This window comes from Hydractinia symbiolongicarpus, chromosome 1, assembly GCF_029227915.1.
Source record: "Hydractinia symbiolongicarpus strain clone_291-10 chromosome 1, HSymV2.1, whole genome shotgun sequence".
In the NCBI taxonomy this organism is placed as follows: Eukaryota; Metazoa; Cnidaria; class Hydrozoa; order Anthoathecata; family Hydractiniidae; genus Hydractinia; species Hydractinia symbiolongicarpus.
The window spans coordinates 17745681-17885968 of record NC_079875.1 but is presented as its reverse complement, the minus strand read 5'-3'; the positions used below and the strand labels follow the sequence as shown (position 1 = coordinate 17885968).

The following is a 140288-nucleotide window of genomic DNA, read 5'->3' as shown; positions in this document are numbered from 1 at the left end:
CGCTCTACTAGACAACTTTCTGAAACATCCAACGGTCCATACAGTGTACCATCTTCCCAATTTCCCTCACATGGCTTGGGTTATCCCGGGGCTATGGTAACATTCATTCGCTCATATTGAATTGCCGCCAAGGGGAATCAAACTCCGGTCTCTCGTTGGAGGAAACATACTCTCAGTCAACAAATCTAACCGCCATTCATAGTTTTTAAACATAATTTTATCTATGTCATGTTAAGCCTCTCGAAGACGCTGTTCGACAACTAATGATATTGTCTTTGCGTAATAGGAACATATGCAATGATTTGGAACGAGATTAATTTTCACTTCCATCAAGATAGAAAATGTATAGGAAATTTTATTCCTGCAAGAAGCTGCTTAATTGAGTACGAAAACTTTCATTTATTTGCTGACTCTTCTAACTAGATAAAGCTTGTCTCCAGTGGTTTTCCACGTCCGTAATGTTCTTACGGGACAGTAAGAGCGCTGGGAACGAGGCTGATGACGATACAATCGCATAAAACAGAACGCCTCCTCAATGCCACCAAATGGAACAAAATTTAGAACTACCTTGTTTTTATAAGAAAATTAAAATTCTAACTAGGTTGATCATTATTCTTATTTTTCTATTGTTCTAAATGATACACCTGTTGATTTTACCATGAAATCTGATCCTGTATTCTTATAAATTGTATCTTTATAAAAATAAAAAGCGGTTACATAAAAGAAACGTGACCAAGTAAAACACCATCTTAAAAATAACACGTACGCGTTTGCAAGAGTTGTTGCGTCCATTACTTGCTGATATGTAGCGTAAAAAGACAAAAGAGCGCATTGTAAAGGCTTTTCACACTCTCAGCTACGAAAACAAAAATAGAAAAGATAACAGTGTTTTATTGATCATTTTAAATACTGATCTCAACTTAGTGAACGTAGAAACGAAATTACTTAATAACTCCGATTAAAAACTTTGATGGCTGGACTGTTAAATCTATACCTTGCTTGGAAACGTTGTGAAGAGAGCGGGTGTTCACTACTTTAGTAAACATCTGAACTACCGTTTTATTTCAAAATTTACTTGACATATTTAGCCGTCACAAACTAAGTAAGATGGCACCCTATTTTTTATGTTTGGTCACGTGGTTACATGCTAAAGTCGCCCAAAACATAAAAAATTACAATAGGTTGACAGCTATGTGCACTGAAGACCCAACAGACAATGGCTAATTCTATTTTGAGACTTTAAACTTATTTTTATCAGGTTACAAAACAGTTAAAATGAATACATTTCCATTTAAATTTATGACAATTTTTTTAATTCGTGAAAAAACTATTTTCCGAACAATGTTATTGTGAACCAGCAATAACATTGTAAACCCTATGATAGGGTAAAAAAAACGATGACCTATTATTTCTTGTTTGGCGCTTCTTCTACAGCGCAAATTATATTGTAATTTCACTCTGCGGAGTGCAATTATTAATTGAACTCTAGAATCTTAACTGCATTCTTTAAGGAGCGCCGATAATTTAAAAAATATATTATTTAATAACTGCACAAATGTTTCATTTACAAACCACTTCCCACGAACCAAAAAAGAAAGAAAAAGGACTGATCATTTATTCTTCCACAGAGGAGGAATGAAGTAAACATATTTCATAGTTTTAATTTTGTGTTGTTGTATATGTTTACTTGTCGTTTAAAATAATTACTGTTGCTTTTGGATTCATACCCATAAATATTTATTTTCTCGCGTTTTATGATAAGTCGAAAAATATATCTTTACAATGAATCGAACTAATTATAAATCGATAATGAAAAAATCAAAACATTGAATTTGACATTCTGTGCTACTCTTACAAAAATAGTTCATTGTGTGATATGTAATCGAATGTTTACTCGTGCAATTGGAAATAATCGAACTCGTAATTTTTTTGCTTTTTAAATTTAACCTCGTCCTAACGGACTCGGAAAATTAAAAGCAAAAAAAAAAACTCGTTCGATTATTTCTTAATTGCACTCGTAAACGTGCCATTACATATACGAATCTTTTTTTACAGAATATGTAATCCAATCAAAAATTATTTACTATCAACAGAAAAACCATATAAAAAATGTTACAAGCAAACGCCCTGTCATAAAATGAGACAATTTAAAAGTAAAGTTAAGTTCAAAAATTATAGGATGGATAAATAAAAAATAAAATAAGATCAACAAGAAGAAAGCATCAGCTCAAAATACAATTTGCTCATATAAAGTGTAAATTTAATACATGACTAATTAGTACGTACAAAACTTCATATAAAATCAAAATGATAGAAACTCCATTAACATACACATTATGTTCAATACTCAAGTATCAGTGAATTAACTACAAAATGCATGCTGAAGAAAATAACAAGGAATCAATGTCTGCATTTTTGGCTTATATGGACAAATGATTATTTTTTTAACTGAAGGAAATGTGCTATTTTTTTTTCGCATTTTCTACTTTTCCAGTTTACTTCCAAAATGTCCTGTAAATTCAATATAAAGTTACGTTACACGATGGAAATACTAGAAATAGGATGTAAGTAAAGAAACAGCTGATTGATGTTAATTATTACAAATCTTTAATTTCACAATTTCAAAAAAAATTGTGTCCAATTTTAAATTTATACATATATATTTATGCAACTTTTGTGATTCTGTTTGAAAATTCTGCTATATTTTCCGCAAACAATTTCTTTATCAATCAGTTCCTTTAGATAGAATATTTCGGATAGTAATAACTTGCAGCTTCTATCAACACTGTACGTTTTTTTCAAAATATGTTAAAAAACTTTTCTAACTTAACGTAGCTTAAAAAATTTAATAAGTTTCGACTTGTTCTTAAGGTGCTTTTAATGGTTGAACAACTCTCACCGGAAATGTTCTTAAAACTAGATTCTTATATAAAACAATGTGTAAACACGACTTAAAATTGTGTAAGAAAATAAAAAAGTAATTTATTAGTTAGTTATTATTCATTCAATGTTCTTGTAATAAACGTTTGATAGTGTCATCTTCAGCAACATCATAAGCATTTTTACCACTATTGTTTCGTATGTTTACATCGATATGTGGTACAGACAACAACAACTTCACACATTCGATATGACCACGACAAGATGCAAAATGTAAGGGTGTGTAATTATACTTTTCTACGTTGTTTATATTTGTCACGTCATGATTAATTAAAACATTTAAAGCATCATGATGACCATAAAATGCATTGCAGTGATATGCATTCCATTTATATTTATTCACAGCATACACATCACTACCAGCATCAATTAAATATTTCACTATTAATGGATTGTTGTAACATGCAGCTTGTATCAACAGTGTGCTTTTATTATCAATTCTCATTTCAACGATGTTTGGATGTTCAATAAGAATTTCTTGAAATTTCTTGTGATCACCATCTTTAATGATTTCAACAATTTCTAAAGACAAATTATGTGACGATATATGAAATAAACTTATTAATGTCACGAAAAAATAATTACTTTTAAAATAAACAATTTCAAAACTATGCGAGTGTAAAAGGTTGTAAAAATGTGTAGCAGCAATATTAAGCTTTTTAAAAAATGTTGGAGATAGTAAAAGCAGGTTGTGATGTAGTACCTTTCCTAAATAGTCACTTGCAAGGTCGGATGGAGGTATATCAAGATAAGCGCGCGCTTACTTTCAAAAACGTAGTGAAAAAGCCCGCACGCGTCACGTGTGTATAGTTTTCCTTGTATTTTTTAGGAAGTCTGGTAAGGAAGTTGTGGTTTTGCTTATTGCGCTTATTCACTTTCCCAAACAAAGTAGATAGATACTCCTCTGAGCAAGCGAAACGAAAAGCAACTTTGCTTTCTCGCTTATTAAAGAATAAGCAAGAAAGCGTGTCAAAGTTGATATATTTGCTTTTTTGCATGGAAAGAATGCGGAGATGAAAAACTACTTTGCCATCACGTATAAGCAAATAAGCAAAAAAAGGCAAGGTAGACAAAATTTCTCAACCGTAACAAGATGAATGTCCACTTTGTTCGTGTTTATAACCAATCAACCAAAGGTGGACGGTAGAGGTAGTGTGAACTTTTAGGTTTCTGGATTTCTTTTTTACTATTTCTTATGAATTTCAAGTACCCAGTGTGTAGTAGTATGTATAGTTTATTCCCTAAGCTAAAATATCAGATTTTTTGGTGGGGCTTGAGAAGATTATTTTAAAGTAGCTAGCTAGGTTTCTCTGCAAAAATATCTATATATAGTGAATGAGATACTTATTTATTATTCACTTTAGTAGCTGAGAATGTGTGTATACTAAGTTCTTTCACTGATCCTGTTCTGTATGAAACTTCTGGTGCTATATTTTTTCAACAAAATGAGTTTGTAGCTACTGCTTTGTCTTGTGTTATTTTTTATACTCAAGCCTCCCCACCACACAAATAAATAAATCAAAAGAAAAATACACTCAAAACCATTTTTTATTTTATTATTATGTGGTGCTCATGTGTTCATGTGGGTCTTCATTTGTTATTTTATACCTAGCAAGATACACTAGTGGTTGGATTTTGAGAGAATATTGAGCCAGTATGATGAATAGAAACAGAGCTGTATTAAGGATGGAAAACGTATCCATCAATTTTCAAGCCAAGTCACCATAGTGGTGCTCTCCACCAAGACTACTTGACATATGTTATATAGCTATAACAATATGGATAGAAAAAATCTTACCAATCTTACTAATATTTTTTATTTCATAACTACCTTTCTATCTGATGTATTTTTTTGTTATGCAGTGTCAGTGGAGATGGTAACTCTCTTTACAGATCTATTTCTGTGTTGCTGATTCGCGATGAAACCCTGGGTTTTGAGAATTTTGAGAACCATCCAATAAACATTGTGCAATGTTTATTGGATGGTTGTGATGTGTATAGAAAGACCAAGTCAAAAGAACTGGCCATAATTGAGTAAGCAAAATGTGTTTCAAAATCCTTCATTTGGTCATTTAATGTGTGTTTTATCAATTTTTAATCTAGTTGAGGTATAATAATTTTTTACTAAATGTCTAAACTCCTGTGATCAATTGGTATGATATTTATGATACAATTTCGTAAAAGGTTCAGGTTCGATTCCTGACAGGAGTAAACTATATGTGATGCAGGCAGTACCCTTAAAATTTGTGTCACTCTATATATATTTTTAATTTTGTAGCATCCTATTAAAACCACCTATCAAAGCTTATGATATAAACAAATGAACAATTTATTCAACACAATTGTTGAGCCCAGGAGAGGTGTTGCTGGTGTTTCTGTGAAGGTATTTTGATTTAACTAGAAGGTTAAGTTTAAAGAATCCCTGCGATTGTTTGTGAGTGATATTCCGGCCCATAGTAACATATGCCCAGTTGCAAATGTGGGGGATATTTTGTAAAAACTATCAAGGTGCTCTACCAACAGATATCACCTCTTTATTTAAAACCACAAATAGGTACACATTTCCATCAATCCGTGAAGTTTTGAGAATTTTGGCTACAATTCCTGTAACCTCATGCACTTGTGAGAAAAGTATCTCTGGGCTAAGGCGTTTAAAGACTCAGATGCGAAACACAATGTCAGAGGAAAGGTTAAGCAGCCTAGCAGTTATCATGTTTAACAGGTCAATCACTGTGATCTCTGATGAAGTGATAGATGAGTTTGCTGAACAGAATAAGAGATAAAGGCTTTTTGAAATATATATACTTGCCGATTGATTTATACATAGTTTTATATATTTTAGCTGTATATTTTTTATGTATATTGTTACTTATTGTACTTTTTAACGCTGGAAAAAGCCTGAACAAGGTGCTAAATTTTGTTACTATTAGGTCCGCCCATTTGGCGTATTTTAACGCCCATTCTGGGCAGTAATTTCCCAAAAAATTTTTTGCTTAGTTACATAAAAAACCTGGATCCGACCCTAACTTGCAATGTCACAAATCACTTATATGAACTCGCAAGAGCTAATCCAGTGTTAGTCAGCGCCGTCACATGACTAACACTGGATCCAAAAAAAATTTCCTAGAGGGTTAAAAAAAATTAGTGTATTGTGGTCCCTCGGCCATACCACAGTTAAACTGTTAAAACGTGATGTAGTTATACGTGAAGAAATACCAAACATCAGTCGCAGAGAGAAACAGACGCATTTGTGTTATTTAGAGCCATAGTCAGTGTGGGAGACATCACAGTAAGTTATTTGCTTGTTGTAGCCTACTGAGTCTCTCTGACTGGGTCATATTGAATACTATTTGTATATTTTCTAGGTTATTGAACACATTCGTTATATCTTTCTTTGATACTCGATGTTTACTTTCCCCTGGACACACACAAAACACAGTGTAGCGCCAAGTCACCATTTACCACAGTTTATATAAGATTCTTGGTTTGGTTTGAGCTTGCTGTTACAATTGATACTACTTTCAGCTACGCAGTGCAATGTCCTATCAACCGGAATCCTAGGGATCTTTATATCGGAATGGCGGGATGAATTAGTTCTACCATCAGCCTGTTTTGTTTACTCCATTACCAATATAATTAGTTATTAATTTAAGCAAACAAGACAAGTCACCAGACAATCTCGTTAAGTAAGAAAGAGTTTGAATTATCTAATGAAGTTTTACTGGGTAACCATTTATTAACTTTACTGGTTTTATACCAATTAAAACGGAAAACAAATTTAGTTTAGCTATCATTGTAAACCCACTTAATTCTGTAATTGGTTATCACATTTTACTGACAGTCCTTTGTGGACACTAACCAAACTTTTTTCAACACTGTTTAAAATGTGACAAAGATTTTTTGTGCTGACCTACACATTGTGGGACATAATATATTGGAAAGGAGGGCGAATTTTAAGAAGGGTTTATCTATGTAAGTAACACGCATTCCGAACATGTAAATGTTAACAGCAGACTTAGGACATCGAGTATAAGTTATTTGATTTGAGCCAAAATCTTAAACAATGCTGATTTTAACTAACGTCAGCACGTCTCAATTCCAAATATTTCGAAACCTCTCTGCGTTCCATAATGCGGACATTGTGGAAATGCTTGACATTGCTCACTTGGCCTAGATTTTTAAATTAAAATTTTCAAGCACTTTAATAAATCTAACCTTTTTTTAAATAGATTGAGATCAGATAAATTATTACATATGTTAAAAGAGAGACTGTTGATTTTATTTTGTTTACCTTCAAAATAATGACAAATTTGTGCTTTCCTAACATAAATCCGATTATACTCTCATTTGTGCTCCTCATCATCATACCATAATGAGAATTATAAAAAGAAGAATTATGCAAATGCAATGGTACACATGCTTCATATAATATGCAGACATATACAAATGTGAATGCATAAAATAATTAATATCAGCATAAAACGATATATTCGGACCACATATGATGTAACAACCGCATATAATGTAAAGACCGCAAATAATGGTATTAGTATTATAGTATTATTAGTATTAATGGTATCATATATGTGTATTTTCTTATTTAAGGTAGTAGCATAGATTAATACCACCACCATCTTGTTTTTACTTACTGCCAGAATGTCACTCACCACTATTTTATAGAAAGCCTTTGTAAGACCACTGACTTGTGCCAGAGTCTTTTTTTTTCTTTCCGTCCTGATAGCACAAAGCAAAAAAATGCCTCTACGCCAAGGTTTATGCCTCATGTTTAGGTCTTACTTAGTCCTCTTTCGAACATCTCAAACTCAAATTAACGGTATAGTCGCCAAATCACTTCAGTATACTTCCAATTCGCCTAAACATTGACATTTCATTGTATTGAATATTTCAATGTCAAAAGGTTTGATCTCTTTTTTCTTTAGTGTACACTTCAGTGTACACTTTTTGATTAGTCAGTCATTCTAAACTTAATGATGAAAGAACACGACCATTTATTTTTTTGACAAAAAAAAAAATTACCAATCTTGTTACTTTTTTATTTTTTTTGAACTAGTTGACTAATAATTAAAGAATAATGAAATCTGTAGATACACAAAAGAATTTACTATACACTTATAATGTCTTGTACATTCGAAGACGAATTGTACGTGAAGTAAAATGTCAATAATACAACTTTCATGTTTATTTTCACTAATGTTAAAATATCAAACACCGTACCTTTGAAAGAATAACACATCTCAGCAGTCTGGTAACTTTTTGACATCATATTGCTAAACAAAAATTGTGTTCTATTACTTACCAACATTTAGCAAGGGTGCACAAATACATTTTAAATTGTAAATAAAAAAACATTACAAAAACAACATTATAAGTACATTTTAATCATTTAAAATCATTTTTGAACATAAATATGATAACTCGAACGTAGGAGAGCTGAAGAAGTATTTGAGACTTTGAGCACCTAAAGTTATGAAAAAAACTCGATGGTCGTGTTCTTCTGCTGGTAAATGCAATGTGCAGCCATTGTTGTATGCTGCTGAATCTGAACAACCCATTTCATCACAGATGATTGAATTATTGAGCAAGTAGGTATGGTCAATGGTCTGCATCTCTACATACTTAATTATTTCAAATATTTATTCCTTCAAAGTATAAGTAAAGATTTACATGACTACTAGACCTTTATAGCATATAGTTACTAACTGCATGTCAGGATGGTTTAAACTTTTACTTTACAATCCCATACATTCTCACAGTAAATTTAAAAGAATAAAAAGTGAGTGTAAAAAGTGACAAAATATTTGGGACACATACTGAAATCCTGCAATTTGGTTTTAGAAAAAAAAGATGCAAGATACAGTTATAAGCTTGCCTGTAGGAATTAAATACCCATATACCATCAGTCTTATATTTCCAGACGATACCAGTGCGAATTTACATTACTTAAACATGCACAATGACTCCATTTTGTAAAACAGAAAACACAGATAATTTAGGCAGTGTCTTGCAAAACCATTGTTAATTACCCAGGATCAAATATTAAAAAAATTCATTTGGTTTTCGATAATACTTGAATTGGTAGTATACTACTAAGAATAATATTTCAATATTTATTTATTTCAATAATCTCTAAGATGCTGATTCAAAAAATCAAGTTGTTATCGCATTAATATCAGAAGAATTTTTTCATCACACCAGTGTTAAAATTGATATCCTGTCAAAATTGATATTCAGTGTAATAGCATCTCAGAAAATGGCTATATTAAAAAAATCTTTTTAAGGGTATCCTTAAATTTTTATTGACGGAGTGGCTTATCGTAAGACGGCGACCAAGAACATTTCATGAAATTTAGCCTTTTTGCATTCCAAATGTTTGGAAACAGAAAAATGCATTGCACAACCCAAACGATGCACCCATTATTTAGACCCTATCTGACTCATTTCTATCATTGCGCATGTTTTTGGGAAATTTGTCGACGTGTTTTTTGAAAGGTCTTCCTAAATCTAAAGGATTATATCTATTCCACTTAGAGAGCTATTATTATTTTGGACATTTAGTGGACTAATATACTTAAGGATTACAGCTGGCTAAGCTTGAATCAATTTAACATTCAGTGGTGGTACAAGCTAGCTCCTTTCACTGTGGGCCACAATTGAAATAAGTTGACAGCAGACAGCTGAATTATAAGTTCGCCACTACAAGTAATAGAATAACATATTTCTATATTAGATTAACGCTTTTGAAAAATTTCAAATATCACTTTTTAATGTTCAGAGTGGATTTTAGACTATTTGGTTAATTTGAAACACTTAAAAAGTGCTAATTGTTGCTGACACCATTGTAAACAAATTTTTGGGCCTTTCTGGGCCCGAGGTGGATTATTTCGGGCGAGGTAAACGTGTAAGGTCACGCTAGAGAATGTGACTATCAACTTTTCAACGCTGTCTGCCTGGCCTACATGTGTGCAATTGTAGCAACTGTGCAGTCTGTCATTCACTATTAAAGCTGTTGTCCAGATTTGACAAATGACAAAAAAACTTCCTTAGTTTCAATACTTTTGTGCAGGATTGCAGATACCACAAAGGATAAAAAGGTAGCTAGAGAGTTTATTGTAAAGAGAGTTTCAAGTAAAAGATACACAAGGTAGATAACTTTTAATTTCAAAAAATTTGACTTGTGTTTTAACAGGGAAACAAGATTAAACAAAGCTATGGAGGTGATTCCAGTTTAAAAATCTTCTTTTAATCAGCTTTTATTTCTCTTAAAGTGAGTGCACTTGTCTTTTTTAAGAATGACCAGATAACATTAGGGACTTAAATTTATGGCAATACATACTCAGTTACTAGCACAAGGTTTTCATTTGAACTTGACAACAATAATTCTGCAATAAGAAAAATAATTTTTTGCACCCCTTCAGGAAAAAACGTCTGGCAATACTGTCACAAAGCTTTTTAAGCAAATTAATTAGAAACATGGTCTCAAACAGTTTTAAGATTCACAAAATACTGTGTCAGATTGATGTATAAATTCTTACCTTTTTAAATCTTTTGTGAAAACATGATCTGCATTAGCAGTTGGTTTCTCGTACTCTAAAAGTTAAATTTAAATAAATTGATTCATTTAATATGGAATGTTCAGTTTAACAAAATGTAAAATCTTACCTTTCAAACTTTCAACTAAGTTCATTAAATCAGTTGTTAATTGTGAATATTCGGGTCGGGTTTCACACTCATCAATCAAGTTTTTATAAATAGAACATTCACTAGGATCTATACCAACAGTGGTGACATCATTAATTGAAATTTTCATTTCGCCCAACGGATTTGTCGAAAAATCTGCTTTGTTCATTTGATGAAGGTGTGAATTGAATGTTGGGATAGTTTTTTGAAAAGAGGATAGACCGCGGAGTTGTCGTTCAATTTCCAGCTTTTCAGCAACCAACTCAAAATGAGATTTTAAATTGAAAATTTGAACGTAATCTGTAAATTCTTGTACTATGTTATTGTCAACAAAACCAGTACAAATTAATTTTGCTTTAAATTCTTCAGATTTCTCATCAAATGATTTCAATAGATCTTCTTCTTCTTTATTTAACATTTTAAGATACTCTTCTAGTCTTTTCAACTTTCTTTCTTTTAACTTAAGAGCAAGTACTGCTCTTTCTTTCTTACAATTTTTCAGAGCGTCACCGTATTTCCTTGTTAACTTTTCCAACACCATTTTTGTTTCATCGAAAGAAGTGATGAACGATTGGAACCACTTTTTGGCTTCCACACCAAATTCATCTATCGATTTGATTCTGTGATTCTTATGTTGTCTGTGTGTGCAATACACACAGGTAAACAGATTTTCACAGTCAATACAGACAAATTTTGCAATTGAGTTGTGTTGTTTACACAATGGTTGGAGTTTTTGCAATTTTTCATTAAAAATGACATTGGTAAAAGATTTGTTGGTACAAGAATGTAGATTTTGACATCCGTCACATATCTTTACACTGCATGTTGTACAGGAGTGGCTGATACTTTTTTTGCATTCTTTACTTTGCTGACATAAAGATTTAACATTTTCACCAGATGACCTATAAGCAAAACAGTAGTCTTAAAATCTTGTTGCCATTTTTGTAAACTTTATTTCTCTTTATATTTCCAAATTTTCTAAGTACTTTTGGAGAAATAAAACATTATTTATTATTTCACTAAAGCTCTTAAGTAACAGGCTGGCAACCTTTGTTAAGAGTATATTTCTTTCTTGAACATGAAGTTAGTTAAAACTTCAACACTACACAAATTGTCCTTTTAGCGGGACATGAAAAGCTTAGGGAGAAAAAGGGCGAAAAATGTTTCTTCTTTAGGGTTCCTTTGAGATTAATTCAATTGGCACGACGCCAGGTCTTTTACAATGTTGCTATTATAATAAAATTGTTAAAAAAATATTAGGAATTATTTCAATTAAAAGTCTTCCAAATAATATTCATGCCAAATGTACAAGAAAAAAAAGCAGCGTTTTTAACTGTTTAAGAAAAAAATAAGTCGTCATCCTGACAGGTGTAATGTCCAAAAGTGTAAGACACTGACATTATAAACTTGTCAGTAGGATGTAGAAAATTTTGACTTACATTTGATCTAAAAGGTCGGTCAATGTATACGTATTTATCAATGAAGAAGTTGTTTCATGCTGATCTATTACTGTCTTCTTAGCACATCTTAATGGGCAAGCCAATTCAGCACTTCCGTCTTCACCAAAATCAAGAATGCTATCTAAACAGTCTCGGCAATAGGTGTGCCCACAAATAAGATGCTTCGGTTTATGAAAAGTGTCTAAGCAGATCTTGCATTCCAATACTGCAGCAAGATCTATTTTTGATACAGCCATTTTACTGTAGTAATTTAACAATTCTCCTAAGAGTGAAATTCCATTATATATAGGCATAACTTTTCGTAGATGTTACATGAGAATGTCAACCATTTACTCAATGATATCTAGCTCAAGTTTGTTAGAACATAACAGAAATACAAGCAATAAGCTTACAAAAAAACATTCAGGAAAATTAATCACTGAAAAGTCTTTTGTTTAAAATAAAACATAACGCACTCATTAGAAAATATTCGGAATACAAGAAATAACACATGCTTTTCAAACAAACATATTTTACAGTTCTCTTAGTTTCTAACAATAATAATATAAACTAAATCTGTATCACAGAAGATAGCATAGTACACCATGCACACTGGCACCTTCCAAACTCAAGACTGATCGATATTATTCTAACCATTTTGTGCTACTGGACAAATTCTTCAAATTTGTCAGTTTTGTTGATTAGGCGTTATAACCAGCCAGAATTATTTTTAAATTATTAACCCTTTCGCGACAGCAATTAAATCCATGTTATGACAAAGCAAAAAAAATTCATATTTTTTTTTTGAAAAATCCGAAATTTTGACTTTGAAGCAAAAAAAAATATAAAAGCAATTACTTTTATTTCTTATCATCTTTCTCAACAAAAATCTTCACTAGAGCCTGAGAAACTTAGGTTTAAAAACAAAAAAAATAAGGAAATAATAACCGGTAAGCAGTTATCTTGTAAAAAGTCAATATCAACATAAAACTAGTAATAAAATGGCAGTAAGTGATTCAATATTTATAACATCATTTTGAAATGTCAAGTTTTGTGTGGTAAATCTTGAAGCATTTGTCTGGGTGTAAACCCAGGGCTGAAGAAGATTCACCGCAAGCATAAATTGTGGTCACAGCTCTGCCTTTATTAGTTGTTAATTTCCGCGCATAACAAACGCGACACCTCTTCTTTGACCTGTGTTCCTTGCCTCCGGCACCAACTGGCACTAAAGTTGAGAAATGCCCCCCTGTGAGCCTTGAAACATCATTATTCGTTTGTTGTAGTGGTCCATCCTGAACGGTGACCATAAGCTTGATACACTACATAAGGTAATCAATGTATGATAGCTTATCATTCCTAAGAAATTCGGCATGGATTTTTTGGGCATTCAAAGCAGATTGAAGTATCAGGCGAAAGACAATTTTCTTGTACCACTTGTATGTTTTACAAAGGGCTTGCACATTATGGAGTTGTTGATCAACGCGGTCAACTCCACCCATGTGTTGATTGTAGCCTTTTGTAATAACGGATTTGATGATTTGATTTCCATCTTTGTCAGCTTTTCCAGTTTCTGTCATAGCAGAGTTATGCAGCGTGGATAGCATGTAAGCAACTTTCTGCTTTTTGTTAGACTTGTCCTTGCTGGCACAGAATTTACACGCACCATCAATTTTGACATCAATTTGGCATATTTATGCTATGTATAATTTTAATGCCGGATTCCAGATAGATAAAAGTAAACTACAGTATTCTGTCTTATCCAGGTATAAAAATAAAACGAACTGTGTAATAGAAATACAAGTATAAAGGAAAATCATATTTTTAATAAAAAATCCTGATAATTAATATTGTGGAAGTTTCCTTGCACTCTCCCCAGAGTGACACTGAAGAGATCTGACTGCATATCAATTAGTGTATGATCATGCTTACTAGGTTGTGAGGAAAAGATTTTGTTGTTTATATTTTTATAAATGCATGTATGTGTAAAAAAGTGTAAAAGAGAAGAAAAAGTGAAAACACAGAAGATGCTAAAGACACAAAAGGTCCTGGGTACCTTCTCATATTTCATTATGCTTTTTTCTTTAAAAACCAGGCTCAATGCTCATTGTCTTCCACTAGAGTGCATGTTTTTTAATGTAATGTTGGGATCTTGTCTTCTTAAAAAAAGATCGCGAAAATTCTTAAACAAAACACTAAAATAAAAACATGACTAATTAGAGCCATGCTTCCCCTATTTAGCCTCTTCTGTTTGTTTGTTTTACAACTCTTTTTTACTATGCTACATGGTTATGATACTGAGTTTTATATTTATGTATTAGGCACCCATATGCCAAATAATTAGGTCCCAAACCTCTCAGAGTTTTAGATATTGGTTATTACTCAAAACTACTTCTAAAAATCTCTGTAAAATTTTTTGGTAATCGAAAAAATATATTAACTTTCATGAGTTAATAAAACTTGAAACTCACAAGACAACTTTATTTCGATGAGGGAAATATTTTTGAGAATTTTGGTCACGTGATTAATCGGATTACCCAATTTAAGTAAAAACCGGAAAATATGTTAAATAACTTTTATTTGGCTGTCAGAAACTTCAAACAGAATGCTCTAGAATGAAAGTAATTGTATTTTAGGCAGATAGTGGCATATTAGCAGCCCTTGTAATTAGAATTTTTTTACGTCGGCAATAAAACTGCCGATGTGAGATACATTTCAACTGATTTCCATCGGCATTGCGTCGGCAATTTTTTTTAGTGAAATTTTTAAGCTGGCAATAACTTTCGTCATTCACGTTTTATTAGAGGTAGACCTCAATTAGCATCATAATTTCAATGCAATGAACTCCTAAGATGGTGATAAATGGGAATTGGCATAACTTCGAATGGCGAATTTCGTTAGGTTAATAGTTCACTGCTTTTTATGTTTCTACATGAACTTATTAGGTTAGGACATCATTAGATTGCATATCGTAGGCACAGTTTAATATAAAACTGTACAGGAGACTCAATTGTTAGAGTCTTCATAGAACCTCTCTACTCACAAAACCGAGGGCAGGGCTGACTTATTGCCTGCTGTGTCGTGTGGGAGACAGAACTTCTGGACTTCTTTTTAATACAATATACTATTTTTTTCGATTATTATTACTAAATATATTTGATTTCTCTTTCCCCATTTAAAAGGATTTTTTAAACTTTATTCAAAAATTTTTGTTCTTTGGTATTACATCACGAGAACATTCGTCCGAAAGCTGTACACGACACCTAACCTCTCCCATGTTCTGGTTATATTTAACTTGCATGGGTACGCACTCTTCTTGAAGTATTCTCTGTGACCATAAAGATCGGAAAATGACTTTTGGCATGGTTCCAAATTGTCTTCCGTCTTTCGTCTGAGTGTCAGTGTAATACACCAGCCAAGCATAAGAGTGGCATGAAGGAAAGGGGCCGCAACTTTAATGTTCTCAAGCGTATGATCCGCCAACTCCGTAAATCCGATAACTCTGTTAAACTGCTTTCGAAGCCTACAACAACTTACCACAGCTCTGTCTACCATTTTTAATGAATGAATTCAATTCAGGGGGGTTTGATACTACCACTTAATCATTTTAGGGGTGTCGGAACTCGCGCATGACAAAAATTTGGCACTAAGTTCAGCCGGCTACAACTTTTTGTGATTTTCAAGTCAAGCGCGACGGTGGTCATTTTTGATATATATTGTTATCTCAGTTAATTATTGATTATAATTATGGTCATGTTATATATACCTTTACTGAGGTTCCAATGATTCGAGAATGTTTTCAAATGAATATTTTAATTTTTAAAATATTTTTGCTAGTCATCAGAAAGCAAACGTGTTTTTCAAATTTCACGGAGTTGAAGGATCCATTACGGCATTATCGGATGATAGTACATGTCGGATCCGGCTTATTTGTCCACAATTAAATGTATTTTTTTCTTGTCATACCTCCCGAACGGTCCACGGCAGATAGCGCTACGATAATAAAAGTTTCAAATAACCGATATGTTGACGATATGGATATAAGGACGTTAAATGTGTTTTTTTCACGGAGTTGGCGGATTATACGCAATACGTTTTTCATAATAACACCGACCATTTCTAGCTCAGCCTAATGGCCTAATTTACTGAAAATCGACTTTAATTATTTTGTAGTCGCATTGAGTGAAGAAGCTCAAACAAAACCAAAATTATTGTTATTTAAAAATTTCACAACAAAATTACGTCGGCAAATTTTTTGCCGACGCAACATCCGTATCTTCGTATTTTACGTCGGCAATTACGTTGGCAGTCCTTTAATATTGTGAACAAAACCAACAGAAATTAGTTTTGCTTTAAATTCTTCCGATTTATCATCAAATTTTTGAATAGATTTTCTTCTTCTTTATTTAACATTTTAAGATAACCTCATATTCGTTCCAACTTTCTTTATTTTAATTTAAGAGCAAATACTTAGAAAATCAAAGTGACACTATATTTCCTTGTTAACCACTTTTGTTTCATAAAATAATGTGATAAAGGATTTAAACCAGTTTGGCCTCCAATCCAAAATCAAAAATTGTATATTTTTCACGATTCTTATGTTGTGTGTACAATATACACTTTAACAATTTTCACAACGATACAGACAAATTTGTCAAGCGAGTGGTGTTGCTTACACAATAGTTGCAGCTCTTGCAAGTTTTATTAAAAATGACATTAATAATATATGTAATTTGATGAAAAAAAGAGTATATGTTTTGCATCTTTGAACTGCATGTTGTACAGAAATAGCTAATAATCTGTTCACATTTTGCTTTGCTTTGCTGACATAAGCCTGATTCACACTTACTTGCGTCTGCACTGCTTCTGCGTTGCTTCAATCTTGCGCACCCTGTGAACATAAAAGAAGTAAGTAACACAAGAACGACGCAACAATGCAAGAATATCAATTTTTTTATATCTTGCATCATTGCGTTGCTCTTGCTTCACTCGAAAAAAATTTAAAAAAAATAATCATTTCGCTGAGAGAAGTGAATAAAGTCAAAATCATGACAACTGAAAATGAGCAAAAATTGAGTGAAGCGGTTAGAAAATACCCCGTGTTATATAATAAACAAGACAAAAGTTTTAAAAATAAAAACAAGAAAAAACTTGCTTGGGAGGATGTAGTCAAAGAAGCAAGCTTGTTAGTGGTACGTAAATAATTTTTTTAAAAATACTTAATTTTTGTTGCTGTTGTTGTTGAATCTATTATATTGATATATGTTAAGTACAAAGCATATTCCAATAATGTTAATTTACTTTTCTTTTGGCCAGTATTGCTGAAAAATTGTTCCTAAACATAAGAAATAGATATGGGAGAGAAAAAAGGAAGAGGAAAACAAAACAAAAAGTGGTGCTGGAGCTGAAGAAGCTAAATGGCCTCCTATTTTAGGTGCATTAGGCTTGCTAGAACCATATATTATTGAAAGGGAAACAACTTTTAACTGGCATGGCAACAGTGAGACAATAACCCAAGACGACAGCAATGAGATGGAGAGGGGAATTGGTGATTATGATGATAATATTTCAGGAGCATCAAAATTTTCAAACCCATTTGTAAGTGTAACAAATCCTAGTATCAGTTCCAAATCCACCATATCTCAATATGTTAAAAGTGATAGCTCTCAAGACCAACAATGAATTTTGGCCTAGTTAGAACATGGACTAAAAGCTTTTATGTATACAAATATTATTGTTACTTAACTAAAGAATATTTACAAAATCTAATAAAACTTATTCTTTGAATTGTCTTACCACTCCCCTGCTTCTTACATGTTCCCATTGCCAAGAGAGTGAACCTTCCATAGAGTTGATGTACAATTTTAAGTTTTCCCTGACCCCTTTAGCAGAATTAGGTGGTTGAGATCCTCTTATAGGCGGAATGTTGGTTAGTCAAACTACTTTGACCATTAGAAACTAAGCATCTCCATTCACCTTCCTTAATCTGTCCTTTGTTATTCCAGGTGTTAATGAAACCAGTCAGACAATAACCAGCACTATTTGTTTGACGCAGAAATTTATGCAAACAAATTGCTGCTTTGACTAGAATTTCTGCGTTTTCTGCCTTTGTTTGTATTGGTTGCATGAACACTCACCAGTGTGCAGCTAGTATACCAAATTCATTCTTAATAACTCTTCATGCTCTTGACAATCTGTAATTAAAAATGGCCTGGTTTTCTTAGATACCTTGGCCAGGATAAGGTTTCATGAGCCATTTTTAAAATGGGAATGCATCATTGCCAACTAAGTAATAGGGAATTTGACCAAAAACTGGCCAATTTTCAATACATTTGGGATTAGGAAGATTCATTTCTTTGTTAAAAAAAGATTTTCCAATAGCTGACCTGTGAAACTCACCACTGTCATTATTGGAACCATAATCCCCTATATCGAAAAACGAAAAAATATAACGGGCATTGCAAATTGCCATTAATACGAAGCTAAAAAAGCCTTTGTAATTATAATAAAGAGACCCACTAGTGACTGGAGCCTTTATCCTTACATGCTTCCAATCTATGGCTCCATGTGATAGATTCTAAACATCATAGAAATCTTTTGCAAAATATTCTTCCAATCACCTAACAAGAGTATATTAAAAAATTGAAAAAATAACACTTAAAATAGAATAAAATACATGTTGTGAGCTAAGATCATTTGCGTAGGATTATCATGTAAGACAACGTGAATTGAAAGAAGAAAGACTAAACTTTGTAGATTAACAACATGTGTAGCCATTACAGAGGCCTGTTAACTGATGAGTCATGATGGCATCAAGTGATAATCCTGGAGCTCACTAAAATAGTCACAAAATTATATTATTTTATTGAGGGATTTTTAACACAAATACTGAGAAACATACCAAAGCATAGGAATCGAAACACCTTCAAAGATATATTTCCATATACACCAATTAGAATGGTGTAAGAAAATCATACTTACATCTCATCCAAGATGTCACACAATAAAATGTATTTGTTAATTGTCTCAGGTTCATTTAGCATTGTCTTCTTATCACATCTTAATGGCCAAGAAAGTTCAGCACTTCCATCATTGTTTAAAACAAGAATACCATTCTAAACAATATTGACTATAAGTGTGTCCGCAGTTTAGTTCTTTTGGTTTATGACAGGTGTCTAAGCAAATATTACATTCTAATATCGCAGTAAGTTGAACTTTTGATAAAGCCATATTACTATAGAAAATTTTCAATTCTCCTGAAAATTAAATTTTATTATATAACACTTTGTTGACGTTACGGAATAATACAAAGTGCCAACTTTTCACTCACTGATATATAAAGTAATTTTGTTCAACAATGTTAGAAATAGAAGAAATATAAGTTTTAAACAATAACAAAGAACTCATTGAAAATCTATCTTCCAAAATAAACAGCAATTAGCAAGATTTGGCACAACCAAACAACACAAGATCCTATGTTCTAAGTCTTAATCATTGACAAGTGCAGCTCCACATTGACAATTTGTGTGAAACCAACAAAAAAATTGCTGAAATGACTTCTTGCGGAAACAAAAATTTGGCAACCTTCTTTTTTACCAATTATAAAACACTACTCATATAACATTCACATTGCTAGTAGAAAAACACTAGACTAGTAGACATTAATTTAATCACAGGAATTTAACCTTGCTTCCTTGTCACATAAGAACAACAAAATAATTTGAGAATATAAATCCGAACAATTCTTCTTATCTAAAATATACATGTATACAAAAAGTTTTTAAAAAACTGTGCTATAAATAATAAACTATAAATGATATATACTATATAATCGTGCCGATGCCTTATATATATATATATATAAGATCCATAAAATATAATTAAATTAATGACTATAATATTTATGCACAAAATATTTTATTTAGACCTAACCTGACTTTAGAATGGCACTGTTACAGTCTTGACCATACCAGTAAATATTGAAATTTTAAACAGGGCAATTGTTTTCTAATGGATGAAAAACCTTAAACCAGTTTTTTTTTAAATCGTGGTGGTTGAAACTGTAATATGTTTTCCACTTACTATCTTCCTGTACTAACGATATGGGTAACAGAAAGTATGAATATTCTGAATTTCTCTCGCTGGACAAAACTGTTTAAAATTTCACCTGAAAAGCCAAAAAATATATTCTTACAATTAAATTTACCTTGATTAAGGTAGTCCATCTTTAAAGGAAGGCAAAATATATTCAATACTAATTATTAAATTTTTGTCACTTTAAAAGAATTAGCTTTACCTGCTTCAATGTGTATGTGTACACAATACAAAAGATATAGTCACAACAAAAAGAAATAAAAGGTATTAACACGTTCCCAAAATAAAGAATTGCTACCAAAGACAACATAAAATTTGAAGAAAATTTTAGGAAAAAGACTGTGCAAAGCGTGTCATAATTTCTCGAACAATATAGACGTCCACTTCACTTTCTGTTTCCCTGTTGCTTAATATTTCTGAAAAGCATCGCTTGAATTCTTGTGAACGATGCTTGTGTTCATGGTAATGAGTTGTGTTCAATATACTGTGAAACAGGGACAGATATTCGGTCCGAACCTAAAGAGAAGGGGGAATAGGAAACAAACCTTTACATAAAAATAAAGCCATGCTTACATGTGGTAAATTGCTTGTGAACATGTACCCACAAATTCCTGTCTAATGTGAAATGATTATAGTAGTAAGAAAAGGGCTTAAATCTAAAACAAAAAAATCAAAAGTAAAGACAAACTCAAAAGGTTCTTTACAACACCAACAGAAATAGCTACATCGCTGACCCATTTACACCAATGCTAAACAAAGCATTGATGGTTGTTGAAAGAAGTAATTCTTTGCATGAACTCTATGGAAAAACATAATCTCAAAAAGCAAGGTAAAATGTACCCTATCTTTCTTTTGTCTGTCAGTAAGTTGTCTCAAAATGATGTCGAAGAGGACATATAAGTCGTTAGTGAAGAACATTCCAGATGTTTTTGTATCCGCAAAGACATCCATCAGAAATTTCACGACTGAATCTGGACATCTATCGTTGAACTCAAATAAAGCAGTTGGGTCATCTGAAAGGGAAAAAAAACTATTTCAAATACAAGGCGAGTTAAAAAGCAAAAACTGCACTTAACAAAAGCTATAATTACAATTTTTGCAACAAAAACTTCAGCATTCTCTATGTTTTCGGTCTGATTTGTTTTTAACCCCTTTAATATTATAGATATAAGTAATAAAAAATGAAAACAAAACAATAAGTTTGTCTTTCTATGAATAAGCTAGGGTGAACTCAAAAGTTTATTAAACCCTTATTTTGACAAAAAACCTAGACCATAGCAGGCTGTTTACTAAGTCTTAGACTTGCTCAAAGTATTGCATAGAAAATAAGGAAACACAAATTCTTTAAGTTCTTTTATTGCAAAGTGAAGAAAAGTAGAGGAGATGAAAGATGAAAAATGAACTGTTATAAAAAAAGGTTTTGGGAGTTCAAGGAACATTTTGAAACAACATTCGAAACAATCTTACTTTCCCTATTGAGCAGTAACAACACTTTTTCTGACAATGTTCTGAACACGTTTCGTCTTGACATAACTTGCATGACAGTGTTTACTCTTGTTGCTGGAAATATCAATCATAATGTAGTTATAATGTAGTTATTTCTTAAGATTGCGCTAATGTCTGACATCACCTACTTACTTTTAAAATGTAGATTATATGACAACAACAATCCAACCAAACCGTCTGCGACTTCGTCCTCTGTGTCAGCATCAGGAGGATCTTCAATTTGATTGAGTACGAACTCAATAAAATCCTCATTAAACTGAACTGCAAAAAAACTTAAGTCTTAGCATTCTAAAGCTATCCTTGTCGATAGATAGACAACTTACTGTGGCGAGAAATTTACAACTGGATTTGCTGAGTGTTTAATGTTAAAAAAAAACACAACAAAAATATAAATTTGTGACCTGCACGAGTTATATACAAGCGGTTAAAAGGTTTTTAGGTTTAAAAAAATAATTTCTTTATTCCTCTTAAACACACTGTATCAAATTTGTAATATTTGTCCCCACAATACAGGATTTTAGTAAGTAAATGACATACAAAATAGCCCATAAGTTTGCACACAGACACAACTTATGGCAACACTGCTTGTAAACTGGATAAATAACCTTATTTTGAAGTTTAAAATTGTTTTCAAGGAAAATGTACTATGGGCCAGAGAAATTTGTCCCACAGTGCAGAAGGTCCCCATAGTGTTAGTTAGCAACGCACAGAAGTCTCCATAAGTCGTATAAATGCAAACACATGCAATTGCATGTGTCATGTTTTAATTTTATATGCACCAGACTCTCAGTACACTCCTTTAGTTATGCGCATGTTCCTATTTCTGAGTTTAGTAATAAAGTAGCAACAACTGAGTATGGTAATAAAGTCAAAATCTCACCATAATGATGATATGGCACAGGTTCACCAGTAGAAAATAACATGGTTAGTAGAAAGGATGAACTCACAAACTTGAAAATATCTAAAAAAAATGAACACAGAAGAAAACATTATGTGCATTTAGCTCAAAATTATTAGTGAAAAGAACAGAATACTGGTCTCAACAGCCGAGCTTGACACGACCGTTATTATTCTAAAACTACAGATTTTAACTTGTTTGTAAAGGTTGAGTGGAGAAATTTTGGTGCAAAAATATCATAACCCTGCAACTTCCAAACTTATTCTTAAAATTGGTTTGCAGATATAATACCCACAATAAAACAACCAAGATAGCAGGCTTATTTTACTGCTGACTTTCATGGTTAATTGTTGATGTCAGCAAAAATTGAAATGTGGTTTTGAATTTAGTGGGTTAATTAGGTCGACGTTATTTCATACTGTTATTAATTAGGCAAATAATTCAGAGGATAACTAAAATTTTCTTAACAGGCAAAACGAACACAATGTGTTTAATGTGATAAAGGACGAAACAAGGAATTATTGTCTGTCTATAAGACTGTCCCAGCTGACAAATATGCCTAAGAATGTGAACGAAAAATGGTTTTGTTTGACTTTTTTTCTTATATTTTTTTTACATGCTAGTTCTGTTTTGTTTTATCTCATTCTAACTCTTTTTTCAATTAATACCCACAACTGTTTTAATCAAATTAACATAAATTCTTGGTATTTTTAATTTCAGTAAGAGTCCCTGTTTTAAAATACGTTAATCTCTCATATGGTAATAATAGCGATTCTAAAGGTTTCAATTATGTTCAATTACTTGCATAGACAATGATTTATCATGTATTAAGACTAATCACCTTGTTTTTGGGTTTTCTGTAGCTTTCATAGGGCGTTAAAATAAACATATTTCCTTCACCAAAATAGGATGGGAAATATTATCTCAAAATATATATGCGCACCTTCAAACATAAAACTGTAAGAAAAAAAACTGTATGGTGCAATATTGTGTGTTTAGGCGTTAAAATGAGGCAAAAAAAAACATACACAGGTCATTTGTGTATAGAGTCAGGGTTTAATCACCACCTCTAAAGCTTCAAAATTTTCTATCAAAGCTATATTACAACTATTAGGAGAACTATTTCCCCTCTCATAAGAGATATCATTTACACTGTGTTTTAATAGCTTGGATAACATTTTTTTATTGTGTAGTAATTTGTAATCAAGAGTTTGTAGCAAATTTTAGAATAGTAAACAATGATGAAAAGAAAAATGTAAAAATTAGTAAAAGAATTAGGGAAATTAAAGCCATGACAACTAGTGTAAAATAAAGTGATAAAAAAAATTACTCACCAGCTTGATCTTGTAGCATATCTTGTGCAAGCTCAGTGGGTAGAACGGAACAAAGGAGCTGTGATATAAACTGTTTACCAAGTTGACAGAAACATCCAAATGCATGAAGAAGAGATATACGAAGCTTAGAACGAGATTCCTAATAAAGAAAAAAGTCACATAGAAGGAGCAGAGCATATCTAGCGTAGACCTCTGAAGATATTTTGTAATCAGAACTACTTGTCGTTAGGCCGTGGAAAATTCAATAGGGGAATTGTCTGTTGTACAATATTTTCCGCACCACTATTTCATAACGCTTTCCCTTCTGTTAACAGGAAGTAACAAAATTTATTTGGATGGCAGTTATTTCTATGATTATAGGTGCAATTATAATCTGGATAAAAAACCCCTGGGTTTGAAATTGTCTTACAGACAGTGAGTTTTGTAAGGGAGGAAATCAAGATGATCTAGTCTCTTTTGGCAATGACAAGTTTTCTCACCATTTGATAGTATAATATTAGATCATTGATGTATCGATACTCATCTTCTTCCAAAACAGAACGACATATACTTGGATCAATTTCGTCCTTAAAAAAAAGTTCACGCCAACATTATTAAAGTCTACTCAGTAATATTACACCACATCAAGTAGCAGGAAGAACAAATTAGTTGAATCAGTATATCGATGCACTGTGTTCAGACTTGAGACGATAAATTTATAAAAAAAATTACGCAAGGAGGCTATTTATTTGAAAAATGGTGTTCACAAGTTGGTTCAGACTGGTCTTTAAAAATCTTTAATACTGTGTTTACAACTGTGCAAATTTATCCAGACCCATGAGTCCAGTTACTAAAAATAGACATTTAGTGGAATCACATTTACATTAGATTTTACAAATTTATACAAATTCAGCATGAAAACGATAAAAAAATAAGAAAAGTTTTTTTCTACATTAATTAGAATTCGCAATAATTGCTTGAATCCGTATAAATTTTGTAATGTAAACCGACAATATGGTATTTATCTGAATAAATTTGGTACAATACACTAATGCAAAAATTATGCATTTTTCTGTATGTGTGGAAACAGATGAAAACGAATAAAATATCTTTGGTTTCAAACTATTACATTTCTGTTTGAATCCAGATACTTTCTTGGAATCCGTATAAGTGCTTAGTGTAAACGTAGTATAAAAGTTTACTTTAGACAAAAAGTCATGCAAAACAGGGCCGACTTCTCATAAAAGGTAAAATAAAGATTTTGACATAGCTGTGAATAAAAAAGAGAAATTGCTGCACAAAAATCTTTTACTAAATATATGGTTCATTAATAATCTTAATATTCATCTCATCTCATCTATTGACATGTAGGTACATCAAATTTAAAGGGGAATTAAGCCCAGATATTTTTTTTTCGGAAATATCTTTTACAAAGCCTACATATTTTGATGGTATATAAAAAAAATTGAAGTTTTTTGAATTTACATCTTTTCTAGCATAAAGTTGACAACAGTAATCGCCATGTAAAAATCAAAACAATATCTGCGGTGGAGATCTATGACGTACTTTACGTTCATTACAATTTTTTGATATCTTTGTCTTTTTTAAAGTTTTTACACAATGTGAATAAACATAACAATTCAAAAAATATAACTCTAGTCCGTTGTACTTTATTTTGCTTTTTCGTTGTTGTCCAACCCATGCTAGCATGGAAAACGGATGTTAAGCCGAGAATGATGATGATGATGTTGTTATTGTTTGTTTAAAAATGCTGAATCAAAGTTTGAGTTACAGTGTAAACCAGGATTAAAGATAAAATATTCAAAAGAAATTTATTCATTTATCAAAACTTCTTTGAAACAAATTGTTATTTGAGGCACATGGCCTCTCCTCCTTTTTTAATTGCTACTTAAGGAATGGCATTATTTTTAATTTAATTAAATAATCTGCGATGGTGTGTATAAAGCGAAAAGTGAGAAAATAAGAAGATAAAAAGAATATTTTATTTTTGTGTAACTATGAAAAATATGGTCTTTCAAATATTTACAAGAAATATATTTTTTGAAGACTTCCTTATTCATATATAAGGAGAGTTCGCAACATGTACAGTTACACCAATGCAAATTTTCAAGTCTGCTTAAATTTAATTCTTCTTCGCTATCACTAGATTCATAAGTCACTTTTTCAAGTTCTGCTTTAGAGTATTCAAGCTCATTCATGTAACATCCTGTTACCGACGTTTCACTAGAGTCACTTGAATGATCTACAAACAGGAGAGTCAGAGCAGGAGCTTAAATTTTCCATATCTCACTGCTTGCCTCAGTGCAAGCTTAAGGTAGGTTTCCATAAGACTGCTTTTACCGCTCAAACGGAAAAAACTTGAGAGCTTTTCTCACAGGCATGCACAATGAAGTAGAATGACCGCTGACTCGACGTAAAAATATGCTCCCAAGCTTTTCTCAAAAAGTTGAACTCATTCAACTTTTTTAGAGCGTATTTTATCTCTCGAGCTTTTTAACCAATGAAATACAAGAAAATGTAAAGAATTGCGCAATCCAATTTCTTAGTTGTTGTTTCCTGTTACATCTTCTTTTAATTCGCTGCCAAAAAACACAATGTTTCATAGCCAAAGGTTTTTTCTCTTTACGTCAGCCATTTTATTCTAAACATCTTTTCTCTCAAGCGAGAAATTGATTTCCATAAGTTCAAACACAAGAGAAAAATGCTCCTTAGCTTTCTACGCTAGAGCGAAAAACACAATAGTATGGGAAACCTACCTTTATGCTTCTTCAGCGTAAGATACCTCATGGTATATGGTGCTTACCGTTCGCTTATAGATGGGGTAAGTTTTATATTAAAATCAATCAAAATAATATTTATTTTTCAAAATTTTGACCAGACTTTGGGAAACGAACATAATGTTAACCGAGATAATGCTATTTAGGTTTGAGGCTTAATTCCCCTAAAAGTTGTTGCAAATCTGTGAGTACCAAAAAGCCACTGATAAATTAAATGCACTACTACCATGATGCTCATCAAATTCTCCATCAACTCCTTGATCACTAAGAAATCTTCATGTATGGCCCAATTTCGTTGCTGGGAGTCCTCTTTATGTTCTGTTAATTGGTTCAACACATCGCACAGCCGGTTTGCATCTTCCTCAGCCAAAGAACCTTGAAACACATTCTAAAATTATGTACAAAAAAGAAATTTCTACAGACAAGAAAAAAATAGGTTTCGCCTAGTGTTATTTTATTAACCTGGTGGGAGACAGCAATTATCTTTGTCCAATCAGAATGAAAAATAATCTGGAAAAAAAATCTTACCAACTTATCATCCTGAATTTGCTTCATAATTTTCTTTAGTGGTTCAGAGATTGAGGGTACTTCGTTTCCAATGGTTTGTAGAACACAACGTATGGCCGCTAATGATTTATTAAAACTCATCTTACACCTAAAATTATTTTTGTTTCCTTAATGCTGTTTACCTACAGTTTGAATGAATACAATAAAATTTAAAATAAGATGCTTTTAAAACGTAGCAATCAAGAACATCTAGTCAACAATCTTAATTAAGAGAAGTAGGATCCCTGTTGATCACTGTTAAAGATATTTTGGCTTTGTGATGTTTCATTTACTATTAGATATGTGGAAGAATTGATTTGCAAATGGCAAAAATACCAACTACAATAACAACAAAAACATTATGTAGCAACGGCCTCAAATACTATACCTTCCTCTTACAGCATCAATAAGTTGTTTCCCCAAATCCTCGGGTACATAGCATCCTGTATCTTGTTGCAACAAAGACTTTGAAGTTATTGTACTCATGTCACTGGACGCAAAGGAGTCTCTCGATATGGTGTTATGTGGCACAAAAGAAAAACTTTCTGTATTTTTAGTACTTGGAGATTTTTGTATCAGGTTATCAACTTGTTTTGATTTTACATTTTCATCTGATCGGATAGTTTTGAAACTTGATTCACCCATTCTGGAGATTGTTATGTTACTTCCCTCAATTACCTTTAGCTTAACATCTTTTGTTGTTGTGCTCTTTGAAGTATTTACTTGATCCTTTTTACCAGAAGATGGTAAATATACCTGATGTGTACCTGTGGGACTGGTTAGGCTTTCATTTGATGACTCAGAACTGTTTCGTTTCGAAGGTTGTTTCATATTAAGAGGACTAATGTCTCCTTTATTAACTTGTATATTATAAATCTTACTACTGGCACCATTAGCGTTTGCCTCTGATGAAGCATCAGAAGTTGGTGCGGCATCTAAAAATCAAAAAGAAATGCCTTATGACTGAAAATTAGCAAAAGAGAATACTTTTAATATTTAATACTTAAATTTATGAACTGCCTGTTTTGGGAAGTATGTTTAGGCTTTAAAAGATGGGAATTCCACAACAAATTTGTATCACTCTTGGCAATTGTTGAGTGCCGACATGAATCAAAAAGGCTCAAATCCTTGAATTTTATCAGGCTATTGTGTTCACAAAAATGTATGGGCGCCACCGTAGAGAATTAGTCAATATTATTGTGATTGTTGTTAGCATAATGTAGATTTGCCACTTAACAAAGAACAACATCAAAAGCACCACCTCTACGCAAAATCCATAATAAGAATGCATGATGAACTTAAAAAAACATCTATATCATGAAAAAAATCCAAAAATAAGATCGTTTAAAAATCAGTTCAATTAAATATTATATTAAATATTAAAAGACTTATTATCTATTTATTTACCTGTATATTTTTAAATTTTTAAAGAATTATTAATTAATAATTGTAATTAATTTTCCAATACTGATTCGGAAAATTGAAGAAACAATTACTTTGACCTAATTTTTTCAGTTAACTTGTGGACGTGCAGAAACTTGACATGTTAATATCCTACGCAGTTACTTATAGTGGGTTATGTATGTGTTGAACAACAACTCGCGTGAAAAGAACAACTAGCGTGAAAAGAACAGCTCGCTAAAAGCACCAGGCTTCCTCTAAAAATTCATTAGACATGTATAGTATAACTTAAATATGAAAACCAAGAAGGAAGTATTATTTTCATTACAAATTCAACATGCATAAGAAAAATAAATCATCACTGTATGAAATTATAACAGCATTGTTAAACGCTGCCCTTTGAATTTTCAAATTATTCTGCTCAGCCAATAATCTTCTATACTAAAATGGCTCTTTAATTCATGTTACTAAAAATCTTTCACTTATAATTCAAAAAACACACAATGGATCGAGGTTTTTATATGCCACACAAGGAATATCATTGTTTAAAACATCTTCAATATTGTGCATCTTTAGTTGAATCATGTTAGCCACCTTTAAGACTCTAGCCCATACAACATCACAGCAGGTCTGCGAGGAAAGTGGTTAGATAACTGGTTATTACTGTTATTTACCTTTAAAACCAGGTGGCAGAGGTGCAGAATATCTTTTGGTTGACTTTCCTTTCTTAATACTGTTTGCAGGTACTTGTGGAGCAAGTCTCTTAGGTTGGTGTGGAATTTCAGCAGTTGGATTAGTCCACAAACTCTTTCCTGATGAGATAGCTTCGCGGTTAACCATCAGTTTTCTGTAAATAGTAACAGAAGGGTACACTTTGTCATTCTATAACAAGCAGAAAGGCAAATGAAGGTTAGGGTTTTCATTAATTGCTAGCACAAAATTCAAAATCTTTCCAGATTTGATCAAATCAATTTGACCATTTTCAATTAATTTAAGTAAAATTAAATTTAACAAAACAAAATGAAGCATTTTTAAATTTTTGTGGTGTGTGTACTTACTGTATATTTTTCCTCACAGTTTCATTCCAAACTGTATTAGGAGAGTTATGAATAAGTTTAATTGATTCATCTATTGATTTGAGTACATCCTTCTGACTGATCTAGAAAATAAGGGTAATTATAACAAAATATGGTTAATGGCATATTTTGTAAAGTTGATACTGTGATATACAATTCTTTACTTTTCTATATGTATTTCGTCTAAAAATTTCTATAATTAATTTTAGTATTTTAAGGCGGCTCCCACTTTAACAAATCCATTTTTTTTCTAAACATTTTTTGTACAAAGATCTTCTGTAAAATGTTTTTTTTTTATAGTTGAAATAAAATAAATTAGGAAGTGGGAAAAAACAGGGAAAATTTATTTATTTATTTTTAATTTTATTTCTATTTTTAAAAACTTGTTGGCACGCATTTTATTTCGAAGTTGAAGAGAACCTTTAACTTTTGAAATAAATTATACAATGGTAGTAAATTATTAAAACATTTCACACTTATTACATATCAAGTAATTCCTTTCTCTTTTTTTAAGTGGAAATCCGCCCTTAAAGATATTTTTCTAAAAAGAATTTAAAATGTAAGGTGTCAAAAATAATGTTTATTTCTACACTCTGCGTGACATTAATTTTAGGTTCCCCACTACCATTTTCCTCAAGATAACATTAATCTATCCGTGCGTTCTACCTCTGTAACATTAACTAAATTTTGGAATTTAAGTGGGATTTGTGTGGGATTCAACACCTTATAAAATTACCATTTTTCTTTTTTCCCTAATAATTAAAATTTAATAAAAAATTACAATACAAACCTTATTTATTTCCAAGTATGAAGCAGGCACAAGACCAGTAATGCCATTTGTGCTCAACATCGACCACCAATGCTCATCAATTTGTTCAATCAAATTAAACTCATCTCCAGGTTTAAAGGAGAGTACATTTTTGTCAGCATTGGTATGTGAATAAAGCGCCTTGTACATAGCATAAAATTAATATGATATTATCTCAGTTCTCCTAAAAAAAGAAGAAAAATATGATAAAAAAACAGTGCAGAAATACGTGTTGATGACAGACAAAAGATTCCACGATAAAACTTTGCCTTTCAATAGTAAAAAATTTGGAAAAAAATAATCACCAATATTGTGTTGCTACTTTAGGCTCAGTGATGATTTCACGTTGTCGATTTATTATTCAAACTTTTACAGTTAGGTATGTCACCCATATAAACTTTTCGTATCTAACATTTCTGCATGAAAAAAGACGGAAAAAAGACAATGGATAAGAAGATGAATTATATTGTAAACTATATATACAATAAATGCAATATTTTTTTATATTATTGCACACATAATTATTAACAATATCCAGTCAAAAGAAAACAAATACAGCTTATCTAAAATTGTGTATCCAACAGGTACAAAACAATTTAAAACAATTTTGGATCAACATTCAAAAAGGAATTTTTAGGTTTCTAGCAATGCAGAAACTAAAAACAGCAATTTGAATCTTGAACATGCAGAATATCAAAGAAGAAAGTATATAAAAAAAAGTTGGAAAACTATCAAGCAGCAGAGGGGGAAGTTTATTTGAAACTAAAGAGTAACAACCTATTTATGAAAAAAGAAAAGCTGTTTCTGTTAGATGATCTTTTACACAATTTTTACTAAATAAATACAAGAAGACAACTTTTGCTCCACCATCAGTTCAAATACTTAAATATGGACCTGTTATTATTCTTAAAATAAAACACATGGTAAGGTGAACAAATTTATTAGTAAAATGCCATTTTATGCAATACTAAACATCAAATGATTCACAAAAAATAATAGATTCAATGACAAAAACTCAAACAACTAAACCAAAAAATACACACAAAACAACAACAACACGCTGTCATTTAAAACTAATATAAAATTTTAAAAACATTTAGAAAATCACTCTATCTATTATAATTATTTGGCTCGCTTTACATTTTCTTTAATACGTTCAATAATGTTCACATCAGGATACTGTCTTGTGTAGAAGAGGATGTAACCTTTACAGTGTGTGATTGAGTCTTCGCTTGTTAACGAAACTGTACTATCATTAAAGTTATACCAAGCACCTAAAAGCACAGAAGATATTAAAATTAGGTGCAGCAAGGTTTAATATCTTTACATGCTTATTTTGGCACACATTAGGGCGGCATAAAAAGCTGTTCTTGAATTAATGTAGCTCGGCTTTCAAATGCTAATGTGAATTTACAGGGCTGACACACATTATTATAAAGATTATAATACAAAATGGTTTCACAACTAACCTTCATGCCTAGCATAGGTTGTATAATGCCCAGAACCAGCCCTAAAAACAAAATATAAAGATATAATAGACTGCAATTTTTTGGTGTTCCAAAGTAACTTTCTTTTATTTACATCACTTTTATTTGTGCACACACAATCAAAGATAAATTATTTTAAAACAATTTTACTATAATCAACATGTGGCATAAATTAATGGTAATGTTATACATTTGCATAATATATTACATCCAAGAACAAAAAGTACAAAGGCATAAGGTGTATAACATAATATCAGATACACTTATGGAATGATGTTTTGCTTTGATTGCTGAAATTTGAGATTATGTTCTATGTTAGTCTCAGAGTATTCTTAACTTGCCAATGGTGATCATGGTTTATTTAGAAAAAACATTTAGCAGGAGAAAACAACTTTAGTGACAAACATAGAAGAAAAAAAGAAACAGCATAAATGGAATAATTTCCAATGCATAGGTTAGGACTAAACCTTAATATAATATAGAAGAGCAATTTCTTCAAAGGAGAAAAAACATACCCGCTACCATGATGAACGACAGCAGCTGCTAAGTCATAGACATGTGCCTTTGTTGATAGTCTATGTTGTTTCTAAACAAATCAAAATAAGAAAAAGTGATTGGTATGAAGCAACGCTGAGTCATAAGTTTTAAAAAAAACTCATAAAGGAGTCATAGTATCACTAAAGCTTTTTTAGTATTTTAGAAACTTCATGTCAACTTGGCCTGATGTAAGAGGTATAACAACAAAACATGAAAAGACTTACTTGTCCTTGTTTTAGCATGTAACTATTCATATTTAACTCTGTGATTGGAAAACGAACAAATGTGTCCACTTTCGTTCGACCATGAGGTGAATAACGAAACCGTTTTAAATGAAGACATAATACCTAGCAAATATAAAAAAATAAATAAACATTCTATAAAAAAAAAAATGATGCAAAATTTTATTTAAAGGCAGCATTGAAGAATATGTTAAAAAGGTTTACTAACAATTTTGAGCCTAAATGATCGAGATAGCAACTTTAACAGTTTTATTTCCAGACGTTAAAGACTTTGCAAATTCTTAAAAACATTGAAAAGATTCATTAAAAAGAGGTGAAGAAGATTTAAAATGAAAATAGACGTTCATTTTCACTGGTTTTAATTTTACAGTATCATATATGATTAATAATTGGCGAAACTTTTATTTACTCATTTCCAGTTTGCCTGGATATTATGTTAACTACCAAGTATTGTGTGGGATGTATTAATTAGCAAAGTTTTGAAGAGAGTTTTGAAAAGTTATCATTTTTTGTAAAATAGCTTTAAAAAATCTAAGAAGTGTTTTTACAAATAATTGTAACATTATACGTTAGGCAGTTGTAATAACCAGAATTTTTTCGTTGACGGCTGCTTCTTTTTACATTTCTCACATGTGTACCATTCGGATTCATCAAGTTCTTCAACTTCGATAAAACGTTGTAAACAATCTAAAAAAACATAAGCAACAAAAGAAAATAACAAATAAGGAATGTCACTAAAATGTGAAAATCCATTTTATAAACAGCAACAGCTGCAACATACCCGTTAGATGACAAACTTTGGATTTAGGTTCTAATTTTTGAGCACTCGATTTCTTGGACGATTTACATGGAATGTCAAGAGATAAATCTAGAGTAAGGGAAAAAATTATTAGCAAATCAAAATTCAGAGCACTCGCATATCTCAAAAAAAAAAAAGGATTCAGATAAGGAAATTGTTAAACTAGTTTTATACATGACAATATATCAAAAATTTGTGTACAGCTAAAGATGCTGCTGTTTTTTCCCTTGCTGCAAATCAAAGAACTTGAATTGAGCACAGATCTGTGCCCTGATAAAGAATTGAGCACAGATTAACTATGGGAAATCTTTTATTCCTACTTACCCCAATAAGGTTCTTTCTTTTTTGAAATGGTTCCACATTTTAGACAGGTTACCTGAAAAGAAAATTAAAAATATATTTAGAGCATTTGGCATTTATTTAAATTATTGAAAATGAATAAGAATTTATTAACTTCAGTTAACATGAAAAAAGAATTAAAAGAACAGAAAAAAGATGGGTTTCTATTTTAATGAAATTGGTCAAATCTATCAACGTTGATCAATGCAGAATTAGGATTGCTTTCTACTTTTTCTCAATCAATGGCTATTTTCAATGAATATAAAGCTAGATCCCTATTAAATTCTTTTCCAGTAAAAAAAGTTCCTTCGGAAAGTTTTATTGGTACACAGTAAAAATTGAGATCAGTTCTGGTGCTTTTATCATAGAAAATCAACAAAAGGTAATAAAGTTTTTAGTAGTTGTGGAACGTTTAAATAAAGCATTAACCAATATTCATTTTTACCTCACTTTGTAGCTGCCCACCAAATATTCCAGATACAATTGTATCACGGCCATTCGAAAAAATATTAGTTTGTAACAATTCAGTATGAACTCGATCTAACAGATAATGCATAAATTCATGTGCGTCATGTTGTTGGTAACCTCTAAACAGAAAAAATGTCATTAAACAACACATAGCAACATTAGTAAACAAATACTCCCTTAGTTACAAATACTTAACCCTTTAACTAAAGACCTTAGAGGTAACATTAATGTCATGTAATAAGACCTCTTATAAGTTGATTTTAGGGCAAAAAAGTAAAAAAATATTATATATATATGTATTTTGTTGACTGTTTCATGGTATTCGTCAATTCAGATGTTTATCCTTATTTTATCAAAGATTTCTATCCCACAGTAAAACATTATAGCCTCTTGGAGCTTATTTACTCATTTTCTGCCATTTAGTAGGTACATATATAATATACATGTGTTACACGTTAAATTTACAAATGGAATGCTATTAATCTTAGACTGTTTTGTGTGTGCGAACAGTTAAAAAACAAAACAAAAGAAGAAGAGAGTGTAGTAATAGAGAAACAGTTGGCAATGCACCACAACTATCAGTAAAATTCTTCCACATTAACCAACCTAAAACGTGGAACAACTTTCCAAACAACAGAAAATAATGCATCTGGGGATATAGCTGCAGTTGCACCTTGCCATAAAGCGCAAAGAATTTTACGAAGTTCTTCCACCAAAGATCTAAAAATACAAAGTAACCATTAGTAAAATTGATTAACTATTAAAATCACAAGAGTATCACCAAATCTGAATTTTGGCTACCTGTAGTAGGGTATATTCCTGCATTTGATATCAGTCCTGTAACAGGTTTTTTTGTTTTTGTTTCAAATTTTTATTTTGGACAAATTTAAATTAAATAAAAAAAATTGATTCTAATATTACCATTATGCTTGGCAATCGATGTTTGTTTAACTTTGGCTAAAAATGGTATTTAAAAAAGGGAAACTTGAAGGAAAGTTTTGTGGGGCATAAAATGCTTTTTTGGTAAAAACACAACTTACAGATCGTCAGGTTGATAGCTACGAGTGTAATATTTTTTAATCTTTCCATTGTCTCCTTTCTCATCGTTTAACTCAATTGCAGGAAGCTCCTTGAAATAGCAGCTGAAGTGTTTTAGATTACTGAAAAAAAAAACAGTACTTATACGAAAACGATTCATAAAGACAAAAGAGCAAAGCACAGAATGCAGAGCTGTTCAAGAAAATGTAGCACAGCACATACACATACACACAAGTGTGCACACACTTAAAATTAAGTAGGTGCAATATCAAATCTGCCTGTAAAACATTATGAGAACTTGACCAATTCACCAAACCCAGAAGAATGCCTGAACGGTTATCGATATATGATATTTGCTACATACAAATCACAAAAAATCTTGCTCAGGGAGGTCCAAGAATAGGAAATAGGAAATCAATAATGCATCTATGCTTCAGGGGGGATACCACTATTCCTCTAAATAGCATTGCCCTCGTCCAATGTAGTCAGTGAAAAATTGAAACTTTTTGTTTTGTTTTTTCCATAGAGAGTTTCAATTCCTGCTGGCTAGCTCACAAGGACTAAGAAAAAGGTTCATTGAACATGACAGTTGACATTATCAAGCTGACATTGTGATTTAATAAAAATATATATGTACTTAAATCTCTGCTAAGTTGTTGATTTAAGAAAATGGTTCCTCTATCCAATAGCAAACAAAAAAAATAATAAATCTATTTACAAACCTTAGAGACTGTAAAATAGCATTCATAAAGCATGTATTTCCAAGGTTCCGAATTCCAACAGTCTTTAATTTTTTGGGTGAATTGCTGTACATGTTTTCCTACAAATTAGAGGTTTAAAAGAATTTACAAAACGTTTAGCACAAAGATGAAAACAGAGCTTATATGTAACAATTAAATTAAAAACAAAATAATCAAGATTTAAAGCGAGGGCAGGGGGTGAAATGTACCATGTTAACCAAAACGTGTCTATAGTGCTTAGTGCACTACAGCCAAGTTTGGTACATTTTTTTATAGCCTAAGATGTTGACCTGGTTTCACTAATGACAACATATATAAGTCACTTTGTTTAGCCACATGTTAGTTGTTTTAAATTTTTTTTGATAAAAGAAAAACAGTTATGGCAAATAATTCAAGCTCACAATGTTAACCAAAGTAGTGGGGGACTTTTTGAATCGTGAACCCCAAACATGATGACTCTCTCAATCTTACCTTCTTTTTCTACATGTCTGAAATAGTATGCATGACTATGCTGTCATTTTCATAAATTTATTGTTTATTTTGCAGGTCATCACAAGCAAATAGGCAAAAATATGCTTGGTTTTCAAATTAAAAAAATCTTTATCCACATGGCTTAAATAAAACTTCAAAATTCATTTAGAAAGTTCAGCTACATTTTAACAAAATTATACAGAAAAAAAATTATACCGCGTTTGGTTTTTAAAATTGTTTGAATAAAAATAACACTTTTGGCATAAAGAAAAAAGTCAATTAAATTCGAGCCTGCTATGGTCTCCAATTGCTTTTTCAAATGAAGAAATTATCTACAATTAAATTCATGATAAAATGTCTGTTTCGCCTGAAAGTGCAGCTTTGCAGACTTGCTTTATCCGTGCCCCGTCAGCATTCACATCCGCATTAGGTAAGAACCACATGGCTGGATTTCTTATGAAAGACCTGGTTACCAACGACGAAGGAGGCAGGCTAGAGAGATTTATGTCTATATGGTTTTTTAACTAAGTCAGGAGTCGGTGATTTAGCTAGGATGGTCAAGTTGGCTATGAATAGGCCTGCTCATGAATTAAAATGGATTTTACAGGTTGATTTTGAAAACTCAATATTTATTTTTCAAGCGTGCGATTAATCACACACCTGAAACAATTTAGGCGTGTGCCAAGGCATCTCCTGAAAAAGACTGCTTCATCTTGAACTGATGTAAAATATAGACATTACACAGTTGTCTTTTAAAACTGTATAGCTTGGTTTGTTTATTTTTTAAATTTAAAAGCGAAACACAACAATAACCTTACTTTTGATGAAGATTTTAATAACTTTGTAGGAGTTTCTGGATGCAGTAACTGTTCTTCTGTTCGTTTTCTTCTTTTTCTTTGACTGAAACATAAAACAGAACATCCTCTAGCCATTTGAAATTTTGAAGCATGCCAACAACTAATTTCATAAAATCCTACTTACTGTGGGATTTCAGTTTGCAGTGCAGTTCGTATTAACTCCACTGTTCCAGTTTCGGTATCATTAATGACAAAATCATCGCATTGATAGCTACACAAAATTAGGAAAAAATTAAATAAACAGAGGATGAAAATGCAGCATAAATTAGACTTGCCTCAATGATTTTGATACTTACCAAAACACCATAAGTGAAGCATCAATGCATACAAAATGAAATTCATTGGATTCACCATGTGCTTTGCAATGTCCATTCACATACCTTTACCAGAAATTTGAAATTGGTTATGATTGACAATTTCACGACTTTTACATATTTAAGACAATACATAATTACTTGTTAGCTCTGCTAATCAAGAGATAAAAAAAATCTTAATTTTTTTTTGTATTAGGGTTTAATGACGCTGCTGCTCAAGGGTAAAAGTGTCAATTTCAACCAAATATAAAAAATATTCCGAAAAAAAAGACTTTGGATCAATGTTATCAAGGTAGAAACATTCAAGCACAAAAACAAGGTTTCAATATAGCTAAAACAAACATAGGCCATTGTTAAAAATATATTTGTTTCTTGCAACCAGCACATAAAATAAGCCAAGCAGCTGTTATTTTTTTTTAGGTGAAAACCATTAAAAAAACATGAGATAAACGTATCATATTTTTTCAACAGTCTCTGTAAAGTACACTCAGGAGAACATTTTTAGGAATTTTAGCCTACTTTATGTGAACTTCTTAAAATAGCAACATTTCTTAAAATACTGACATGCATACATGAATTACATTTTATTCTTTCTATATTTGTTACTATTTAATAAAATTAAATAATTGACTAAAATCTATTATTTTTATACACGTACAAGTTTATTGGTTCAACTTTTATTTTTACATGTTACAGGAAACAAACATATGGTCCTACAATGGATAAAAAAAAGAATTTCAAATAAAAATTTCGTATTTCTAAAAAACACTTAAAGGTAGCAACTGCTTGAAAATTATAATGGCTGTATTAACTTATATTTTGTATACTGACAAAGAAAACTGCTACCTGTCCCTTTAATCTTTGATAAAAACAAACATAAACAAAACTTTATTTTGTTTGGCCATGTCGAAGCACAGCTTTGTTCATTCTCAATGTTTGCGCAGTTAAAGACTGGGTAAAAAATTAATATGCGTAATTATAAGCTTGACATCAGTGGTCATATACTACTTTCAGGACTTAAACAAAAAAAAAGCATTAACCCCCTGAAGTAACACTGAGATGTCTTTATCATTTTATTCCTTGTGGGATACATATGTAGATTGCATTCTATTCGTTCAATACATACTTTCAATATGAACCCGTTAGAGCAAGTTGACTCGAAAACCCAGCCCAGTTTTAATGATTCGGAAGAGGTGTAAGTCGTGGCATACCCTCTTGTAGGATACGTCAAGAGTACCCTAGTCCCAACGGAAGTTCTAGAGGTGGATAGTTCTTGGAGAGGATACGAGTAAAGTAATAAAATGTATTTATTGTAATAACTCTTAAGGTCGGTCGGGATTTTTTTTAAAGCATGTCCATCTACGATTTATTATTCTTATATTTTAAAAGAATGTGCCAAATAAGTGCCACCAAAAAAATCCAAAAATGTAGTTGGTTGCATGATATAACAGTAATTTCACTTCTGTATTTTCCTTCTCCTTTTTATGTAATTTTTTTCCAATGTGTAGGCCCTTAATTTTTTCAAAGTTTCGAAAGAAAGAAAAAAAGTAATAAATTATTCTTTCGAATTTTACCTCTTGGTGATGGGGGTAAAACTCACATTTTTTCCGATAAATACATTCATTTCCTTGAGACCTATTGGTTTTGTGTTTTGATGGAACATGACCACTGACGTAAACGGAATACATATTACAAAAGCCTTGTTTTTGTTTTTAAAATGGAGAATGTGAACGGAAGCATAAAGGGGAAGCTTCGAAAATCAGAAAAACAACATTAGAGCTTGGAAATTTTATTCTTCAACTTCTAACTTGAAATTCATAAATAGTAAGATTTGATCTTTCAGTTAACTGAATACTTGATTTAAGCAGTCACTACCTTTAACAATTTAAAGTTGTCAAATAACTTGTATTCGTTAGCAGCTATCAGTGTATTGCAAACCCACCTAATGCAGAATAAGCAATAGATGTCTCCCAGTTTTAAATAATGACAAAATGATCGTAGTTTTTAATACTAATAATTATTATGAAATCACCATAACTAAAAACACAAACCTGCCGCATAACACCATACCACATTTTAAACACATCCATGGACTTTTATTTGAACGGCATTCTAAAAAATAAAAAATTCAAATCAATTTTACAACACAGCATAGTAGTCAATGCTCAATGACTAGAACAGCAAACCACAGTTATACATGATGGCCTTGTTGTGAGTATTTACAGCTTTCACTAAAAGCTATGTCCCACTGCACAGTCAGATACATCAACCTGCCTGTTCAATCTACCATAATTTTCAAAATAAAATTTTGACACTTACAAAAGATAAAAAAGATGGTTATGTAAACTGATTTGTTATTTTACTGATCTTTATTGTTTTCAAAAACTGCCACAATCCTTTTATTTACCCAAAATAATACGAACAAAGCAGTTAAGGCATGGCATAATAAAAATCACAATTTAAATATAATACAAATATGTCGATGTATAAATGAATGCCTCATGACAAGTTCAGTAAACCTAAACAATGTATATGCACACATAAGCCATCAGGTATAGATACACAAAGTTGTTATATTGCCATAATTAGCGCCATATCAAAATGGTCATAAAAAACTGAAATATTACTCTATTACCTGCACATGTCCATAAATTTCTATTTTCTTCAATTAACTTTCTTACAAAGGTAGGTGATATATCAACAGCTTTGTCTAAGTGTTTACATTCCATTTTAGGGAAACTAAAATCAGATTTTCATTAAGCATTTATAAAGACCACAGTTAGTAGTTTGTCATTTTCAAACACACAGAAAAACAAAACTGTGCTAAATACGAAGTCAAAAACAAATTTAACATTTCACTAACATTTGCAGACTTTCACTCGATTTTAGGAATTGGTAAGCAGCATAAAATCAAAATATACTTTGTCAAAATTGAAACAACAGCCGTAAAGTAAATCAGTTGGTCCTGACTGCAAGTTAGCTCTTATATAACCCAATTGTAAACATTAGAACTTGAGCAAGATGACACTATCCTCAATGCCAATACTACCTACGGATGAGTTGCACATGTTTATACGAGCATCCTGACAGGCAAGAATGGAAGGGCCACATATGGCAAATTGGCTATTTAGTCCTGGTCATAAATGGTGTGCAGTGACATGTGTACTCCTTCAGGCATGCCTGAATTAAATTTGGCATGCTATCCTTTCCTCACCCCAGCTTAGTCCTCGCCAGTTATCAAAATTTCAATTTTTGCACATATTAGAACACTGTGGCTATTTTAAAGCAACATATTTTTAGCGTTCTAATCTTGACGTAAAGCCTTGTTCTCAAATTAGTCTTTTAGCTTAATGTTTAGTTTATAAAAAGTGAGCTTTGATGTTTTGGCATTTAACATTTAAAAAAGTGAAATATATAGCTTTTCTAAATTTTTCCTTTCAAAGATTTTCTTATTTACCAGAAAAAACTATATTTATATATAAAAAATAAAAAATGTAAAATAATATGCAAGAAAAAGCATTAGTTCAAATGCATTAGGAAATACTGACATTCAACACAGAAAAAACATTTAATTAGATAGATTTTAGGGTTTTCCATCATGATTTAATTTAACCACAAGTGGTTACAATGTAAACTGTTTTTAACCTTGCTTAAATGTTTGTCATATAAATTTTCCCTTAGGCACTTTTAATGGTTACAATGCAGCACCAAGTAACAAAGCCATGCTCTAGAAAAAAAATTTGTTTTGTCGTTATATTTTCAATATCTTTTGAACAAAGACTTCTTATGTCAATTTTACCATCTTATTTAAAAGTACCTTAGCCATTACGTAGGCAAATGTCCAGTGCTGACCAAAATTACTTTGAGGTTGTAGTTTTTTTAAAAGTTTAGGTGATTGAAGTAAAAAGGGCATTGCAGTGGCATGATTTTAATTCAAACTTATGTTATTATATACATTTCTTTTAAGTAGTTAAAATGCTACATAAAGGGAACAAGAAAATAGTGAAATTTGTTTAACCACACGCCTATGATGCTTTTATGCCTGTCTTTTTGACAATCATACGTCTTTTCAGAACTACAACCATATTTAATTTTCAATTTTGCATAAATTTGTTCCGGCGAAAAAAATGGTCTTTTTCCGACTTACCGACTCAGGTTTTTATTACCAAAAGTCAGTCAGTCGGAGGACGCGAACACAACATATTTTTGATGAGGGCCTTGTGCTAATATATTAAAATAAGCAACCACATATTTGGGTAAACTGTAAATAAAAATGCAAAATAAAAAGAGCTTTTTATTTAGCACTTTCTGTAGGCTTAGCTACTGAGAACAGGAGGTCAAAGCCTAACTTGCTCCACTTGCAAGAAAATTAAATACGGCTGTGCCAATTTTCTGAATTGTGTGTTGCACATCATCGGTAATTAGGGAGAGTGATGCGCTGCCTGTGTGCGTGATTTTACTCCTGACTTACTAGGCCTACTATTTAGGATAATTTATAGTTTTTAAGTAGTCTAATATTGAAAATGCATTTGAGTTGTTTTTTCTCAATATTATCTTTTCTCCATTTAAGAGCAAACTTTACCAATTTTAGCTTCAATATTATTTTACTTAATATCATCAATCTTTGCAGTCTGCTGTTTTATACAGAATCGTTCTTTAAGAAATACTGGCTTAAGTGAGAGGGAATATATCAAATTGTTTTTTCGTAATAACGCTTTTGTACGCTTGGCTTGAACAGCAGCATACGCGACAGCTCTGGCACTGCTTGGGGCTAACGGCTACATGATGGACAATAGTGTACCCTAAAATCGTTATTCTAGTCGCCTTTGTATCAACACACACATTTTTTCATTACTACAGGTCATTTCTGTTAATTATGTGGCTAGCTATGCTCTTTTTGATAGTATGAAGCCGACCAAAACACACAAACGGAGACTACTCCGGTTACCATTATTCCAGTTCAAGGAGCCTGGTTTCACGCCACTCTACAAATGATTAGCCTTAAGATTATATATTTTTTTAGAGAAAGATAGACCATGTCAGTGATGTCGCTTCATATATTTATATGGACCGCCATTATGATTCTTCCTAATATGGTATTAACAGGCCCATAAATGTTATAAATCATCCCAACAAAGGCCACGGCACCTCGTTCGATTCCTCTTCCACGATTTAGAAAAAGCGTGGAGCTCGCGCTGGGCATTGAATGATAGCTATTTTTTGAGTTTAACCATCGTTTTAGCGGACATGGCAAATTATGGATATGGCTATGGAAATTATACTTCGCAACCGCAGCAATACTCAACTGGAACTTATGTGTCACAAAATGCCTCCTATGGATATTCTGCGCAGCAACCTGCAGCCTCAAGAGTAGTTCAGGGTTATCAACCCGCAGGCAATACAGGATATAGTGCAGGATATGCCCAACAACCTCAAGTTCAATCAGCAGGAAGTGGTGGTTATGGGTATTTTCAAAGAGCCTCTGATCAAAACACTGCATATGTTGCCACACAAAAATCACAAGGTATTCTTTCTTACGAAAGCAGCTGTGTTTGTTTAATGTGAGAATTGTTTGAAAGCCTATTTTAAAATAGCCTAGTTAACTAAGCTTTCTTCGAGTTGATAAAATGAGTTTCTCTCAAACAAAAGCTTACACGCGAATGACTCAACGAAAACCCTGAGTTTAAATTGAACAATGTGACTAATCGCTTCGGAGGCCATTTTATCTTATCTGTGAGTTTTTTACCAAGCTTGGCCAAATCTGACTCAGGTAAAAACTTTGTAGAATAATAATGTTTGTTAGGGTGAGTGAAACCACTCGCTCGGATATTCGAGATGAAAAAGGGCTTTCCCCGATAATAATCACGTGAGCAGAGAACAATAGAATGAGCAAGAGGGTGCTGATAAGCCGCATACGCCGTAAAAAGTGCGGGCGTTTTCGGGCGAGTTCAGCGTTTTAAAAAAAATTCAGGTATTTGCCTGAAAAAACCACATAGTCCCAAACAATGCCCGAAACAAAAAGATTTACCATAAATGACTCTCGAAGAATTATTTAAAAAAGTATAAAAATTAAAATGAACTAACTATATGGTAGCTAAATTCTTAAAAGAACTGTTTTTTATGGTTTTTGATAAGATTTACTTGATAAATAACTTATATATAAACTTTATTATCTCCTTTCTCTTCAAGCGCGTCCTTTCAACTGTCGTCCGCAATGTTTATGTACAAGGTGTTGCATTTCAGGAATGTTCTGGGCGTGTTTGGGAAAGTGCGGGCGGTTTCGGCGGACAACCGTCAATTTAATTCGAAAAGTAGCCCGAACTCGCCCTTACATATGCGGGCATTTGCGGCTTATTGGCTCCCTCTTGAATTAGACAATCAAAAAGCTTGGCCAGATTTTGGCCGCAGAAAAATCGTTTGAGACCCAGCGTAATTTTTCCCACCTTAACTACTCCGATTTCCCTGTGGTACGAAAAATTATGCTGGGTCTCCTGGCTAATTTTATAATTTAAATTGTTGCAATAGATGAGTTGCGGCTTGACGTAATGTTTTGATGTTGCATTGAGAACAATAGACATGTGTACAAGCATGTGCACGGGCAATCAACATAAACAACAGACAGTGACAATAAAAATATTAAGTGAAAAAATAACTGACACTAAATTCGGCAATGTCTGCTTTTAAACCGTGGCGCCGTAGATTAGTGGTTATAGCTTTCATACTGTGTGCAGGAGACCAGGGTTCAATTCCTCTTGCTGGCAATTCAATATGGGCGAGTGAATGTTGCCATAGCCTGGGGTTAACCCAAGCCATGTGGGGGAAATTGGAAAGATGGCACACTGCGTGGCCCGTTGAATGCTGCACGGGTCTACGTTCGTAGCTCAAAATGAGCATTAAATATTCTAGGACACCCCATCTAAGTCATGGCCCCTGTTGGAAATAATAGACAGGGTATATCCCTAGATATTTGTGAGGCTAGCCATGTAGAATATGCACATCACTTTAGGATTATCAGACATGGTATATCCCTCAATATTGTGAAGCTAGCACGACAAAAAATCTAAAAATTTTAAAGAAAACCGAAATGCTGTCAGAAGTTGGAGCTTTCTCCAGCAGTGCAATACTCAAAATCTTCATCAATTTTAACTACTTTGTTGTTACTATTTCTTTAATAATTACATAATCTTTTCTGCATAATTTCACAAGTTCGAGCACTGAAACTATGTTTATTTGTGACATTTTGAGTTTAAGAGAAATTGTCAACACCAAATAATTTTTACTAAAGTTAATAGTATTGCAAAAAATACAGATATATAGTCTGAAAATTACTTTAAGTAACTACTTTAAGGAAGAAAATTTTCACTAGAATTTAATTTCATGAATTGCCAAGAATCAAACTTTTTGGGGGAATTTATTTGGCTATCTCATCAAAAACATATTTATTTTTTTGTGCAAGTTTCCTTTTTCTCATAATTACTTAAAACCAAATTTTCGTGAGAATTTATTTTCGTAAATTTATAATTTTAATTTTAAAAAGGGTTACTGTCATCTGAATGAAGAATTGAAGCTATTTTAATTTTTTATCCTGTCCTTTCCTAGCATATGGTTATGCAAATACTGCTGCTGTAAAGCCATCCTATGTAGGTGGAACGACAGTCTACCAAAAACCACAAACATATGTTGCAGCAGCTCCAGCAAGCTCAACATTTACTGGCTACACAGTTCAGAGATCTAACACAGGAGGACCTTCGTATAACAACACCTCATCATATCAAAAGCCAAAAGTAGGTGCCAATGTTATTTTCCATTTTCTTGGTTTATACCAACTGTATAATCAAAATGGAAAATTTCTGATTTAAGAATTCACAGCTATAGTAGTTATTGAAAGCATTTTCAAGTGAGCTATTGTCACATCTTGAAAATTCGAGAATTTCCTATTACCTAGTGTGGGAAATCAACAGTAAATGTTGTTTTGTGTTGCCCTACTTCCTTTTATTCCATTTTGGTTTTTATTTGCAAAACATGGTAAATCTGGTTCTGCATTTTAATTTTCTCTTAATTTCTAGCCTACTTCAACTGCTCAAAAGGGACCAAGTAGTTCTCACCAAAATGCTTATGAAAAAGTGGTTTACAATGCAGCCACTTCATTTTTAACACAACAAGCTCAGTCGTCAAAGCCTCCATGGCAGAAAAATGAGAAACCAACATTTAAATTGCAGAATCAGAAATCGGGTTGGCCTCAACGATCGAGTGGTCCCCCAAAGCCACAGCAACTCCACTACTGTGATGTTTGCAAAATCAGTTGTGCAGGTCCCCAGGTATGCAGTTTATGTACAATTTTTCTTTCAGTATTATGGGTCGGTGCGTCCACAACCAAGGACCCAGCAACTGCATTATTGTGATGTTTGTAAAATCAGTTGTGGTGGACCTCAGGTATGTCCAATTTGTGTATGCAGTAAAAAAGTCTTTTTTTTTTTTGCATGCACCAGCAGAGCTTTAATATTATTGTATTAAATGACTCCTCCTTATTGCATGCTATATCAAATGGCTGTGGCTTACCCCCAAATAGTCTTGTTATGACTAATATTTGGTAAAACATTTCCAGTCAATAATTAATAATTTAAATAATAATTTTTTCTTAAATATGTTAAGAAAAATTATTAATTCAAGGTTATTTTGTTGGAGACTTGGCCTCTTGCTATATTTGTAGAAACTCTTTTCCCTGCCCGTATTAACATATTGTGGACTTTTGTCCTGTTTATACTCTGCATTGTAGAGAATAAAATATGTTGTTGCTAACATTGTAATGTGGAATTTTAGACATACAAAGAGCATTTGGAAGGTCAAAAGCATAAAAAGAAAGCAGCATCTTCTACAAGCGATATCAAGAATTTACCACCTGGTACATACAAATGCGAGCTTTGTGATGTCATATGCACTGGGAAGGATGCATTCAGTGCCCATGTAAAGGGAGCAAGTCATATGAAGGTAACAGTGTTTATTTTACATTAACTGCCTCTGCATTGCTTGTTTGTTAATACCCTGCTGGTATAGTCAAAAGGAAAAAAGTCTCAAATAAATTTAATCATTTTACCTAACCTTGCAAAAACTATGCTCTCAGTGCATTTAAAGTTAAGACCTAATATACACAGTCTCTGTTGTGAAAAAAGCATCACAGGCCTCGTCAGGAATGGCGTGCGATCGCACGCGCCCACACACGCCATGTTTGAATGTTCCTGTGCGATCTTCGCACGCCAAACAAAAACACTAAATACCTCAGGCGTGCGCTAATCGCACACCAAAATAAATGTTCTGTTCAATGAAGGTGCACAGGAATAATATAAAGTGCCGATCGCGAGTAAAGCTACACACGAGTACAAATAAATGTGAGTAAAATAATTCAGAGTGAGAGTACAATGCGAGTGGGAGTAAAATAAATAAGAGTAATCAATAATTAAACTACTCGCAAGTAAATCTTTAAAAAATATATATCATGTTACTTGCAAGTTATATTAATGAGAAACAAAGACATTAATTTTAATTCACTATTTAATTTTTTTTTAATTTAGTTGCTCTTTGGAAATTAATAAATTTTAAAGTTCAACTTTTCCGTCTTTTACTTCTTTAAATGCTTTCGCTACTTTCGTTATATGAAATCACTTCCAACATGTTCTTTAGCAGAAATCACTTCCAGCATGTTCTTTCGCAAGCACAGAGTCAGCATGATGTCTAATTATAGTTATGGTGATCAATTGCCACATGCAGACTTTGCTTTCTGAATATTTTTCAACAAACATTGCTTTACAACTCAGACAACAATCTGTATAGTTTTAAAACATCTCCATAGAAACAGGACGTCACAAAGCTTGTTATTGTTTTGTTTAGGGGAAATGTTTTAAGATCGAAGCAAAAATAATAATGTGAGGGATTTTTTTTATGAAAACACAGTTTAATGTTTAATGATATATTTTTTTTGAAAAATATAAAAATAAAAAATATTTACTTCTAAAAAAATATTTACAAAAAAGTTATTAACTGAAAGAGTTTTATGACTGTAACTTGCATGTTTTATAATTTTTCTTCGTTCGGTTGCTACATTGTATACTTTTTTTAAAAAAAAATAATGAATAATGAACGCATCGCACATTTTAGTTTCGTCGCAACAAATTACCTGCTTTTCAAAACATGGCAAAATTAGTGTTGCTTTATGCGAGTTCTATGATTATTCGGAAAAAAAATGGAACAAAAATGAGCACACGCCATCGCACGCCATTAAAAATTATGTCGTGCGAACAACGCACGCCTCAAAATTATTAAGAAGTATCATGACGTGTGAAGCTCGCACGCCAGCATTTTTCTTCCTGACGAGGCCTGCATCATGTAACTGGCAAACAGGGATCACCTTTTAACACCTCCCCCTTTTTATAAAAGATGTGGTTCTGTTCATATGCTTTTGCCATTTGGTTTTTTCTGCAAATGAGTTCCTTTGTGACAAAATTATACAGAGTACACAATTTATAAAATATAAAAAACTGGGTGTTTTTCGAAGAGTGTAAAAACGGAGCAAACAGGGACTGATCTTTTACTAAGGGAAAAAGTTTGTGAAAGGTTTTTGATTAAAATATCGATCAAAAAGAAAACTCACTGTAAGATATGGTGACAATATTAGGACTTGTTTTTAACATTTGTATAGATAGGTGTGTTTATGCACTTAAACCTTTGGTTTAACTTTTAAATGGAAGTATTTTTTAAGAAGTGTTCTTTTTACACAACAGTGAATAAAATGCCTTTGAATGCTTTTAAATTTGTGGTTATGCTTATTCCATTTGTAACAAGTAAAAAATTCACTGTGTTTCATGGGACGGTTAAGAAGCAAAAACCTTTTTCTTTTTAAAAATCTTGAGAAGTAAAAATTGCTTTTTTACCATTTGACTTTCCATAATCTAATTTACTTTTAATTGTTCTCATTTCTAACAAGGTGACCAGCAGTTCTTGAATCGTTTTGGATTTTTTGGCTTTTTTCAAAGTTCTGTTCGCCATCCTATCTAACTTGTTTGTATGTTCTCCTTATCCATTCTTATTATTAATATGCATTGATTTATAGACATTGAAATTACATCAGAAACTCGGAAAACCCATTCCGGATATTAAAGTGCCTGAAGATGCAACACCTGCTGCAAAAAAGGTTGTCAAGACAACAGCTCCAAAAATCAATTTTGTTGGTGGAACCAAGCTCACATCAACTGGTGGTGAAGAAAAAATTGAAACTTCAGAAGAAAGTCAAAATGAAATACCTGTAGAGGGTGAACCTGTAGGTAAGAGTCCTCTTTCATGTTTTTAACAAGAAATTATTTTAATAATTCAATCCTGGGTACTAAGACAAGTCAAATTTTTAAAACCCTCATAAATAATCTTAGGGAAATAATAATATTTATGTTTCTTTCAGTAGCATTTTTATGATTTTAAAATTCAACTTTATATATTAAAACTTACTACAATATTTTATCTTTTTATAGTCAGTTAAATTAGTTATTTAGCTAATTAAATTAGTTAAATATACTAAATTATACTAAAATAAAATGAGTAAAAAAAAAAATTTTATAGTAACAGAATATTATTTTAAGTAATGAATTTGGTGAGCATCCTTGCGTTATAATATTAAATATTGTTTGTTTGTTCCACAAGTAGTTACAAAGTTTAACAATTTCACGTACATTTTTTTGTACATTGGATTAAATTCTTGGCTGTGAACTTTGAAACTTGTTCTTTGTATGTTTCCCACTCCAAAACAATAGCCTCTGTGCGGTGTACAGGGGTAAAGGAATATAGTTCTGACTCTTTCTTTTTAAAAAAATTATTTTTAAAAAAAAAATAGCATGCACTGAATTATTCCTACCTAAAATCTTACGAAATTTATGTGCATAAAAAAGTTAAATTCAAAATTCATCTACAGTAAATTCAGAACACGACAGCAAAAGCTGAATGTTGTTGTTAATTCAGAGGGCTGCAACATGATTTTTTGGGGTATTGAGAAGAAAAGTAAACATGTAACCACTGCCTGTCACAGGTAGACGTATTAGTGTATTATTATATAACGTGGTTCCTAACAACAAGTCAAGGATCAGAACTAAGTTTTTTATTTATTTAGGTGAAACTTATGTAGAAGACATTAAAAGTGATGTTGGAAAAATCATAGGCTTTAAGTGTACCTTGTGTGATTGTCGGTTTAACGATTTGGTTGCAAGAAATGCACATATCAAAGGCAGAAGACACAGACTAAACTATAAAGTAATGTTTATGTTGTTAAACTTGAATTGTCTATCCTTCCTGTTCCTCCCAACAAGGCTAATATATAACTTACCTTTTATTACCACCCGTTTATTTTTCAATAATTTCTTGCGAGTCCCAAACTCAACTAAGTTTGATTGCTAAGTTAGCATCATAGTTTGTTTAATACAGTATTAAATCCATGGAAGCAACCTACAAATCTGTTGCCTGTGTTATGTTACAAAATTCTAGTGGAACCAGATCTTATTATCAAAAATCTTTTAATTTGATCAAGTTTTTGCTATTTTAGAAAAAAGTGGATCCTAAGCTTGTGGTTGATATGAAGGCAAGTCGTAGTGGAACTGGACGAATGATTAGATCGGGTAGCTTGGAAGACAGGTCAAAAAATACTCGCCAGGAAATGGTGTGGAAACAACGGCAGCAACAACAAATGAGGTGGGAGCAAGAATTGCGGTTACGAGAGGAGGAGTTGAGAAGATGGGAACATGAAGAGTTCATGAGAAGAGCTAGTGAGGATAGGTTAGTTTGAAAATTTGTATAATCTGATTGAAATTTTTTGCAGCAGGTTACTATCATTTGAAAAACTTATAAAACTGAGTGTCCTTGCTGAGTTATCTTCTTTTTTACAAGCTCGTGAGCTTGTATTAAAACGCAAATGTGTCCTACAAGAATGGAAATTTTTGCCTCTCTGAGCACCGACACGGGAGTCGTCGTGTGTTCGAATCTCATCTTCGTAACTATTTTTACTTTTTTTTTCTTTTTTCTTTTTTAAAAAGATAAGACAAGTGTTCAAAACACTTGTTTAACTAACTAGTAAATAAAGGTGTTTCCACCAAACTTTTTAAAAGTGAATGTAGGCAGAATTAACTGAATTAATGAATTTCGCAAATTTTGGGGTTTGTGGTCTTTCTTCTTCCTGTCAGTCGGTTCACCCAAGACGGACCCATCGAAAATTAAAAGTTCGAGGAATTTTCCGTTCAGGAAGGTCTCACAAATCAATTTTGAAAAATAAGTGTGTAACAAATATTATTGCGTATCTGAATAGTAAAATATGTCGTGTCTAACTTCGTAACAAAAATCCTAATTTGATAGACAGCTTTTTGTAAACTTTATTCGCGAGGTTGTTTGTATATCATACGTCATACGTATGTATATCATACGTATGTATATCATACGTCTTGTTTTTAATTTAAAGAAAATCTGGGATCTGTAGTAGTCTGATTTTAAGGAACCACTGTGTTTCGTGCATGTAAGATCTTGTATTGATAGGGGCAATAAGTAAATATAGATTATTTTCAATGTTATTCCTTTTACTGCAGATTTTTTTCCCATACTATATATTTGTTGTCCTAATACTTTCCTAAAAATCTTAGTAAGATGCAGAAACATCATGGAACATTGTTTTCTAATAACCTGAGATAAATATCTAAGTGTGTGCAATATGTGATTAGGTATTGGACCAGACCAGATCGTCACCGAATGCACGAGCTGGAATATTATGAGTGGGAAAGGAAAGAGAAGTTTAATGACTCACAAAACATGTTTGGACCACCACAAGGGGTGAGAACACATTAATTTATTGCTTTAAGGCTTCTACTTCCAGATGATGAAAAGTTTTGCCTGACAATGATGAGGGTAATAATGATTTAATGAGCCTGATGGAAGTAAATAACCTAATATTTCATTTGAGAATGTTCAATAAATAAGAAAAATGCTTAACAAATAAGTTAACATTCCCGCAACGTTCCCTTGCATCAAGACAATAGTTATGTTGTGTTTATAACAACAACTGTCAGGCTAGTCATAAAGACACAACAGTGGCAGTTTTTGTTATGTTTTCTAGTTATTTTGGCAGAACAAAGTTTAAGTGAGCAGTATTTTACTACAAACAGCTATAACTAACCAATCAAAATTGTGTTAGTAAAAGCAGAAGCACTTACCTCACCTTTCCAAATGATGATGATTTTTCCTGATAATAATGAGGGTTAAAATGATTTAATGAGCCTGATGGAAAATGTAAACAAAATGTCTTGCGTTCCAAAAAATGATCGCACCCACTGTTTTTTGCCAGTAATATTTTAGTCTGTAGTTTTTGTGCAAATTAAATTTGCATACCCATAAAGGGTGCATAGTGTCTAGGAAATCAGGTAAATGAGTTATTTTCAAGTCACTTAAATATTGACTGAAAAATTTTAAAACATAGTAAATTTTTAAATCTGTTGCCACCCTAAGGGAAATTTTTATTTGCTTGCTAAAAAAACTATTTCCAGATGATGAAACATTTTGCCTGACAATGATGAGGGTAAAAATGATTTAATGAGCCTGATGGAAATAGATGACATTGAGCAAGTTCATTGATGCAAAAGTCAAATTGATTTTGGAGATTTTTTTTTATTCTTGTTGTTTCAAATAAATTTTCAGCACTAGATATACAGTAGATACCGAATGATTCTATAAACAAGAAATAAAGAAACCAAAGTAACAATGTTTAATCACTGTAAAGTTCAAAATATTTTTCTATATTAAATGTTGTTATTTTTTTTCATCTTTTTAGCCTCCTCCTCCCACTCCAGATGATCGACTTATCATGAGTAAACATGCTGAGATATATCCTACTGAAGTAGAGCTGAAACAAGTCCAGAATATTGTTGCAACTGCAGAAAAGGCGTTAAAACTTGTATCTGACGCACTTGAAGGTTAGTTTTGAGGGTTTTTTTTCTGAAAAAATCACTTTTCACAATTCAGTCTATGACGTAGTAATTACCTATTTTTACTTTATTTAGAAGAAGGGAACAAGACTGGAGATAGTGCAGTAAAAATTGAAAGCATAGAGAAAAAAATTGAGCCCTTGATAAAAGATAAAGATAGTTCTACTCGTTTGTTAAAAGGCGTTATGAGGGTTGGTGCCCTTGCTAAAGGGCTGCTTCTTCGTCGGCAGCTCAATGTTGATTTAGTTGTTTTATGTGCAGGTATGTTGGTGAATCTTGCGCGTTGACATTTCCATGATTTACTTCACCTTTGCTTTTTCCTCACCATTTGTTTAGTTGTTTTATGTGCGGGCTTGTTGGTGAGTTCACAATAAAATTAAAGCATGTGACACCTGGCGTTACCACTGTTTGTTTATGTATTGATGTATTCTCTCTGTAATGTGCTATGCTCTGCAAATTCGCACCCTCTTATTGCAATGCATATTCTACGTGGTTTTCTTTGATACACAGCTTCTTCACTCAGTGATACAAATAACCTGCACGAAACTCCACAAACATTTGGCACATTACTTCTGTTTGATGGAATGTAAAATTTAGCAAAAGTTCTCACTCCTGTGAACTGCTTATGTTAATGCGATGTAAATTATTCAGATTAGTTGTTTTATTAAGAAATAGGTGTTAGCATATGCAGTTAGTGATGCAAAAAGGTGAGAATGAAAATAACTAGCTGTCAAGATACACTTTATCATTATACTTTTCTTTCTCACCTAAAGTTCTTCATTGTGATTTTTAATTTTATTTTTAACTTTAGAGAGACCCACATACACTTTACTAAAAAATGTTGCCAGACTTGTCCCAGAGAAATTAAAGGTACTTCTGACAACAATCTTTGTATCAAGTTGTTTATTCCACACACAAAATGCCCATTCTACGTTTTGCAATTTTTAGATTGCTGGACCAGATGAAAAATACAATATGTCCGTCAGTACTGCAGAATGTGCCCTTCTTATTTCTTCCACCACTGAGCCTAAATGTCAGATTAAAGTTGTTTTGACGTCCCCAACAATACGGGAGGAGGAAGAGGCAGCCTCTAAAGATGGCAGTAAGCCTCCAGAAGCAGCTGCTAAAACAGAACTAGTAGTAAAACAAGGTATTTTTTTTGTTTTGGTCCTCTGTTTGAAAGGCATATTTAAAAGTCTTTTTGAAATAACTCACGTTTGCGTTTTCAACAAAGGATTTGATTCCTCTTTTGATTGTGCAGATACTAACTTGTATAATGTTCGTTTGTTTAAGACGTCAGTCAGTTTTGTGTAGAGGATGTGGTTGGGAGATCAGTGAGAATGTTTTAACAGTGCACCTTTGCTCAATGGACAACCTTGTTAATTCTTTAAATACTCAACTATTTTAATCTATTCTATTCGAATTGTTTTTATTCTACAATTATGTCTCCCTATTGGTGGGCAAACTCTTTAAAAAAAAGACATTCATTCTTATTTCTCTTTTTTTATACTGTCACTCTTTCATTTGTTTTTTGTTTAACTAAGCCATAAATTTGACTCTTCCTTATTTTGTGCTCCCCTTTTTGTCCTGAGCGTATGTGCTTAAACATACTGTTGGAAACTCGCACTGTCACTTCTTATTAACAGAGCCGGTTGATCCGAAAGATGCTTTGGACAAAGAGAAAGCTCTCCAAGCTTTAGCTGCCTTGCGGCATGCTAAGTGGTTTCAGGTTCGGTTGCTTACTTTTCTATTTCCGCCTCCTTCGTTTGCTCTACTAATGCAAGTATTTGTCACCGTATTGTTTTTACTATGTCACAATATCAATTCATGGCATAAATGCTAATATCGTTATGTTCTTTTATTGTTTTTGAAGAAAGAGGCCTTGGCCAGGGTAAAACATGTTCCTTCGTATTGTTTATTTGGAGAGTAAATTTTAATAATTCGTCTTTTCAATTGTATTTTTATTTTCTATTGCCACCCTGCGGACGGTTTTAAAAGAGATATTTCAAAATTTATTTTAAGGACCTTGTTAATTGAACAATGCAGCAACCATTATAGATAACAAAAATTGTTTTGATATTGTGACCTCGCAGATACCTGGATTTTGCATTGCAAAGGCCTCCTTATTACGATATAGAAGCTTGTACCAACCATTTCAGATTTATCTATCCTTTTTCAACCTTTTGTAAGTTTAGTCATGTGTTGGTTGGTACTGCGCTTACTGCAGTGAAACAAGAAAGCCTTTGAAAAATGTCCGTAAGCAAACTTATGAGGTGATGTAAAAACGTCACAAGTGTAAGACTAAGGAAAAGATGATTGTGATGTCTGTGTTGTAGTTTCTAATACATGTGTGTTCGCTGTTCAGGCTCGTGCCAATCACTTATCGTCGTGCGTTATCACGATCCGCATTATGCGGGACATGTGCCAACGCGTTGCTGCATTCAAGCCATTGAACAATTGGGCAGTAGAACTTTTATGTGAAAAAGCCTTGGCTAGCAGCTTTCAACCACTTGGTCCTGGTGAAGCCTTTCGACGGGTATTGGAGACGATTGCCTCTGGAATTCTTTTACCAGGTATGGTCATGCTTGACTTATGTATGAGTTTTAAGAGCTGCTTCTTACTATCGCTACCCTTTAAGTACACAACCACGGCATCAAGAGCTTCTTTTTTGTTATTTATGTCAGGTGGGCGAGGGTTATTGGATCCATGCGAGAAAGAAAAGTTTGACGCGAGCGGTTATCTGACTGTGCAAGAAAGGGAAGATGTCACGGCGGCCGCACAGGTAATTTTAAAGTTAATTTATTGGGGAAGTCAAACTTTTACATGTTAGAAATGTCGTGAATTGGCTTTGCATGGTAAGTATTAAGTAGGAGATTTTTAACTGAAGTTACTGCTTTTTTAGCAAGCCCTTCGCCTGCAAGCTTTCAGGCAGCTTCACAAGATTCTTGGTGTGGAACCGTTAAAACCGATGTCGAAGCTAAAGCGTCCGGCTGACTCTTCGCCAGGCGAAGAAGGTGAAAATAAAGTGGCGAAGAAAGATTAAAAAGCTTTCGAGATATATTTAATTCGTGAAGAAACACTGAATCAATAGAAGCCTCGTTTCCAAGGCGAAGAAAGTAGTTTGTTAGAAAACTCAACTACGTTCCCTTCGAGAAATTGAAGATTCGTATAATTAAAGATATTTTGTTGAGACTTGTGTTGTTGTAGACAAGCGTTGTCAGTACGTTGTGCAAGATGTCACAACTGATGAGTAATTAGCTTATCTGTTCAACGTGTACATATTTAAGAAAAATATTCAAACAGACGCTTGTTTTTTATAAGCCTAGCCAATACATGTCCTGTTTTTTGCAGATTTGTTTCTACTGCGTCAAATTTTAAATTTAGTAAGACAAGTTTTGTTAGCGCTGAAAGAATACAAGAAAGGATTAAGGCTATAAAGTCCACCTTGCTTTTTAGCGCATGGCATATTGTGCAGACTATTATTTGACATTGCACAGTAATAGTTTGTGTCGCTTGATTAGCGCCGAGTTAGTCATGTGATTCTCGCTTCCATAACAATTCAACCCAGTGATTAGGTATGACTTGTTACGCTATGAAGCGGCATTGCTCACTTGGTATTAACATCCACTTGTTGCTTCGTTTATATTAATTGGTTTTCTCTTACGTTAATAACATTTGGTGATATAAATATTTTATTTGTTTTAAGGTATTTCACAAGTTCTTACAATTAAATTACCGACAAGTGTAGTTTTCAGTATTTTAATCATGCGATTTTAAAACTAGCTGAACGGTTTTTATCAACGTGAACAGACTATGTCGTCCTTGTTAACAGGGTTTGGTGCCGAAAGCCATTGGTTGCCCCACTTTATCACATACAAAATGCCCTGTGAACGAGGTTTAATTTTTTAATTCAAAAAAAAAAATTTTGAAAGAAATTTTAAGTGAGCAACAGGGATTCCATGGCTCTGTCAAATTTCTTTATATGTTTTTGAGAGCATAATTTCTGGTATAGTGTTTCGTTTGTTTTGAGATTCATCACGAAGTGTATGATTGGGCGTATTGAGCAGAAAAATTTAAATATTCAACTCCCTAGATTATATACCTCAGCTTAGTTGTAACATGAATTATTACCTGACTGATACAAAAACCCGCTTATTGTGAAAAAATCCGATGATTTGATTGGTTTGCGGCTTATTTTAACGGGTGTTTGTGTGAAGCCATACTAGCCGGTTTAGGTAGCCATGATTAAAATAGCAACGTAAAAACGTCAACAAATAAAAAAAAAATTTGATAGCACATAAAAAATATAAAATTGGCTCACTTAAAACCATCTTTTCGTTTCAATTCACATAAACAATGATTCGAATTTCTTTTGTGTACTTACAAAGTTTTAAAATCAAACGATCTTAAATTCGAAAAGTATCAAAATCGAACATGCTTTTTTTCCTTGGTGCCTTGGGAATAGCAACTAAAATATAGCATTGTTTTGTTCACAAATGAATATTTATTTGCAGACCAGATACATCAAAACCGGTCAGTATCCATTAAATAGCTTGATTTTAAACTCGTATTTCATGTAATAAGAAAAGATCAAAAGAATACCGACAGGGTCCTCACCTTGCAAAATAAATACGCGTCAAAAAAATACTAAGTTTTATCAAAGAACATGCATTTGTTCTTAATACGCCACATCTGAAACGTGATTTCTACCTCATTTCTGGAGAGCTTTGGAATATTTCATGGTACCCTCCTTATATTTCATGCTTTTGGAAATGATCCTTGTTTTTTAAGACTGAAGGCGAGAAGATTTATCGTGCATAGTCATATGTCAAGGTTTGCTAAAACTTATTTTGTGCTAAGTAACGCACAAAATAACGATGGGCATATTTCCTTTATTTACTCAACAGTAACGTGTTTTGTTTTTGTCATCCACGTGTTGTTTCTCCTTAACCGTGAAACGTCAGTGGAAACTATGCAAAATGGTTAGATATTGTGAAATAAAAATAAAATATGTTCAACAAAATCGTTTCACGCACTTTCCCGATAGTCACCAGTCAAAATCGGTGGTTTTCTTTGATACACAGCTTCTTCACTCAGTGATACAAATAACCTGCACGAAACTCCACAAACATTTGGCACATTACTTCTGTTTGCTATGGAATGTAAAATTTAGCAAAAGTTCTCACTCCTGTGAACAGCTTATGTTGCGATGTAAATTATTCAGATTAGTTGTTTTATTAAGAAATAGGTGTTAGCATATGCAGTTAGTGATGCAAAAAGGTGAGAATGAAAATAACTAGCTGTCAAGATACACTTTATCATTATATTTTTCTTTCTCACCTAAAGTTCTTCATTGTGATTTTTAATTTTATTTTTAACTTTAGAGAGACCCACATACACTTTACTAAAAAATGTTGCCAGACTTGTTCCAGAGAAATTAAAGGTACTTCTGACAACAATCTTGTCTCAAGTTGTTTATTCCACACACACACAAAATGCCCATTCTACGTTTTGCAATTTTTAGATTGCTGGACCAGATGAAAAATACAATATGTCCGTCAGTACTGCAGAATGTGCCCTTCTTATTTCTTCCACTACTGAGCCTAAATGTCAGATTAAAGTTGTTTTGACGTCCCCAACAATACGGGAGGAGGAAGAAGCAGCCTCTAAAGATGGCAGTAAGCCTCCAGAAGCAGCTGCTAAAACAGAACTAGTAAAACAAGGTATTTTTTTTGTTTTGGTCCTCTGTTTGAAAGGCATATTTAAAAGTCTTTTGAAATAACTCACGTTTGCGTTTTCAATAAAGGATTTGATTCCTCTTTTGATTGTGCAGATACTAACTTGTATAATGTTCGTTTGTTTAAGACGTCAGTCAGTTTTGTGTAGAGGATGTGGTTGGGAGATCAGTGAGAATGTTTTAACAGTGCACCTTTGCTCAATGGACAACCTTGTTAATTCTTTAAATACTCAACTATTTTAATCTATTCTATTCGAATTGTTTTTATTCTACAATTATGTCTCCCTATTGGTGGGCAAACTCTTTAAAAAAAAGACATTCATTCTTATTTCTCTTTTTTTATACTGTCACTCTTTCATTTGTTTTTTGTTTAACTAAGCCATAAATTTGACTCTTCCTTATTTTGTGCTCCCCTTTTTGTCCTGAGCGTATGTGCTTAAACATACTGTTGGAAACTCGCACTGTCACTTCTTATTAACAGAGCCGGTTGATCCGAAAGATGCTTTGGACAAAGAGAAAGCTCTCCAAGCTTTAGCTGCCTTGCGGCATGCTAAGTGGTTTCAGGTTCGGTTGCTTACTTTTCTATTTCCGCCTCCTTCGTTTGCTCTACTAATGCAAGTATTTGTCACCGTATTGTTTTTACTATGTCACAATATCAATTCATGGCATAAATGCTAATATCGTTATGTTCTTTTATTGTTTTTGAAGAAAGAGGCCTTGGCCAGGGTAAAACATGTTCCTTCGTATTGTTTATTTGGAGAGTAAATTTTAATAATTCGTCTTTTCAATTGTATTTTTATTTTCTATTGCCACCCTGCGGACGGTTTTAAAAGAGATATTTCAAAATTTATTTTAAGGACCTTGTTAATTGAACAATGCAGCAACCATTATAGATAACAAAAATTGTTTTGATATTGTGACCTCGCAGATACCTGGATTTTGCATTGCAAAGGCCTCCTTATTACGATATAGAAGCTTGTACCAACCATTTCAGATTTATCTATCCTTTTTCAACCTTTTGTAAGTTTAGTCATGTGTTGGTTGGTACTGCGCTTACTGCAGTGAAACAAGAAAGCCTTTGAAAAATGTCCGTAAGCAAACTTATGAGGTGATGTAAAAACGTCACAAGTGTAAGACTAAGGAAAAGATGATTGTGATGTCTGTGTTGTAGTTTCTAATACATGTGTGTTCGCTGTTCAGGCTCGTGCCAATCACTTATCGTCGTGCGTTATCACGATCCGCATTATGCGGGACATGTGCCAACGCGTTGCTGCATTCAAGCCATTGAACAATTGGGCAGTAGAACTTTTATGTGAAAAAGCCTTGGCTAGCAGCTTTCAACCACTTGGTCCTGGTGAAGCCTTTCGACGGGTATTGGAGACGATTGCCTCTGGAATTCTTTTACCAGGTATGGTCATGCTTGACTTTTGTATGAGTTTTAAGAGCTGCTTCTTACTATCGCTACCCTTTAAGTACACAACCACGGCATCAAGAGCTTCTTTTTTTGTTATTTATGTCAGGTGGGCGAGGGTTATTGGATCCATGCGAGAAAGAAAAGTTTGACGCAAGCGGTTGTCTGACTGTGCAAGAAAGGGAAGATGTCACGGCGGCCGCACAGGTAATTTTAAAGTTAATTTATTGGGGAAGTCAAACTTTTACATGTTCGAAAAGTCGTGAATTGGCTTTGCATGGTAAGTATTAAGTAGGAGATTTTTAACTGAAGTTACTGCTTTTTTAGCAAGCCCTTCGCCTGCAAGCTTTCAGGCAGCTTCACAAGATTCTTGGTGTGGAACCGTTAAAACCGATGTCGAAGCTAAAGCGTCCGGCTGACTCTTCGCCAGGCGAAGAAGGTGAAAATAAAGTGGCGAAGAAAGATTAAAAAGCTTTCGAGATATATTTAATTCGTGAAGAAACACTGAATCAATAGAAGCCTCGTTTCCAAGGCGAAGAAATTAGTTTGTTAGAAAACTCAACTACGTTCCCTTCGAGAAATTGAAGATTCGTATAATTAAAGATATTTTGTTGAGACTTGGGTTGTTGTAGACAAACGTTGTCAGTACGTTGTGCAAGAAATCACAACTGATGAGTAATTTGCTTATCTGTCAACGTGTACATATTTAAGAAAAATATTCAAACAGACGCTTGTTTTTTATAAGCCTAGCCAATACATGTCCTGTTTTTTGCAGATTTGTTTCTACTGCGTCAAATTTTAAATTTAGTAAGACAAGTTTTGTTAGCGCTGAAAGAATACAAGAAAGGATTAAGGCTATAAAGTCCACCTTGCTTTTTAGCGCATGGCACATTGTTCAGACTATTATTTGACATTGCACAGTAATAGTTTGTGTCGCTTGATTAGCGCCGAGTTAGTCATGTGATTCTCGCTTCCATAACAATTCAACCCAGTGATTAGGTATGACTTGTTACGTTATGAAGCGGCATTGCTCACTTGGTATTAACATCCACTTGTTGCTTCGTTTATATTAATTGGTTTTCTTTTACGTTAATAACATTTGGTGATATAAATATTTTATTTGTTTTAAGGTATTTCACAAGTTCTTACAAATAAATTACCGACCAGTGTAGTTTTCAGTATTTTAATCATGCGATTTTAAAACTAGCTGACTGGTTTTTATCAACGTGAACGTCGTCCTTGTTAACAGGGTTTGGTGCCGAAAGCCATTGGTTGCCCACTTTATCACATACAAAATGCCCTGTAAACGAGGTTTAATTTTTTAATTTCAAAAAAAAAAAATTGAAAGAAATTTTAAGTGAGCAACAGGGATTCCATGGCTCTGTCAAATTTCTTTATATATTTTTGAGAGCATAATTTCTGGTATAGTGTTTCATTTGTTTTGAGATTCTATCACGAAGTGTAAATAAATATCATCTCACGCCATGATTGGGCGTATTTAGCAGAAAAATGTAAATATTCAACTCCCTAGATTAGATACCTGAGCTTAGTTGTAACGTGAATTATTACCTGACTGATACTAAAACCCGCTTATTGTGAAAAAATCCGATGATTTGATTGGTTTGCGGCTTATTTTAACGGGTCTTTGTGTGAAGCCACACTGACCGGTTTAGGTAGCCATTATTAGAATAGCAACATAAAAACGTCAACAAATAAAAAAAAATTTGATAGCACATAAAAAATATAAAATTGGCTCCCTTAAAACCATCTTTTCGTTTCAATTCACATAAACAATAATTCGAATTTCTTTTGTGTACTTACAAAGTTTTAAAATCGAACGATCTTAAATTTGAAAAGTATCAAAATCGAACATGCGTTTTTTTTCTTGGTGTCTTGGGAATAGCAACTAAAATATAGCATTGTTTTGTTCACAAATGAATATTTATTTGCAGACCAGATACAGTCCGGTAATAAAACGGGTCAAGGGCACCTCGGGCTTTGTATTTTACAGTACAACATCAAAACCGGTCAGTATCCGTTAAATAGCTTGATTTTAAACTCGTATTTCATGTAATAAGAAAAGATCAAAAGAATACCGACAGGGTCCTCACCTTGCAGAATAAATACGCGTCAAAAAAATACTTAAGTTTTATCAAAGAACATGCATTTGTTCTTAATACGCCACATCTGAAACGTGATTTCTACCTCATTTCTGGAGAGCTTTGGAATATTTCATGGTACCCTCCTTATATTTCATGCTTTTGGAAAGATCTTTGTTAGTTAAGACTGAAGGCGAGAAGATTTATCGTGCATAGTCATATGTCAAGGTTTGCTAAAACTTATTTTGTGCTAAGGAACGCACAAAATAACGATGGGCATATTTCCTTTATCTACTCAACAGTAACGTGTTTTGTTTTTGTCATCCACGTGTTGTTTCACCTTAACCGTGAAACGTCAGTGGAAACTATGCAAAATGGTTAGATATTGTGAAATAAAAATAAAATATGTTCAACAAAATCGTTTCACGCACTTTCACGATAGTCACCAGTCAAAATCAAGCTTCATAGTATGAAATAGCATGTAGAACTCAGAGGACGCGTAGCATACGAAGATAGAAGGCCGTCTTGCTGTAACAGGTTTTACGTCGTTTAAAACCGTGTATATTGCAGGTTGTAGCCTATCATTTCCAATCAATGCAAGACAAACTATAGGTACCCCGTAAAGGCCTACTCAGGATCAAATGCATACAAATAAAGTATTTTGATTGGCAACTTGTGCTGCTTATAATTTAAACGTGTCTGATTCACAATCACTGACGACAACATAGCACAAACATCTTTGTGAAAACCAGGTCGATATAACATGGGGTTTTAACTATACGATGCATTGTTCTGTCATGATCGAAAAAAGCGATGCTAATCGCTTCACTAAAGAAAAACTTCTGTTTGGTATTTGAGCGTCAAAATTGACACTCTCTTTGATGTTATTGTTCGTGTATTGTTCACATGACATCTACAATAGTAACGTTTAAAAATGGAGTCCACTGTGTTTAATTGTATTGACAAAGCTGTGATATTTTTACCACCTTCGTTTTTCATTTTCGTTTCTTATGCTATCATTCTTATAATTGATTTAACATGTTATTATTATTTGTTTATTGTGATTCTATATATTATTTAGTTATTAATAAGTTTTTAATGTTTAAAGCCAAAACGTACGCATCTAGAAAGATTGGAGTGTGTTATCCTCGTCCCCAGGGTTTGTTGCTTATATGTCAAAAACCCCTGGGGACGAGGTTGAGTGTCTGTAACTTGAGAGTGTAACAATTTTTCTGTCTACTGATGATTACAAGGCGGCAAAAAGTGGCCTCAGGATTACAGGCTCCTCTCTAACCTTTTTTATACAAGATTTTCAGCCAGCCCAAAATACCAATGTTTATCAAAAAGGTAGTTGTTTTTGTGTTTGCCAGGAAACTGTGAGAAAAACAATCATTTTCTAAATTCAGATTGTTTTGTTGGTAGAAGAGCGCTGGAACATGAATGCGGACATTACAAACTTTCAGACGGCGCAGGACTGAGCACTAGCAAGGAGCTTGTAGGGACAAACTTTGCCGGATAGGGAGGGATAATAATCACAAACGATATATAGTTATATAGTCTGGCACACTTGTCTAGTTCACTAACTATTTTTAACCCAGTAAAATGTGCACTTGTTTTAACTTTTAGGAGAACCTGATGTCTGTCTTTTCGGCTTAAAAATATTTGCACTGTGAGAAAAAGTGTTTTTCAACCTTATATCTTAATCATTTCACCGACATTTTTGTACAAAGTTCGCACATACCCCTCGCAGGATTTCTTAAACTTTCAATACTACCGACTTTCTATATTCTTTACAGAACGATAGCTCTTCGTTTACGGCCTCAATATATAGCGCTGTGCTAAAGCTTGAACCGAAACTGTCATGGGAGGTGTGCCGATGAATCTTGATAAAAAATATCCCATTCTTGCTGCTAACATGAAATAAGCGCCGTAGGAAACCTCATACTTCCACTTTAATGTCAATCAAATTTGCGTCTATTGAAATAATACAACGTGAATCTCTTTCATGTTTTTATTTGTAACAAGAAATGACGTCATATAAAATTTCAAGATGGCTACTCTGCTAATAGAAGATTGCCGAATTTATGCGACGATATCGATTTAGCATCGGATTGTAATCAGAGATGAATACAGTAAACATCCTCTTTAAAAACTATACGATTAAGTCTGCTTAAAATAGTAACAAAATATTTTTATCTTTTCTAAAAATGCTTCCGTACGTGCTCGTCACTAACTCTAAGGAAGGCGTCACCTCAATTTTTGTTGTCCTATTTTCTTAATAGGATTATGACGACGTCAAAATAAAATGCATAATGTGACCAAGCAGAAAGGGGAGGGAGGACTTCTAACATCAGACTTGAGGAAATTAAGAGGAGTCAATCTTTACAGCGTTTGTAGTTGATTTCCTCTTTTCATAAGCCAGAAAATTCTTGCCGGAAATGCAAGCAATACTTTTCAATGTAAACTTGTCTGTAGGAATTAAGCAGTTTCTAAAATCGAGAAATACTACACCTAACAAACTTTGACCAGCCAGCTATAAATTTCAGGAAATCAGCTTGCAGTCCTATAGTTTTATTTGTTTTTATATAGATTACAAAAGTTCACCTAGTGCCTTCGTCTTTTTCGGCTTTTAACAATTGCTAACCCTCGATAAGCAGAATCCTTGTTTCCAGGAATTTTTGCCTTTCTAAAAAAGTAATAAAATGGCATAAATCAAGTATAAAAGACGAAAATCTCTGAAAATGATTGTATTATCGGTTGTAATAAATATGGAAATGAAACTGGACGCTGAGTATTTCCAAGATACTAACTTTGTTAATTTTTTTTTTAAGGTTTCTTCCCAATATAAAAAGTCTAACAAGCACCAGGTTGTTCAGGATGCTACTCTGCAACATGCAAAGTGCAATATTAAAAATAGAAATTCTGTTGTCTCTTCAATATCGAATTTTTAATCTAAATTTGCACCATGTGTCTAAACAAATTTCCTTTTTACACTCGACAATATAATACAACAGTATATTGCAAAAAAAAAACATACGAGGAAAATAGGTTTATGTATTTCTAAATTAAAACTAATTTTTCGTTTCCTTTGTTACAATAAATGTACGAAAATTTATTTTATAAATTTGATTAACCGTGACAAAACGATCGAAAGAGGTAATCCAATTCTCCATGTCTTGTTTATTAAGTGTTATTATGAACGCATTGTTATAAAGTATGCTGAGTTCATGACGCTTTACATTGAACCGAGCGACGTCCTCAATTAGTCATTAATTAGACACAATAACTTTGCAATTAACACTTAATAAATAACCAGATTGTTTTCTTTCTTTTACAAAACTAAACCGAGAAAGTTTCTTTGCAAATAGAATATTAAAATAACCTCAATTCTTGTCATATTTTGTTGATGAACATTCTCACTTTCAAAGGTTTCGGTGTTACTGTGAAAAACCAAGCCACATAAGTAATTCACGAGTTCTAAAAGATGTTGTAATCTTCAAACAGACCACATTTGTTACCATTGGTTGCCATTATGAATTAAAGAGGAGCAAATTCGACAAAGTCTCTGTGCATATGTTGTTAATGGGTGCTTTTTGAGGTCAAAGTAAGTCGGCATTTATACACTTTGGTTTGTGCTAAAAATAATTTGTAAACTTGCCGATGTTGCCATAGCAATATGCAGTGGTACATTGAAATTTATTTATTTACACTTTCTAGTTTAAGAAAACAAACTAGTTTCCAAAGCTTTTTTTTTTAGTGCTAATTTCTTTTTGCTGCATACAGAACCAAAACCTAAGCGTTGTCAAAACACAACAAAACGCAAAAAATTTCTTCTTTCCCTTTCACTTTTAAAAATGAAAAGAAAACCTGGAAACGAGGTTGGACAAAAAATTTGCTGCAATGCTGCAATATATTGAAAACGGTTAGCTACTTTTAGTTTAAGCAAAATCAAATTGTTTTCCTAGATAAAATTCTTGTCCACTCGACAAGCTCACAAGACATTGTAAAATTTAAGTTTCCTTATTTTATAACAAGATATAGAAAGGAACATAAATTCTTTATATTTCTAAATTTCTAAAACTTTTCATTTCCTGGCTACGTACCATTTATAAGTCCTATATCACGGTAAGCAGAATTTTAGCAAGACAAAATCTGCGCAAAGCTGAGTGAAAAAGTTACCTGGTGTGAAACAAGCCTAAAATTAAAAGTCATGCAAAAGTAAATGAGAAATTAACCAGTGTGAATCACACCTGTAAGGTCATTACTTAATTTGGTGCTCGCTCTTCCGATCAAGTAAAAAAAATACTGAAATCTGATCAAAGGGTGCTTATACGCAAAAGGTATACATTGGGGAGGTAGGGACGAAGTTGTTGAGGACGCACTTATTTATTTTTTGCTGAATAAGCACGCAAACCATGCAAAAATTCCCGCGTATTGTGTTAATCTCCCCCTCAGGGCTTATAAACACATTATTGTAACATACCAGCCACGCATGTTGTTGAATCTTTTAATGATTAGCGACCCTATGTAAAATATTTTCTTTGAGGCGCCGAATAAAACGGTTTTATTCTCGTTAAATAACCCTTGGGAAACAATCTTGATCGACTTTGTTAAAATAAATAGATAATGAATTTTTAGATGTTACACAATGCAAATAAATTCTAACATATGTGAAATGTTACAGAGTGTATTGAATTCCCACGGCTGAGAACAAAATTTTATTTCGGCTTATTGTTAATTATCTCGCCAATTTGAATAAATTAATTGTTTTGAAAAAGTCGCCGACATTTCTGAGCCTAACTGCAAAGCATTCTTTTCTGTTTTTGTTGATCTGTTTTCTTTTTCATTACATACGTGTTAATACTATGCGAACATTAATTTAATAATTCTTTGTAAATAAAAAGTTCTATTTCCTTTTATATTTCTTTTTTCTCTCTCTTTTTTAATATTCTAAAAAAGATTATTTATAAAAAGCAAGTTTACGTAACTCATCAAGTTTGCATCAACAAATTTAATACGCTTAAACTCGATAGAATACGATAATTTCTCACAAGTTAGCGTTACTTCTCTACGCTATTCAATTCGGCAACTATATCTTGTTTCTACCAATATAAAAGTTTTATGTAGTTGCACTTCTTTTTTATCCTAAACCCTCCATCTTATGATAAAAACACAAGCTTAAAAGGCAAAATGTCAAATCAGAAATAGCGAAACAATATTTTATATCGACTATTCGCGGTCGGAACAAAATTTAATTCGACACTTGCTACAGACACTCCGCTGGTTTTCAAACAACTATTCGTGATAATCTCTCGGTGGAGCAGCACCAATACTGGTTTCTATTCGTTACAATGTAATTAAAATAAACGAATAAGATTTCTGCAGAACCGTACCTTAGTGTAGAAAGGAAGGATAATATTTCCCTAGAGCTTGTTTTTAGCGTTCTAATATATAACTCGCGCAAAAAAGTACCCGTGTTGTTGTGTATAGAAATGCTATACCAAAAAAGATCATCATATTATAAGTATTTTTGTTTACAAAACAAACACTTTATTGGTGATTCCTCACTCCCTTTTTCCACGTGATTGCCAACTTCACACCTAGAAAAACACCACCATTTCTTCATCTTAGTACACCACACGGTTTCTGAAGCTCGTTACCAAACTCCTTTCACCTTTTTCATAGAAAACGAAACACGCTTTCATTGTTTGTTTTTTGCGAGGCATATAGAAACCATGTCAGGCAGCTAAAATATTAATTTTCATTCACGTGTTATAATTTTAAGCTCGTTAGTGTGTTATTTTAGCTGTATATAGATGATACAAAGTGCGAATTTCATTATCCCTTCAATGCACTCACCAGCTAAACGGTAAATTTTTAAAAAACACCGCTATAATAAATTAGAGTGATTACTTAGTACAAATAAAAGGCCACCGACATTTCATTGAAAACAATGGGACAAACAATAACATAACGATCTGAAGTTATTATATCTAGCTTGGTCTATTCGGATTGCTTTTGATTTCGATGTGTAATGTTCTCGCGGAAATAGCATCTAACGACGAGAGGCATAATTAGTTCTTCAGTTGATTATTTGATCTTCTACCGTGAACACCTCAATTCTTATACGAGGTGAAGTGTTGCGTACAACTTCGGGTGCGAAGAGAAAGGTATGAAAATTAATAAATAAATAAAAGATTTTGTGTTTATGTAGCAGGTCTTTCTATACAAGTTTAGCACCTTTTAACTAATAACACACAACCGCGGGGAGGCTTTTCATCAGTTTGCATGTGACCTTGGAAGAGGTAGGAAGAGGCCTCAGCGTATGTGTGATTATGTTAAAGTCTTTTACAGTTGCTATTTTTTTAATAATTACTTTGTTATTTTTTTAGAACAAAATTTTTTTGGAAACGAGTGCGAATAGAATCATTATCATGAAGTCGGACTTCTCCATGGCCGCCATTCTAAGGGAAACTGATAAAAGTGTTACAACGAAGAAGGAGAAATTAACGAAAGATCCTCAACTTTGCGTGGCTCTCGAAGATGCAGACCTATGGAGGAGCTTTCACCGTATGACCAATGAAATGATCGTCACAAAAAATGGAAGGTAGAACATGTACTGATTTACCTTTATATTTAAATATTTTTTTAAATTTATCTATGTGGTTTTTTTCATTTTGTATATTTTGGTTCGCTAAAATAAGCTAAAGTGTGAAATGTATATGACCGGAGAGTTTAGCAAGAAGTAACCAGTCGGTTTACTTATCACCTTAGTGAATATTTCAATTTGTTGTGATCAGTATGCGAAAACAAAGCAGAGAAAAAGGAGCGGGTGCGAAATTCTTAATCTCACGTGTTCACACATGCTACTTTTCAATGTGGCATTGTAAATTGTGTTTTGATTTCTCATTTGATAAGTTCCCGTGTAAATATTTTACTGTGAAATTGACCACGCTGCTAGGTGACCGTCTGACTTTAATTTTTTAGCGCGAAAACACTTTGGAAAATTTTTTTTCATGTATGCGGTACACAGATAATATAAACTTAAATTTCTACAGCTACAATAAATAAAATTAGAAATGGCATCGTAAATGTATTAATAACTGTACGTTTAATTAAAACTACGCATTTTTTCCGTCGTTTCTTTTGGTTTTCTTTGAACAATAACCGAAAGTCCCTCAATTTTTGCAAGGTAATTGCACATCACATACTTCCAGCCGCAATTTCAAAAACAAATTAATAATACTAAATTGTTGTTAATTTTGTAACGATAATTCTGTTTCCGTTTTGAAGACGAACATATTTGCATTTACAGCGGCTTAGCATAGCTGAAATGAGACTATAGAAATGCTATTTTTAATCAGTCTCACTTTGATAAAAAATACTCAAAATATAATCACGGAAAATTTGTCTGCATCAAAGATACAATTAAATATATATTTAGAATGTGTTTAATTAACTGTAATAGGTTACATTTACGAAATATCAGAAGAAAATAATATGTTTTTAAGATATTGATCACGGCTCATGCTATTACTATCTGTTATTACTGCCGCCGACCAAAGTAAAATGTTTTCGCGACAAATAAAACGTCACTTTGTTATCTTCGGCATCCGGTATATTAGTATTGAATGCAGATTTAAACAGAGTTCCAACTTCCTCTTTTTTTCCTTTTAACTTTTAAACACCGAAAATGCAATTTTATCTCTTGTTTTTATAGACGGATGTTTCCCGTTTTAAAATCCGGTGTAAGTGGGCTGGAACCGCAAGCTATGTATTCGATTATGTTGGATTTTACACCAGTGGACGAACATCGCTGGAAATATGTGAACGGCGAATGGTCTCATGCTGGAAAACCAGAACCAACGCCACCAAGTAAAGTGTACGTACACCCCGATTCCCCGAATTTTGGGACGCATTGGATGAAAAGCCCAATAGTTTTCTCCAAAGTGAAACTAACCAATAAAGAAACGACCAATGGACAAGTGGTAATTAAAAAATTTTAAAGATTTATTTTTTTCATCAAAGTTAGACATTTTTTTAATTTTTTTTTCTTTTTCTTTTTAGCTTATGTTAAATTCGCTACACAAATACAAACCGCGGATTCACATTGTAAAAGTTGGCAGTGGTGAAAAGGTGGTTTCAACGCATTCTTTCACAGAAACAGAATTTATCGCCGTAACTGCTTATCAGAACGAAGAGGTGGGCTCTTTTTTTTTCTTAAAACTTTATGAAGCAATATATGAGATTACTCGTTTCCTCCACACAAAAAGCTACCGCGATTTAGCAGGTTTCTTGTTCATGAGAATTATCTGGGATTTATAGGATAAGCGCTTGCTAAAAAAGCCTTTATAACAGGAATATGTTTATTTGTTTAATTTTGATCTTAATTCTGGTTTAGATAACTAATTTGAAAATTCGTTATAATCCTTTTGCGAAAGCATTCCTTGACGCAAAAGAAAGAAATGATCACAGAGAGTTCATCGAACGCCGAGGTTTGTGTAGTTGCTGTACGACAACAAGATTACCGCTGACCTATGGTTTCACAACGCATGCGCATCATCCACTATCACCTATTGCGTCACCACATTACCTCAGCGGATGCGATAAGATTATGATGAGACATCATCCGTACGCACGATCAAACAACCCTGCACATAGACAATCTCTCTCGATATGTAAGTACCTTCTGATACTAGAATGTTTTTTAGAAATGATATGCTTATTCCACTATAAGTTTTTTGACTTTATATTGTAATTCTTTTCTTTTGTAGGTCATCCGTCATATGTACGTCAAACTTACGAAATTCCGTCACCAACAAAAACGCCTTCATCGGCATGCTCAAGATATTCGCCCACACACTTCAAATACGGGGACGACGATTTACACCGACATTCGATAAGCCCACCTATCACGCATCGTCATTCGCCGCCGACACTAGTTAGAAGTGACGTGTTGTCGTATCATGAACAACTAAGAATAAAACTTGAAGCGTCTAATGTTCATCACCGGCACGGACATATTGAATTACGTCATTCCAGTAGGTGACGTGTCGAGTTTCGACAAAAACATTGTAAATAATAAAAAAAAGATGTTTTCAGATTCTGTTGTATAGAACACTTATGTAAATATGAAGATACACATTCACAAATTTATAATTTTGTAATCTAATTTTAAACACTGGACTCTCCCATCTCTTTCTCCTTCCCAGGACTCTTTCTTCAGATAATAAAGATACGTAAATGCGGAACGACTTTTTACAGGTTTTTTTCAGCTTCGAGAGAAAAGGTAAGGAATGAACTCAGGGCAAATAATGCGGAATTAATTAACGTTTTCCAATTTGGCTTAAATTGAATTTCCGCATTATCTTAAAACCATACAGGAGTTTTCCGTCTTTTACGGCGTTCTAAGGCGTTTACTTGTCTTACGTAGTGTGACTATTATCTAACAGAAACCTCACTGTTAAGAGAAGAAATACATAACTTCTCTAAAAGCATCTAATTCGCATTTAAAATTTCCAATTTTTAAAAGACAGCACTTGTCCGCCAAACAAACAAACGACTCTCGCATTTTTTTAAAAATCCTGAAATTTTTATAAAGGGAATTATGGAGAAAAATGTATATACATCTAATGCATCTAGAACGAAGCAATGGATGAGCATCATTCCAACCTGAAGTAGCAAAATATAAGAAAAAAAAGAAAAAACGGGAAATTTAATACCAACAATGGGAACAGAATGTTAAGTAAGGTCCATACGACAACAACAAGGGACAAATAAGCAACATCTGAAACTTAAGCAACATTAAGCCTAAGTCCCGCGCTTTAGGCTGGTTGATGTCCTTCGTGACAAACGTGAAGCAGAGAAACCAGTCTAGCGGTTCACAAACCAGGTGGTCGAATTTACGACAGATAAAAGAAATTACAGATGCGCCAAGACACAGTAATAAACTTAGCAAAATAAGTGTCATTTTTCACGATAATCCATTAGTTGCGTTCAGAACAATTAACATGTGAATTATGATGACAGAAAATACATTCCAAGAGCTCGTGCATAAATGAAAAACACGTGTATATTTTTTTTTAAGATTCTACAGACTCTAAAACCTTCGCTGGCCCTTTTTACGTCAGTGTTAATGTTTGAAGCTAGAAATGCAAATCATTTTGATTCAACTGAGTAATAAAGCCTAAATCTTTTCCGACTTCATTCTTAAGGAATTTTACCCTTATCCCTCGTGATAAAGGTTTAAGGTTGAAGACCTTTGTAACCAGGATCCTACTTCTTTAGAGGATTGCACGGGCTGTTTTACACGTCCCAAGCCCTTTTTTTACCAACTTGGTTGTAACGTTGTCCCGGTTTGCCCTGAGAACGGGAGTGCTTTATTACAATTTAAGGGCCATTTTTGTTTAACTCTTTCTCCTAGGACACAGGTTCAAAGCAGTTGTAATAGATACAGCATTAGCAGACACATTAAAATTGGTGATGGGAATATTTTTTAAATGCAACAAATCCAAAAACAAGATCTTCATATCTTAATTCTAGAAGAGTAATAATGCGACCACAAATTTGATGACATGACATCACCTACCACGTGACACACGTGTGTGGGAAACCCGTGTGTTGTCTAATAACAGAAAGGTTTCGTTACGTCGCCTCGGCACCCTCGTCCCCAGGGTTTTTTGTCTTTTTGTTATGACCCTAGGGATAAGGGTGGTCGCCTCGGCTCTTCCTATGTTTATTCTACTAATGTTTTCTTTTCACATTTTTTACGTATGAAAAAAAATATTTAGCCTACACAGTCGAAAAATTTTGAAGAAATAAAAAATGGTAGGCTTGAGATGAAATTTATTATTACAGGACGTCCATCCTAAATTACAGCGTTCTCAACTGTTGTTACCTTAGTTACAACGTTTATTACACGACGACAACGACGGTTTTTTAAGTAATTCTTAAAAGATTGCTAAAAGATGTTTAACATCTTAACATAAATTTTTAAATTTATATAGTTGCGGTCACTTATCGGGGTTCATTAAATTCTTTATTTAAAGCCTAAAGGAAGAAAACTTTCTTTAACCTTTTGCTTATGTCAAAGCCGCTGGATTTTTGTATTTTCTTGCGGTTGCAGTGATTTTTAACGGACATCTAATTTTAATGTCTCGGACACGTCCGTCCGTTTGCCTTGTATTGGTTGCGTCACGTAAAAATAATTGCGGAGAAGATAATAATTGATTGTGCACGTATGATCTGGAACATAGAGATCGAATAGTAGCTGCAGTTTTTCGAGATCAGATACATTTTACTAAAACATAGAATAGCGCGAAGCCTTTTGGCAGTTGTAAATTCCTTAGTGACTAAGAATTACAGCAAAAGAGATGATTTAGTTGACTAGAAATTTTACTAGAAATAAGAAGAATGTAGGTTTAAGTCTCCATTTCGTTGCTCTAGTGCTGTTACCCCATTTGGAGCTGCCTAATTGGCCTGCAAACTCTTTAACAAGCATGTTACTGCCGTCATACTGATATCTGGTGATGGTGTAGCATAGCCACAACCGTGGGAAAAGGAGAGCCAGTTGTTAGGATGGAAACCCTAAGAGCGTAAACTTTCCGTAACTACCTTACAATCAAGCGCTTTCACAAAAACACATTTAAACCCAACCTCGATCCCAGGGCCTTATATCAAAAAACGCTACAGGCCCCGGGTTCGAGGTTGGTTAAAACATGTAGAGTCGCGGCTCGTTAGAAATAGTCACGTTATAAAAAAGTGATCTTTGGGTCAGCTGTATGAAAATTTAATGCAGCGTCTAAAGGTCAATGATTTTTAAATGATTTTTAACATTTTGACAACAACAACAACAACAGCAAAAAAAAGAAACAAAAAAAAAACGGTGTACAAACATTTTTAAAAATAAATAATTTCAAAAATGTATTTTATCTAAGTTTTCTCTTTGGGATAAATCCTTTCCATTACACAATATTTCCTTTCTTACATTCACCGATCAACGTTAACAAATGGAGCTGAGATGGAAGATCAATTAGCGTTTGTTTTTTTCGTGAAAGAAGAAATCAGAAATTTCCTACTTTTAATTAATAAACAACAGCAGATGTTAATTACAGCTATCGTGCGCATGCGTAATGAAGTTGTTTCGTCAAGCACGTGTGATTAACGTATCATTTAGAGGCACAGAATTTATGCTATTTTAAACATTAATTGGTCTGCATTGTGTTTTGGTAATTTGTTTTTATAAAAACTGTCTGCAAACAGGGAACACAGTCTAGTATGGGGTCGAGATAATCGAAGTTAAAAACCAAACGTGTTTTTAAAAAGCAGAACCGTTGTCACGACGTTTTACGGTGATGAAGGATAGGTTAAGCTGGAAGTTCTTTAACCTTTGATAAAGACCTAGAAAAATATTGTACGTGTAACTTTAACCCATTTGCGTATTGCATTAGTCAATTGCAACGTAAATAGACTGTATATAACCTAATTTTCTGGCGTTACGTTTATAATTGTACGTGTCAACAGAAAAAAAACTATTTTTTGATAAAAATTAATTGTTTGTTTTTTTTCAAAACCAATCATTGCTAACCATTTTGACCTGACAAAGTCATGGTTCAAAATATTCTGAGATTCCTGACATTCTATTGACGTACACGGATTAAATCAACTTTTCCGAATTAAATAAACAAATTGGTATCAGCGAGACAAAACAAGGCTAAATCTTGTTCGTTTTGACACAGTTTAAGCGGCTTTTAACAAAAGCCTTTTTAGCCGCAGCTACAAACGTTAAAATGCAACTCTTTTTAAGACGAGTCAACGCCCCAATCGTTTAAAGCGGACATCTTTTTCAACAACTAATCAAAAGACAGAAAACACTACCATCTTTAGTATTATATAAAGTACCGTCGTTCAAGCGCAAAATGCGGCCAAGAACGCTCTTATTGAAACGGACCCTACAATTGGACGCAGAAATTTTAAAGTTTTCAAAATCTAATCGTTACTTAAGAGTCAAAATTTGTAAGAGTGGGGCACGTCCTGATATAAATTTGTTTCCTTATATTTCGGGGTATGTTGTAAAACCGCCTGCAATACAAAAACAATACAAAACTTAAGATTCAAAATTCTATAATGATAGAGTGATAACCAATTTTAATAACTAGACACTAGCCCGTGGAAAATCTACGGGTTCGCCCGTCCTTTTTATACCGCATTGCGTGCTTCTCGCTATTGCACAGCTAAGCTACCATTTTGCGTGACAGACAGACAGACAGACAGACAGACAGACGTATACGGGTATTATAATATAGATAGTCGTTATCCTGTGGAAAAATCCACGGGGTCGCCCGTCCTTTAAATTATCCCGTTGCAACAAAGTGGACAGAAATATATCGCATTTGGTATTGGTGCGCATTTTAAAAATTTCGTGTTTCCGTTACGGGACACGGTTTTCGCGGACACACAGACAGACAGACGACGGCTATTATTAAAGAGATTAGGCGTCCGATGGAAATTTGTTGTTTACAATTTTTTTGCCTATAGGTGAATGTGCATTGATGTAACCACACAAGTTACCTTTTAACTTCTATTAGTATGTTATGTGTACTATTGAATTAGAAGAAAAAAATTCATGTAGTCTATTGTGAAAAAAATCGTTCCCTAGATAGCGACGTTGATATCAGACAAAAACCATGGAGACGAGGATGCGTTTTTTGAGTTAACTAGGGTGGACTTCAGTTTTGCCCCTCACCCCCTCGGAGACTACGGGTATGGGGAGAGACAAAGGGGTGGTTGAAACAAAAAGGAATATTTCTTATCAGCTAAAAATTTCTCTTTCACGGATTAAATTGAAGTGAGAGGAGTTTATTACGTTTTTCCATTTTCTTAATCGGGCGTATATTCATAGCTTTCTGTGTCTTTTTACAGTACACGTATTTTTTTGTAACTGCACACAATTCTGCAAAAAAATTCTGCAAAATGACCAATACTTGATATAAACAAACTTGTTTTTGACCTACGCGGACCCAACTTCGTCATTAGGGATTTTTGTCTCTCATTGGTGCTGCGCTAATTGATAGGCCTGACCAACTCCAGGACTCGGATTTTTTAATGTTTTTGCGATTTTGACTATTGTGAGAAATTTTGCTTGTATTTATTTTGGCAAGTCCATAAGACAATAAGGACCAAAGCGGTATTTGAAGGACACGACTACGAACTTGGCAAATTTACTCTTTTCGGCCTAAGTTGAAACATACCTTACAGAATCTTTCATTTTTCAAAAATAAATCGCAACCTTGTCCCCAAAACTATTTTAGCTTTCAGGACGTCAAAATATAAAAAGCCTAATAAGTCCAAGGGAAGAGGTTGCTTTCTTTATTCCTTCCATTTATAAAAGAACTTAATAAGACAGATCTTTAACATCAGAGACAGCGTAAGACGTATTTTGCTTGAACACAACAGAAATCACCCTTAAAAGTAACATTTAAAATTAAACTAAAAATCATTAGTTTAAAAATTAATATTTTTTGTCCGTTTTTTAACCAGGGAAAAGTGGGTAGCGGAGAGTCATGCATCTCATCGTCGTGATTATAAAAAACGTTCACGCATGACCAGGGAACCTTTTGCACGCTGTTTTTTTTATAAAAATAAAAAGATTTTAACCATGCTGGTCATTTTTCTATTGTTCTACACGTAGACCTATTGTTTTCAACCTGAAAATCCAGCCTGGTATTTTTATAAGTATATTCCTATTTAAAAAAAGCTCAATAATTTTAAGCATTTAGAATGAGTGACAATTTAGGGCGGCCAGTGAATTTTAAAATTCCAGGACTTTTTCGAAAAAATTGATTTTCAGGTCGATTTTTTAATTCTAAGTATAGTATTCAAAAAAAATGTTCCGAACCAGATTAATTATTTCGAGCTGTAAAATATATGGTTCTAAATGAAAGCGCACACATACTGTTTTCGCAGGACTATTTTCTAAAATAGTTGTTTTTCCAGATTATTCAGGACCAAGCCCTTTGGCAAATTAGCTAGAATTTTCCGGGTTTTCCAGGTCCTTATCCTAAGACTAGTTCGCAGGACCTTTTTCTAAAATGGTTGTTTTCCCTCCAAGCTAATTTGCCAAATTATCTCAAATTTTCCTGATTTTACCAGGCGCTAATTCTAACACTAGTCCACCCTATATTAACAACGTGAATCCCCCAAACAAGTAACAACAAAATAATGCAACAATATAACTAAAACATCTTTCTTTCCAAGACCTTCCCCTACATCAAAACAAAAATATTTTGTATCTAAGGTGTACAACGCCCTATAAATCGCGGGTAGAAGCACACATCTCGAATATGGTAACGATTGGTCAACCAAGTGACAAAACGATCTAAGCCGAGGCCGTAACCTCCATGAGGGCAGGTTCCATACTTTCTCTGGTCGGTGTACCAGTAATAGGGAGACGGATCCAGCTTCTGTTTTTGAAACGCTTCCATCAGCTCATCCTGTAGTGGAAAAAGAGCCATATGACACAGAACTAACACAACATGGGTAGCGATGCAAAAATTTCATGTTAATATAATTATAGAAAGGTTGTCGCTTCTTTACGATTCATATTGCTCTCCCAACCTTGCTATAAAATAGACTTTTTCGTGCCAAAGTTTGTTTGTACTGAAGCTCAAAAAGCTATAAAAAGTTGTATGTTGTTCGGTAATACTTTACCCCGATTTTGCGATGCCTTCCGTAAAGAAAAATTTAGGTTCGAAAACTCAGCTAACCAATTACACATAACCGATTTTATTTTATTTTTATTTTATTTTTAGATATTTCTATCACATTAAAAACATCAATATCAAAGACATCAACGTCTTATTCACTTGGCAAGGTAAAATAAATCACAACCATCATGAAAGCACAGCAATTTAATGACTCTGTTGCATCACTGCTTTTTACAAAACAAAAAACAACAACAAATCGTTTCATTAACAACAATGATGTATGTCTGAAGATTGAAAATTGACGTGGAGGTAACTAACATTCCGCTTAGCTTGACTGAGATTAAACAAAACGAAAGAGGTATGTCATCAAATATCATTAGTTACACTTCATTTGCCAGCCCACATGGCCACACACACACAAATAAAATCATTTTCATTTAATTAGAAATTCCACCGGCTGGCTGTGTAATAGTCTGGGCAGTTCATTAACATGTCACATATTCGTCACTTACATTATTATCCATTCTCATGGAACCACCAACAATTTCACCCACACCAGGCATTAGTAAATCGACCTGCAAAAATATAAAAATAAGTAAGGGAAAAGACAAATGATGGACTCTTTGCTATAGTGTTCTAAGCAATGACTTACAAAACCGTGACGATCATACACACAAAAGAAGAACAAACATTAAACCACGTAAGAACACAAAATATAAAAAGACACACACACACACAAACAAAACTATCACTTACCGCCTCCGCAACTCGTCTATCTTTAGGGTCCTTCTGCATGTAGAATGCTTTCACATCAGCAGGAAATCGTGTAAGCAAAATTGGCTGCAATACAAACAAAAAATAACATGCATCAAACTAAAAGTTCTAGATAAAATAAGTAGGCTTACACGGACAGAAACAGGTAGGCTTGCGCGGACAGAAACAGGTAGGCTTGCGCGGACAGAAACAGGTAGGCTTGCACGGACAGAAAAACGTAGGCTTGCACGGACTGAAACAGGTAAAGTGCCTTAAACGGTGCGATTTATTCATACACATGTAATGCGATTTTGTTGCTATTTTTTTGTTTTAGCTGTGACAAAAGATTGGAAAAGGACTTCCTTCAAAATAAAAAAAAAAATAAAAAAAAACACGATTTTTCTTGAAGCCAGAGCCTTCTCAACAATTGCATAATGCTTGAAGCAAACAAAGTGGACATACCTCTCCAATAGCATCTGTCATTCTTCTTTCAGGCATCTCTGGAATATCCTAAAATAGTTAAGATTGATAGATGTATTCCATACCAACCCATTCTACAACACAAGGGGCAGGCTTTAAGCGACTCTTTTGTTGATTATAATCTGCTACAAATTCAGACAAGTCCTTAAATTGACAGCCATTAAGGACAGGCAGAACATTACCTAGCGGCAAACAAGAAAACATCATTATATACATGTGCTCGAACAACGAAACTTAGGTGTAGGACTTTCACGTTCTCCATTGAGTCCACATCACACTTTAAGACGTGAAAATCCATAAAGAACAACTTTTAGTAGAAACTAGATTTACTTTTTATAACCAGACAAAGATAACACCGCTTTATATTTTCTAATAACAAAGAATATACAAAACAGAACGAAACCATACCTCTCCAAATTCATAAAACGTTCCATCTTCTTTTTTGTAACCATCAGCTTTTAACCACTCAATAGCATCACTGTAACTCATGCGTCTACAAATATAATAATAGAAAGTATTAGCGACCACGAATCTAACCATTAAAATGCAAATGTAGGGCGTATACAAAGATTTGGGAGCGCATTTTTCACTGGACTTGGCAGCGCACTGTTTAGTTGACAATGAATGCACTTACTTAAAAGGTCTTTTAGGAGGTTGAAAGTCCTAAACGAAAATTAAATTAAATGATAAATTTAAAATAAAAGCTGCGGTGCGGATAAATATTTGTTTGGTCGTTTATACTGAAAATAATGGAAAAAAAAGCAATTCAAGATCAAAATTTAAAATTGATTAATTATAACAACGTATTAATGCTTTCCTCACCGGATAAAGATCTTTTAGCAGCAACCCTTCAGGACTCTTTAAAAATCGATCAACAACATCACACACCTAAAACACAAACGAATGTATTTAAAATAAAATAACTTTTAATTGTTTGGCGGCAAAAAAAAAAAAACTCTTGTATTCTTATTGTGTCCCTGCCTTCGTAATAATATTAATCAAGGAAGATGAAAAAAATGACTAAGTAATGAAACTAAAAGTGTAGAAACCATTTCTAAAAAGAAGAACCTCTTATGAGATTATCAAAAGTGAAAAAATTGTAGTTTTCTTACCAAATCCTCTAATCTTGTCAGCAGTTCTTCAAAACTAATATTTTTTGTCCGTTTTTTAACCAGGGAAAAGTGGGTAGCGGAGAGTCATGCATCTCATCGTCGTGATTATAAAAAACGTTCACGCATGACTAGGGAATCTTTTGCACGCTGTTTTTTTTATAAAAATAAAAAGATTTTAACCATGCTGGTCATTTTTCTATTGTTCTACACGTAGACCTATTGTTTTCAACCTGAAAATCCAACCTGGTATTTTTATAAGCATATTCCTATTTAAAAAACGCTCAATAATTTTAAGCATTTAGAATGAGTGACAATTTAGGGCGGCCAGCGAATTTTAAAATTCCAGGACTTTTTCGGAAAAATTGATTTTCAGGTCGATTTTTTAATTCTAAGTATAGTATTCAAAAAAAATGTTCCGAACCAGATTAATTAATTCGAGCTGTAAAATATATGGTTCTAAATGAAAGCGCACACATACTGTTTTCGCAGGACTATTTTCTAAAATGGTTGTTTTTCCAGATTATTCAGGACCAAGCCCTTTGGCAAATTAGCTAGAATTTTCCGGGTTTTCCAGGTCCTTATCCTAACACTAGTTCGCAGGACCTTTTTCTAAAATGGTTGTTTTTCCTCCAAGCTAATTTGCCAAATTATCTCAAATTTTCCTGATTTTACCAGGCGCTAATTCTAACACTAGTCCACCCTATATTAACAACGTGAATCCCCCAAACAAGTAACAACAAAATAATGCAACAATATAACTAAAACATCATTCTTTCCAATACCTTCCCCTACATCAAAACAAAAATATTTTCTATCTAAGGTGTACAACGCCCTATAAATCGCGGGTAGAAGCACACATCTCGAATATGGTAACGATTGGTCAACCAAGTGACAAAACGATCTAAGCCGAGGCCGTAACCTCCATGAGGGCAGGTTCCATACTTTCTCTGGTCGGTGTACCAGTAATAGGGAGACGGATCCAGCTTCTGTTTTTGAAACGCTTCCATCAGCTCATCCTGTAGTGGAAAAAGAGCCATATGACACAGAACTAACACAACATGGGTAGCGATGCAAAAATTTCATGTTAATATAATTATAGAAAGGTTGTCGCTTCTTTACGATTCATATTGCTCTCCCAACCTTGCTATAAAATGGACTTTTTCGTGCCAAAGTTTGTTTGTACTGAAGCTTGTTCGGTAATACTTTACCCCGATTTTGCGATACCTTCCATAAAGAAAAATTTAGGTTCGAAAACTCAGCTAACCAATTCACATAACCGATTTTATTTTATTTTTAGGAAACCCACCTATCTACTTAATTTAATTTAGATATTTCTATCTAAATTAAAATCATCAATATCAAAGACATCAACGTCTTATTCACTTGGCAAGGTAAAATAAATCACAACCATCATGAAAGCACAGCAATTTAATGACTCTGTTGCATCACTGCTTTTTACAAAAAAAAAAAAACAAAAAAAACAAATCGTTTCATTAAAAACAATGAATCATGTCTGAAGATTGAAAAATGACGTGGAGGTAACTAACATTCCGCTTAGCTTGACTGAGATTAAGCAATACGAAAGAGGCATGTCATCAAATATTATTAGTTACACTATATTTGCCAGCCTACATGGCCACACACACACAAATAAAATCATTTTCATTTAATTAGAAATTCCACCGGCTGGCTGTGTAATAGTCTGGGCAGTTCATTAACATGTCACATATTCGTCACTTACATTATTATCCATTCTCATGGAACCACCAACAATTTCACCCACACCAGGCATTAGTAAATCGACCTGCAAAAATATAAAAATAAGTAAGGGAAAAGACAAATGATGGACTCTTTGCTATAGTGTTCTAAGCAATGACTTACAAAACCGTGACGATCATACACACAAAAGAAGAACAAACATTAAACCACGTAAGAACACAAAATATAAAAAGACACACACACACACAAACAAAACTATCACTTACCGCCTCCGCAACTCGTCTATCTTTAGGGTCCTTCTGCATGTAGAATGCTTTCACATCAGCAGGAAATCGTGTAAGCAAAATTGGCTGCAATACAAACAAAAAATAACATGCATCAAACTAAAAGTTCTAGATAAAATAAGTAGGCTTACACGGACAGAAACAGGTAGGCTTGCGCGGACAGAAACAGGTAGGCTTGCGCGGACAGAAACAGGTAGGCTTGCACGGACAGAAAAACGTAGGCTTGCACGGACTGAAACAGGTAAAGTGCCTTAAACGGTGCGATTTATTCATACACATGTAATGCGATTTTGTTGCTATTTTTTTGTTTTAGCTGTGACAAAAGATTGGAAAAGGACTTCCTTCAAAATAAAAAAAAAAATAAAAAAAAACACGATTTTTCTTGAAGCCAGAGCCTTCTCAACAATTGCATAATGCTTGAAGCAAACAAAGTGGACATACCTCTCCAATAGCATCTGTCATTCTTCTTTCAGGCATCTCTGGAATATCCTAAAATAGTTAAGATTGATAGATGTATTCCATACCAACCCATTCTACAACACAAGGGGCAGGCTTTAAGCGACTCTTTTGTTGATTATAATCTGCTACAAATTCAGACAAGTCCTTAAATTGACAGCCATTAAGGACAGGCAGAACATTACCTAGCGGCAAACAAGAAAACATCATTATATACATGTGCTCGAACAACGAAACTTAGGTGTAGGACTTTCACGTTCTCCATTGAGTCCACATCACACTTTAAGACGTGAAAATCCATAAAGAACAACTTTTAGTAGAAACTAGATTTACTTTTTATAACCAGACAAAGATAACACCGCTTTATATTTTCTAATAACAAAGAATATACAAAACAGAACGAAACCATACCTCTCCAAATTCATAAAACGTTCCATCTTCTTTTTTGTAACCATCAGCTTTTAACCACTCAATAGCATCACTGTAACTCATGCGTCTACAAATATAATAATAGAAAGTATTAGCGACCACGAATCTAACCATTAAAATGCAAATGTAGGGCGTATACAAAGATTTGGGAGCGCATTTTTCACTGGACTTGGCAGCGCACTGTTTAGTTGACAATGAATGCACTTACTTAAAAGGTCTTTTAGGAGGTTGAAAGTCCTAAACGAAAATTAAATTAAATGATAAATTTAAAATAAAAGCTGCGGTGCGGATAAATATTTGTTTGGTCGTTTATACTGAAAATAATGGAAAAAAAAGCAATTCAAGATCAAAATTTAAATTTTGATTAATTATAACAACGTATTAATGCTTTCCTCACCGGATAAAGATCTTTTAGCAGCAACCCTTCAGGACTCTTTAAAAATCGATCAACAACATCACACACCTAAAACACAAACGAATGTATTTAAAATAAAATAACTTTTAATTGTTTGGCGGCAAAAAAAAAAAAACTCTTGTATTCTTATTGTGTCCCTGCCTTCGTAATAATATTAATCAAGGAAGATGAAAAAAATGACTAAGTAATGAAACTAAAAGTGTAGAAACCATTTCTAAAAAGAAGAACCTCTTATGAGATTATCAAAAGTGAAAAAATTGTAGTTTTCTTACCAAATCCTCTAATCTTGTCAGCAGTTCTTCAAAACTAATATTTTTTGTCCGTTTTTTAACCAGGGAAAAGTGGGTAGCGGAGAGTCATGCATCTCATCGTCGTGATTATAAAAAACGTTCACGCATGACTAGGGAATCTTTTGCACGCTGTTTTTTTTATAAAAATAAAAAGATTTTAACCATGCTGGTCATTTTTCTATTGTTCTACACGTAGACCTATTGTTTTCAACCTGAAAATCCAACCTGGTATTTTTATAAGCATATTCCTATTTAAAAAACGCTCAATAATTTTAAGCATTTAGAATGAGTGACAATTTAGGGCGGCCAGCGAATTTTAAAATTCCAGGACTTTTTCGGAAAAATTGATTTTCAGGTCGATTTTTTAATTCTAAGTATAGTATTCAAAAAAAATGTTCCGAACCAGATTAATTAATTCGAGCTGTAAAATATATGGTTCTAAATGAAAGCGCACACATACTGTTTTCGCAGGACTATTTTCTAAAATGGTTGTTTTTCCAGATTATTCAGGACCAAGCCCTTTGGCAAATTAGCTAGAATTTTCCGGGTTTTCCAGGTCCTTATCCTAACACTAGTTCGCAGGACCTTTTTCTAAAATGGTTGTTTTTCCTCCAAGCTAATTTGCCAAATTATCTCAAATTTTCCTGATTTTACCAGGCGCTAATTCTAACACTAGTCCATCCTATATTAACAACGTGAATCCCCCAAACAAGTAACAACAAAATAATGCAACAATATAACTAAAACATCATTCTTTCCAATACCTTCCCCTACATCAAAACAAAAATATTTTCTATCTAAGGTGTACAACGCCCTATAAATCGCGGGTAGAAGCACACATCTCGAATATGGTAACGATTGGTCAACCAAGTGACAAAACGATCTAAGCCGAGGCCGTAACCTCCATGAGGGCAGGTTCCATACTTTCTCTGGTCGGTGTACCAGTAATAGGGAGACGGATCCAGCTTCTGTTTTTGAAACGCTTCCATCAGCTCATCCTGTAGTGGAAAAAGAGCCATATGACACAGAACTAACACAACATGGGTAGCGATGCAAAAATTTCATGTTAATATAATTATAGAAAGGTTGTCGCTTCTTTACGATTCATATTGCTCTCCCAACCTTGCTATAAAATGGACTTTTTCGTGCCAAAGTTTGTTTGTACTGAAGCTTGTTCGGTAATACTTTACCCCGATTTTGCGATACCTTCCATAAAGAAAAATTTAGGTTCGAAAACTCAGCTAACCAATTCACATAACCGATTTTATTTTATTTTTAGGAAACCCACCTATCTACTTAATTTAATTTAGATATTTCTATCTAAATTAAAATCATCAATATCAAAGACATCAACGTCTTATTCACTTGGCAAGGTAAAATAAATCACAACCATCATGAAAGCACAGCAATTTAATGACTCTGTTGCATCACTGCTTTTTACAAAGAAAAAAAAAACAAAAAAAACAAATCGTTTCATTAAAAACAATGAATCATGTCTGAAGATTGAAAAATGACGTGGAGGTAACTAACATTCCGCTTAGCTTGACTGAGATTAAGCAATACGAAAGAGGCATGTCATCAAATATTATTAGTTACACTATATTTGCCAGCCTACATGGCCACACACACACAAATAAAATCATTTTCATTTAATTAGAAATTCCACCGGCTGGCTGTGTAATAGTCTGGGCAGTTCATTAACATGTCACATATTCGTCACTTACATTATTATCCATTCTCATGGAACCACCAACAATTTCACCCACACCAGGCATTAGTAAATCGACCTGCAAAAATATAAAAATAAGTAAGGGAAAAGACAAATGATGGACTCTTTGCTATAGTGTTCTAAGCAATGACTTACAAAACCGTGACGATCATACACACAAAAGAAGAACAAACATTAAACCACGTAAGAACACAAAATATAAAAAGACACACACACACACAAACAAAACTATCACTTACCGCCTCCGCAACTCGTCTATCTTTAGGGTCCTTCTGCATGTAGAATGCTTTCACATCAGCAGGAAATCGTGTAAGCAAAATTGGCTGCAATACAAACAAAAAATAACATGCATCAAACTAAAAGTTCTAGATAAAATAAGTAGGCTTACACGGACAGAAACAGGTAGGCTTGCGCGGACAGAAACAGGTAGGCTTGCACGGACAGAAAAAAGTAGGCTTGCACGGACTGAAACAGGTAAAGTGCCTTAAACGGTGCGATTTATTCATACACATGCAATGCGATTTTGTTGAAGCCAGAGCCTTCTCAACAATTGCATAATGCTTGAAGCAAATAAAGTGGACATACCTCTCCAATAGCATCTGTCATTCTTCTTTCAGGCATCTCTGGAATATCCTAAAATAGTTAAGATTGATAGATGTATTCCATACCAACCCATTCTACAATGGGGCAGGCTTTAAGCGACTCTTTTGTTGAATATAATCTGCTACAAATTCAGACAAGTCCTTAAATTGACAGCCATTAAGGACAGGCAGAACATTACCTAGCGGCAAACAAGAAAACATCATTATATACATGTGCTCGAACAACGAAACTTAGGTGTAGGACTTTCACGTTCTCCATTGAGTCCACATCACACTTTAAGACGTGAAAATCCATAAAGAACAACTTTTAGTAGAAACTAGATTTACTTTTTATAACCAGACAAAGATAACACCGCTTTATATTTTCTAATAACAAAGAATATACAAAACAGAACGAAACCATACCTCTCCAAATTCATAAAACGTTCCATCTTCTTTTTTGTAACCATCAGCTTTTAACCACTCAATAGCATCACTGTAACTCATGCGTCTACAAATATAATAATAGAAAGTATTAGCGACCACGAATCTAACCATTAAAATGCAAATGTAGGGCGTATACAAAGATTTGGGAGCGCATTTTTCACTGGACTTGGCAGCGCACTGTTTAGTTGACAATGAATGCACTTACTTAAAAGGTCTTTTAGGAGGTTGAAAGTCCTAAACGAAAATTAAATTAAATGATAAATTTAAAATAAAAGCTGCGGTGCGGATAAATATTTGTTTGGTCGTTTATACTGAAAATAATGGAAAAAAAAGCAATTCAAGATCAAAATTTAAATTTTGATTAATTATAACAACGTATTAATGCTTTCCTCACCGGATAAAGATCTTTTAGCAGCAACCCTTCAGGACTCTTTAAAAATCGATCAACAACATCACACACCTAAAACACAAACGAATGTATTTAAAATAAAATAACTTTTAATTGTTTGGCGGCAAAAAAAAAAAAACTCTTGTATTCTTATTGTGTCCCTGCCTTCGTAATAATATTAATCAAGGAAGATGAAAAAAATGACTAAGTAATGAAACTAAAAGTGTAGAAACCATTTCTAAAAAGAAGAACCTCTTATGAGATTATCAAAAGTGAAAAAATTGTAGTTTTCTTACCAAATCCTCTATTCTTGTCAGCAGTTCTTCAAAATCAATGAACGGGCATTCACCTTCTATATGGGTATATCTAAATTTAAACTCAAGTTTAAGAAAGGCGAGAATTTGACTGTCAAGAGAATGCTTGACAGAATGCCAGTGGAAATAACAAAACTTGTCAGGTCAGAAGTCTTAAAATCTTCAAAGTCATGGACTTGACACAAATCAACAATTAATTATTCTATAAAGCATACATACTCAGCCAAATGCCTTCTCGTTCTCGACGTCTCAGCTCTATATGATTGAGCAATACAAAAGCAGTCGCCGACAGCAGGTATGGCAGTTTCAAGATACAACTGAGACGATTGAGTCAAATATGCCGGATCACCAAAATAATCAAATTTAAATAATGTGCTACCACCTTCGCATTGTGTTTGTACCATTGTAGGCGGCGTGACCTCCACATATCCTCGGTCAAAATAATGGTCTCTAAAACTAAAAAAACAAAACAATCAGTACATACAGAATAAAATCCAAAAGAATGAAATTAATTTTCAGTAGAAATTATACCAAAAATGTGCTACTCAGTAACATAAAAAAACTGAAGGTAGGATATTCATTCTATGAATATTGAATGCAAAAATTGCATTAGCGTGTAATTTATGTTTTAAGAATATATAAATATATTTTTATATATTTACCATTGTGTTACTCTTGATCTTACGCGTAATATTTTTGAAAGCTAGAAAAGAAGATGATATAGTTTAAAACATTACCTTGTCACAGCAACAAGGACACAGTTTAGTTAAGTTAAGGGTTACAGTCAAAAACAGGTCTTACATGTTCACCTCTAAGAGCAAGATGCCTATTGTCTAACAATGTGTCTACATTGGAATTCTAAATGGAATAACAGAGAAACAATTAAAATACCTCAATACCTTGATAACATCTCTGAGGTGCCAGGACGATATCAGTTGTTGATGTTAGTTTTATCTTTGCACAGATAAAAGTAAAACAAACATTGACAGTCATACTATTTATAAACTCTTACTTCGTTTACTAAATTGTCTGCACCACCTGGTGGAGCAAACCCAACCACCTCCCAATAATCTACAATTAATTCATGACCTCCTGGAGCCTAAAACAATATAATAACAATTTCTTTATATGTTAATATTTATTTGACTTGATGAGGCAGGACAAATGAGATATCTTATTTAAAACTGCCTTAGACAGTTTGTTAAACACCTTCCCTGATTTTTGACACCAAATTCTGAATTTTTTTCTTATACCTCAATGTTTGCTAGAAACAATGCTTAGTTAACGGTTCCAAACAGGTACTTCAATGACCACAAAAGAAATACATAAGCTCAGACTTACTTCTTTTCCCTCAGGAACTTCTTTTAACGTACCAAACACAGCCACAGTGGACTCCGTACTAAGCCTAACAGCATTATAAGTTTGACACAGCTTCTCAGCAAGAACACACTGCAAAAATCCAGTACCATCTCTTAGCACAATGAACATAAGATTTTTGCCTAAACATAACAACAAAATCTGATCACATTCAATGCAATATTCCATGTTGGTTGTTTGCTTTACGATTATGATTTAAACACTTGATTCTTTTAGAAAGTTCTCAGTTGGATTAAATCTGGCTATATGTACTAATTTTCTTGATTGGGGAGGCATCTGTTGTCACAAAAATTATAAAAGCATCGTTATAATTAAAAACTAAAAATCCTATGTACCTTGCTGTCTCACGCGATGCGCCCATCCAAACAATTTCACTCGCTGCTCTCTGTGGTCCTTTGTGTCTCTGATTTTTATCTATAAATGTACCATTATTAACGGAGGATTTGAATGATAAACATGTGAAAAGCAAACATGTGAGTCCTTTGCACTCTGAAAGCATTTTTAAACTAAATAATAATATATAGATCCCAAATAATTCACAATTCAAATTAAAAGGGGTAAAAAACATGTGAAACTCACTCGTTTTGCTACAGGCAGCAATTTATCCTCCTCTATGATGATTTTTTTTGCTTCTTCTAAATTCTTTTCATGTTGAGCAGCTTTTTCAGCCTAAATTATATAATTACTGTGTCACAAATTTGGTTTCTACAAAGAGCAAACCCAAAGATTGAGCAAAAAATATCAAAAAAAGTTAGCTGCTAAATCTTCAAACAACAAAACTTAAAAAAAATTTAACACCTCTCTTTTCTCACGATCTTCAGCTTTCCTTTTTTCTTGACCGAACAGCTTAGTCATTTTCTTTAACTGTGCCTTAGCTATAACTTCAAATCCAGACTTTTCAGCATCTTTTACGTCGACCATTATTTGTGGAAATGGTTCAGATTTTGCATGTCGCATCGCTTGGAGTACAGTCTTGTATGGTTTACCTTCTGTTCCATCTCCAGTTTCATCATTGCCACTCTTTTCTGATGTATAAATTGGAGGCATGTCTAGAGGATAATAAAAACTCTCTTTTAGTTTGATGAAAACCATCAATAATATTTTATACAAAAAAACTTCTTTTTAGCCACTTTTCTGACCGTTTTTATTTACTGCAAAAAACGGTCACCAAGTCTAAACAAATGGTATCAACATGTACACTATACTGTTGCAACTTATTTAATGGCTGTGTATAAAGTATCATATTGATCTATACTAAAACATATAGATAGGCAACATATGTATCAGACTAACCTCTAATTCCTAAAGTGCAAAGTTTTTGTGTGGGAAAAATGATTGGGAAGACTTGTGCTCGAACTATATGCAGAGGTAATGTTTTTCTAAAATTTGAAAAGTGTCTCTGAACAAGCCTTGAAGCTGACAGTATACGTGTGGCTGATAGTCTGGTTAACAAATAGTTACAGCTCATTCCTTTCAGCAAAGACCTGAGATAAAAATGAGACATTGCGTACTATGATGTAAACAACATTTCAAAAAAATACACATTTCAAAAAAATTCTTTAGTCTTTTGTAGTATATTTAAAGAAGAGAAGGACAGTATTGTAATTAAACACATGAAATATATATCCATTTTGTCAGACATCCATTTTTTACAAATCATATCCATGAAGTGCCATACAAATTGTCCATGCTTCACATCTTTTTAATGTTAAAAGAGGAGGGGGTGGAATTATGTGGCGTTAAAATCAACAATGTTAAAATTGGCCTTTCGTGCAGATTTTAAGGAATCACAAATACTAAATGGTAAGAAATAGAGAACACAAAACAGTTAAAATTGGTGATATAAACAAACACAGGTAAAATATTTTATTAAAACTAGTCAAACCAGTTAAAACCCATCTTCAGAAGATAACCACCTCTCTCTTCTTCTACTAATTCCCCTGTTTTCAGTACAAATGATACTATGATGGCTAAGTTTAAACAAATGTTTGTGTAAAGGTATTCAAAGACTTTTCTATACACAACTTTGGAGTGCCTGGGGTTGTTGTTCTACTAATAAATTTTTATTTAAGCAGAGGTATGCACAATATATTGTACAGGATTATACAATTATATACAATATATTGTAGGAGTGGAAACTGTTGGGTGCACCTTGTAGGCTCTGTGTCTATTGACCACATTCTTCTATTATTAAGGATTCAAAGGGAGGCACGAAAAATGATGCTGTGTGGTCGTTCGCACACCATAACTAATTTCAAAATATTATGGTATTTGATGTTTGCATACCAAGAAATTCCATGGCGTGCAGTGGCTGTTTGCATGTGCAGAATAACAAATCACAAATTGTTTACTGAAAGGCACAAAGGCCGAATGGATTATACAGTGGTTGCATTTTTTGTCATTACTTCTTTCATGCAGAAAACAATTGGGAGCGTCTGAGCTTGTGACTCAGTAGTAGAAGTACCTTCCTTGTTCAGGTAGCCAAAATGTTTTTATATTGATAACTATTATATTGATCTTCTTTAATTAATCTTTTTTAACATTAGTCAACTGTTTTACATTTCAAAATGTTAATCAAAAAATCCAATTCGTTGGCTACCTGCCATTAAGCATCTCTTATAATAATACTAGTCAATAACCTGTCAAAAAATCCGAAGAGGCCACACGTCAGCAAGATAGATAGATAGATAGATGTGCATATTTTACTAGCCTCACAAATATCGAGGGATATACCCTGTCTATTATTTCCAGGAGGGGCCATGGCTTAGATGGAGAGTCCTAGAGTATTTAATGCTCATTTTAAGCGACGTAGACCCAATTAAGTCCCGCGCTCTACCAGACAACTCCCTACAACATCCAACGGCCCACACAGTGTGCCATCTTCCCAATTTCCCTCACATGGCTTGGGTTAACCCGGGGCTATGGTAACATTCACTCGCCCATATTGAATCGCCGTCAAGAGGAATCGAACCCCGGTCTCCCGCACGACAACATATCAACTCTGCGGGCAACCCGGCATGAAGCTGCATGCAGCCATTTTGAACACACAGAATACGGCTATTAATATAGAGACAGAAACTGGGCACGTCCATCTGTAACTGGAAAAGTAGATGTTTTTATTTTTCCTTAATGTAGCCAAAAAGGTATGTCCTATTTGTTAACTGCCTACATGCTATGGCATGATGTTAATGAATTTAGACTTCAATTTAATATAAAAGATTAATAAAGCAATTGCATTGCACTTTTATGTTTAAGGCATAATATGTTAAAATCGCTAAAAATAACTGCCATCATCTCCCCACATCGGTAACTAGGGGCTACCTGAGATCAAATAGGGTAAATTCGCCAAAGCTGGGCCAACTTAACTGTTTCGGAACACATGGGTTGATGACGTTATCAAAAAAAACTTATAACCCAATATCTCTGTATCCTTTTAATAAAGGTACATGATCATTTACATTTTCTTGATCAGAGTATAAAATCTATACAATACAGGCAACTGGTATACAAATCAAAATGCAAATAACTGTTCTTTTTCATTGTCATTGTGCCTAAATGGATTTTTCCACAAGCTTTATCAATTAGTTGTTAAATAAACATGTTTTTGGTGTGTGAATTATTGCTGAATTGTGAATTAAGTCAAAACAAATCAAAATTCAGGTGAGTGTATTGTTTGCACCAGATGTGATGTTATCATTGCCACAAGAATACAGACTTGCAGTTAGTGTTTTTTATAGATGAATTCTGTTGTTTACATTTTCAGCAGTAAGCTCCTTCGGTTTTGGCATTTGCGTGGCAGAAAAAAAGACGAGGGCACTAGGCGAAGCAAAGTTATAATCAGTCCATTTCTTACCAAAGGTATTCTTAGGTCTTTAAATGAATTCAAATAAATCAGAAAGCATTAATCTACACACAATAATAGTTTATAACCCCAATGATGTTATTGTGAGAAGAAATCTACAGGAAAAGACCTTTCTTCACCAAATCCTAGCATCTTTTTTCCTGCCATGCAAATGACAGAGCCAAAGAGCTTAGCTACCACTGAAAAGTAAACAAACGACACCACACTGGAATCCGTATGCCTACCACCACCAACCTTTGTGTAAAAAAATTGCCTCTTGGAAAAATCAATGGAGTATTTTTAAGGGTAACTTATGGCTCAGGCAGGTGTCATATTTATGTAATAATACAAGGCAAAAAAAAAGAAAATATTGATTAGTTAGCAGTTTGTTTTTAGTTTATTTATTTATGAATGTCTATGAAATTGCTGAGCTGGTAAGTTACTAGTTACTTTACAAGAAGATCCATAAAACCATATAAAAGCCCCCTGTTTTCATTAATTCTTGTAATTCTTAGAAGAGACAGAGCAAAATGAGGCACTTGTTGATCTTTTATCTAACTAGCTACTAGCTAGTAGGATAAAAGAGATGAAGAAAACAAAAATTAATAAGCTCAACAATTTGATTACCTGAAACACTCATATTTTTAACTTTCTCAACAACGTCTTCCTGAGGCATAACTAGTTAGCACTAGAGCTTTAAATCTTTGATTTACTACTTTATTTAACGTCTTCTAAACTGTCCAGTTCCGTTTTGATCTTTTTTGTTGTTTATCACAATCCGGGCTGATGTAACACGTGAATGATGAAATGAAAGTTCTTCGCCGCCGGAGTTTATAACACAACAATGTTGTCTGGTCAATCAATCCTCCAATCATTCATCTCTTGTTATTATATTATAACTTCGAAAAGGTTCTTTTATTCTAAGCATGTTATCTTGTTTAAAATATGTATTTTTTATTTAAAATTTTACATTTTAATTGTAATTATATCCGAGAGGAAGGGTGTTCTCACTGTTCGGTAAAATCTGCAACTTTGTTTTTGTTCTGGCTATCCATTTCAGAAGCTTAATAATGGTTAAGTACAAAAGCTTTTATGCTTGTGTGCATGTCGATTTTACACGGAAGTATGACATAAGCCATCTTGGCTATAGCCCTATAATAGTTTTTTAAGAAAAAGCAGATTTGTTTATTCTCTTCGCTTTTCTCTCCTCCTCCAAACCCTTAAACTCTTGTGTGCAGCTATTATTGTTAGCTATAGTTTTCAGCAAACAATTTAAACCTGGAGGATCTTTCATATAGTTAGGACTGCTCAATCAGTACTTTTATGTTGTGGTATATTGGCAAGCCAGGCCAAATAAACCTCATAAGAGGAAACCCACTTTTACATATAACGTTTAGTGTGAGCTTTTAAATTGAAGTCACTGCTTCAAAAGTGAAAGTAATTTATTTTAAAACTTCCCTGGTTATAAATTGATTTAAATTTATTCTGGGTGCTACAAAATGTTAGCTAAGTTGGTAACACAGTACAAAAAGTATGTGTATTGGTTACACACAAACTACTAGCTAGTTGCAACTAGTTAGCTAGCTCTAGCTAGGTAATACTTGTAATCTTACTGTTTACTTGAAGCCATATGATATGATTTTAAACTTTTAATGTTTTTGTGACTAATTGAGAAATATTAATTGGATGGAGGTCGCTGTTAAGAAGAGTTGGGAATGGCTGGGTTTTTTTGCAGAGTGATTTAAGATTATAGATCAACTACAACTTGATTTTTTATGTACTGTAGGTAGCTCTGCTTTAGAGATTCTCTGGCAATGTTGTTTGTCTACATTTATAGCTACCATTATAGTTGCTATGAGGCTGGAAGTTAAACCATGCTGTATAAATCTCGTCTTTAAAGCTTGCCTCCAACCTTATAACAAGTTAATCTTAATCGAAAGAGATCATAAAAACATTACAGAAAAAAGTATTATTTAATGAGCAACTTATAAAATAAAAGAACAAAAAGTATTTATTTATTCTATGTTTTCTAAAACCTTGAGCTTTGATTGTCGTTATTGCAGCATTAAAAACACGCTTTAAAATCTTGTATAAAATATCAGGATACCTCATGACGTCACAAGAGCCAAAAGAGGTTCGCGCCGCATTCTTGCAGCATGAAAACTACAAAGAGAGATTTCGGAAATTAAATTTTTAAAATTTTTTTTTGCTATCATAATTTTGATTAGATATCATAATTTTGATACCAAATCGTCTAATGACAACTAATTAATAATCACATTTTTGTGACCACAAATCCGTAATCACATTCTGAATTGTACAATATTGATATCAAATCAGAAGAAATCTATGTCAATTTTAATGTATGTAATCTTGGTGTTTGGGAAGGAGTAAATTGTCAAAACGCAAACGGAACCCTGCTGTCAGCGCAATTATGGAATACAAGGATTTTTTGATACCCGAAGCGTTTTTGCGTGCCATATCTTAGGTTAATATTAACATGCAGTGGATAGAGAGAAGGATTGCCAACCTTGAATATAACGAGCCTTCGTCACACTGCGTAAAGACCCTGTGAAGATCAAATTGTAGAAAACTCTCATGAATAACATAACTTTATTTATTTATTTATTTTAATTTGGAAAGCCTATTTTAAGTCGTTTTTCACACCCTTCCAATATATCCCGTGTAAACTCCATCAGGCTCGAATTAAGCACACAAACTTTTGTTACTCAAAACAATTGAATCAAAATCTTTGTCACTCACAATGCAATATTCATTCACAATATTATTTCTAAATTATCTAAAGAATATATTTGAATTACTTAATAATCAGCTTAGGCAAATATAAGGTTACTTACATGCCACTGAAACTCTTGTTTATAACAGCAAAAACAATTATTTGTGGTCATTTGACTGCAACTGGCGCATTTACACCATGACGTAGTGATAAGGTTAAGCCTTAGCTCTGCTATTTCTTCACCACTATCACTGCAATATGTTTCCAACGATGAATCTGATAAACACCCGCTTTGTTTTAAGTCAAACTGGAATCCAAGTACAACGTTAAAAACATTCTGATTCCGACTCCTCCTAAGAAAACATAATTATTGTAGTATTTAACAAATTTGTTGGTTCTTTGAACAAAAACATGTAATTCTGCATTATGCAAAATTAAAAACAACAAAGTTTTTTTTAACTCTAAATCGTCAATCTTTGATTAATATTTAAACGAAACATGTCAAGCGGACTCTAAAAACAATTCAATCAGCATAGGAAGCATCCCATAATTCTTTGGTCCTTGTGACGTCAATTATGCAGCCATTATGAATTTCAAAGTTCGAGAAGAAGCATGATAAAACCGCATGAAGTGAGGTAGCACAAAGTTTGAGAGTTTATTCACAATTATTTGCTGTACTAAACTTTTCTGTAACAAACAAATGTTATTTTCTTAAATATTTCAATGAATAGAACTCAATTAGGCAGCATCAATATAACGTCGGAGGCAACCTTTAAGGCTTTTTAGTCAAACAACGCTGCGGATTTTCTGTATGACCATTTGATATAACGGAATAATCATAAAAACACCATTCTGAAGTCCTAATTAAAAAAAATCTCTTTGTAGTTGCAGTCTAAGAGCACTGTTCATTTGCCATTGATCTCTTGTTAGTAGTTATTTTTGAAACAAGCGATGAAAAAATACTTAAAAAATACTATAAAATAAACTTTCAGAAAAAAATTCATATTTTTTAACTTGGGGTGTCTAGCGGACACTGAGAACCCTGGAAACCAAGTGGCCTTAGAACCCAATTAAGTTAAATTAAATTTTTAATAAAACCCTGAAAACCGAGGAAATTTTTTAATGGCCAGTTTGCCAAAAATATTGGAATGGACTATTTGTAGTTTTAAAGACAACTTTTTTACATCACAGGTTGTAGTGGCATATTTTACTTTAGTTATAGTGGCAGTTTCATTGTAGTCATTTATTCTAAATTGTTTTAAAAGTAAAAGTCCTTATCCCTGTAATCCATAACCTGGTAAAAATCAAACAAACAAAAACCCAGAAAAGTCACAATATGACCCTGAATAAATTTGTTAGGCAAGTTATTTAGTTAAAAAAACCTGTTAAGTTTAAGTTAAATACCAGGAACTAAATATATACTACGAGACATGTTCACTTTTGGCTCTAACAATTATTCTGTTTTCTTGCAGTCTTCTCTGTGAAAATGTCAAAAGGAAAATATGTAGATATTATGTTTACATCTGCAAATTTTCATCTGTAAATTGTTTAACCTGTGAACATTGGAGAAAAAACGTTTTATTTCACTATTGTTTAGACTCTGTAAGCAACTTTTTGACAAGGTTAGCTGAATACAGCAATGTTTACACTATGTCAGAAAACCTTTTACCAATTTTTTAACAAAATGTTTACCCTTTGCAAGGATGATTTTTGACAGTTTTATAGCAAATTCCAGGAAGGTTTTAGATGATCTTTCAAGAAATAACTTTTGCAAATAATAATTTTAAATAATTTTAACGAATTAACTTATTTGTTCAGTCATTGTTATTGAATAATATAGATATTATCATGTGGACAGTTACGTTTCGACAGCTACAGCTGTTATTGAATGGCAAAGATCGTAATAATCTTTGGCTATTTATTAGTTGGGGAGATAATTAGAGGATCTAAATCGACCAATCACATCACAGCAATTAAAGTAACTAACTTTTTACAGACCAACTGGAGGCAATCGATTGATTAAAATCTTTCTGTTTTCTAAAAGTTTGCTTTATGTTACATTTATTTTTTTAAAAGTTTGCTTGTCTCTAATCATTTTTCACTTTGTCTAAATATTCGCTTTCCAAAGTGCGGGTTACCATATTAGAAGCTGTTGATTGTTCATTTAAAGGCCAATTATTATGGTGGAAAACCTTAATGTAAGTTTCCATACAACTGCATTTTCTGCTCTAGCAGAAAAAGCTCGGGAGCACTTTGTTGTTGAGTTCAAACTTATGGAAATCAATTTGCCGCTTGAGAGAAAATATATTTAAAATTAAATGGCTGTCGTAAACAGAAACCTTTTCGAAATTTAAAAATAACAGCTTTGTTTTTTATGGCAACAAAATAAAAGAAGACGTAACAGAAAGCGGAGCGGAAAATGCAGTCGTATGGAAACCTATACCTTTAGACAGTAGGAGTAGTGATATAATTATCCTTTAAAAGAAATTAGTGAGTAAAGAAATTGCGAACTAGCTTTCATGACTAAGCCTTCGTGACTTCAGCCAAAAATTGTGAAATAGTTTAAAATTTAAGTCTATAACACAAAAACATTGATTATTAAATTAAAATAATTTATAATATTTTAAAATTATTATCAAGACAAACTTCTTATATTCCTTAGGTTAAAAAAACCCTCGTGAGAAACAAACAAGCCACATCAAAATAAATGTATCTTCTTTTTTAGAAATATGAATTATTATCTGTATGTAGTTTTAATTGCACCATGTACTCAATTTTCTTTTTATTTATACAGATGTCAACTAATACACAAATTTTAGGTGGAACAGATTATGGTTTTAGAAGAAGAATATGGGGACTTCCTGCGGTATGCTTAATGTCATAAAAAATGTTTTTGATTTATTCTCCAAATAAACATTAAAGGTCTGCGTTTGTCAATTTCATTTCATTTTTTAAATGTTTTCTCTGTCTTAGACCGAGGAAGGACCCAATGTCAAAATATTAAAGGTCAAAATAATTGCAGGTGTAAACTTAGCAAAGAAAGATATTTTTGGATTGAGGTATATATTTTGCATTAATTTTTCCTTACTTTTTTTTTTGCAATGTTCATGGGTGAAAATCCACCCACTGAGTTAGCAATTTTTTGTAGACTTCAAGCTTGGACAACTAATAATACTCATAATAAATTTAAATTTGTCAGTTTGCATACTCTTCTGATTCACGTTAATTTCATGTTATAATTATATTCCTCGCTCTTTGTGTTTTTTTCTGGGAAGATATTTTAATTACTATGACAGTTCATTATAAATATCACTTTTCACCTACTTATAAATCAGTTGAAACCTAGTCTTTGTTTGCTGAATAAGTGTTGTATACCCTTCATTCTCCATGTTTTTTAAACAAGGCATTAAATCCCGAAGTCGAATTAGGTTTGTAAAGACTTCCAAAGAAGTGTATAAAGCAAACTTTCTTGATACTTGTATTTTTTAATCAAGGCCTGCCTCAATCTTCGTTCTAATTGTTTTTACAAACATTGTAGTAGACATTTATCATTTTTTGTTTATGAATTATTCTGAATTTATAAAATTTTAGACTCAAATTTTTAGTTCTTTTAATGCTAACTTAAAATATTTAAGCAATAAAGAAAATCTAATTATAAATTGTCAAGGGTGCTTGCTGAAAAAAAAATCTGCCACTTTAAAATGAAAAAACAATTATACTAGACCCTATGTTTCTTACTACAAAATTTTTTTTTCTAGTGATCCATACTGTGTGATCAAATTATTTGATCGTGAAAGAAGTAAAGTTCTTGCAACCCTTCAAACACCTGTGCAAAAAAAGGTAACACTCATTATATTTTGAATCTCTTTTCTTGCGTGGGAAGGACAATTAATGATTTTTGTTTGCCTTTAGACTTTGAATCCCCATTGGAATTCAAGTTTCTTTCTCAGAGTAGGTGTCCTTTTTTTGTTCCTGATTATTTTGCAACTACCTTTTGTGTAGTATGTGTCGACTGGTGATAACATATAAGATTGTTAAAACATCTTTCACTTAAAAAAAGCACATTTTTTTCTTGAAGTGTTGCTTAATATAAAACTGAGGAACCTTTCACCATCACACAGAAAATTAATTTTACATTCACTGTGAATGAAAGGAAATTGTTTGATTATTTCAAAATTGTTCTAACCTTTTTAGTGTATCTTTATTTTTCATAAAAACCTTTGTTTCTATCCCTCTAGGTTGATAAAGAAAACCATAAATTATTATTTGAAATTTTTGACGAAAATCGATTGGTAAGTTAAGTTGTTTCTTCCAAGAATTCAAATAATTTTTTATATATGTATATATACAATTACTGTGGTAGTATTATAAGTAAAACAAAAAAATTCACCGTCAAATTGATATCATAAGCTATTAATGTCTAACGATGTACAAAAAATCACTCACTCACTCATTCAGTCATTCTAACACATGTGATCAGAATTGGGAATTAATCATATACCTAAAATCCAGTGTTGCTCCTGCAAAAGTTTATTTTTTTCCTACTATTTTTAACAGAGATAAACTAAATTGTTTATAGTGAGATTATCCCTAAAATAATCTACAATAATAGTAATAATACAAGAAAGAAATAAGACGGTCTGTGTTTATTGTAACACCCTCCTTTATTATGATCTTTAAACTTTCGAATGAAAAAAACTCCAAATGTAGACGCTCCTATTAAAGAACTAATGCCAGGACATAAATTTCATGTAGGTAAAACTTCCACAGAAAATTAATAATTTAATTTCGTACTGGTAGATTGTGAAGGTAAAATACATTTTAAAGAACTGAAATTCCAATAATATTTTTACAAATGTTTTTATTTATTTAGACAAGAGATGATTTTCTTGGAGAAGCAGAGGTGCCACTAAACAATATACCTGTAAGCTTGTGTTTCAATAAGTTTAATAAGTTTATTTATCAATGCTTGGTGATAGACGATTTTCCTTATCCTTCCCAATGACAGAAATTAGTTTTTGGTTGTAAAACATGTGTTGCTACTTAAGGAGATCCTAAAATGAAATGGTGTTTAACAAGTCATTCTAAATCTCTTGCTCTAAAAGATGTTTAAATTTAATGAAAATTTTAAAATTTTTTTATCGCATCCTAACTTTATCAATGTATAAATATTATAGAGGTGAATTAATTAACATAAAATACATAACGCGGAAAGGGCACTCATTTGCTCTTTAAGGGAACCCTAAATTTTTGCTAATGTCCCCATAACTAGTAAGTTTACATTACAAATTTTTCAGGTAAGCCTGTAGAGACACAAAAAATTTGCTAAACAATGCTGAAAGTTTTACAACATAGTTCAACATCATTTTGTACTTTTTAAGTATGTGCCTAGGCTGCTTTGATGGTAGTTGGTTTGAGGTTTTTTATATTATTGTTCTAACTAAAATGTTTTGAGATTATTAATTGTTACAAGCTTCTTCATCTTATCATAGTCATGCATACTCTAATATTTCTTTATTTTGTAATATAAGCATCGCCCTAAATGTCTTAAATCAAAGTTTAATACTGTCAGTCAATATTGCTAACCTAAAAGTCGACACACCTGTGTTTCAGTGCATCCTTTTTATTCCTACCTATACTTTAAAATGCCACTATTTAAAGATTTGAAACCATCCTATTATTTACAGCCATGAAAATTTAGAAATTTAAATAACTTTTTTTATTTTACCTGGTTTATATTATTATATTTATTCAAATTTTATTTGATTGTTAATTTTTTGTAAAAACAACTTATGTTACTTGTGAAAAAGTCTTATCTGTTTGCCTTGACTAAAAAATATCAAATGTCAAAACGAAAAAATACCTTTGCTATTGTCACCTATATGTGGTGTAACACTGTACATAATACTGACTCCTCGTTTCCCTCACAAGGGCAACGCTAAGCTAAATAACAGGGTGACCACTCCTCCTTAAATTCTTTAAATAACCTTAGAAAAAGAAAGTCTCCTTGAAAGTACTTAAATATACTTAAAAAAATTGAAATTTTAGCTATTTTCCTTAATTTCTCCTTATTTCTTAATTTTTCTGATCGTAACTTTTTTGGAAATGTGTCCATGGATTGTTTATCAAAAGTGAAATAAGACATATTTCTTTGTTACATGAAATCCTATATTTTCTATCTTTCACGGCATAATTTATATGTATATTTGTATAATAAGTATAATTTTCTTATCATAGAACATAGTATGTAACATTAAAGATAGAGAACTAATTAACCATCTTTTTTTTATTTTTTTATTCTCGTTCACAGCAAAATATCCTTAAAAAATGTCAATCTGTCTCCTTAATTCTCCTTAATATCCTTACTTTTGTTCTCATTTTATTAGCGGTCACCCTGAGTAAGTTTACTAAGGACTTCAAACTTTTGTAGACAGATTGTATGCCAAAGGTCTGGTATATTTATGAATGTTCTAACAACTTTTAGGAAGATGCTGATTTTGATGACGAAAGAACTGGTGCAAAATCCTACCTTCTCCAAGGTCGCAGGTTGGTCTTTTACATTCTTATAATTTTTCAGGAAAGCAGTAGTTGTAATTTTAAATAAGGTTTTCTATTTAGTTTTGTCCATCATTAAACACATACTTCTTTTTTTGTGTTTTTTTATTCTTCATCCTTCTGTACCTAGTTCGAAGTCTCGTGTACGTGGGCATATTAATGCCTGCCTGGCTTATCAAGTTACTCATTTCGATGGTGAGTTTCTATGTGAAAGGATGAGACTAGGTGTATAGAGGAAAACGAATTGCAAATTTTTTTGTGAAAGCTCACTTTTCACACTTCTAGCATTCAGTTTCATCCTTTCTAATTTCAATTTTGTTTTTTTCAATATGCACAGCACAAAATCACGTGTTCGAGGAGAGATAAAAGTATCACTACTCTATACGGCTAGTCGTACCAGTCAGCAGGAAGATCTTAGAGGAAGCAGTCAGGTTGAAAGTGTTGGTAAGGCTGCATAGTTTTTAGGGTTGTGTATTGAAAGAACGTTTCTTGTCTGATGTTGTTTGATATTTAGGTTTACATGTAATTAAATTTCTTTGTCAGAGGGACTCTTTTTTACATGTTGTTATTGTTGTGATTTAATTTGGTTTTTAGAGAGAGATGGTTTTCATGCAGCGGCAATTGCACGCGATCTTGACAGAATAATGACCCTGCCTCGTCCAGAAGAGGTTAGTTTACTACGTGTATAGAGACCTTTGAAAAGTTTGTATAATGTCTGTTTCAATATAACAAACTAGTCAATAAAGCCCATTGAAAAATCCACTGAGGCAGAATAAAAATGAAAAAGAAGCGTTTTTTGAATTTTGATGACGTCAGCAACCTATCCACAAAAAAAATAATTCAGAAGCTTGTTTTCACGTTGGTTATTGTGTAGAGCTTAAAGCAGTGATCAAGAAAATATATAGGATCATGTATTATTTGATAAACGGTTGCAGAGATATTCGGGTTTAAAGGTTTTTTAATGACGTCATCAACCTGTCTACTTTCGAAACGGATTTAGGGACCCAGGTTTGGGAAAATTACACAAGTTGGTCCTAGGTGATCCCTAGTTACCCATGCGGTAAAAAATCATTGACGTTACCACCTTGTTTTCAAAATTATGTGGCCTCAAAGTTTTGGGTGCACTGTAATGGCTTCATTATTTAAATTAACATATTGACGTTAAAATAGTAATATTAACTGTGCGCCGTAACATCAGATAATTTAACAGTTGACACTCTATGTATTATTATAGAGATGACAGGAAATTAAATAGGAGATAGGGAAGCTATATTTTATCACTTAGGACCAGTGTTTTCTTCCTTCTATATTTAACATGTTTTGTAAAATGTGCATGTGTTTAAAGAACATTACATTGTCTGCTAATTTTGCTTTGTTTAAACATGCACAAATTATGTTCTTATTACCAGACGCGTGTCATAGTATTTTGGTTCATGTTGTGTTAGCATAGTTCAGTGTTGACTTCTTCCTGCTCTTTGCAACCACAACCTATTTACATTAATTAAAAAATACAATATTTTACATACAAATATACAGTTTCTAAATACAATATTGTGCTTATTTTGTGAAAAAGGAGTTAGATTTTAAAAGATGTTTGTTAAACTAGCTTATCTATTATAAGCTTAAAAAATGTTTAATATCTCCATTGTTAGTCGCTTGCTTTTCTCTTCTTTGGATTCTTTGAATGACTTTTTGCTTTACATATCGGACAGACTGGTGCATTTCGGTGTATGCTGTGATTGCACGACATACATGTTTTCATTGGTGGGCCTTTCGCAGAGCGAGGCATAGCTGAAAATACCTTTGCTGGTTGCTGTGGCATCATGTAGGAGGTTATTTTTGAAGTGGTAACCTGTGTTGGACTACTTGTACTTGTTGGACTTGGTATTAGTGTTGGACTTGGTGTAGATACTCTGCTTCCTTTGTTAGTTGTGTATGCTTCGTTAGCATCTGGGTAATGAATAACTGGTATCTCCCTAAATATCATATGTTTTCAAATTTATTTTATAAAAAATGGATGATTTCGCATTTTCAATACTTTAAAGACACTAACCCCAATTTTGGAAAATCTTAAGGATTAACGTTAGGGCTGCGAGAGAAAATTATTTCAAATTGTTTATTGGTGTACCTTTTGTAAAATTTTGTGAAACAACTTTATTGAAAGGTGAAAAGTTTGACATAAATAAATATAAATATGGCTTTTAATTTACTCGATGGTCTGCTGTTTACTATGGATCTTTAATCTCAAGTTATAAGCAATCCCCATGGTTATTCTAAAATTAACCTAATAACTGAGTGTAGATTAGTATAAAATTTGACACTAAATTTTTGCATTAATTTCATGTCTCGTTAGATTTTACTGCAAGTAGTATGCAGTAAGAAAATCTTTGAAAGTACCTGTTTAGTCTTTTGTGACTTTCATCAATATTCTGCTCCAGTCTATTCAGATGTACGTCTGTTTTTAAGGGATGATGTCGACCGTAGCATTGTAAACGGGAATGCTCAAGTTGGAGCTCTTTATCTCTCATGCACAAACGTATCTAAAGAAAAAGTAACCAGTTTATTACATGCGGTATAAAGCAAACAAACAAAAAATTATTTCTGTGGGGTTTTTAAATTTCCTTTTTTAGGGTTGACGTACATGTTTCAAATCTTTTTGTAACAGCTTTACTGCATCGAGATGTAACATTTCCTCTCTTTGCAACATAAGTTCTTCATGCCGTAGTTGATTCAGTTGCTCTTCCTCTTTCTGTATTACATACATGTCATGTGATGTAAGAGACTTTTCATGATAAGTGAATATTTCTCTAGAAATAAAAAGAATAATTTTGTAACAAGTCTGGAGATTTCTGGAGAAATGGCTGGATGCAAATAACATTGTTAATTTTGTGTGAAGTTTGTGTAATAATGTCAACCATTCTCCTAAAAATACTTTATGGGTGGTTTAATCGAAAGGTTGAAATGTAACATACCTTGTATCTCGCTTGCACTCACTCATTTTAGGTTCAAACGTTTTTGTTCTTATGCTTTCACAAGACTGTGTGTTTACTAGTATCAACACCTTTTTATATATGCACACAAAACAAAAGAATGTGAAGAGACTAGCTTTCTTTTAAATGAAACCTATATAATGTGATTTTTAGAGGAGAGATTCCTTGTTGTTTATTTTTTTTTGTATTTATTTATTAATTAGATACTTCTTATTTTAACTTTGTCACACCTGTTGGAATTGAAATAATAGAGTCCTGTAGTGCAGTGTGAAGTAGTGGAAAGAAAGAGGAAAGATATACCAAATGCAGTGTGTAAATAAATAGATATATAATATGGGAAGGATTAAAAGATTAGATCATATTTCTTTAAAATTTGATTTGTTATTTATTATTTTTGTATTGAATGTTGTATAGTTAAGGAAAACAAAGGAATTTTAAAAGTTAGTCAAATAAAAATTGAATTCCTGATTTAATAATTCATGGATGATTAATAGAAGAGCAAATTCTATGCTGTTTTTATCCAATCTTTCTTTGACAAAATATGAATTTAATATTTCTTAATCTTTTGTATTTCAATAAACAGTAGTTCTGTATCGAAGCTTTGTTTCCCCAACTGGAGCAATAAGTCAAAGTAATGTTAAAGTTGCATTATATGGATGGTTTTACACCACCACATCGATGATTTTTGTTAGGCCCACAGAAAACTCACCTATGGTTAATTTTTAGTTATAGAATAGTTTAGAGTGAATGTTTTATATATGCTGTGAAAAAATTGAAAATCTTCACACGAGTCGCAGACATATAAACAAAAATCATATCAAATAGCTCTAGCAATGAAGTAACGTAATAATCTCGCAAAAATAAAAACACCCGCAAAAACAAAACAAACAAATAGATTAGTACTATAGGTACTGCAAGAGATTTTTTGAAAGCCATGTGTTCATAGGATTTTAAAGTTAAGTTATTTTGAGTTATTTTGTATTGTTTTTTTGTTGAATTTTCTTAAACAATAACAAATGCTTACAATTTCCAGTGATTGAATGTTAAATTTTATAAATTCTATAAAATTAGTTTCTTTACTGCTTTTCAATATAAATTATTTTTGATTGCTAAGTAAAATTTAATTATAGGTCTTTCCTTTTTTCTCAAACAGACTAGGATAAAATTAATATAAGTCACCTTAATAGCCTCTTGTGATTTTCCCACAGTATGTTACAGTACATACACCTGTTTCTGTGTCTGAAAATTTATTCTCCATATCTACTGTCGCATTCATCTACATGGAGTATACTCCATCTCAGGTGTTTTTCAAAGCCAAAGAAAATATTTGTAAATCCATTGTTGGGAAAGCTACTATACAGGTCACTAGATTTAAAACACCTAAGGATTATATCTGCAGCATTCTGCAATTAGATGTGATCAAAATAATATTTGAAATTTTATAAGAAAACTTGTAGCTGTGCAAAGCTGAGATATATTTTCTTTTCTGTAAGTGCGGTGGAGAGACAGTGCTGGCTTAAATCCAGTCCTAAGAAATTAAAAATCTTATTCACTGGTGAAATAAGAAAAGGAAAAACAATTTAATAATTTATAACTAAATTTGATATCTTTTTTATACTCCTAGTGGTAGGTTATTTACGTTTTAGCTTTTTTCATTTAAAGCACTTGAGTTTTTTTCATTACAACATAATAAAACAGGTGAAGGGAAAATAATTGTGTTTTATTTATTCAGAACATGAAAAGATAATTCACAGTAGTAGGGATTTAAAATCATTTTATTTCACCATCAAATAAAATGATTTTAAATAATCTTATAAACTAGTATCAATGAGTTTTATTCTTATTCTTGTTGTATTACACTTTAGGAGGCAGTCAACGTGTAATTTACGTCCAATTATACTGTTATTATTGTCCCTTATAGATTCTTGAAATGTAGGGCCACCAAAACTTATACGTATTGGAATACATGAACTTTTAAGAGCGCAACAAGGACCTTCAATGCCTAAAAAAGGAGAAACAAATAGTAAAGAAAAAAAGGAAGCCCTAGTGAAATTAATGTCCACAATTTTTCACTGTCTTATCACGGCCTTGAAAATAAAGTTTTGAGGAAAAATAATATTCTCATTTATTAGTGCAATTATTTACCCAGAATTCAGTTCTTTTGGTACTGTTCAATGAGTCTCCTAGTACATTTAAAGTTCTTATTTGAGCTCCAGAAGCTGTGCAAGCTCAACTAAACAGCTGTCTGTGTGAACGCTAGGCAGAGTTATCTTTCACTTTTAGTGATGTCTGGCATGACAAAAAAAATATGGCGCGTTTCTTCAAGCTTCAGAAGGTCTCAATTTAAGACGCACCATACTTTGTTTTTTTTTCTTTTCTTTTTTTCTTTTTTTTACGTTTGGAAATTTGGAACAAGAATCCTCAAACAACAAAATGTACTTAAAAAGTTTTTGTGAAAAGCTTTTTGATGTAATTTTAATGTAAAGACAAAGTTACATAATCTAAGCAAAAATTCTGATTTGGTGTCCTTTAAAAAATATAAATTTGCTTTTTAAAGTGCGTCACCATGCTGAGCTTTTTGGACTTGTTTGCAACTACATTTACACCGTCCACCGCTGCGTGATACACAACAAAGAGCTATTTCATGTAATATTCATCTTTCACAGAATTTAGTGTTGAACAAAAAACAATTCTATATTTTTCAGACCATTAGCCCCTGCGTTGTCACTTAACTAAGTACCTTAAAAGAGATTTTCCACATAAATTGAATTTAGCGATCTTCAAAATGGCATTTTTGATGTGAATTTAATTTGGAGAAGGGTCAAATATTTTAAATAACATGGATTTAAATTACTGTATGTTGTCAAAATCACCAATTTTTTTCTGCGTCAAAACCTCTCCTCTTAGATAGATTGAAGAAAGCTGTTTTCCTAAAAAAATTTTGTAACGCTGGCGTCAATTTATTGTTAAACTGTGAAAGTAAACAACAGTCTGTCAAACTTTCTTTTGCTTTTGTATTTAGCCTGGCTGGGAAGCTGTAAACATTGAAGATGCAGATGAAAATGCGTCTGGAATCACACATCAACATTCCTTAGAAAGCACAAGCCTGGAACCTCTACCAAGTGGCTGGGAGGAAAGACAGGTAAGGAAGGAGAAAATCTAAATTCTGTGTGTTCATATTACTTTTATAATTTTTTAGTTGTTTAAACATTTATTATTATGGTGTTTTCAGTTCCTGTAACATTTCCTTTTTAATTTCCTTTTGTTGTTGTTGTTGCTATTTTTGGCTGTATTTGTTTTGAGTTTAAAAATACTCAAACTCATCAGTTTTAGTATGCAACTAGAACATCTAGGTCCGAAAATGTTAATTACCGTAATTAACTGTAATTATCAGCTCGTTTCTGATTGGTTAAATTTTTATGAATTTCGATCCTCTGCAATTATATAAATACATGCGCAACATCATTTTACTTTGCCCGATGATGGGAGAAGGATCTCCCGAAACGTCGCCTACTAAACTATCATGTTCAAGAAATTTCTATAGTATTATGAATACTGAACAGACAAACCGAAATAATATCTTTAATGGAACAAAGAAGGTTCTATTAATTGGTGTACTTTTCCTTTTGTTGGAAAATTTGAAGTTTTCGAGAAAATAAAGAAGATACTTTCAATATTTTTAACACCATAATGCTTCGAATAAATGCTCCCTTCTTTTAGACGCCCATCTATTAAACGCCCTCCTTTCAATGATTTTTTTTAATAAACATCTCTCTAATAGAGGCCTTCCTCTAATAGACGCTTGTTTAAATTTGAAACATAATGCGTTGAGTTTCATTGATAATGATCTTTATAAATATCTATATGAAATATGGGAAGAAGATATGGTTGAGCTGCACAAGCTCTCAATATAATTGACAAGGACAATTTCCCCCTCTCCTTTAACGCCTCCCATTAAAATCGAAAAATTTAATAAACGCCCCCATAGTTCTAAAATACTTTTAAAATGGATTTTTCAATATTTCTGCTTCATATTATTTTCAAGTATTTTTTACATTGAGAAATCTGGATTTTATTTTAGGAAAGTGTGTAATCGTGTTTTTTATGTTACAGGATGCAAATGGACGAACGTTTTATGTCAATCATTCAAACCGAACAACAACATGGATTCGACCAACACGGTATGGTTGTGTTTTTCTCTCATATAGGACTTAATTGCCTAATTACCAATTGGAACTTAAACTTATAAGCCATTTAATTTTCTTTGGGAATGAAATTCTCTCACCTTAACTCATATCTTGCGACACTTTAAAGAATTGCTTTTCCGATCATGGTATGTTAGTTTAGATTACGAAATTATTTAGAATTGCACAAACAACGCGTACTCCAAGTGAATCACAAGTGGATTTCAATCAAGAATTGCTTCGAAATGTGCGCCGTCATATTAGTGTTGAGGAATCTGCTGAGCTGGTATTTTTATTAGAATACTTATGATACTGATGGTTTTTTCTTCATTTATTTATTTATTTATTTATTGATAAACCAAGAACATTGTGGCATTTAGATTATAGTCGAAATTAATTGACCAGCAACGAGTTCAATTGACCAAACTCATTGTTGGTCAATTAATTTCGACTATTTATTCATTTATTTACTTTGTTTGTTTGTTCTTTATTTGTCTTATCATCTTTAACCATCAGGTCTTATGATAAGAAAAGCACGTTTAAAAAGCATCGATGACGTCATTTCTATGTTTTAGGTGGACCCTGAATCACAGTTACCCCCTGGATGGGAGGAGCGTAGGGTATGTTGCTATTTTTTGTTTTATTATTATTGTAGATAACATATGAAAGAGTTAAAAGATTTTGCTAAAAAGATGCTGTATTTAATAGTTTTAACAAGTTATGTTGGATGTAACATGGTTATACCTATTCGGTTTCATATTTCGAACATATTTAAACAGAAAAAAATATTTAGGTAATGCAATATTTATTAAAAACAGACCTCTATATCTCCAGAACTAATTAAGATTTTTCAAAAATTCCTAGTCAATTTTCCAAGCTCTCCTATGAAGTCATTTTTTTTTAGTGGAGAGAGCTTTAAAAAGATTTTGCTTATTCTCTTCAAAGAAAAATCATGTGAAAATGTGTAAAATTCCAGAGATATTATGAGCAAAAACTTTAAATGTCGTTTTTAAAGTAAATACGAAAATTTTCTTAAAATTACGGTCGTCGAAAATAAACACGAGAAATCTACAAGGAAATTGTTTTTGCGGATTTTACTGTTTTATGTACTATTTTAACATGGTTGCATTTGAGTTTTTTATAATTCACATAAAAATTTTTTAACGCAATAAACCAAAAATATAATCCAATTTTTTTTTACTGACTGAAGTAAACACAGGCAATTATTATATAGATTACTTTCTTTTAATCTAGAATGTCAATGGTCAAACTCTCTTTATTGACCACAACACCAGAACAACTAGTTGGGTGCGACCACGATCGTAAGTAAAGGTTCATTAATAAACGCTTACAATTAGTTTAAGCGAGGCTAATTGAAGTAGACAAAGATAATATAGCAGATATGTGAAGATTATTTATTACTCATTTATTTTTCAGTAGTACGTCATCAGCTGTTGAAAATCAAAGTCCACCGGAAGCTGATGCCAATCCTAGACCAGAGCGTTCCACAGAACGCCTGCACCCGGATGTACCTAGTCAGAGTGAGATGCCCTTACCACCCGGTTGGGCCATGCAGCTAGCACAAAATGGACGCGTGTTCTTTATCGATCACAATAGCAGAAGTACAGTGTGGGTAGGTTGAGCAATGTCGTGTCGCAGCGTGTTAAAACCATTCGCAGTTGCATGGATATTGAAACACATTGTTAAAGGCGCTTTTAATCTTTCAGAAACCACGGTGTTTAGCTTCATCCATATCGTTTTGTGCTTGCAGTGGAATGTCGCTTAAACTCGTACTTTTTAGGATTTTGAATCTTGAATTGTTCTATTATAACAGGTCGATCCTCGAATAAACAACAAGAATGACGCCAAAGACCTTGGACCGCTTCCTGTGAGTATCCAGGGTACTTTCTTTGTATACATTTAACTATACCGGCCGGGTCCGGAATTTACGGGAAATCACGCATTTCCCGTTTCCGTTGCTTTCACTCGGTTGCTAACAAAAAAGAACTTTTTAAGAACCGAATTTTTAAAAAAAAACTGTCTTTAAAAACCAGCGAAGTAACACGCCGATCTACGTAGGACGTTCTTTGCAAGGTTTTGAGAACAATAATACTTTGTAAATATATGTCTTATCGCGGTATGCCAGGCCCTATTATATTTTGTAGTGTGACTTGCATTGCATTAATAGGTCTGTTAGTGTTGAACTTCTAAGCATGAAACAAACAAGCACCAGGCATTTGGTTATTGGCGTAATTTAAAATTTGCCCACCAGTTTTTCTCCCTGAAATTTCCTAAACTTCTCATAGAATATATACCCTCTTGAAATGTTGTATTATAAGGTCATTTGGCTAAAATAAATTCTCTTATATTAGGCTGGTTGGGAGGAAAGAGTGCATTCAGATGGAAGAGTCTTTTTCATAGATCACGGTTTGTTTGTTTGTTTGTTTGTTTATTTTATTTAGTTTTCTTTTGTTTGTTTTTTGTTTTGTTTGTTTTCTTTTGTTTTGGTTCTTCAATACGTCTAGAAGTTTTTTATGTTGTGCAGATGCGACCAAACCCACCCTTGTGCTTCTTTTAAAGCAGGATTTTCACCAGCCTGGTTATTTGTGAGAAGGAAAAATAACAACTCATCTTGTTTTTGCTAACAATGCGTAACTCAATTGGAGTCGACTGAAATTGGAAAATTATAGAAAACTAGTCGGTGGCCCGTGGAAAATCCACGGGTTCGCTCGTTCTTTTTATACAGCATTACGTGCGTCTCGCTACTTTCGGTACCATTTTGCGTGACAGACAGACGTATACGGGTATTAATATAGACTAGTCGTTAGCCCGTGGAAAAATCCACGGGGTCGCCCTTCCTTTATATATCGCATTTCGTGTTTCCGTAACAGGACGCGACTTTCGCGGACAGACAGACAGACGGAATGCGGCTATTATTAAAGGGATTATGTTGGCTTTTTCAGCCGGCCTTTTGATTGGTCTATAGAGGAGATGTTTAATGACACATGAGAACTTGGCATTCTGGTTCGTGCGCATGTAATTTACATGCTAAAGAGACGTTCCCCTTTAAACCGATCAATCAGGACTAGCAATGGAAATCTGGATTTGCTTGCTTCTCTGTTTATTGTACTTAAAAATTTTTAATCCACTTTTTTGGGTGTTAATTTTTTTTGTAATTTTGTAATGTTGCTATAGAAACACAATCGACACAATGGGAAGATCCACGACTGCAAGTGCAAGCTAAAAAGAAATCACAAGTAACCCATATTCTTTATTGTTTTAATTTTTTCAATTTTTTGCTAGCTGTATCTTTCGTATAAAAATTGCTTACGGCTACAAATGTCCTTACTAAAAATGGTTTGTAAAAACGTTGGACCTTCACATTGTCTTTATATCACATGATCACCACTTTAGCTACATCTGATCTATTTTCAGGCGATTCCTTATTCACGTGATTACAAGAGAAAGTATGATTTCTTCAGATCGAGACTAAAGAGACCTGTAAGTAGCCTTATTTGTATGAAAAGACCTGTAAATAGTTTCTTTGAATGTAGGGACCTGTAAATATTTTTTTAATTGAGCAGACCTGTAAATAGTTTCTTTGAATGTTGAGCCATGTAAATAGAGCCTTTGAATAAAGAGACCTGTAACTAGCTACTTTAAATAAAGAGACCTGTAAATGGTTTCTTTAAATAAACCGACCTGTAAATAGGGTCTTTAAATGAACAGTAACTAGCTACATTAAATAAATAGGCTTGTAATAGATTTTATGTATAAGGGAAATTTTGTGATAAAATATCTATTTACACTGCATTATTTTTCCAACGAACATGACTAAACAATATAGGCCATCCTTTTTTTGTATTTTGGGATCATACGTTGTTCCGAAAAGGACTGGTCCTAACCACAGTGTGTTTGTTTTAACTGTACATTTTTATTGACTTCTCAGGAGAATGTCCCAAACAAATACGAGATTCACATACGTCGTAGCACCATTATGGAGGACTCATATCGCTTTGTTTTGTCGAATTGCGACAAAGTGGAATTGTTGAAGACGAAGTTATGGATTGTGTTCGATGGCGAAGTAGGTCTTGATTATGGAGGAGTGTCCAGGTGACTATTGATGTTCTTCTTCGCGGTTGTTTAATGGGCTGAAATGCAAGTAATTCACTGATCCGAACGCTCTTCCATGTTTAAATGTCAAACAGGAAATCAAACTAAGTCTTTTCTACTATTAACACTATCTAGTTATTGCTTGAGTATTTTCTTGAATTTGAAGTTGCTTTTCTCTGTCGTTATAAGAGGTGACATTAGCACTTTGCATATTGCCGCCCTTTTAACACTTTGTGTATTGCCGCCCTTTTAACTCTTTTAAGGAAAAGAGCATTTGAACAGACAAACCTTTCTTCTATTTTATAGGGAATGGTTTTACTTGTTGTCGAAGGAGATATTTAATCCGTACTATGGATTGTTCGAATACTCGGCTACGTAAGTACCGCGACTTATCTGTTTTTTAAAGAAAGTATTTCTCGGGTGCACCAATAAAATAGCAAAACTCTTTTCTTGGCATAAGTAGACTTAAGGTGAGAGTTCCAACATTTTCGGTTCATGTAATGCTTAAGTGATAGTGCGTACGTTATCCTTCTAAATTTTGCAAAAGGTTTGGGCGTGACGAGAAATATGAAATTCTCGATAATCAATAATTGTTGTGCATTTCAAATTTATTTATTAATTGTCTATTACATAACGCCTCAATTAAAAAGTTGCAAATGCCAAACAAATTAGTGCTAGTTTTCAAAGACTTTAAATGTTTAATGTATAGTTCACGTCGCTTCATTTTGGAGTTAATCCAAATTTGACGCAATGGACAACACAATGGACAACGCAAGTTTTTAATAAAAACAAAACAAAAATTTGCACATTAAAGACAATTTTTGGAAGCAATTTCTACAATACTAGTCGTTAGCCCGTGGAAAATCCACGGGTTCGCCCGTCCTTTTTATACCGCATTGCGTGCTTCTCGCTATTGCGCAGCTAAGCTACCATTTTGCGTGACAGACAGACAGACAGACAGACAGACAGACAGACAGACAGACAGACAGACAGACAGACAGACAGACAGACAGACAGACAGACAGACAGACAGACAGACAGACAGACGTATACGGGTATTATAATATAGATTTCGAATTTTTCGCACTGTGGAAAACAGCCTTATGCATGTACGCTGTATAGCTGCTGTTACGTAACAATAATCTTCTTTTTTTCTCTTCTCTCCAGCGACAATTACACGTTGCAAATCAATCCCAACTCCGGTATGTGCAACGACCAACATTTGTCTTACTTTAAATTCATTGGTCGCGTCGCCGGAATGGCAGTGTATCATGGGAAATTATTAGACGGTGAGACGCGTTATTGGTTTTGTCAAGTTTGGTGTTGTGCATGTGATGTTCTGCTGATAGGCTTTTGTTCATTTATATTGCTTAGTATGGCTGAACACAACTGTTCGTTAAAACGTCAAAATATATTGCAGTATATAAAATATTTAAAAAAAAAAGCTTGAAAATTATCTGGAATGGAACAATAGTTCACTAATACTTTTAACCAGTTGTAGCATACGCATTCTTTGATATTCCAATGGTATTTTTTTAGCGTTCTTTATTCGACCATTTTATAAAATGATGCTGGGGAAGAAAATCAACTTGCGAGACATGGAGAGTGTCGTAAGTGTGACTTTGTTTTTGGATTTGAAGGGATTTGAAAACATCCACTACTTCAACACAAAACAGTACTATGCGTTCAACACCAAGTGTCATTAAAAAGCAAAGTGGATTTTTTACCTGCACGTTCCCTCTTTTGCTTTTCAGGATTCTGAATATTACAACAGTTTAGTGTGGTTGCTAGAGAACGACCCTGAAGATTTGGAACTGCGATTTCAACTTGAAGAAGAAGCCTTCGGACAAGTTGTGAGTAGGGAGTTGAAACCGGATGGCGAAAGCATTCCTGTTACTAATAGCAACAAGACGGAATATATCGAGTAAGTGTTATACTGCACCCAGGGCTTTCGAAATAATCCCATTGATTTCGTGTCAGAAATTTCAGGGTTTTTACCGATTTTGTTTATTTTAATTTCACTAAAATCTTTACTATGTAGATTTTAATGCTACAGTTTGCTATTTCAATATGCGATTTACTTTTGTTTAATTGCCACGAGAATGCTATGGAAGTAACAAACGCGAAGCTTTGAATTAAATTTTTGCGATCTTAATCTTTTTCCTAAAAAGTTTGAGACTTGTGTATTTATGGTACAGTAAATAAAAAAGTACTTTTGTTATGAATTTCGTATTGGGAAATTGCCGTAAAAGTAAAGAAATTTCTCACACTAAATACAATAAAATATCAACGCGTTCTATGTCCTGTTACCCAACATTTCTCTTTTCGACTCTTCGCTGCATATTGTTGGATATGATGGTTTGCAGTGTATGTGGCTGATTGAAATGTGTTATGAACGCGCTAGTTAAAAAGTGTACGTATAAAGCGAGGACCTTTATCTCCACATCACCAATAATTAACATACTCACGTTAAGTCTCACTTAACCCAGCCGAATGTACCATGTTTGTTTTTAGCGTGGAGAGCCGTGAGAGTGCATAGTTCTTCTAAAAGCCCCGTTTGAACAGCGTGAATAAAGGATTTTAAAAATGTGGAGAATCAGTTGATGCATTGAAATATATGTTTTTGTTGTATGTTCCCGTTTTGGATTTTTTATAGTTTGGTTATCAAATGGCGTTTTGTTGATCGAGTTAAAGGCCAAATGGGAGCCTTCATGAAGGTATACTGGTGGAAATGTTCAAAACAAAATTATTAGTAAAACACGCAATCTGTAGCCGAACTTTATGCGTGCTTCTCAGAAGTGAAGATTAAATATTTTCTTATCGCAACATTACCCCAAGAATACTTTGTTGTTCTAAAAGCGCAAATTCATATTAAATACTTGAGGCGCTTCTTCGTATGAGCAGCAATTTTTTTTTTTATTTATTTTCAAATAAACTTTCTTTGTTGACACTTGCTTGATAAATCTTAATTGGTTCTATTCGTGGTTGGTTATTTTACTTCAGAATACAGGATGATTTAGTTTATTTATAAATAACATTCTTTACTTCGTTTAGGGTTTCCAAGACATCATTCCTGCATCGTTAATTCAAGTCTTCGACGAACGCGAACTCGAGGTTAGTAAGTGCGACGTATAACTTTTATGATCATACCAGTAAGCTTGCTTTTTTTCTCCTCCAAGCCTGAGTGTTTTGTGTCTTGACAAAGTTTGTTTTTTTCGTTTTTAGTATTTGCTGTGCGGTCTCGGCGAAATTGATTGTGACGATTGGAGAAAGCATACGCAGTACCGGAGTGGTTACCATGACAAACATGCGGTTATTCAGTGGTTTTGGAAGGTGACTTAAAGTTCCTAATCCCACAATGCACTGAGCCTTGCTAAGTTATTCTAGTTGCAAACGTTTTTAATTGTGATCTAGCTTTCTGTTATGCATCATTAGACTTGTACAAAAAGACAATTTGTCGTCGTCGTTGTTGATGTCGCCGGGGTCTTTTGTCGGGATAATAGCAGTAGTAGTTTTCGTTTATCCAGAATGTCGTTGTTTGTGACATCTGTAATGTTATTGTCGGCACACGGTGTTTTATTGCTTCATGAGTTTTTAGTTGAAATATTCACTTTTCCTTTCCAGGCTGTATTGACGTTCGATAACGAAATGAAAGCGAGGCTGTTACAATTCGTTACTGGGACATCCAGAGTTCCCATGAACGGGTTTGCTGAATTATATGGAAGCAATGGGCCGCAACGATTTGCTATTGAACGGTGGGGAAATGCGCACCAACTTCCAAGATCTCATACGTGGTGAGTTTTTTTTCTCGATTTATTTTTAAATTTTTCATACTTTTCTTCGATGTGTTCATTTAGCTGAACACACAACGCACGCTACACTCCATAAACATGCGTAAAAAATATGACCAATCAGTGTTGAGAATAGCGGATTAATACACACTGTCTACAATCAGGGAGTAAACGAACTTATAGATTTTCATATTGCTTTGGAGCTATTCAAAAGCTGTAAAGAAGAAAAAAATGGAACATAAATGATTCTTTTGTCTTGGATTCCTTTATTTTTAATAAAATATTTAGCACTATCATTCGAATAATGAGAAACTCTTTTTATTTTTTAACGAACGACCTATTTCTGTTTCTGTTTGTAAAGTATGTTTTGTCTTCTTTTTTAGTTTTAATAGACTCGACCTGCCGCCCTATGGAAGCTACCACGAATTACGCGAAAAATTAAGACTTGCTATAGAAAATACAGAAGGTTTTGAAGGGGTGGATTAAACATCGACTCGTAACATTTTCTTCAAGATATATCCTAAGAAAGTCGAGTACGTGAAGACGAAGCTCGCAAAGCATGAATGGAATTGAGAGTAGAACACGTGTAATCATCTGATTTTGATCGCCTGGGGTTAGTAAACAACAAAAAATATGCATCTATCGATGGGATGGATTTTTAAATAATTAAAATCGACATGTAGCTTTTTTGTATCTTATTTTAGTCACACTGTTTTATTGTTGTGGACGGACGCCCTTTGCACTGGCATTTTTATTTTAATTGTTTGCGAACTACAGTTAATGCCTAGAAGGGGCCAATGAGATTTTTACAATAGTGAATTATCTGACAAAAAACTGCTTCTATGAATATAGTATAATTAAAGCTCTATTTACACCAGGTTGGAAAGGTATATCGTTTTTAAAATTCGATTAAGTAAAATTAAGGCGAAAAATTATAAAAAACGTCTATTTAAATGAAGCACTTTGTCAAATTTGAAAGGTAACATCAATTTTTTAATACGAGATGCAGAAGAAAAAGAAAGAATTAAGAAATAGCAAAATTAATATTATTAAAATTAATATTTACGGTTTTTATTAACGCAAATCTTAGTCTCGCTCACCTAATAAACAGGGATAACAGAGGCACTGTGCCATTTATGCATATGTCATATCTATACTGGATAATAATTCTGTTATAAAATAATTATATAATAACTTCTTTTTTTACGCTTTGAAATTGGCGATGTAACTGACTTTTGCAACGTATTTTACCAGTGATCGTGCGATAGATTTTGTTATATGTCGTGGCAATAACCACTGATCCTCAACCTTTTGTTATATATCCTGCTTTCCAAATAAATTTATGAGGTGCTTGGTCAGGTGACAATAATACAGTTGGTTTCACCCTCGTTCCCAGGGATATTTCTTGTTTTCATATCAAAATAGGAAAAATCCTTGAGAACGACGTTGCAGTTATTTCTTTCCGGTTGGATTAGAAATCTAACAGCGCTGTTCGGCAACGTGCAGACATTTTTCTCAATTGCGTGGCTATCGGGTCGGTGGGGAACAAAAGATCGCCATCTCAACATCAGAAAAGGAAAAACTTTGCGATGAATTTTTTTTAAATAGCGATGGGAAGAGGTTATCAAAATACCAACCTCGTCCCCAAGGCACTTTTTTCTCTTGGAAAGAGAAAAAAGGGCCCTTGGGACGAGGTTGGAAAAAATACATCACTATTAGTAATGTGATGTGTTACATTTGGCCATGATGTACGATTTCCTGATTTCCTGGAACCTTCAAGGTAAAATAAATAAATGAATAAATGTAAGTTTTGGTGGCTAATTCAAACTGTTGATAATTTTTGCCAAAGCAAAAAACAAACGAACCAGTTCTGGCTAGTCATGCCAAACATTTTTTCTCAGACAGTAAAAATAATAGCTTGGATAAAAAGATTGTCTTATCTGTGAGTGATAATATAATAGATGTTATGGCTGAGTCAACCTCGTCCCCAGGGCATCTTATCTTCTCTGACATTGGGACGGCGATACGAACATCTTGCTGTCCTGATATAAAAAAGAGGTTAAATATTATGCTTAAAAAGAAGATCTGTGAATGGTGAGGAGGATAGCTGGCCATTTGATTTCCCTGAACGGAAGGAAAAGTCTCATGCTTCAGTTATTATTATTCCGAATATTCATACAGAATATAACCACTTCAGTGTTGAGAACACTGTTCAACGTGGGTCCTGTGTTCTAAATATATGCATTAGGTATACACCGGCATTGCATACCCAATTTTCCTCTCATGGCATGGGTTGACCCGTAGCTGTGGTGAAGACACTTGCTAAACATGCCCACGCTGTGGACCGAACCACGGACCTTGTGACATTATTTCCTGTTATTTCTGATATTTTTCTTTCTCGGCTCCAGAGCTCTTGAAATAAATCTCTTAAAGTAATTTCGAGGTTTATTTGAAAGACCTCTTGGAATTTCTCTATCTCGAACTCGCAAGGGCCCAAAATTTTTGTTCGAGATACAAGGGACAAAGACTTCAGTTTGAGATAAAGAGAAGTTCGAGATAGAGAGATTCCATTGTACTTTTTTTTAATGGAAATACCGTTTATTAATATAGTAGTAATATTAGTATATCTCCATGCTCTCACTGAAGAATTAAGTTATTGGAATATATATTTTTCGTGAGAATTTAATTCAATTCAATTTCACAAATCGAAATTTTGAATTTTTTTAGATTTCGCGAGAATTTATTTCCGTGAATGAACAATTTTTTGCTACATAATTTAATGCCAAATTTCTAAAAGGATGTTCAAAATTCTTGTTCCTATGTTTCTCAACCTCGTTCCCAGGGCATTTTTCCTTGTTGATAAAGTTGATAGTTAATAGCGTAATAACAACTCCGGGCCACAAGACCCTGGTTACGAGGTTGTATGTTTTATGCTCTAACAATAGACCTATTGTTTTCTACTCGTCATCTCAACAGAAGCAAATTACGCCTGAATGAAAACAGAAGCAAATTACGCCTGAATGAAAATAGAAGCAAATTGCACCTGAATGAAAACAGAAGCAAATTGCACCTGAATGAAAACAGAAGCAAATTGCACCTGAATGAAAACAGAAGCAAATTACACGTGAATAAGAACAGAAGCAAATTGCGCCTGAATGAAAACAGAAGCAAATTGCACCTGAATGAAAACAGAAGCAAATTGCACCTGAATGAAAACAGAAGCAAATTGCACCTGAATGAAAACAGAAGCAAATTGCACCTAAACAAAAATGGAAGTCAAGTATTTTCAAGGAACTTACTATTTTAATCTGATTAAATTTTAAATGAATACTTACGTCGACAGTACAAACACATTAGGATCTCTTCGGTCTAGACACGAAAATAAAGTTTTATTTGGTCATTTAAACATTAATTACTTTCGAAATAAGAGCTTACCATTGCAGCGTTACATCGATTGACAAACTCCTGATTTTTAAAAACTAAATTAGACAGTATACCAAGGCTGGTTTCAAGATGGAATGTTATCACAATTCCTTTCGTAGTGATCAAAATGGTAGTGTTGTTATAGGTAGTCCCATGGTTGTCCTTACAGAACTGTCCAGATGATATTGAGGTGGTTTTTGTTAAACTTCGAATTAATAACGACTTTTAGTTGGTGTATAATATCCACCAAATCAACTGGACGAGTATTTAGCGAATTATCTATGTGGTGAAACTTGCAATACATAGCAAAATATGATTGGGCAGAAACAAACTGCAAAATATTTTTGTTTATTTTGCCTTTGGTTATATCTCTTTCGATTTTATTTTTTGGCACAAGAGCACCTGCTAAAAATCTTCGAAACTATTTGCGAAAACTTAAATTCGCGGAAAAACTTTGGATTTTTCTTATCCGAAAATTTTTCCGTCCGAAATTTGTGTCTGCCGAAAGTTTCTTTGTCCGAAAATTTTGTTTTTTCTAATTTTTAAAAAAACGACCAGTACATAGAAATTATACATAAAAAAACATACATAAAAAAGGACCAATGTTTGAAAATTATATATAGAGTAATCAGAAAATCAATAAAAACTGCAGTTTTTAAACTTATTATTTTCGTTATTTTCACATTTGGCTGAGGCTCTATCTATAAAGTTGGATCCTGAAAATCCTTTTTTGATCTTGAATGAAAATATGTACAATATAAATGCTTCTAGCCTTCTTTTTGTGTCATATCCTATAATCATTACTTGTGAAATTTCGTTAAATAAATCATATACCCATACATTGTTTGACTTTAATAAAATTTTTTCTCTAAAAAAAAAATTGTGTCCGAAAGTAATTCTTAATGCAGCACACCTGTTTATATTAAATATTAAGACACACATCACATGATGGACACGACATACACCTATTTATAACGTAAAACTGCAAATGCTATCCTGTCAAATGTTATTCAAACATCAAGCTAAATAAATGACTCAGTTCCATATAAAGGAAAGTTTTCCTTCATGTTTGAAATAACTTTAAAATTCTTGTCATAAATGTAAATATTTTACTTTCGATTTATTTCCTGGGAAATCACAGCTTATTTTTAGCAGACAGGAAACAGGAAAGAACAGATATTTGTGACTATATGATTCAGCAGATATCATGCGAAAGTGAAATTTGAAAAAGGAAACTGTGTTTAAATTTAATTGGTTTAATTTCGTCTCACAACGAGAACAAGAATGTAATGTAATGGAGATTGTCTTTTTAAAAATCACAAGGCATCGTCACCGCAACGCCTATTACTGATGACATCTAATGAAATAGTTCCTGATTACATAATTAACTTGCATTTAATAAAGCATTGATTTCACAAAATTTTGTAAAAAAATCAACAAAGAAAAGCAATTAAACATCAATTGAATTTCTTTTGTCAAACTTATTACACGACCACAGTATCTGCCTAAAAATTACAATAAAATAAAATTTGTAAATACACACCCTAGAAAAATACTATGTTCATAATTGCATACTGTAATTCTAATATACATATATTTTATAGATATATGGAAATAATTTAATTTTAATATACGCAAACACAAAATTTCAGCTTGCAGGACACAGGAGATTGAATCAATGCAGTGCTGTAATTATGGAAAAGACATTAGTTCTTTTTTAAAGACTTAACAAGACTTCTTAATTAAATTTTCTTTGATGTCAACCATTCATTTGTTCTTTTGTAAAAAGATTAATTTGTATTAATCCCATTAGGAATGTAACAAAGTAATTGCAAAATTCTTCTAGATTTGAACTCATTGTATAAACACCACAAGTATATATACATCACAAGGACAACAAAATGAAAACTAAAAAAAACCCTGAACAATCAAGTTATAATATTCTTAGGGCAACACATCCAAAATTACAACAGGTTTGCACAGAACCTATAACCTTCCATTCATTCTCTTCTTCATTGTAACATTCTATCGTGTTTGCCACTCTTCCACCAACAACATAAATCAAGTTATTTACCACAGCGACTCCTAAGCATCTTCGGCCATAATTCATTGGCGCTGTCGATCGACCCCAGGAATCTAAAACAGGGTCATAGACTTCAACAGTATTTGCAAACTGTTCTACATTATGGCTTCCACCAATAGCATAAAGTTTGTTGTTCAAGACAGCAACACCAAGACTCCACCGTGGAGTTCGCATTCTGGCAATATCTTCCCAAGTATTTGTTAAGGGATTGTAGCATTCACAAAGCTTTACTGGGTACCACCTGTTGTCTAGTCCTCCAATGACATAGATTTTATCATTCATTACAGCTACACCAGGATAATACCTACAACACACAAAAGCAGAATAATTTTCCAAAGCTATTTACTTAAACGTCTTTTTTGCCCACATAAATTTGAAAATAAACTAAGCCATGTAAAAAATATTATTCTATATACTTAAAACAAAACCCAGACCTGGCTGTATTCATTAATGGCAGGAATTTCCATTCACGAGCTTCAGTACAAAATCTCTTGCTGGTCTGCAAACTATTTCCACCTATAACGTAAAATTCACCATTAAATTCGCACACCCCAGCCCATTTGCACTGAATTTCTGGACCAGCAGCAAAATTTTGCCACAAGTTTTCAACTGGATCATACTTCATAACTTTATCATAACAAATTGTGTACAACTCTTCATTGGACACTATGACACGGAAGTAATCTTCTTTTGACACGTGTGCAACATTCATGTTACTAACTGTTGTCCATTTTAAGGTATCTACACTAAAACATTGGACAGTGCTCAATTTTTGACCATTTGACCAACCGCCAATGACATAAATATCCTGAGAAGAAGCCCTGGGTGTAAAGCGTTTTGGTAATATTGCATTTTCAATAGTAAGTTCTTGGTACTGATATTTCAAAGCTTCTTCAATGTAACTGGCTCCAATAGTAAAGTTATCCAACAAAGTTTGAACTATATTACTCTTTCGAATGTAATTTGGACTCATTAGAGGAAATCTAACATGTGGCAGCAGCTGTTGTAAATTACTTTTTCTGTTGTTAAAATCATATAAAATCCATTTCATTACAGCCTCGAAAATATAATCCTCAGAAGGTGCTCTCAATGAATCATCTGCAATCAATTCTTTTAAGCAACTTAAAGGCAAAAGAAGAAATTCCTCTTCATTCTTTACATCATTGAAATTCCAACAGCTGTAACGCTTGGCATGTTCCTTCAATTTTTTTAAAGAATATTGATGAGCAAAAGCTTGTAACCCAAGTGAATTTTTAGGTGACATATTCCGTCGCAAATACACTTCACATTTCTCAATTAAATCTTTTAACTGCAAAACATTTGCCAGCTTGATTATTTCTTCAACATTGTAACAATTAACAGTCAATTTGCCTGAATAGAAATAATCAATCATATCTCTTAAAGCATAACCATCAGTATGCTTTAAATATATAACCGGTTCTCTGGCTTCTATAAAATTTGTAGTAAACATGGCTCTAAAATATGGTGAGCAAGCGCTCAGTACGACTTTGTGTGCTGGCAACTTCATACCTTCGTCGGTGTAAAGTACGACATCGCAAAGTTCTCCACTTTCACGAAATATATTTAAAACTTCGCAAACATTAAATATATGAGAACTATCGTTTATAAACAAACTGTCATGTTCATCCATTTTTACGTTATAATTCACTTTCACTCCTGCCTTGGGGGAATGTTGGTTTGTTTTGAACAAGGTCAAAAATATTTCCCATTTTTCTAAGCCCCGTGGTCACCTTTTATCTCTTCCTTTTTGGATGATATTCCATAACTTATCGCTTTACAGGTTTGACCATGGACCTTTCGAAATAGCAGACTCGCACTCCGCGCCCCTGCTTTAGATATAGACCCTCTTAATTTAAAGCTTGGTGGTGTGGGATTTAAAATTCGGAAGAAATTTTAATTATAAGAAAGGAATTTTGCAATAGAAATTGTTTTGCGGATAATTTTTTCCGATCTTATTTTGCGGATTTGTCACGTCACGCGCGTATTCAATTTTCCCCGAATCTTAAGGCGAAAGTCCACCAACACGACGTACTTAAGGATACGGTAACCCCCTTCAGAGTCATTTTTTTTAAAAAAAATATTTTTTTTAATTTTGATTCTTTGGCATAATTTCCTGATATTTTTTTAAAAAGAATCAAAAATACTTATTGTTAAGAGGGATAAAATGAGAAAAAATATTTTTTATCTTTTAGTGTTTTCAATAGTGTGCTCAAAGTTTAAAGTTCCTTAAATATATTTAATCTGTATAATAATTAAAGAGAGTTTTTCAGAACGAATAAAAAATTGCATCTCTACATATAACATAGGAAACATTCACACTTTAATAATCTATACAAATCTATTATTATTTATCATCTATACCTTTTTAATTTTTTTCTTTATTTTTTTTCGTTTTTATCCTGTTATTTTATGTTATCCTGTTGTCTGTTTAACAATAACTACACCCAAAGTTCTGCGAAAATACTTTACCTTTAATTTTAAATAAAATATTCATGGGTTATTAATTGTTCATAACCTTTAAGTGGGTGTAACCATGATTCTTGCAGGTAAAGGCAAAGGTCTTTGATTTGCTTTTTCTCGAAATAAAATTTTTAGTCGTAACGGTATATATTTTTGTCGAACACTCCCCTCCATCTTGTCGAAATTGTACGAAAACAAGTTTGTTGCGACAAATATATCTTTGGCTACAAAACTTTGCTTTTTCTAACGCAGAAAGTGAGGAAATATCAAGTTATCGGTCTATCAATCTTAAAAATAGATAAATCAGTCATAAAACAGCTATTGTAACACAAAATTTGCGATATTTTTGGAACCACGTGTTCTTTTGAGTAAAAAAAGCAAATTTGTTTAGAGCTGAATAAGAGCTTCGCAATCATATTTTTTATTGAGGGGAGTGTTCGACAAAATGAACTGGAAGGGTGAATTTTTGTATAATTTTTTTTTCTCCTTTTTGGATTTTTTTATAGAAATACTTTATCATCACTCTAGAGATGATTTATTTGGCTTTCAGAATATATAGATTTGTTAGGGTTAATATAGCGAGCAGAGGAGATATTTTAAATATGCTGAGTATGTGCCTCAGGGGTTACCGTATCCTTAACGGCCGCCGTACGTCAAAGCGGCACAATTTCCACTGGAAACAAAAATGCGCACACAAATTTAAAGTAGGGGCGATATAAGAAGGGGCGATATAAGTAAACCTTCGCCTTTACTAGCCATAACTTAGCGCCAGCGAACTCTTTTTATTTCATTTTTTGTGACGCAGCTTACAAATACAACATTGCGTGAGTTTTCACATTTAGTATATAGCAGCTAAATCTCTAGCTCTCTCAAACTAGTCGTTAACCCGTGAAAATATCCACGGGGTCGCATGGCAAAGAGAAAGAAAGAGACAAAAGTTATTATAGAATGATAGACTGAAAAATGGAAAAATTGTATACGTATTAATAAGAAGCAAAAATCGCAAAAGTTTCTGCCCGCGAAAGTTTCCCCCTAAATTAATATTTAACCGATTATTGGTGTTGTTGTGTAGTTCCAGCGCCCGCCTCCCCCCCCCCCCAAGCTTTGTTGCGACTACTGGGGGCCTGGGGTCGTGAGTTCCAGTATCATTATGGCAGCCAAGGTACGAAAAACGAAAGCAAACCTGCTCTGTGGTGTAGACGATATGTATAATGGAAATCTCAGCTCGATAAAAGTCTAATTCCCCCCTTGTACCGTATTATAATAATAATAACACTTGTTAATGTTTTCTGTAACAACAATTTCTCCGCTGTCTTTTGTTTTTATGTGCACATAGCCTAGCTCTAAAATAGCTGGCTTAGCCCATAATAATAGCTAGCTAAAGAAGCTAGCATCGCATATATTGATTTATTTTCTTACATTTTCAGTGCGTTTTTAGGGGCAACTTCTATTCTTGGGGTCGGAATGTTCTTCTTCGTTGCTTTCCGATGAGGGTACAAGTGAACTTTTCACGGTGAAACCTTACAGTCACAGTGTAGAAATCTTAATAAACAGACTTTACAAGCAAAACGGCGTTAAAATGTTGCAAAATGGCAAAGATTATGCACTATCTAAAACATATTAAAAATTTGACTAAAAAAAAAGAAGAATTCCTTGAAAAATCCAGTATTGTATGATAATGGCATTTGTCTATTATTTCATAATGCCTCTGCTTTATCTAAATACTAGCCCGTGATTGGTTCTCAAGCAGAATTATGACGTGAACCCGACTGCAAGAATATTCCCAAGTTTCCACAAAAATGTCAGTTCCTTGCACTTTTTGGTTTGTGCCTGCACTGAGTATTAGGAGAGGGTGCCGATAAGCCGCAAATGCCTACATATATATACGGGCGAGTTCAGGCGACTTTTTGAATAAAATTGGCGGTTGTCCCCTGAAACCGCCCGCACTTTCCCAAACTTACTTGCCCAGAACATTCCCGAAGTACAATTCCTTGTAACAAACCATGCAGACGATAGTTGGGAAGAAGGCACTTGAAGAGAAAGGAGTTAATAAAGTTTATATATAAGTTATTTATAAAGTAAACTTTATCAAAAACCATCAAAAACAGTTCTTTTAAGAACTTCGCTACCACATAGTAAGTTTATTTTAATTTTTATAGTTTTTTTGAATCACATTAGTGTCTGTTTTTTACTTTTTCGTGCATTGTTCGGGCCTATGCGGGTTTTTCGGGCGAATACTTGGATTTTTTTCAAAATGCTGAACTTGCCCGAAAATGCCCGCGCTTTTTACGGCGTAAGCGACTTGTAGGCACCCTCGTGGAGTATTATATATACAAAAACCTGGATACACAGTAATAAAAATAAATAGCTAAGTGATTAGCTAGCTAGCTAGCAAAGCAATATATACACTAATTTTATGAGCACATATTTGTCTCCAGGAATTAAAAACTTGAATTAGTCTATATGCTATGTCTATATTTCATAATTACACAAATTTTTTTATAATGTTTTAAATAATGCTTTAAAAGAGAGTAGTATGGTATCCCGTCCAGTAATTCTGCATCTTTATGTCATTTATTTTCTATCTGCCTTGACACATTTTTTTTGTCAATTTGATTTTTTTTTTTTTATATTTTTATCTGCATTTTGTAGCCATTGCAGTCATGACTATAATATAAGTTTAAGGCGGAAGTCACAAATATCTGTTGCAGAGTCATTTGAGCACCAAAAATAGAGTCGGTCGGTCTGTGAATGATAACTCAAAGTTTAAAAAAATTGTATCCAACCATCCAGCCATAAAGGCGCGCCATTAAATCGCTAATGTTTAATGATAACTTTGGCACCTTATTTAAATAAAATTTTAGCGTGTCGTTTTCAACTAGTTCTTAGAACCCTTTTCGCATTTTAAAGCGAAGCACAACAATAATGGTGGGTAATGGCTGTGGGGAGACAACAAGCGTATAATATTATTGGAAATTAGGGTTGGTCAGGTGACTGTAACACCAAATATTTGTAACATCTGCCTAATTTGGTACTACAGACCATTGATCAATAAAGCATTTGAAATAATGGCCCGTCAATGATTACTGACGAATTTTGACATCTCAGAATTTAAAGATAAATGGTCGAATTGACCAACAACTAATTGTCACTTCCATGAACGAAAAGACGTTTCCTGAAATTTACGCAATGAAAAAAACATTGTCTATCTAAAACATAGCTAGTTATATATACACCACAAAGCATAAAGTACATAAGTACCAAAAACTCTAAGCAAATAAATAAACATATTTACATTGAGCTTTTTGAATTTAATAGAAAAAGGAGTTAAACAATAAAGTGCAACGCTATAATCGAAATCATGGCACTTTAAAAAATGGTATAGATGCATATTTTTAATAAAGTATCAACCTACATTTGTGCATGTGTTTTCTTCATTGGACACTATGACACGGAAGTAATCTTCTTTTGACACGTGTGCAACATTCATGTTACTAACTGTTGTCCATTTTAAGGTATCTACACTAAAACATTGGACAGTGCTCAATTTTTGACCATTTGACCAACCGCCAATGACATAAATATCCTGAGAAGAAGCCCTGGGTGTAAAGCGTTTTGGTAATATTGCATTTTCAATAGTAAGTTCTTGGTACTGATATTTCAAAGCTTCTTCAATGTAACTGGCTCCAATAGTAAAGTTATCCAACAAAGTTTGAACTATATTACTCTTTCGAATGTAATTTGGACTCATTAGAGGAAATCTAACATGTGGCAGCAGCTGTTGTAAATTACTTTTTCTGTTGTTAAAATCATATAAAATCCATTTCATTACAGCCTCGAAAATATAATCCTCAGAAGGTGCTCTCAATGAATCATCTGCAATCAATTCTTTTAAGCAACTTAAAGGCAAAAGAAGAAATTCCTCTTCATTCTTTACATCATTGAAATTCCAACAGCTGTAACGCTTGGCATGTTCCTTCAATTTTTTTAAAGAATATTGATGAGCAAAAGCTTGTAACCCAAGTGAATTTTTAGGTGACATATTCCGTCGCAAATACACTTCACATTTCTCAATTAAATCTTTTAACTGCAAAACATTTGCCAGCTTGATTATTTCTTCAACATTGTAACAATTAACAGTCAATTTGCCTGAATAGAAATAATCAATCATATCTCTTAAAGCATAACCATCAGTATGCTTTAAATATATAACCGGTTCTCTGGCTTCTATAAAATTTGTAGTAAACATGGCTCTAAAATATGGTGAGCAAGCGCTCAGTACGACTTTGTGTGCTGGCAACTTCATACCTTCGTCGGTGTAAAGTACGACATCGCAAAGTTCTCCACTTTCACGAAATATATTTAAAACTTCGCAAACATTAAATATATGAGAACTATCGTTTATAAACAAACTGTCATGTTCATCCATTTTTACGTTATAATTCACTTTCACTCCTGCCTTGGGGGAATGTTGGTTTGTTTTGAACAAGGTCAAAAATATTTCCCATTTTTCTAAGCCCCGTGGTCACCTTTTATCTCTTCCTTTTTGGATGATATTCCATAACTTATCGCTTTACAGGTTTGACCATGGACCTTTCGAAATAGCAGACTCGCACTCCGCGCCCCTGCTTTAGATATAGACCCTCTTAATTTAAAGCTTGGTGGTGTGGGATTTAAAATTCGGAAGAAATTTTAATTATAAGAAAGGAATTTTGCAATAGAAATTGTTTTGCGGATAATTTTTTCCGATCTTATTTTGCGGATTTGTCACGTCACGCGCGTATTCAATTTTCCCCGAATCTTAAGGCGAAAGTCCACCAACACGACGTACTTAAGGATACGGTAACCCCCTTCAGAGTCATTTTTTTTAAAAAAAATATTTTTTTTAATTTTGATTCTTTGGCATAATTTCCTGATATTTTTTTAAAAAGAATCAAAAATACTTATTGTTAAGAGGGATAAAATGAGAAAAAATATTTTTTATCTTTTAGTGTTTTCAATAGTGTGCTCAAAGTTTAAAGTTCCTTAAATATATTTAATCTGTATAATAATTAAAGAGAGTTTTTCAGAACGAATAAAAAATTGCATCTGTACATATAACATAGGAAACATTCACACTTTAATAATCTATACAAATCTATTATTATTTATCATCTATACCTTTTTAATTTTTTTCTTTATTTTTTTTCGTTTTTATCCTGTTATTTTATGTTATCCTGTTGTCTGTTTAACAATAACTACACCCAAAGTTCTGCGAAAATACTTTACCTTTAATTTTAAATAAAATATTCATGGGTTATTAATTGTTCATAACCTTTAAGTGGGTGTAACCATGATTCTTGCAGGTAAAGGCAAAGGTCTTTGATTTGCTTTTTCTCGAAATAAAATTTTTAGTCGTAACGGTATATATTTTTGTCGAACACTCCCCTCCATCTTGTCGAAATTGTACGAAAACAAGTTTGTTGCGACAAATATATCTTTGGCTACAAAACTTTGCTTTTTCTAACGCAGAAAGTGAGGAAATATCAAGTTATCGGTCTATCAATCTTAAAAATAGATAAATCAGTCATAAAACAGCTATTGTAACACAAAATTTGCGATATTTTTGGAACCACGTGTTCTTTTGAGTAAAAAAAGCAAATTTGTTTAGAGCTGAATAAGAGCTTCGCAATCATATTTTTTATTGAGGGGAGTGTTCGACAAAATGAACTGGAAGGGTGAATTTTTGTATAATTTTTTTTTCTCCTTTTTGGATTTTTTTATAGAAATACTTTATCATCACTCTAGAGATGATTTATTTGGCTTTCAGAATATATAGATTTGTTAGGGTTAATATAGCGAGCAGAGGAGATATTTTAAATATGCTGAGTATGTGCCTCAGGGGTTACCGTATCCTTAACGGCCGCCGTACGTCAAAGCGGCACAATTTCCACTGGAAACAAAAATGCGCACACAAATTTAAAGTAGGGGCGATATAAGAAGGGGCGATATAAGTAAACCTTCGCCTTTACTAGCCATAACTTAGCGCCAGCGAACTCTTTTTATTTCATTTTTTGTGACGCAGCTTACAAATACAACATTGCGTGAGTTTTCACATTTAGTATATAGCAGCTAAATCTCTAGCTCTCTCAAACTAGTCGTTAACCCGTGAAAATATCCACGGGGTCGCATGGCAAAGAGAAAGAAAGAGACAAAAGTTATTATAGAATGATAGACTGAAAAATGGAAAAATTGTATACGTATTAATAAGAAGCAAAAATCGCAAAAGTTTCTGCCCGCGAAAGTTTCCCCCTAAATTAATATTTAACCGATTATTGGTGTTGTTGTGTAGTTCCAGCGCCCGCCTCCCCCCCCCCAAGCTTTGTTGCGACTACTGGGGGCCTGGGGTCGTGAGTTCCAGTATCATTATGGCAGCCAAGGTACGAAAAACGAAAGCAAACCTGCTCTGTGGTGTAGACGATATGTATAATGGAAATCTCAGCTCGATAAAAGTCTAATTCCCCCCTTGTACCGTATTATAATAATAATAACACTTGTTAATGTTTTCTGTAACAACAATTTCTCCGCTGTCTTTTGTTTTTATGTGCACATAGCCTAGCTCTAAAATAGCTGGCTTAGGCCCATAATAATAGCTAGCTAAAGAAGCTAGCATCGCATATATTGATTTATTTTCTTACATTTTCAGTGCGTTTTTAGGGGCAACTTCTATTCTTGGGGTCGGAATGTTCTTCTTCGTTGCTTTCCGATGAGGGTACAAGTGAACTTTTCACGGTGAAACCTTACAGTCACAGTAGAAATCTTAATAAACAGACTTTACAAGCAAAACGGCGTTAAAATGTTGCAAAATGGCAAAGATTATGCACTATCTAAAACATATTAAAAATTTGACTAAAAAAAAAGAAGAATTCCTTGAAAAATCCAGTATTGTATGATAATGGCATTTGTCTATTATTTCATAATGCCTCTGCTTTATCTAAATACTAGCCCGTGATTGGTTCTCAAGCAGAATTATGACGTGAACCCGACTGCAAGAATATTCCCAAGTTTCCACAAAAATGTCAGTTCCTTGCACTTTTTGGTTTGTGCCTGCACTGAGTATTAGGAGAGGGTGCCGATAAGCCGCAAATGCCTACATATATATACGGGCGAGTTCAGGCGACTTTTTGAATAAAATTGGCGGTTGTCCCCTGAAACCGCCCGCACTTTCCCAAACTTACTTGCCCAGAACATTCCCGAAGTACAATTCCTTGTAACAAACCATGCAGACGATAGTTGGGAAGAAGGCACTTGAAGAGAAAGGAGTTAATAAAGTTTATATATAAGTTATTTATAAAGTAAACTTTATCAAAAACCATCAAAAACAGTTCTTTTAAGAACTTCGCTACCACATAGTAAGTTTATTTTAATTTTTATAGTTTTTTTGAATCACATTAGTGTCTGTTTTTTACTTTTTCGTGCATTGTTCGGGCCTATGCGGGTTTTTCGGGCGAATACTTGGATTTTTTTCAAAATGCTGAACTTGCCCGAAAATGCCCGCGCTTTTTACGGCGTAAGCGACTTGTAGGCACCCTCGTGGAGTATTATATATACAAAAACCTGGATACACAGTAATAAAAATAAATAGCTAAGTGATTAGCTAGCTAGCTAGCAAAGCAATATATACACTAATTTTATGAGCACATATTTGTCTCCAGGAATTAAAAACTTGAATTAGTCTATATGCTATGTCTATATTTCATAATTACACAAATTTTTTTATAATGTTTTAAATAATGCTTTAAAAGAGAGTAGTATGGTATCCCGTCCAGTAATTCTGCATCTTTATGTCATTTATTTTCTATCTGCCTTGACACATTTTTTTTGTCAATTTGATTTTTTTTTTTTTATATTTTTATCTGCATTTTGTAGCCATTGCAGTCATGACTATAATATAAGTTTAAGGCGGAAGTCACAAATATCTGTTGCAGAGTCATTTGAGCACCAAAAATAGAGTCGGTCGGTCTGTGAATGATAACTCAAAGTTTAAAAAAATTGTATCCAACCATCCAGCCATAAAGGCGCGCCATTAAATCGCTAATGTTTAATGATAACTTTGGCACCTTATTTAAATAAAATTTTAGCGTGTCGTTTTCAACTAGTTCTTAGAACCCTTTTCGCATTTTAAAGCGAAGCACAACAATAATGGTGGGTAATGGCTGTGGGGAGACAACAAGCGTATAATATTATTGGAAATTAGGGTTGGTCAGGTGACTGTAACACCAAATATTTGTAACATCTGCCTAATTTGGTACTACAGACCATTGATCAATAAAGCATTTGAAATAATGGCCCGTCAATGATTACTGACGAATTTTGACATCTCAGAATTTAAAGATAAATGGTCGAATTGACCAACAACTAATTGTCACTTCCATGAACGAAAAGACGTTTCCTGAAATTTACGCAATGAAAAAAACATTGTCTATCTAAAACATAGCTAGTTATATATACACCACAAAGCATAAAGTACATAAGTACCAAAAACTCTAAGCAAATAAATAAACATATTTACATTGAGCTTTTTGAATTTAATAGAAAAAGGAGTTAAACAATAAAGTGCAACGCTATAATCGAAATCATGGCACTTTAAAAAATGGTATAGATGCATATTTTTAATAAAGTATCAACCTACATTTGTGCATGTGTTTTCTTCATTGGACACTATGACACGGAAGTAATCTTCTTTTGACACGTGTGCAACATTCATGTTACTAACTGTTGTCCATTTTAAGGTATCTACACTAAAACATTGGACAGTGCTCAATTTTTGACCATTTGACCAACCGCCAATGACATAAATATCCTGAGAAGAAGCCCTGGGTGTAAAGCGTTTTGGTAATATTGCATTTTCAATAGTAAGTTCTTGGTACTGATATTTCAAAGCTTCTTCAATGTAACTGGCTCCAATAGTAAAGTTATCCAACAAAGTTTGAACTATATTACTCTTTCGAATGTAATTTGGACTCATTAGAGGAAATCTAACATGTGGCAGCAGCTGTTGTAAATTACTTTTTCTGTTGTTAAAATCATATAAAATCCATTTCATTACAGCCTCGAAAATATAATCCTCAGAAGGTGCTCTCAATGAATCATCTGCAATCAATTCTTTTAAGCAACTTAAAGGCAAAAGAAGAAATTCCTCTTCATTCTTTACATCATTGAAATTCCAACAGCTGTAACGCTTGGCATGTTCCTTCAATTTTTTTAAAGAATATTGATGAGCAAAAGCTTGTAACCCAAGTGAATTTTTAGGTGACATATTCCGTCGCAAATACACTTCACATTTCTCAATTAAATCTTTTAACTGCAAAACATTTGCCAGCTTGATTATTTCTTCAACATTGTAACAATTAACAGTCAATTTGCCTGAATAGAAATAATCAATCATATCTCTTAAAGCATAACCATCAGTATGCTTTAAATATATAACCGGTTCTCTGGCTTCTATAAAATTTGTAGTAAACATGGCTCTAAAATATGGTGAGCAAGCGCTCAGTACGACTTTGTGTGCTGGCAACTTCATACCTTCGTCGGTGTAAAGTACGACATCGCAAAGTTCTCCACTTTCACGAAATATATTTAAAACTTCGCAAACATTAAATATATGAGAACTATCGTTTATAAACAAACTGTCATGTTCATCCATTTTTACGTTATAATTCACTTTCACTCCTGCCTTGGGGGAATGTTGGTTTGTTTTGAACAAGGTCAAAAATATTTCCCATTTTTCTAAGCCCCGTGGTCACCTTTTATCTCTTCCTTTTTGGATGATATTCCATAACTTATCGCTTTACAGGTTTGACCATGGACCTTTCGAAATAGCAGACTCGCACTCCGCGCCCCTGCTTTAGATATAGACCCTCTTAATTTAAAGCTTGGTGGTGTGGGATTTAAAATTCGGAAGAAATTTTAATTATAAGAAAGGAATTTTGCAATAGAAATTGTTTTGCGGATAATTTTTTCCGATCTTATTTTGCGGATTTGTCACGTCACGCGCGTATTCAATTTTCCCCGAATCTTAAGGCGAAAGTCCACCAACACGACGTACTTAAGGATACGGTAACCCCCTTCAGAGTCATTTTTTTTAAAAAAAATATTTTTTTTAATTTTGATTCTTTGGCATAATTTCCTGATATTTTTTTAAAAAGAATCAAAAATACTTATTGTTAAGAGGGATAAAATGAGAAAAAATATTTTTTATCTTTTAGTGTTTTCAATAGTGTGCTCAAAGTTTAAAGTTCCTTAAATATATTTAATCTGTATAATAATTAAAGAGAGTTTTTCAGAACGAATAAAAAATTGCATCTCTACATATAACATAGGAAACATTCACACTTTAATAATCTATACAAATCTATTATTATTTATCATCTATACCTTTTTAATTTTTTTCTTTATTTTTTTTCGTTTTTATCCTGTTATTTTATGTTATCCTGTTGTCTGTTTAACAATAACTACACCCAAAGTTCTGCGAAAATACTTTACCTTTAATTTTAAATAAAATATTCATGGGTTATTAATTGTTCATAACCTTTAAGTGGGTGTAACCATGATTCTTGCAGGTAAAGGCAAAGGTCTTTGATTTGCTTTTTCTCGAAATAAAATTTTTAGTCGTAACGGTATATATTTTTGTCGAACACTCCCCTCCATCTTGTCGAAATTGTACGAAAACAAGTTTGTTGCGACAAATATATCTTTGGCTACAAAACTTTGCTTTTTCTAACGCAGAAAGTGAGGAAATATCAAGTTATCGGTCTATCAATCTTAAAAATAGATAAATCAGTCATAAAACAGCTATTGTAACACAAAATTTGCGATATTTTTGGAACCACGTGTTCTTTTGAGTAAAAAAAGCAAATTTGTTTAGAGCTGAATAAGAGCTTCGCAATCATATTTTTTATTGAGGGGAGTGTTCGACAAAATGAACTGGAAGGGTGAATTTTTGTATAATTTTTTTTTCTCCTTTTTGGATTTTTTTATAGAAATACTTTATCATCACTCTAGAGATGATTTATTTGGCTTTCAGAATATATAGATTTGTTAGGGTTAATATAGCGAGCAGAGGAGATATTTTAAATATGCTGAGTATGTGCCTCAGGGGTTACCGTATCCTTAACGGCCGCCGTACGTCAAAGCGGCACAATTTCCACTGGAAACAAAAATGCGCACACAAATTTAAAGTAGGGGCGATATAAGAAGGGGCGATATAAGTAAACCTTCGCCTTTACTAGCCATAACTTAGCGCCAGCGAACTCTTTTTATTTCATTTTTTGTGACGCAGCTTACAAATACAACATTGCGTGAGTTTTCACATTTAGTATATAGCAGCTAAATCTCTAGCTCTCTCAAACTAGTCGTTAACCCGTGAAAATATCCACGGGGTCGCATGGCAAAGAGAAAGAAAGAGACAAAAGTTATTATAGAATGATAGACTGAAAAATGGAAAAATTGTATACGTATTAATAAGAAGCAAAAATCGCAAAAGTTTCTGCCCGCGAAAGTTTCCCCCTAAATTAATATTTAACCGATTATTGGTGTTGTTGTGTAGTTCCAGCGCCCGCCTCCCCCCCCCCAAGCTTTGTTGCGACTACTGGGGGCCTGGGGTCGTGAGTTCCAGTATCATTATGGCAGCCAAGGTACGAAAAACGAAAGCAAACCTGCTCTGTGGTGTAGACGATATGTATAATGGAAATCTCAGCTCGATAAAAGTCTAATTCCCCCCTTGTACCGTATTATAATAATAATAACACTTGTTAATGTTTTCTGTAACAACAATTTCTCCGCTGTCTTTTGTTTTTATGTGCACATAGCCTAGCTCTAAAATAGCTGGCTTAGGCCCATAATAATAGCTAGCTAAAGAAGCTAGCATCGCATATATTGATTTATTTTCTTACATTTTCAGTGCGTTTTTAGGGGCAACTTCTATTCTTGGGGTCGGAATGTTCTTCTTCGTTGCTTTCCGATGAGGGTACAAGTGAACTTTTCACGGTGAAACCTTACAGTCACAGTGTAGAAATCTTAATAAACAGACTTTACAAGCAAAACGGCGTTAAAATGTTGCAAAATGGCAAAGATTATGCACTATCTAAAACATATTAAAAATTTGACTAAAAAAAAAGAAGAATTCCTTGAAAAATCCAGTATTGTATGATAATGGCATTTGTCTATTATTTCATAATGCCTCTGCTTTATCTAAATACTAGCCCGTGATTGGTTCTCAAGCAGAATTATGACGTGAACCCGACTGCAAGAATATTCCCAAGTTTCCACAAAAATGTCAGTTCCTTGCACTTTTTGGTTTGTGCCTGCACTGAGTATTAGGAGAGGGTGCCGATAAGCCGCAAATGCCTACATATATATACGGGCGAGTTCAGGCGACTTTTTGAATAAAATTGGCGGTTGTCCCCTGAAACCGCCCGCACTTTCCCAAACTTACTTGCCCAGAACATTCCCGAAGTACAATTCCTTGTAACAAACCATGCAGACGATAGTTGGGAAGAAGGCACTTGAAGAGAAAGGAGTTAATAAAGTTTATATATAAGTTATTTATAAAGTAAACTTTATCAAAAACCATCAAAAACAGTTCTTTTAAGAACTTCGCTACCACATAGTAAGTTTATTTTAATTTTTATAGTTTTTTTGAATCACATTAGTGTCTGTTTTTTACTTTTTCGTGCATTGTTCGGGCCTATGCGGGTTTTTCGGGCGAATACTTGGATTTTTTTCAAAATGCTGAACTTGCCCGAAAATGCCCGCGCTTTTTACGGCGTAAGCGACTTGTAGGCACCCTCGTGGAGTATTATATATACAAAAACCTGGATACACAGTAATAAAAATAAATAGCTAAGTGATTAGCTAGCTAGCTAGCAAAGCAATATATACACTAATTTTATGAGCACATATTTGTCTCCAGGAATTAAAAACTTGAATTAGTCTATATGCTATGTCTATATTTCATAATTACACAAATTTTTTTATAATGTTTTAAATAATGCTTTAAAAGAGAGTAGTATGGTATCCCGTCCAGTAATTCTGCATCTTTATGTCATTTATTTTCTATCTGCCTTGACACATTTTTTTTGTCAATTTGATTTTTTTTTTTTTATATTTTTATCTGCATTTTGTAGCCATTGCAGTCATGACTATAATATAAGTTTAAGGCGGAGGTCACAAATATCTGTTGCAGAGTCATTTGAGCACCAAAAATAGAGTCGGTCGGTCTGTGAATGATAACTCAAAGTTTAAAAAAATTGTATCCAACCATCCAGCCATAAAGGCGCGCCATTAAATCGCTAATGTTTAATGATAACTTTGGCACCTTATTTAAATAAAATTTTAGCGTGTCGTTTTCAACTAGTTCTTAGAACCCTTTTCGCATTTTAAAGCGAAGCACAACAATAATGGTGGGTAATGGCTGTGGGGAGACAACAAGCGTATAATATTATTGGAAATTAGGGTTGGTCAGGTGACTGTAACACCAAATATTTGTAACATCTGCCTAATTTGGTACTACAGACCATTGATCAATAAAGCATTTGAAATAATGGCCCGTCAATGATTACTGACGAATTTTGACATCTCAGAATTTAAAGATAAATGGTCGAATTGACCAACAACTAATTGTCACTTCCATGAACGAAAAGACGTTTCCTGAAATTTACGCAATGAAAAAAACATTGTCTATCTAAAACATAGCTAGTTATATATACACCACAAAGCATAAAGTACATAAGTACCAAAAACTCTAAGCAAATAAATAAACATATTTACATTGAGCTTTTTGAATTTAATAGAAAAAGGAGTTAAACAATAAAGTGCAACGCTATAATCGAAATCATGGCACTTTAAAAAATGGTATAGATGCATATTTTTAATAAAGTATCAACCTACATTTGTGCATGTGTTTTCGCATGGAATTTCATATGTCTTTTAATACATTTGTCCCCATAATTAGTTATATACAAAGTTTAATAAAGACTTTTACTATGCATATATATTGTGTTCAAAATCCTAGTCACTCATAATATTACTCTGCTATAATTTTATTTTTTCTATAGGAAAAATGAAATGTTCATATTGTGGTGGCACAGTAACCAACGACAACTGTCAGAATGTTTGTGAAGAATGTGGTTGCATTCAAGGTAGAATCTATTTATTGGTACAGTTATTTTGTAATGTTGTGTTTTGGTGTTACAAGGTTTTAAACTGTTGAAATATAAACTTTATATATTTGCAGAGTTGCTTCGACTGCTCCAATAACTTTATGACTCTATGACTCTAAAATTTACAAGACGTTCTCCTATTTGTATATTAAAGATAAGATACTTTAGAATGTTCTAGTATATTCCAGATGTTCTATATTTACTATTAGTAGTTTCTAGTATAGTTATCTTATTTCTGGAATATTCTCCAATGTCCCTTATATTTCTAGATAGTACACAAGGTTCTAGAATGTTCTTGCGGCAAGAGTGCCTATTTTCAACACTCCTCCTCACTCGCAGTCCGTAAGGTTCTTCAATCCGATCATCGTTCGCAACTTATCAAACTGTACTCGTCCGATTCCTTTCGTCATTATATCTGCGATCATATCTCCACTTTGACAGTACTTCAATTGGATTTGGTTTGATTTAACTTGCTCTCTTACGTAATGATATTTTATATCGATGTGTTTGGCTCGTCCGTGAAATTGAGGATTCTTTGTCATTGCGATGGCTGATTGATTATCTTCATTGATGATTGTTGCGTTTGGCTGCTTTTCTCCCATGTCTGCTAAAAGTCGTCGTAGCCAAATCGATTCCTGTGAGGCTTTTGATAATGCAATATATTCGGCTTCTGCAGTTGACAAAGCTACACATGTTTGTTTCTTGCTGTTCCAGCTGATTGCTGCTCCGCTCATCATGAATACGTATCCAGAAGTTGATTTACGATCATTCAAATCTCCAATCATCTTGATAAATTCATCAATACGTTTTTGATTGTTTCCGGCCAGTATGATATCATCAACATATACAGCGATTATGAATGTTTCTTCATCTGTTTCAAGCGTGTATATACAAGGATCGTTGTTTGATTGTTTGAAGCCCATACTCTTTAGATGTTTGTCAAGTGCTTCGTTCCAACATCTAGATGATTGCTTCAATCCATAGATACTTTTCTTGAGTTTACAAACCAAGTGTTCCTTTCCTAGAATTTCAAATCCCTCTGGTTGTTTCATATATATGGTTTCGTTAAGTTCACCGTTCAAAAATGCAGTTCCAACGTCGAGTTGATGTAGGAGAAGTTCTTTCTTGACTGCCAATCCAATCAACGTTCGTATTGATTCGAATCTAACTACCGGAGAAGTTGTTTCGTCATAATCTTCTCCATATCTTTGATTGTATCCTTGTGCAACCAATCTTGCTTTGTATCGTTCCACATTCCCATCAGAGTCTTGTTTCTTTTTGTATACCCATTTGCTGCCAACAACTTTTCTGTTTGGAGGTAATTCAGTCAACTCCCATACTTCGTTTTTGTGTAGAGAATCC

At 33.2% G+C, this 140288-nt stretch overlaps 14 protein-coding genes, 1 long non-coding RNA gene and 3 other non-coding genes across 30 annotated transcripts; 7 read left to right on the top strand and 11 right to left on the bottom strand.

The window, feature by feature from the left end:
- Positions 1 to 1713: 1713 nt before the first annotated feature.
- On the bottom strand, positions 1714 to 12381 carry LOC130644475 (uncharacterized). Of its 2 annotated transcripts, none has more exons than XM_057450108.1 (5): positions 12078 to 12381; positions 10621 to 11540; positions 10494 to 10548; positions 8176 to 8228; positions 1714 to 3462 (listed from the first exon to the last, which is right to left on the bottom strand). In XM_057450108.1, the coding sequence occupies exons 1-5, from the start codon at positions 12332 to 12334 to the stop codon at positions 3005 to 3007; spliced, it is 1743 nt and encodes a 580-aa protein (XP_057306091.1). In that variant the 5' UTR covers positions 12335 to 12381; the 3' UTR covers positions 1714 to 3004. The 2 variants fall into 2 exon arrangements, 1 of the variants encoding a protein (XP_057306091.1); XR_008982607.1 differs by having other exon boundaries at positions 3335 to 3462; positions 7232 to 8228.
- Positions 12382 to 19803: 7422 nt separating this feature from the next.
- On the bottom strand, positions 19804 to 30723 carry LOC130644461 (NCK-interacting protein with SH3 domain-like). 2 transcript variants are annotated; one of them, XM_057450087.1, is made up of 13 exons: positions 30497 to 30722; positions 29689 to 29789; positions 29305 to 29477; positions 27618 to 28164; positions 27212 to 27338; positions 26910 to 27071; positions 24386 to 24472; positions 23907 to 24045; positions 22555 to 22635; positions 21807 to 21935; positions 21636 to 21728; positions 21009 to 21181; positions 19804 to 20684 (listed from the first exon to the last, which is right to left on the bottom strand). In XM_057450087.1, exons 1-13 carry the CDS (start codon positions 30662 to 30664, stop codon positions 20496 to 20498), a joined length of 2169 nt encoding a protein of 722 aa, XP_057306070.1. In that variant the 5' UTR covers positions 30665 to 30722; the 3' UTR covers positions 19804 to 20495. The 2 variants fall into 2 exon arrangements, with proteins under 2 accessions (XP_057306070.1, XP_057306078.1); XM_057450095.1 differs by lacking the exon at positions 21636 to 21728 and having other exon boundaries at positions 30497 to 30723.
- A 240-nt stretch (positions 30724 to 30963) lies between these two features.
- Positions 30964 to 40569, bottom strand: LOC130644486 (ubiquitin carboxyl-terminal hydrolase 3-like). Its single transcript, XM_057450123.1, has 16 exons — positions 40442 to 40569; positions 39858 to 39918; positions 37789 to 37872; positions 37617 to 37703; positions 37454 to 37535; positions 36147 to 36244; positions 35427 to 35546; positions 34993 to 35106; positions 34364 to 34505; positions 33904 to 33955; positions 33562 to 33648; positions 33349 to 33467; positions 32763 to 32885; positions 32517 to 32587; positions 31984 to 32024; positions 30964 to 31788 (listed from the first exon to the last, which is right to left on the bottom strand). The coding sequence occupies exons 1-16, from the start codon at positions 40533 to 40535 to the stop codon at positions 31637 to 31639; spliced, it is 1527 nt and encodes a 508-aa protein (XP_057306106.1). The 5' UTR covers positions 40536 to 40569; the 3' UTR covers positions 30964 to 31636.
- A 2374-nt stretch (positions 40570 to 42943) lies between these two features.
- LOC130644360 (zinc finger RNA-binding protein-like) lies at positions 42944 to 58599 on the top strand. Of its 4 annotated transcripts, none has more exons than XM_057449941.1 (16): positions 42946 to 43330; positions 45406 to 45590; positions 46156 to 46239; positions 46627 to 46794; positions 48911 to 49121; positions 49955 to 50094; positions 50384 to 50613; positions 51546 to 51654; positions 52649 to 52790; positions 52878 to 53063; positions 53614 to 53672; positions 53751 to 53952; positions 54449 to 54531; positions 55168 to 55375; positions 55487 to 55584; positions 55705 to 56104. In XM_057449941.1, the coding sequence occupies exons 1-16, from the start codon at positions 43054 to 43056 to the stop codon at positions 55843 to 55845; spliced, it is 2523 nt and encodes an 840-aa protein (XP_057305924.1). In that variant the 5' UTR covers positions 42946 to 43053; the 3' UTR covers positions 55846 to 56104. The 4 variants fall into 4 exon arrangements, 3 of the variants coding, with proteins under 3 accessions (XP_057305938.1, XP_057305924.1, XP_057305914.1); XM_057449931.1 differs by lacking the exon at positions 46156 to 46239 and adding an exon at positions 45873 to 46124; XR_008982598.1 differs by lacking the exons at positions 46156 to 46239; positions 54449 to 54531; positions 55705 to 56104 and adding an exon at positions 45873 to 46124 and having other exon boundaries at positions 42945 to 43330.
- LOC130644378 (E3 ubiquitin-protein ligase NEDD4-like) lies at positions 43488 to 118045 on the top strand. Of its 3 annotated transcripts, none has more exons than XM_057449975.1 (30): positions 43488 to 43493; positions 97899 to 97971; positions 98079 to 98164; positions 98864 to 98945; positions 99018 to 99056; positions 99344 to 99397; positions 99979 to 100029; positions 101590 to 101651; positions 101998 to 102104; positions 102255 to 102328; positions 107673 to 107792; positions 108764 to 108831; positions 109015 to 109120; positions 109410 to 109454; positions 110089 to 110156; positions 110275 to 110467; positions 110669 to 110722; positions 111207 to 111261; positions 112030 to 112091; positions 112270 to 112335; positions 112784 to 112947; positions 113254 to 113322; positions 114115 to 114236; positions 114487 to 114557; positions 114702 to 114871; positions 115604 to 115664; positions 116002 to 116061; positions 116173 to 116280; positions 116572 to 116741; positions 117122 to 118045. In XM_057449975.1, exons 2-30 carry the CDS (start codon positions 97900 to 97902, stop codon positions 117222 to 117224), a joined length of 2562 nt encoding a protein of 853 aa, XP_057305958.1. In that variant the 5' UTR covers positions 43488 to 43493; position 97899; the 3' UTR covers positions 117225 to 118045. The 3 variants fall into 3 exon arrangements, with proteins under 3 accessions (XP_057305958.1, XP_057305949.1, XP_057305966.1); XM_057449966.1 differs by having other exon boundaries at positions 110272 to 110467; XM_057449983.1 differs by lacking the exon at positions 101998 to 102104 and adding an exon at positions 101791 to 101855 and having other exon boundaries at positions 110272 to 110467.
- LOC130654891 (small nucleolar RNA SNORD57) lies at positions 51693 to 51756 on the top strand. Its single transcript, XR_008984513.1, has one exon. It is a non-coding gene; the product is annotated as a small nucleolar RNA SNORD57 (small nucleolar RNA).
- LOC130654911 (small nucleolar RNA SNORD57) lies at positions 52043 to 52105 on the top strand. The gene has a single exon (XR_008984516.1). It is a non-coding gene; the product is annotated as a small nucleolar RNA SNORD57 (small nucleolar RNA).
- Positions 52360 to 52423, top strand: LOC130654879 (small nucleolar RNA SNORD57). Its single transcript, XR_008984511.1, has one exon. It is a non-coding gene; the product is annotated as a small nucleolar RNA SNORD57 (small nucleolar RNA).
- Positions 58735 to 60440, top strand: LOC130644449 (interleukin enhancer-binding factor 3-like). Its single transcript, XM_057450068.1, has 4 exons — positions 58735 to 59103; positions 59740 to 59947; positions 60060 to 60157; positions 60278 to 60440. Exons 2-4 carry the CDS (start codon positions 59785 to 59787, stop codon positions 60416 to 60418), a joined length of 402 nt encoding a protein of 133 aa, XP_057306051.1. The 5' UTR covers positions 58735 to 59103; positions 59740 to 59784; the 3' UTR covers positions 60419 to 60440.
- On the bottom strand, positions 64058 to 65047 carry LOC130644456 (uncharacterized). The gene is made up of 3 exons (XR_008982606.1): positions 64860 to 65047; positions 64654 to 64735; positions 64058 to 64538 (listed from the first exon to the last, which is right to left on the bottom strand). It is a non-coding gene; the product is annotated as an uncharacterized LOC130644456 (long non-coding RNA).
- Positions 65514 to 71208, top strand: LOC130644418 (T-box transcription factor T-like). 3 transcript variants are annotated; one of them, XM_057450028.1, is made up of 6 exons: positions 65514 to 65653; positions 68442 to 68656; positions 69770 to 70037; positions 70117 to 70251; positions 70451 to 70727; positions 70824 to 71208. In XM_057450028.1, exons 2-6 carry the CDS (start codon positions 68484 to 68486, stop codon positions 71096 to 71098), a joined length of 1128 nt encoding a protein of 375 aa, XP_057306011.1. In that variant the 5' UTR covers positions 65514 to 65653; positions 68442 to 68483; the 3' UTR covers positions 71099 to 71208. The 3 variants fall into 3 exon arrangements, with proteins under 3 accessions (XP_057306011.1, XP_057306002.1, XP_057306020.1); XM_057450019.1 differs by lacking the exon at positions 65514 to 65653 and adding an exon at positions 67616 to 68219; XM_057450037.1 differs by lacking the exon at positions 65514 to 65653 and adding an exon at positions 68335 to 68354.
- On the bottom strand, positions 77280 to 80290 carry LOC130657632 (asparagine--tRNA ligase, cytoplasmic-like). Its single transcript, XM_057460666.1, has 8 exons — positions 80279 to 80290; positions 79809 to 79874; positions 79621 to 79649; positions 79395 to 79479; positions 78969 to 79016; positions 78510 to 78593; positions 78266 to 78328; positions 77280 to 77540 (listed from the first exon to the last, which is right to left on the bottom strand). Exons 1-8 carry the CDS (start codon positions 80288 to 80290, stop codon positions 77340 to 77342), a joined length of 588 nt encoding a protein of 195 aa, XP_057316649.1. The 3' UTR covers positions 77280 to 77339.
- Positions 80854 to 83865, bottom strand: LOC130657538 (asparagine--tRNA ligase, cytoplasmic-like). Its single transcript, XM_057460559.1, has 8 exons — positions 83854 to 83865; positions 83384 to 83449; positions 83195 to 83223; positions 82969 to 83053; positions 82543 to 82590; positions 82084 to 82167; positions 81840 to 81902; positions 80854 to 81114 (listed from the first exon to the last, which is right to left on the bottom strand). The coding sequence occupies exons 1-8, from the start codon at positions 83863 to 83865 to the stop codon at positions 80914 to 80916; spliced, it is 588 nt and encodes a 195-aa protein (XP_057316542.1). The 3' UTR covers positions 80854 to 80913.
- LOC130644399 (asparagine--tRNA ligase, cytoplasmic-like) lies at positions 84429 to 93168 on the bottom strand. 3 transcript variants are annotated; one of them, XM_057449993.1, is made up of 18 exons: positions 92996 to 93151; positions 89821 to 90011; positions 89326 to 89576; positions 89107 to 89196; positions 88863 to 88941; positions 88492 to 88649; positions 88163 to 88249; positions 87952 to 88008; positions 87813 to 87853; positions 87370 to 87606; positions 87133 to 87202; positions 86843 to 86908; positions 86654 to 86682; positions 86428 to 86512; positions 86006 to 86053; positions 85660 to 85743; positions 85416 to 85478; positions 84429 to 84689 (listed from the first exon to the last, which is right to left on the bottom strand). In XM_057449993.1, exons 2-18 carry the CDS (start codon positions 89993 to 89995, stop codon positions 84489 to 84491), a joined length of 1821 nt encoding a protein of 606 aa, XP_057305976.1. In that variant the 5' UTR covers positions 89996 to 90011; positions 92996 to 93151; the 3' UTR covers positions 84429 to 84488. The 3 variants fall into 3 exon arrangements, with proteins under 3 accessions (XP_057305976.1, XP_057305992.1, XP_057305984.1); XM_057450009.1 differs by having other exon boundaries at positions 89821 to 89906; positions 92996 to 93134; XM_057450001.1 differs by lacking the exon at positions 89821 to 90011 and having other exon boundaries at positions 92996 to 93168.
- On the bottom strand, positions 103007 to 105891 carry LOC130644433 (zinc finger C4H2 domain-containing protein-like). Of its 2 annotated transcripts, none has more exons than XM_057450049.1 (4): positions 105830 to 105891; positions 104302 to 104467; positions 104058 to 104200; positions 103007 to 103636 (listed from the first exon to the last, which is right to left on the bottom strand). In XM_057450049.1, exons 1-4 carry the CDS (start codon positions 105871 to 105873, stop codon positions 103309 to 103311), a joined length of 681 nt encoding a protein of 226 aa, XP_057306032.1. In that variant the 5' UTR covers positions 105874 to 105891; the 3' UTR covers positions 103007 to 103308. The 2 variants fall into 2 exon arrangements, with proteins under 2 accessions (XP_057306032.1, XP_057306039.1); XM_057450056.1 differs by lacking the exon at positions 105830 to 105891 and adding an exon at positions 104633 to 105012.
- Positions 118046 to 121611: 3566 nt separating the features above from the next.
- Positions 121612 to 124073, bottom strand: LOC130644304 (kelch-like protein 20). The gene is made up of 2 exons (XM_057449850.1): positions 122679 to 124073; positions 121612 to 122548 (listed from the first exon to the last, which is right to left on the bottom strand). Exons 1-2 carry the CDS (start codon positions 123893 to 123895, stop codon positions 122095 to 122097), a joined length of 1671 nt encoding a protein of 556 aa, XP_057305833.1. The 5' UTR covers positions 123896 to 124073; the 3' UTR covers positions 121612 to 122094.
- Positions 124074 to 126442: 2369 nt separating this feature from the next.
- LOC130657439 (kelch-like protein 20) lies at positions 126443 to 129154 on the bottom strand. Its single transcript, XM_057460457.1, has 4 exons — positions 128141 to 129154; positions 127422 to 127470; positions 127133 to 127197; positions 126443 to 126598 (listed from the first exon to the last, which is right to left on the bottom strand). Exons 1-4 carry the CDS (start codon positions 129152 to 129154, stop codon positions 126443 to 126445), a joined length of 1284 nt encoding a protein of 427 aa, XP_057316440.1.
- Positions 129155 to 131580: 2426 nt separating this feature from the next.
- LOC130657340 (kelch-like protein 20) lies at positions 131581 to 134410 on the bottom strand. Its single transcript, XM_057460353.1, has 5 exons — positions 133397 to 134410; positions 132678 to 132726; positions 132389 to 132453; positions 131707 to 131854; positions 131581 to 131591 (listed from the first exon to the last, which is right to left on the bottom strand). The coding sequence occupies exons 1-5, from the start codon at positions 134408 to 134410 to the stop codon at positions 131581 to 131583; spliced, it is 1287 nt and encodes a 428-aa protein (XP_057316336.1).
- Positions 134411 to 140288: the final 5878 nt, after the last annotated feature.

Excerpts from the sequence above, each read along its gene's own strand:
- LOC130644475 (XM_057450108.1), bottom strand. The coding sequence starts at position 12,334 with ATGGCTGTATCAAAAATAGATCTTGCTGCAGTATTGGAATGCAAGATC. Across the intron at positions 10,549-10,620 it reads CTTAGTTGAAAGTTTGAAAG|AGTACGAGAAACCAACTGCT; the intron begins GTAAGATTTTAC and ends TTTAACTTTTAG. Across the intron at positions 8,229-10,493 it reads TTCACAAAAGATTTAAAAAG|CAATATGATGTCAAAAAGTT; the intron begins GTAAGAATTTAT and ends ATTTTTGTTTAG.
- LOC130644461 (XM_057450087.1), bottom strand. The coding sequence starts at position 30,664 with ATGTACAAGGCGCTTTATTCACATACCAATGCTGACAAAAATGTACTC. Across the intron at positions 29,478-29,688 it reads ACTGTGAGGAAAAATATACA|AAAACTGATGGTTAACCGCG; the intron begins GTAAGTACACAC and ends TACTATTTACAG. Across the intron at positions 20,685-21,008 it reads ACAGACAAAAGAAAGATAGG|GTTCGGACCGAATATCTGTC; the intron begins GTACATTTTACC and ends CCTTCTCTTTAG.
- LOC130644486 (XM_057450123.1), bottom strand. The coding sequence starts at position 40,535 with ATGGAATGTAAACACTTAGACAAAGCTGTTGATATATCACCTACCTTT. Across the intron at positions 33,956-34,363 it reads GTGGGCAGCTACAAAGTGAG|GTAACCTGTCTAAAATGTGG; the intron begins GTAAAAATGAAT and ends TTTTCTTTTCAG. Across the intron at positions 32,588-32,762 it reads ACATGCTAAAACAAGGACAA|AAACAACATAGACTATCAAC; the intron begins GTAAGTCTTTTC and ends TGATTTGTTTAG.
- LOC130644360 (XM_057449931.1), top strand. The coding sequence starts at position 43,054 with ATGGCAAATTATGGATATGGCTATGGAAATTATACTTCGCAACCGCAG. Across the intron at positions 46,795-48,910 it reads AGGGAGCAAGTCATATGAAG|ACATTGAAATTACATCAGAA; the intron begins GTAACAGTGTTT and ends ATTGATTTATAG. Across the intron at positions 52,791-52,877 it reads TGTATCTGACGCACTTGAAG|AAGAAGGGAACAAGACTGGA; the intron begins GTTAGTTTTGAG and ends TACTTTATTTAG.
- LOC130644449 (XM_057450068.1), top strand. The coding sequence starts at position 59,785 with ATGCGGGACATGTGCCAACGCGTTGCTGCATTCAAGCCATTGAACAAT. Across the intron at positions 59,948-60,059 it reads CTCTGGAATTCTTTTACCAG|GTGGGCGAGGGTTATTGGAT; the intron begins GTATGGTCATGC and ends TATTTATGTCAG. Across the intron at positions 60,158-60,277 it reads ATGTCACGGCGGCCGCACAG|CAAGCCCTTCGCCTGCAAGC; the intron begins GTAATTTTAAAG and ends CTGCTTTTTTAG.
- LOC130644418 (XM_057450028.1), top strand. The coding sequence starts at position 68,484 with ATGAAGTCGGACTTCTCCATGGCCGCCATTCTAAGGGAAACTGATAAA. Across the intron at positions 68,657-69,769 it reads ATCGTCACAAAAAATGGAAG|ACGGATGTTTCCCGTTTTAA; the intron begins GTAGAACATGTA and ends TTGTTTTTATAG. Across the intron at positions 70,252-70,450 it reads CTGCTTATCAGAACGAAGAG|ATAACTAATTTGAAAATTCG; the intron begins GTGGGCTCTTTT and ends ATTCTGGTTTAG.
- LOC130657632 (XM_057460666.1), bottom strand. Across the intron at positions 79,017-79,394 it reads CGTTTTATGAATTTGGAGAG|GATATTCCAGAGATGCCTGA; the intron begins GTATGGTTTCGT and ends TAACTATTTTAG. Across the intron at positions 78,329-78,509 it reads ATAGACGAGTTGCGGAGGCG|GTCGATTTACTAATGCCTGG; the intron begins GTAAGTGATAGT and ends ATATTTTTGCAG.
- LOC130657538 (XM_057460559.1), bottom strand. Across the intron at positions 83,224-83,383 it reads TGCTAAAAGATCTTTATCCG|GACTTTCAACCTCCTAAAAG; the intron begins GTGAGGAAAGCA and ends ATTTTCGTTTAG. Across the intron at positions 83,054-83,194 it reads CCTCCTAAAAGACCTTTTAA|ACGCATGAGTTACAGTGATG; the intron begins GTAAGTGCATTC and ends TTATATTTGTAG.
- LOC130644399 (XM_057449993.1), bottom strand. The coding sequence starts at position 89,995 with ATGAGCTGTAACTATTTGTTAACCAGACTATCAGCCACACGTATACTG. Across the intron at positions 88,942-89,106 it reads TGCTGCCTGTAGCAAAACGA|ATAAAAATCAGAGACACAAA; the intron begins GTGAGTTTCACA and ends GTACATTTATAG. Across the intron at positions 87,203-87,369 it reads ACGAGAAGGCATTTGGCTGA|ATATACCCATATAGAAGGTG; the intron begins GTATGTATGCTT and ends GTTTAAATTTAG.
- LOC130644378 (XM_057449966.1), top strand. The coding sequence starts at position 97,900 with ATGTCAACTAATACACAAATTTTAGGTGGAACAGATTATGGTTTTAGA. Across the intron at positions 99,398-99,978 it reads TTTTTGACGAAAATCGATTG|ACAAGAGATGATTTTCTTGG; the intron begins GTAAGTTAAGTT and ends TTATTTATTTAG. Across the intron at positions 109,455-110,088 it reads CTGGATGGGAGGAGCGTAGG|AATGTCAATGGTCAAACTCT; the intron begins GTATGTTGCTAT and ends CTTTTAATCTAG.
- LOC130644433 (XM_057450049.1), bottom strand. The coding sequence starts at position 105,873 with ATGTACTGTAACATACTGTGGGAAAATCACAAGAGGCTATTAAG. Across the intron at positions 104,201-104,301 it reads TACAAAAAGATTTGAAACAT|ATACGTTTGTGCATGAGAGA; the intron begins GTACGTCAACCC and ends CTTTTTCTTTAG. Across the intron at positions 103,637-104,057 it reads AGTCACAAAAGACTAAACAG|GGAGATACCAGTTATTCATT; the intron begins GTACTTTCAAAG and ends TATGATATTTAG.
- LOC130644304 (XM_057449850.1), bottom strand. The coding sequence starts at position 123,895 with ATGGATGAACATGACAGTTTGTTTATAAACGATAGTTCTCATATATTT. Across the intron at positions 122,549-122,678 it reads CCATTAATGAATACAGCCAG|GTATTATCCTGGTGTAGCTG; the intron begins GTCTGGGTTTTG and ends TGTGTGTTGTAG.
- LOC130657439 (XM_057460457.1), bottom strand. The coding sequence starts at position 129,154 with ATGGATGAACATGACAGTTTGTTTATAAACGATAGTTCTCATATATTT. Across the intron at positions 127,198-127,421 it reads TGACTCTGCAACAGATATTT|ACATAGCATATAGACTAATT; the intron begins GTGACTTCCGCC and ends TATGAAATATAG. Across the intron at positions 126,599-127,132 it reads TATGTGCTCATAAAATTAGT|GCATTTGCGGCTTATCGGCA; the intron begins GTATATATTGCT and ends ATATATATGTAG.
- LOC130657340 (XM_057460353.1), bottom strand. The coding sequence starts at position 134,410 with ATGGATGAACATGACAGTTTGTTTATAAACGATAGTTCTCATATATTT. Across the intron at positions 132,454-132,677 it reads TGACTCTGCAACAGATATTT|ACATAGCATATAGACTAATT; the intron begins GTGACTTCCGCC and ends TATGAAATATAG. Across the intron at positions 131,855-132,388 it reads TATGTGCTCATAAAATTAGT|GCATTTGCGGCTTATCGGCA; the intron begins GTATATATTGCT and ends ATATATATGTAG.